The sequence below is a fragment of the Callionymus lyra genome, chromosome 12 (genome assembly GCF_982586985.1).
Source record: "Callionymus lyra chromosome 12, fCalLyr1.hap1.1, whole genome shotgun sequence".
Lineage (NCBI taxonomy): Eukaryota > Metazoa > Chordata > Actinopteri > Syngnathiformes > Callionymidae > Callionymus > Callionymus lyra.
Window position 1 is genome coordinate 14,960,099 of NC_141829.1, and position 126,155 is coordinate 15,086,253.

General features: G+C 38.1%; 2 protein-coding genes across 2 annotated transcripts in view; one reads left to right on the top strand and one right to left on the bottom strand.

Annotated features, from left to right (window-relative positions):
- Positions 1-11,623, top strand: part of cckbrb (cholecystokinin B receptor b) — a 20,594-nt gene extending 8,971 nt beyond the window's left edge. Inside the window, exons 2-5 of the mRNA XM_087804505.1 lie at positions 2,690-2,941; positions 5,798-6,059; positions 6,381-6,508; positions 9,307-11,623. Of these exons, the coding sequence (XP_087660631.1) occupies positions 2,690-2,941; positions 5,798-6,059; positions 6,381-6,508; positions 9,307-9,827 (1,163 nt within the window). The 3' untranslated portion in view covers positions 9,828-11,623. The remainder of the gene's footprint in view (positions 1-2,689; positions 2,942-5,797; positions 6,060-6,380; positions 6,509-9,306) is intronic.
- A 19,650-nt stretch (positions 11,624-31,273) lies between these two features.
- nalf1b (NALCN channel auxiliary factor 1b) lies at positions 31,274-118,397 on the bottom strand. The gene is made up of 3 exons (XM_087803435.1): positions 117,096-118,397; positions 38,455-38,626; positions 31,274-35,919 (listed from the first exon to the last, which is right to left on the bottom strand). Exons 1-3 carry the CDS (start codon positions 117,825-117,827, stop codon positions 35,618-35,620), a joined length of 1,206 nt encoding a protein of 401 aa, XP_087659561.1. The 5' UTR covers positions 117,828-118,397; the 3' UTR covers positions 31,274-35,617.
- Between the last annotated feature and the right edge of the window lie 7,758 nt (positions 118,398-126,155).

Consider the following 126,155-nt stretch of genomic DNA (forward strand, 5'->3'; position numbering starts at 1 on the left):
TTGGGTTTCTTATATTTATTGACATATATTTATGTTTGGCATTTTTCGATTGAATTGGATTTTTTTTACTGGTTTAAAGACAAGTTAAATGTGTCTTCAAGGGCCTTATTTTTTTAAATACCTAGAAACAGCAATACTTTTTTATTTCCTCCGGAAAACAGGGTGATTGAGTTTCGCTATTTTTACCTTTTTTGAATTGTTGTATTTTGACGCTTGTCGCCTGAATCTCGATGGGATTTTAGACATTTTAGAAAATATCATATTTCTGGCAATTTTAATATGTATTTAACTGAAACTAATGTTTTGATTTAAGTGAGTCTTAAATAGATGTAGGACTCTATTCTACTCATCTGTACAAAACTCTCTTTTTATTGAAATATTTACATTAGAAAATGCGGTTAAGCCCCGCCCACTGAAAACAATTTGTTTTTCTGGAGATGAAATCTTGTTTACCATAACCACGCCTAAATCGCTGAAGTCTCCACCTCCAAAGGACTCGTTGTATAAACAAAGCGGGGCACGATTACAGCTGGCTGGAGAAGGAGTGAATCCATTATTAGGTCATAATGGACTTCGCTCTCGTAACCTCTTTTTTGCTAAGATTTTAGACGGGGCAGAACTTTATAAAGTAATAAGTTCAAAACGTGGTCATGATGAGAGACTTACTGCATCTTGGAGAGGAAGACAACATTTGAAACATTTAAGTGAATCAGGAGAGTTAGGTTTTCACATTAAATTTTGTGGCACATTATTTACATATTCCAATTCTAGCAGTTTCAACAGAGGACGGGGAATTTTTCATGATGTCTAAACACTTGAAAGTGTTTTGTGTTGCCTTGGGCTGCCTGGGTCTGACCTTTGGTTTAAAGGCATTTATTGACATTTTTAAATTTCTTTCCGATGACCACCGTCTTTTTTCGACTGGTAGTATTGATATATTGAGGGGTGTTGTGGTTGTTTTTTGCTTTCCTGTTCAATATCAATTTCATTTAACTAAAAAATAAATCACCTACAGCACAATCAAAGTAAAAAAAAACAACAACAACTTGTTCCAAGCTACTACAGTGGTCCCGAGTTTATCGCGGGAGATACGTTATAAAAATAGATCTGCGAAGTAATGAACTTTATATTTTAGGATTATTATACATGTTTTAAGGCTGTAAAACCCTTAACCACACACTTTTATACACGTTTCTCAGACATTTAAGTAAATGAAACCAAAAATCAAACATGTTTTCAGCCTTTCTAGCGTCTTGACCATAGGTTTTCAAGTTCCAAAACTAAGATACCTCATTCCTTAGCATCAGTAACTCGCCGTCCAGATAGTTTTCTATGAAACTTGTCACAGGAGTCTTTAAAGTAACAACAACTCCTTTTGTTTGGCTTGACTGGTTTATTTTTGGAAGCAGGACCAGCGGACGTCTCGAACAAACACGAACACATGCTTCTCTCGCCTCCTCATAATCACTCCTTATTAAGGTGGAAACGCTCGCTGATGACTCTTAGCCAATCAGGACGCAGAACACATATGCGGTTCTACCTTAGCCAATCAGGATTGACGATCACAATGCACGTTCATACTGTACACTTTAAGAGAAAGCATGCAAAATCACACTAAAAAACATCCACGTAAACAGCGATGGGCGAACCAGGATATAGCGAGGGACCACTGTACTCTTGAATCTCTGGATTGATCATATAGAAGGTAAGAGGTTAAGAAGAGAGTGCAGGCAGGGTGGGCAGGATGGTTAAACGGGTTTTATATGGTTTGAGAGGGATCAAGGTTAAAACTGTGACAAGATAAGAAAATACTATAGATTTTGTCGTTCCAGGGGAGCCAAGTGCGGAAATAAAAGTCTTCTTGAAATGTTCGAGTTCTTCAATGACTCTCGAAACACAAAAAAATCCCAAAAAAGGTTGATGCGGCGAAACTCCAGAGAGAGAAACGTCCGACATGAAAACCAAAAAGCGTAGGCGAACAAAGTAGGGGTCCAGACTGTAGGCGATCTAAAATACAAAAATCACTGAACTAGGAAGGCTAAAACAAAAACGCCAGTAGAATCCAAGGAACACTATAAACATCCACGATGTGTGTCGAGAAGCAATCTTCTGGGCGATGCGTTCACGGACCGTCGGACCTTTCCGTGTCACTCCCTTGATTGCCCAATCGACCGGCAGCTGAAACAAAAATCAAAAAAAGACGTGCCACGGGGGAAAACACAGAACCATGACACATTCGATACCTCGAAACATGTAGGATGTGTGATCTGCATCATGGAGTGATTGTTGAAATAGTTCCGGGAAGGAAACACTCCGGTGCGTCGGATCTCCAGGAAGCCCCGGTCTGTAAAAAGGTTGTGAGTTCACACCTGGCGAGCGGCTGAGAAGAGGGGGAAGCGAAGGATGGGAGCCGGCGAAAAGGCGCTAATAGACGTGGGATTGGTTGGCTCCTGTCATGCATGATGATTCGCATGAAGGCGCAAACGAAAATAATGGGATGTTGTGAGACTATTATCTGAAGGGATCAATACCGATCATGTTTGTATTGAATCAACATGTTGATGCTTCTCTCTCTCTCTCTCTCTCTCTCTCTCTCTCTCTCTCTCTCTCTCTCTCTCTCGCTCTCGCTCTCGCTCTCGCTCTCGCTCTCGCTCTCGCTCTCGCTCTCGCTCTCGCTCTCCATCTCTAGATGACGACCACACGCTGAGGATCCTCCTCTACTCGCTGATCTTCTTCCTGAGCGTGTTCGGCAACCTGCTGATCATCGTGGTGCTGACGGTCAACAAGCGCATGCGCACCGTCACCAACACCTTCCTGCTGTCGCTGGCCGTCAGCGACCTGATGATGGCCGTCTTCTGCATGCCCTTCACGCTCATCCCCAGCATCCTCAAGGACTTCATCTTCGGCGCCGCCATGTGCAAGATTGTCTCGTACCTCATGGGTGAGCAGATTAGGCCGGGGGGGGGGGAGAAAAAAAATGGGTTGTCCCTGACAAAGGGGATAAGGACATGATGTATGGAGAGAAAGTCCATAAAGAAAACTGGGGAAGCCATCGCTTACAGTGACTGGATTCGGTATCTTAGACCTACGTGATGATTTTGACAACATCTTCTTTCCTCCTGCTTACACAGAGTGAGGAAATATTTCCTATCTATTTAATGGCATAATAACCCCTTTATTGTCATTTGACATAAGTGTTTAAATTATCTTATATATTGTCTTTAGTATCTTAAATTAAATGTATTAAAAAAAAAAGAAATTATATACAATCGAATTGAGACTAAAGCTTATTTTAGAATGTTCTATTTTAAGTTTGTCCCTTTCGTTTTTTGGCCCCTTATAAAAGTCATAGTGTGTTATGTGGCCCCTGAGGACATTGAATTGATTTTACAGATACTTTTTGCTGGAGAAAAAAATAGTTAAAGACTAGTATTTCAAATTTAAAGTCAATTTCATGGTGTCTCAGATCTGTAAAATTGTGGGCTGCAGTTCGTTGAGTGTCCAGTGGAGGCTGTCCCCACTTTTGCAGCATTTGAAAAAACATATTTTAAAGCCTGGTGTTGAGTCTTAAACAACAATTTTACTATCGACACAACTTTTTGATCATATTCCTGTTTATCTTTTGTCCTTAATTTGTATAACAATGGGCTTGACCTGACTGACCAGTAAACACCTATTAGCCGCTGTAGCCTTTAGCTTATCGGTCAGACTTTGCTTTTCCAAGATGGCCGCCACCAAACATGCATCAGGTAATGAGAGTCTAAATATCAATTTGACACTTTTAAGGACAATTTAAAACGTTGACTCGAAGACCACATTCACTATAATTAAAAAAGCTACAGGATCAAACTTAAAGAAAACATTAACCCTTTAAACCAACTATCTGTGACCCCATCTTCCCAGAGGAAAACGTGGATGACCTTTGACCTGAGGACTAAGCTTTCTGAAGTGACACATCAGTGGTTCTGATGATAACATAGAAAGTATTAAGGTGAAGCTAAAACTGGACAGCACTGACCTTTGTAGATAACATACATCGTTACATCTGTAGAATTGCGTCTCGTATGTCAAATGAATTGACATTTACAGAAACCACCGTCCCAGAGAGAAATATATATATATATAAATCTACTGAAACTTTAGGTCTTCTAGCCAGAGCTGTCAAATTATACCTTTAATCGTAGTTGTTGCTTCAACTTATAAAATGTAATTTAGTGTGTTCAAGCTTAAACATGCCTTTATGAAGACACTTAAAAGAATATAGGATATATATATATATATATTTATATATATATATATACATGTGTTTTTATCTTCACAATATTTATTTAAATGAAGAAAAATTAAAAGAGTGAACTGAAAGATTAAAACAAAGTGTGTGGATTAGCAAGTATATAGATACACGATACAGAGGCAATGATACTATAATGATACTTACTACTACAACATCTATTATTACTACTACTTCTTATATTAAATCTACTTCTTATACTACTGTTACTTTTATAACTTCTGATACTACTACTTTTCATTTACTACTCCAACTAAATTATTTATTCTACTACCACTACTACTACTATTACTACTACTAATACTACTAATACTACTAGTACGACGACTATTACCACTACTTATACTAATGTTACTACTACAACTTCTATATCAACTACCGGTTGTTACTACCACAACATATATATTACTTCTAATACTACCTTTGCTACTAAAACTCATATTACAACTACTACTACCTTTACTTTTACATCTCCTCTAACTACTATTGTTACTACTACCGTTACAACGTCAACTTATATTCTACTACTACCACTGGTACTATTACACCTTCTATTAGTTCCTCAACTACTACTGCTGTTACTACTAAATGTCTATTACCACTACTACTAGTAGTGTTACTACTACAACTTCTATTACTACTATTACTGTAACTACTTCAACGTCTACTACTACTCCCACTCCTACTTCTACTGCTACAAAAACAACTAACCCTTATACTACTATATAAAGAAACACCAAAACCAGTATAATTATTACTGCTACTGTAATTACTTCTATAATTTTAACTTCATCAACTATAACTTTGTCTTCATAAACATATTGGTTAGTTATACTTCTACTACCTCACATATTTCTGCTTCCAATATTTTTGTTTCCTGGTACTACTAGAACACAGATGCTACTAACTCAACATCCGTCTGCTATTATACGCTATTTTTTATAGTTAAATAATATACAAGTCTTCAGAAATATCCGCTACTATTACTAGTTCTACTACAGCTGTACGACTACTAAATTATAATTCATACATCATTTAAAAAAATACCTGAAGTCGTTCTTCCACTGGAACTTGGTGAATAATACGCATTGAAAAATGAATAGGTAAATAATTGATAAATATTTAAGCACACACACACACACACACACACACACACACACACACACACACACACACACACACACACACACACACACACACACACACACACACACACACACACACACACACACACACACACACACACACACACACACACTCAGGCTTGTATTCCCAGCTCAGGCAGGAATAAACAAGGTACAGATTAATTTCCTCTCTGTGTTTGTCAGGCAGGAGATGTTTGATTACATCAGTGTCAGGGGCCGACTTGATTTCCTCTGCCGCCGCGCTCGCGTGGCCACAGACGTGTTGACAAAAAAAGCCAAACTTTTGATCAAAAAAGCCCATATTGTGTCCGCGGGACGACTCGTCCGAAGAAGTATTAAGTATGAGCTTCTGTCCACGCAGGCATATCGGTGAGCATCTCCACCTTCAGCCTGGTCGCCATAGCGATCGAGCGCTACAGCGCCATCTGCAACCCGCTGAAGTCCCGGGTGTGGCAGACCCGCTCCCACGCGTACCGGGTCATCGCCGCCACGTGGATCGTCGCCTTCATCGTCATGACGCCGTACCCCATCATCAGCCACCTGGAGACCTTCCACCTGCCCGACAACACCACGGGCCACAAGTGCCGCCACAACTGGTCCCTGACCGTCGCCGAGCAGACCTGGTGAGTCCAGCGTCCGATGTTCTTTGAAAGCTTGATGTAAAGCAGCCCCCGGACCCCACGGTGACAAGATCATCATAACTGCTGACAGTGGAGAGTTTTATATCATCTGAGCGACACAACTGCGAAGCGTCACAGAAGTCTAACACTTTATTTACCTCCATGTTTGGATGTGAAAACTCAACAGTATGTTCTCGGAGCAGACTGCATGTGTATACTTCATTATAGTACTCGAATAATAGACACGTTTGTTTATATAAATAAGACATAAAACTTGCTCAGGAATAAAATGTTTTCTAAACATCAAGTCTCTCTCTCTTGCAGGTACATCTTGCTGCTTCTGCTCTTGTTCGCCATCCCAGGCGTGGTGATGAGCGTGGCCTACGGACTCATCTCCAGGGAGCTCTATCGAGGCATCCAGTTTGAGATCGGACACAAGAGCAGCTCCATCGGTGAGAAGTGGCTTCGCTGTGATGTATGGACTGATCAGCAGACATGAATAATAGCACACAGAGCAGATAAATGATTGCGTTGACTTTGTCTACTGTTAATACTACTCCTACAACATTAACTAGTACTACTTTTACTACTTTAACTTATATTAAGACTACTTGAACTTATATTTTTACTACAACCTTTACTAATACAATTACTGTTATTGATACAACTTCTAATATTACTACTTAGTTTTCTATTATTTATACCACTGCTACTGCTACTACTAATTCTACTGCTGTTACTACTTAACCTTTTACTACTACTATTATTTTATTATTTATACTACTACTGCTACTACTTCTACTACTACTACCACAGTTACTACTATATCTTCTATTATTACTAGTTCATTTTACTATTATTTATATTACTATTTCTGTTTCTACTACAACTACTGTCACTACTACTTCTACTGCTGTTACTACTTTAATTCTATTACTGCTACCACTGGTACTACTACTACTACTGTTACTACTATAACTTCTATTATTACTATTGATTTTCTATTATTTATAGTACTACTAATATTTATATTACAACTAGTGTTACTACTACTTACACTACTGTAACTACTACAACTTCTACCATACTACCACTAATAATACTACTAATACTACTTCTACTACTACTACCACTGCAACAACTATTTCTACAATAACTACAAAAACTACTGCTGCTACTTCTAAATCTTTAACTCAACAACTATAACTAGTTATTTCATAAATTTGTTACTTCCAATTTCCAGAAAACTGCTGCTCAACGTTCATCTTCCATTTTTCACCATTAAATAATTGATCTACTAGTATAGCCACTACTATTACTAGAGCAACTACTACAGCTTTTACTAATAATACTCCTACTAGCTCATTCTACTTCTATAATCACTGTAATATCATGTATTCATTTAGCGAGCTTCTGTGATATAATTCCTGTTACTACAGTTTCAATGACTTCTTGTACCATTAGTATGATCCATAAGTCCAGAGGTATTTGGGAGTGTGATGGTTCGATGATGGCTTTGTGTTTGGACCAGAGCGCCTCATCTGTCAATCAACCTAACATTTCATGGTGTCTCATGAAACGTGTGACGTGGGCGAAGGACTGGAGGACTGGTCGGAGGTGAGCTGGTTCTGCTTTAGACGATGGAATTAGCTGGCAGCTGCCAGGCCTGGACCATCTGTCGAGTCTCGGAGTTAAAGTGATGGTCTGGAAAAGAGCGTTCATAAAAAAAAAAGAAGAAAAATCCTCCTTTTAAATGTATTTCATTTTAATGGCGTCCTCAGTGGTCGCTGGTGCTGCTCGTGTATTTTCCTCGAATCAAGATTTCATTCTAAACTTCTATTTCCCTGATGGATGACAACAGAGTCTCTGAATTAAGACGTCCTCCTTTTCAATTAGGCGGAGCAGATGTTTGTAAAAAGCTTAGATTCTCACTCAATTAATCTTCCCGGCGGACTCAAGACTCAACGCAGCGCTGAAGAGCTCCTTCAAATCAGAGTCATTAGTCTTCAGCCTTTTCCGGGTGTGTGTGTGTGTGTGTAGTTGTGGGAATATACTTTGAGTTCACTAAACTATACAAAGTATTCACTTACTTTTTAGAAAATAAGTGGTTCTTCAATGTCAATGAATGTCTACAGTGACTCATGAAATAGAGAAGATTAGTGATGGTTTGAAGAGGCCTCATGATACAGTATGAACTGTGTCATGATAAAGTGTATTCATTTTGAAAGGCCACTAGATGTCACTCTTGTTTTGAAAAAAAATCTAATTAGTAACTCTGAGCCAAATCTATCTAGTGGCCTTTCAAAATAAAGTGAATAAGTGATTAAACTGTATCGTGATACACTATTAACTGTAGCATTATACAGTGTCTTCATTTGGAACTTCTAGATGGTACTCTTATTTTGAAAAAAAATGCACGAATCCATTTAATTAGTAGATCTGGGCCAATTCTATCTAGTTGCCTTTCAACATAAAGTACACAAGTGAATAAACTATATTGTGATACAATATCAACTGTCATTTTGAAAGGCTAGATGTCGATACAGTGTATTCATTTTGAAAGGCTACTAGATGTCGCTCTTATTTTGAAAAATTAGATCTGAGACAAAGCTATTTAATGGATTTTTTTAAATAATGTGAAGAACTGACTAAACTGTATCATGATACAGTATCAACTGTATCATGATACAGTGTCTTCATTTTGAAAGGCCACTAGATGTCATTAAAAAATGCCAGATTCCATTTAATTAGTAGATCTGAGCCAAATCTATCTAGTGGCTTTTCAAACTAATAAGTGAATGAGTGATTAAACTGTATCATGATACAGTATCAACTGTATCACGATACAGTGTCTTCAGGCCACTTGATGTCACTCTTATTTTGAAAACAATGCCCGATTCCATTTAATCATTAGATCTCAGACAAAGCTATTTAGTGGCTTTTCAAAATAATGTGAATCTGTATTATGATACAGTTTATTCACTTCACAGCTGTATCACGAGGCCTCATCAACACATCAGTAACAATAACCATCCACGCCACGCTTGTGTTGCTTTTCATTTCATCTTATTTTTGTGTTTTTTTTGGTCAACTTTTACTCCATGATCACAGGAACAGGATGGTTACGCTTCCATAGACGGTTGAGCAAATTCAGACGTCAAACAGTCCTCAATATTCGGGAGGAATCTGACGCCGTGTTTGGCTGAAAGTATTCCCTGGTCTCAGTTGATCATGTCATTCTTCCACGCAGACGTGAAAAACGGAATGACCTCCACTCTCTCCGGCGACATCAACGACAGCGACGGCTGCTACGTGAACGTCCAGCGTCAGAAACCCTTGGAGATGTCGGTGTCCTCGGCCGGGAGGGCGTCCGAGGCGGACCAGCTGCGGACCAACACGTCCAAGGCCAAGCTGGAGGCCAAGAAACGGGTCATCCGCATGCTGGTGGTCATCGTGGTGCTGTTCTTCATCTGCTGGATGCCGCTCTACTGTGCCAACACCTGGCGGGCGTTCGACAAGTTCTCCGCCAAGCACGCCCTGTCGGGCGCCCCGATCGCGTTCATCCACCTGCTGTGCTACACCTCGGCCTGCGTCAACCCCATCATCTACTGCTTCATGAACACGCGCTTCAGGAAAGCTCTGATCTCCACCTTCTCCTGCTGCACGGCGCTCTGCCGCCGCCGCCGTCGCCGCGTGCTGGGCGACAACGAAGAAGACGGACTGGCGTCCAAGTGCACCTACACGACAGTGAGCACCATGGGAACGTGCTGAAGTCAAATCCCGAGGTTCACCGACCGGGTTCGTTTCAGGGAACCTCGTGGTTCAGTGTAAATACATCCATTCGCTGCTACATTCACAGTGTCTGCTCGATTGTTCCGTGAAGTCTTGAGAACTTTGCTCGTGTTCGCGTGACAGAAGCTACCAGATCCACTCACTGTTTATCGTCATTCTGCTGCCTTTTGGACTCAAAGTGCCTCCATCGACTTACTGCCTCACTGTTAAGGGGAATCTGGGGGTTTGATCTTAAAGTGATCGTTCACCCAAAGTTCTACTTTCATACATTTTTCAATCATGTCGACAAAGGGTAATGTGTTTTATTTAAGAGTAACAGACAAAAATGTCCATGAACAGTGCTCACTTTTACCACTCTTGCGATATTTACCCAGAATGCTTTCTGTCTCTAGCTAAGAACAAGCTTAAAATATAGACTTGTTGACTTCAATACAAGATGGATGTTACAGACGAGCAGTACGGAGGGATTTGGATGTTTTTAAGTTTGTCTTTTTGGACAAAGATGAAGACAACTCACCTCCAGTCCCTTAATTAAAACTGACTTTTTTGTCTATGACTCTAAAAAGGAACAGATTACTCTGAAAATAATCCCAACCCTTAGTCGACACGAGGGGGAGTAGAAAAGAAGTGAAGTTTGAATTTTGGGTGAACAGTCACTTGAAGTTTCTGAAGGAACATAAATGGGTCATTCTACGAAACCTGAGTCTTTAGTGTCCATTTCATGACCTTACATAGAGAGAAATATGTGTCAAAAAAAAACAGTTTAATCAAGTATAAATCTACACTTCTTGAAAGTCCCAGGTAACTCTTACAAAGACAATGTTTCAGGCATGTTTCCACACACTTTAATATGATTTGTTTTCTGTACTGTAAAAATAAAAGAATTCAAGGAAATATATAGTTTTCAGTGAGAGTTGAAGACATTCTGGGTTGAAACTTAAAATAGAAGATTCAAATATGTCTTTATATATCCACTTAAATAAGGACAGTAAGAAAAATGTATTAATTATATTTATTTTCTATTGATTATTACTGTCTTAAGGGTATTTTGTTTAAAAAACAACAAGATTATTTTGTCATTCGCTAATGGCTAAACTTTTAAACACTTTTTAGGTCAAGTTTTAAAATAAACCTGTAAGCCAGTGAAAATTAACATTTATTTTTCACTGGTTTTATTTATTTGATCAATGTGATTATAATGCACTTTTTAACAAGTTGTATATCAAAGACATTTGAGGACTGAATTTTTTTTGTTACGATAAAGTAAAGTTATGATTTTCTGCATTACTTGATACTTCTTTTTTTGTGTTACATGTATATAAAAAATAGTTTGTACTACATTATTTATTATTTAAAGATGTAGTTGAAAAAGCACTGGTTTCATAGACTGACCCATAAGTAGTTTTACTGCTCTGGCATCCTGTCAAGTTGTCACAACGATGTTTAAATAATATGCCAACTCATGACTCCAGATAACTGTTGAAGTTTTTCATGGGTGTTTTTGACTGTGAAGAATATAACTAGCTGACAAGAAAACACCATCAACAGAATCTTGTACATCAGCAGCCATGTAGTCATTGCTGGAAACTAAAAAAAACAAACATAAATATTTAAGGTTTCCTGGTCATGTCTGTAATGTCACAGAGATTGTATTCAGACTTTATTGGATGTAGCATTCGTCGTCAGAATATAAGAGAAGTTATTCAAACAAAATGTGTGAAAATATTGTGCAAAGTCCCTGATGTGTTCAATAAATCTGTATCTAACGAGATGTATTCACAGTCCTTCCTTTCCAGTGTCTCCCAATTGTTTCCGGTAAGAAAACACTTGCTCTATATGAAATGATGCGGTTCTGACATTTATTCACATTGTTGAAGGGTTTCCTGAGGGAGGAGGATTGATTTCCCAGCACAATCACAAGCAAGACTTGATTGAAACGCTTGTTGGAAACTAACATTCACTCGCTGAAGAACGTTGATCAGGACAAACCTTCGCTCCTCACTCTGGTAGGTTAAATTGTGCCACCGACTTCACCCACGACTTGTTTTTTTCTCCAATAATGATCTACATCTGCCGAGTAATTTGCAGCAATTTGCAGCATGATTGAAGCGGAAAGTCTTTATAGAGAATTAGACGGATGATCCTAATTACTGCGTCCTGCACCTGAAATGTCAAGAACCCGTGGAGGACGTCCCTTTGTGTCTTCTTTGTTGCTGTTTCAACATTATGTCTGAGTGAAGGAGGGTTTAAAGCATCTGGTTAAAGTGAGTCATTACCCTGTTTTATCACACAGTCAATCGTTAAAGACTTATAATAAAAAAATAATGATTATTATTCGAATCTGAATATTCGCTGGTGAAGTCCTCAGGACTCATATTCGGGAGGCTCTGGACAGTCAAAGCCGCATAATCTCGCTCATGTGTCGACGAAGTTGATGATGTGGATTAAACCAGTCCTGTGAGAGCATCTGGATACTTTTTAATTAGTGATCATGTTCGCCGCCGCCACGGCCGGATTTTTGGATTACTAGTCAGGAATTAAATTAACGAATGGAACTCTGTTGTTTCATAATACACATCTGCGACACGATATATATGTTTATATATAACGACGCAGACCTAATCTAATTTGTTCAATTTAATTTCACGTACATTTTATTTCAATTAAAATAATAGTATTATTTAATTGTGCAGAATCCGAATGTCAATCTTACTTAAAGGTCATTTTTAAAATATTTTGACACCAAATTTGGGAACAATAAATATTCAAATGAAATAAAAAGATAATAGAAAACACTGATAGTTAATAATAGTTATTTGTAAAGCGCCTTTCTATACCTACTTGACACATAAGACAAACAAGTCGAGTCCCAGAAAATCAGAGAAAAGCCTTCACAATTAAGAAGGTCTTAAGATGTTTCTTGAAGGAGTCAGTAGATCATCAAACACAGAGAAAGATCGTTCCAAAGCTTAGGAGCAACAGTCTGGAAGGATTTCTGTCCTCTGGTCCAGAAGCGTGTTCAGGAACCATCAGTAGATTCTGATCCACAGACCTCAGAGCCCGAGCTGGGGTGTAAGGCTGGATCAGATCACTGATGTAAGAAGGGACCTGACCATGAATAGATCTGAAAGTAAGAACCAGAATTTTAAAATTGATCATGAAAGAAACTGGAAGCCAGTGAAGAGTTTTAAGGATCGGAGAAATGTGAGTTCTTCTACTAGAGCAGGTCAGAATTCTCGCTTTGTATCGAGTTTAGTATCAACTGCAGGCGAGACAGCTTCTTGTTAGACACCAAAATAAACTGTTACAATAGTCTAAACAAGAAGACACAAACACATCGAGCTGCAACATCATTTTCCTAAGTTTAGAGATTTTTCTCAGTTAAAGGAAACAGTTTCTGGTCAGTTATATATATATATATACAAGGAGTATATAGTATTTAAGTGAAATTAATTCAAATGTTCATCCAAATAAACATCAGTATTTTATTATATTTTGAAGAAATATATCACTTTAGTCAACATAAATAAATAAATATACATTCTTTCTTCAGGTGATTTGCTCCATATACACTTAATACGAGCATAACATTTCTCTGTGTACATCACCGTTCGCCTGTTTAAATGCAATATATAAAGCAGACATGCTGCAGAGCCATAAAGCAGGTCAGAATATTATTGTTGATACTATCGTGGAATGATGATGCGAAAATGTGTAGCACACATTCATTTCAAAAGTTGGCTTCGTGCAGATAGAATTTACGTTTCCTTCTAGTGGGAATCTGCAGTTTTCCATCTTGGCTGGTGTTTCTCGAGGATAGTTGAGCAGCAGATTCATGGCTGTTATTGCAGCTTCTGTTGTGAGAAAACGCCGAGATCTTCTGGTTTATATATGTGTCTGTTTTTAAAGTGTGAACGGGCTCGTCTGTCTGAGCGCTTCGAACATGTCGCTGACGATGAGACGCTCAGTTTCAAGTGTTCTTAAGTTAAGCTGAAGTCAGGTCACGGGTCGACAGACAGTCCGATGTAACTTTCTTCTTTATACTATTTGTCTCTAATGCACCAATGAATAGTGATGTGTGGTTGATGAGGCTTCATGAAACAGCTGTGAAATGAAAACTGTATCATGAAATGTTGTCTTTAGTTAAGATTATAAAGCAGAGCCCTCTGCCATAACGTTTCATGATACAGTTTCTTCACTACACAGCTGTATCAAGATACAGTGTGTTTACCAAACATCTGTATCATGATACAGTGTCTTTACTACACATTTTTATCATGATACAGTGTCTATACTACACATCTGTATCATGATAAAGTGTCTTTACTACACATCTGAATCATGATACAGTGTCTATACTACACATCTGTATCATGATACAGTGTCTCCAATATACAGCTGTATCATGATACAGTGTCTTTACTACACATCTGTATCATAATACAGTGCCTTTACTACACATCTGTATCATAATACAGGGCCTTTACTACACATCTGTATCATGACACAGTGCCTTTACTACACATCTGTATCATGATACAGTGTCTCCAATATACAGCTGTATCATGATACAGTGCCTTTACTACACATATGTATCATGATACAGTGTCTTAACTACACAGCTGTATCATGATACAGTGTCTTCACCACACAGCTGTATCATGATACAGTGCCTTTACTACACATCTGTATCATAATACAGTGCCTTTACTATACATCTGTATCATAATACAGTGCCTTTACTACACATCTGTATCATGACACAGTGCCTTTACTACACATCTGTATCATGATACAGTGTCTTCACCTCACAGCTGTATCATGATACAGTGTCTTAACTACACAGCTGTATCATGATACAGTGTCTTCACCACACAGCTGTATCATGATACAGTGCCTTTACTACACATCTGTATCATAATACAGTATATTCACTAAACAGCTGTATCATGATACAGTGTCTTTAATATAAAGCTGTATCAAGATACAGTGCCTTTACTACACACCAGTATCATGATACAGTGCCTTTATTACATAGCTGTATCAAAATACAGTGTTTTTAATACACATCTGTATTATAATACAGTGCATTTACTACACATCTGTATCATGATAAAGTGTATACATTCAATAGCTGAATCATAAAATACTTAAATCACTACATATGTCTATCGTAACACAGTGTCTATACTATACAGCTGCATCAAGGTACAGTGCATTTACTACACAGCTGTATCATGTTAAAGTGTATACAGCTGAATCATAACATAGTTAAATCACTAAATACGTGTATCGTAACACAGTGTCTTAACTTAACAGCTGTATCATGATACAGTGTCTTCACTGCACATCTATCACAGTATCAATGCAGGGGGTTCATGTCACAGCTGTTTGTTTTTTGTTTCATGAGAATGACTACACTGTATCGTGAAGCCTCATCAACACAACACTGAACTCAGTAGAAAGAAATAATTCCGCAGGAGTCCGAGTGCGACCACAACACGTCCCTCGACACACAAGCCATCACTGGGTGGATGTTAAGTAACCAGCGGTGACACTCGTGCTCACATCTCCCCGATCACTGGCATGAAGCGAACACACAGCAGTGGTCAAAAGAAATCCCAGCGGCGGAGACACAATTGTCACACTGATCGAAGAAGACGTGTGTGATGGATGACTATTGATTATAGATGTTTATTCAATCAATATTCAGACTCTGGAGGGGAAGTATTATCGTTCCAGTGATTCATGTGTCACAGTGACTGTTTCTTTTTTTTCTTTTGCATTTCTTCTGAGTGGTTCATATTCATTCAGCTCATCAACATCTTGACGTGATGGACGTCACATAGAAGACACGAGAGAGACTTGTCATGCAGAACACATGTAGTGTGGAGCAGATCTACAGATGTGTGAGTCTCTGTGTGTCTATTGTGTGAGCAGATGTTGATCATTGTAAAAAAAAAGAGGCTCCATCTCATTCAACTGAGCTTGTAATGTTCCCGTCATAACCCTGCTTCAATATTAAGATATAGATGAAGAGGTTCTCTGTGTGTGTCTGTCTGTGCATGTTTGTGTGTGTGTGTCTTTGTGTGCATCTGTCTGTCTGTGTGTGCGTGTTTATGCATGTGCATGACTGTATGGGTCTGTGAGTTTTTGACTGTCTATGTGTGTGTGTCTTTGTGTTTGTGCGTGTATGGTTGCTTGCATGTGTGAGTCCATGCTTGCACATGGGTTTGTGTGGCTGTAAGTGCGTATGTCTGTGTGTAGATCTGTTGGTGTGAGTGCATTCATCTGTCTTTGTGTGTTGGTGCGTTTGTGTGTGTATATGCGTGTCTGTGTGTATTTATGTCTATGGTTGTTTTTGTCTGTGTGTGCAATTATGTGGGTGTGTTGGTGTGTGTTTGTGCGTGTATGTGTGTCTGTGTGTGCATGTGTCCGTGTGTCCTTGTGTGTGGGTTTATGTGTCCATATATGTGTGTGTCTGTTTCTGTGAGTGCATTTGTGTATATGTGTGTGTCTGTCCTTGTGTGCCTGTCGTTGTGTGTTTGCTTTTGTGTTTTTCTGTGTGTGTGTGTCATTATTGGTTTTTTCTTTGTGTGTCTTTTTGTTTGTCCATCTGTGTGTTCAGGTTCAGGCACATGTGTGTTTGTGCATGTATGGTTTGCTTGCATGTGTGAGTCCATGCTTGCACATGGGTTTGTGTGGCTGTAGGTGCGTATGTCTGTGTGTAGATCTGTTGGTGTGAGTGTATTCATCTGTCTTTGTGTTGGTGCGTGTCTGTGTGTATTTGTGTCTATGGTTGTTTTTGTCTGTGTGTGCCATTATGTGGGTGTGTTGGTGTGTGTTTGTGCGTGTATGTGCGTCTGTGTGTGCATGTGTCCTTGTGTCCTTGTGTGTGGGTTTATGTGTACATATATGTGTGTGTCTGTTTCAGGCACATGTGTGTATGCGTGTGTCCGTCCTTGTGTGCCTGTCGGTGTGTGTTTGCTTTTGTGTTTTTCTCTGTGTGTGTGTCAGTCTGGGTTAGTCTTTGTGTGTCTTTTTGTTTGTCCATCTGTGTGTTCAGGTTCAGGCACATGTGTGTATGTGTGTGTCCGTCCTTGTTTGCTTGTCGGTGTGTGTTTTTTCTTCTGTGTTTTTCTCTGTGTGTGTGTCAGTCTGGGTTAGCCTTTGTGTGTCTTTGTGTTTGTCTGTCTGTGTGTTCAGGTTCAGGCACATGTGTGTATGTCTGTGTCTTTCCTTGTGTGCTTGTCGGTGTGTGTTTTTTCTTCTGTGTTTTTCTGTGCGTTTGTCATTCTGGGTTGGTCTTTGTGTGTCTTTGTCTTTGTCCGTCAGTGTGTTCAGGTTCAGGCACATGTGTGTTTGTGTAGAAGTACTGAAGGTTGTGGTGAAGTTTTGCTTCATAACATCAACACTCGGTCAGATTATTAACCTCGTTCTTTCTCATGTGAAGGCCGGAGACTCCCACTCAGTTTACAGACGCAGCGGGGACTCATTGTTGCATGGTTACAGCTGTGGAAGTGCTGATGAAGAAAAGGGACGACAGAAGGTCAACAGATTTCAGCGGTCCTCTTCAGATGGACAATTTTTACCCACTTCACATTCACAATAATCTTCATCGTCCATCTTTTCAATTTCATCCACGTACAGTCTTCTGCAGTGGAGCGAGCAAAGTTTTGATCATTTGCCTTTTAGCACAGCTCTTTTTCTGGACATGACAATGCCTCTGGGATGAATAATTATTGTCATATTTACTGCCATTTATCTGTTTTAAAAACCGAGATCATCCATCGAATTCTAGCCTGAAGCCTTGAAAGATTTACGCGCACGTTGCCAGTCATCGACGATGTGTCCGTCAAGGGAGATGCTTCATGCATCACGGTCATGGTGCCAGAAGATGGAAAGTCTAATTATAGGGAGAATCCATCAGGTTCAAGGATGCAAGGATGTTAACCTTCTAAAGGTTGTGACAATGACTCACAAAAGCCTCTTTTGTATCGAACTACAAAACCAATTAAAGTAGACTCAATGATATGATAATGAACTCCTGATGATTTTTCACAAATGAGGCGCCTACGGTTCAGATTCAGGTCTAGGTAACTCAAGACTTGTTGGTCAAGACAACTGTGGATTCTCTCCATATCATTGATCACTCTGGTTTCCTCCCACATATCATTAGAGAGGTGTAGATATGTTTGTGTGTGACTGGTTTTCCAAAGCCTCCAGAAGGATGTTTTTTAAATGAAAATATCAGCTCCAAATGTCTTTGTTTTGCTCCAACTGTCTTTCCCTAGCATATCACATAACTTCTGAGCAAACCAATTATTTTGCTTGAAGCTCAGAAGAAAACTATAAAGCCAAGAATGTGACATAAATCATTAGATAGTATCATCTTGAGATAAGAATATCACAATATAATTGTATCTTGCATTATAGAGTAACAAAAACATCCAGATACGAATATCACTGATTTCTCAAGATATAAATAAACAAATGAAAAAGATCACATAGTAAGAATATCTCGAGATACAAATATCTTGATTTCCCAATATATATCATATATATCAGATTTTCACATAAAATGAATATCTCAAGGTATAATTGTTACGAAATACGAATATTACAAGATTCTAAAATGTAGACATTAAAATATCTTAAAATACAACTATATAGATAGAAAACAATTAGATTCATAGAAAAAAAATGTACATTTATGACAAAAGCCACATAATTCTGTAATTTCTTTTTTGACGTACAACAACATCATACTCACATGTTTCAAAGGTCGAAGTCTTCCTCTCCAAGATGCAGTAAGTCCCCCGTCATGACCACATTTTAAACTTATTACTTTATAAAGTTCTCCTCTTTCTGAAATCCCGGCGAACAAGAGGTTATGAGAGCGGAGTCCATTATGACGTAATAATGGCTTCACTCCTCCTCCAGCCAGCTGTAATCACGCGCCTGCTTTGTTTATACAACGAGTCCATTGGATGTGGAGACTTCCTGGATTGATGATGCACGGGGACAAACGTTGATGATTAACAAGATTATTTAGTGGGCGGGGCTTAAGCAATATAACTATTTCAATGAAAAGAGAGTTTAGAACAAACAGACACAAACTGATGATACAATAGAGTCCAACATCTATTTAAGAGACTTGAACACATTAGTTGAACTTTAAATCCATCAGCAAATATTTCATATAAAATATTTTAAATATAATACAAATCAATATGATTTAATAAATTATCAAATCAAATAATACAGACTTTTTTTTATGTATTATCTTCAGTCAGGGAGGCATTTTTCTACCTTTTTTCTACCCTAGTGTAGACAACAAGTATAAAAACATCCGACTTGAGTCTTCACCGGCGATATTCAATTACGGGTAGAAAAATATCCGTCACTCTGACGTTGAATTAATTACATCTCAGGATGAGACATGCACGGACGCACAGAATTTATTTTATATCCAGCTTACGGAGACTAGACACACACTTGAAACCTAATTTTAGTGAAGCATCCGTTTCATCAAAATAGTTCCAGGTAATCACTGCTGTCATCTGTCCCGAACTCTCCCGTGATTACCGGTGAAGTCTGGAGAGCGACGGACGCCGAGTGTTTCGTTTAGATCTCCTCAACTGGAATGAATAATAACATGCTAGACATCGATTGCTTTTGTGCTACGACCGCGGAGAATTGAGGTTTTTCTTTTCTTAAATTTGGTTCTCCAAACGTTGAGTTAGCTCCCCCTGAAAGACGACTAGGAAAAGAAATATATAATTGATAAACCTGAATAATTGCAACCTATTACTTCCTGTAGTAAGTATTATAGTATACCCTTTTTAAAGTTGCTTACTTATTTCCTTTTCTTTTCCTTTTTTTTAAGCATTTTATATACTTCTACAAGCTTAAAATAATATCATATTCTATTTGTAGAATTTTCAATATTGAATGCATTTTTAAATTGTCCGTTTTTTTTTTTTTAATTGAGTTTTAATTAGAAAATCCTCATTTTTCTAGTGGTGGTCTTTTGTAGGAGTTCTGTTAAGGTGGGGAATAGAAATGATTTTCTGATGGAAGTTCAGGCTCAGGGTTTGTTGAAGTGTGACAGAACGATGGAGCTCAACCAAGAAATGGGTGCATTAAGGAACGCCAGCTGAGGTGGCTCAGGAAGCCTCTTGGATTTACCCAGTTGTGGTCGGGAAGCCTCAGTATTCCCAAGACAGTCTGAAGGATTCCGGAGAGAATGCAGGGAGGGCTTCTTTAAATGTAAGACCCCCAGAAATGTAAAGATTTGTTAAAATGTTAAAATTAAAATTTCTCCATGTTTCTACATGGAATAAACTTATACAATTCATCAAAAAATCTCTCTTATTTTTTAACCATTTCCTTTTTAGAATGCAGTCCTTAATAATAAACTATTTTATCTATGAAAATAAGTTTATTTTTTAAAATAAACATTATTGTTGCATGTTCTTGCTTGTACTAACACACATCTTTGCGTAATTGTAATTCTGTATTCTCCCATTAAAAAAATGGCAGCATCTTATGTCAGGAAGATGTTTTGTGTGCAATTAAATATGCATTATGAGCCAAATTAAATGTTGAATTTCCGTAACAACGAAGCCAAACAACACGACAACAGCAAATGACAACTGTAAGTAATTTAGTAAGTCATTTTTATTTGTATAGCGCATTTCCAGACCAGGGTCACAAAGCGCTTAAACAATCAAAACAATATTCAATAAAGTATATATTTTAAAGGGCAAAATACAACTGATAACACAACAGGAGTTGAACTGTGTCACAATAAATTGTATTTATTTTGTACTGTCCTAAAAATAACGTTTTACCTTCAGCCTTAATTTGTCTTATCATATAAAATCATTTTAATCCTTGTGCTATCTCAGCAACCATACCATAAACACATTTGTTTTCCGGCCTTCGGGTCACCTTGACCCTGAGACAACACAGGGTCAAGGTTTTTATCTTGACTTCACTAACTCTTCTTTGCTGTTGTTGGTCTGGTCACCTTTACCCTTCAGCAATTGTTCCATGTTTTATTCCATGATTTCATGTATGGAGCATTAAACATATCATCAACTCTTTGAACTATTTTTGTCCCAGAAGTGTGAATGACTGTCACAGCAGGGGTTCACGACCGGAGTAATCAAATCCAACAGCACTAATTGTTTCCTCTCGTCGCCTGGCATCACAAGTGGAACCAGCGAACAACAGAAACAATCAGAGACCTTTATGAAAAAGGACGTTTCTGAGTCTATCGTCAACGACAAATGGCTAATTTTACCAACAACAAAGAATGTCTTAAACTATTATCAACTTTTTGGGATGGATGGATGGATGGATGGATGGATGGATGGATGGATGGATGGATGGATGGATGGATGGATGGATGGATGGATGGATGGATGGATGGATGGATGGATGGTTGGTTGGTTGGATGGATGGATGGATGGATGGATGGATGGATGGATGGATGGATGGATGGATGGATGGATGGATGGATGGATGGATGGATGGATGGATGGATGGATGGATGGATGGATGGATGGATGGATGGATGGATGGATGGATGGATGATAGATACATGAGCTCCTTACTTAAAGGAAAAGATTGGAAATCCTAAGCTAACATTTTTACATTATTTACATACTTGACTAAATGTATTATCACTCTATTATCTCACTGATATAACAGCGAACTAACAGCTCAGTGCTTCAGGAAGATTAAGACGGACGGATGTAAACTCTGTTCTTTCCTCCATGCAAGTAAACATGTGTGACTTTAAACAAGATCTGATGAAAAAAATAATCATGTCAGTGGGTGAAAGTTATGTTAAGATGGATGGGACATTGATGGATGGGAAAAAAATATATTTCCAGATACAGACATTGTCTTGAAGTTAAACAATAAAGATAAAATAAATAATGTCATTTTACAACAATTAAAATGAGAATAGGCAAATAGCAATGGATTATAAGAATATTTTTTAAATGAAAATCCACAACATAATTTATTTTTAATGCGAGGTAACGACAAACAAAACAAACAAACCAAAAAAACGAAACTTTGATTTATCATAATCAATTATAATTGACTAGTTTGAATAGAAATCCATTAAAATATTGTTAAACATAAAAAAATACGTATTTAATAAAACAGTATGCACGAAAAAAAACAACTAAAAAATTCAATTGAACCAAAATCGAAAACACACTTTGCTCAGGTCAGCTGTATAACTTTGCCTTTTGGCTAAAATTCTTTTTTGTGTCTCTGCTTGGAGAAAGATTTCTCCAAGTAATGTTTCTCCAAGATTACTTGGAGACTATAAATATATGTTCTCTACATTTGTCAAATGTTGAGACGAACCAGAAAAGAATCGCAGCGCCACTAAACGCTTTGAATGTCGGGTTTGTGTTGCGACTCTCTGTGAGTCTAAAGATAGCAAAGGTTGAAAGGACCTGCGGTGTAGCCTCTGATCGACTGCAGTGGGCGAACATTGATTGGGCTGAAATCAAAGCTGGCTGTTTTCACGTCATGTGGCGGAGTTTGACTTTTGAAAAATGTCAAAATCTACATCTATTAAGTCCATAACGTTCGATGATGACGTCTGGTTATGCAAGTCACATGAGACTTTCTTTTTTTTCTTCTTGCACTTGAGAACAACTACATTAATGCAACAGTCAAAGCTGGTGAAACCGTGATATATCGAGCGCTGTGTTGCAATTCGGTCGACTACTAGGGTTGACAATATAAGGTGATTCAACGAAATTAAGCTTTGCAAAAGTTGCATTCAAAGTCTGGTTCTGCTTGAAGTTTCTGCCTGTTAAAAGGACGTTTTTCCTGTGGCTCATTGTGATTCATTAGGACCTGTTTTTCACTTCCCTTATGAAGTTTTGTTTGAACTCTAAATTGTCTCCAGACAACTTTATTATAATTTGACACTTTTGAGTCATCAATACACAGCATGTATGACCTTGGACCTAAACATTGTGTATAGAACAAGCCAAAAAAAACCCCAAAACAATACAATACAATGACTTTAACACAACAGAATACCAAATAAATTATTTTGAGGTAATTAATTAATCAACTGTTTTGTGATTTTAATGACATAAATTGTTGTTATATAGGCTGGATATTAACACCATTCATTTTTAAAACGAAAAACTGTAAAACTAATGTCACTTGTGACATAGTAAGGATGTGGAAACATTCTATATATATAATATACTGTATTTATATAAAAAAATTGTCTTAGACAGCTGAATTCTTGGATTTTTTTCCCTCCAATTTTTATTAAAAACAAACTCCGTGGTGGAGGTTTTTTTTTTTGCTGTATCAGAGCTTCATATATAAAATATATTCATATATTTTAGTTTCTTTAATTTAGTTTTAAATAGTAGAACATTTTACTTTCTATAACTTTTAATTATTAATCTAGATTTTAACAAGTTAAAAACAGTAAATCTATTTAAAACATTTTAAAATAAACATTTTTATAATTTGGGTTTTTCTTTGGACTTGATAACGGCACTAATGTTTTCAATGTTTTGGTATCAATTCCATGACTCAAAACATGACTAAACATATTCTTTCAAGTCTATTTTTTTCCTTTTTTTTGGAAATTGTTATTCCACTCTGTGGAAAACTGCTTGTCGCCCGGGAATAAATGGGAGACGACCATGATTAGATTTTAATCTGCAAGAGAGCCACCAAATAGAAGTGAATTTGTGCAAACAGAATATCCTTAAAATCATATCATTTAGATGGAAATTGCACTTGGTCCCAGAGCGATGTTGGACTGAGCATCTATTTGCATCCTTGCTGACTTCACAAGCCACTCGTCACCTCCTGCACTCTTGGACGCTAAAAATGATCCAGACGGAAGAGTCGAGGAAATACAGGGTTCAAATCAGACAGACGTTACAAAGATGTAGATTCTTAGTCACCATGGTACCATCGCTCACACCTGACATCTGTTCGACTCCTTGCCTTCTCACCTTGGAGACTACTTCGGTGTGTTCTCCTTCGTTGTTTCCTGTCTGGCCTCGTATCAAGAATAACTTTAACTCTGCCTCTGTATTTATTCTCTTAAGCTGGCCTCGAGGCCTCCCCGTTCTTAAATAACCCCAAGAGGGCTCTGTCTCCTTTCAAAGAGATCATAACCCCATTATGGCAAAGCCCTTCCAGTAGTTATCACTCATACGTTTATTTATTTTTGTAGATCCACTTGGAATAGTAACTACAAAATAAGTAAACACTATTTACTAAATTCTCAATTATGGCCAACCAAACCGATAAATCAAAACTTCATTTTCTGTATTTTTCAGATCATAAGGCGCACTTGAAATCCTTTAATCTTCTTGAAAATTAAGTTTAAATACTAGATTTACTAATTGACCTCGAACCGATTTTATGCGGAACACGCACTGAAAAATCTTTTAAAATGTTGGTAAATCCACCGTAGTATAACTCCGCATGGTTTCATAGTAGAACTACGAAACTGCCTTATATATATTTTTTATTATTATTATTTACATCTGTTCGTCTCGTTGCCTCCTCACCTTGGAGACTAATTCGATGTGTTCTCCTTCGTAGTTTTCCGTCTGGCCTCGCATCAAGATTAACTGTAACTCTGCCTCTGTATTTATTCTCTTAAGCTGGCCTCGAGGCCTCCCCGTTCTTAAATGTCCCATTTCATGAAGACTAAACAAGAGATAAAGTCTCACTGGAGCGTGACACGGTAAACACTTGGCCTTGACGGGCAGGGGTTTCCACACACAGCTGCTCAACTGACTGGAATCCCCTGTTGATGTACGAGTCGGAGAGAGCTTAGCTGGAGAATCGGAGCGAAATACCAAAGCCTGCCCTGAAGGTAAAAGTCTGCCCACACAGTCCATTGGGGGAAATGGATAACCTGATGTTCCTAAGATAAAGAAAACTCCACAACATTAAACAAATGGCGCCAATTTTAAGTTGTATTAGGAAAAAAATCTATTGTGACATTAGCCTTGGAGAATTCCGAATTGTGGCAGCCCTAAAAAAAGGTGGTAGAATCCATGCAGGTGAAAATGTTTCTTAGATTCAGATGGAACTTCATTAAAAGAGATCATGATCCCATTATTGCAAAGCCCTTCCAGTAGTTGTCAGACAAAAGTTTATTTATACTTGTAGGACAAAATGTAGTCACACGCCTCTTGTTTCAGTATCAACATGTTACTGTATTTTCCGCACTATAAGGCACTTAAAAGCCTTTACATTTCTCAAAAAATGACAGTGCGACTTATAATCCGGAGCGCCTTATATATGAACATTATTTGATGGGGGACTTATTTGAAAACACTTTCATGACTCTGCGCAGACTGAGCCATGGGGGGAATTACATTATTGCGTCATCCCGGGGGTGGGTTTAACGACGCACTTCACAGCATGGCGGACGTCTATGGAGTAAGATTACTGCCACCGTTTTGAGCGAGTGTGTTGTTGTACACTCGAAACATTTTTTTTTTGTGCAAAATCAATCTGCTGAGCGCTCTAGCTGTTTCACACGCACAACATTTTTCTGCTGACAACACCAGTCGTTTGCAGCTCGAAGCCTTTTAAACATCATTTGAACATCGTTACGATGGGAGTGAACGGAGTTGTCAGAACGCTTAATAAAGTTTGACTTGACAAAACCCCAGTCAAACGTTTGACTGTATCTTTTATTCTATGCGCTTTATAATCCGGTGCGTCCTATTTATTAAAACAGTTCTAAAATAGGCCATTCATTGAAGGTGCGCCTTATAATCCGGTGCGCCTAATAGTGAGGAAAATACGGTGTTTAAATTATTGTGACTTTTCAAGTTATTCAAGAGTTATACACTGTCATGTAGGCTGAGATGCTTTGTTCTTTTTTGCTTTGGATTTTCTGCAACTTCCTGTTTTATTTGGTATGGTCTCACTTTGCTTATGGATTCTGCTTCGTCTTTATTTTCCCTGTTCAATCAGTGGCTCTTCCACACTTTAAGATCTTTGCCTGAACCTTTGGATACTTTTCCATGATTGGATCGATTATCTTGAACTTTACCTGGATATAAAAACTGTTGATTTTTTTTTTTGAGTCTCTAGACTTCTTTCTCTGAAATGAAGTCATTGCCAAAAAAATGAACACAAAAAGGATAATTCTGAATCTACAACAATGTAAAACATTTCCGTTCGTGGCATGTAGCGACTTAGTGAACGGAAATATCAGGGATCGAAGTGTCTAAACGCAAGTCTCCGTGAAAAGGTCAGGGTTCATTGATTCTAATGAGCTGATGGGGATAATCCGTGCGACTGCTGTGATTGGGTCAATATCCTGCCATTACCAGTGGGGTGAATGTCACACCGAAAACATGCTGTTCAACTGTGATTTACATTTTTTAATCTAGAATCTAAAGTCGACAGGGTGGAAGAGTGTGACAGACATCCGTGATAGTGCAAAGACTAAATGAATAAACGATCGTCAACTTTATGATGATGACGACGTACGTTTAGTAAGCCAGACGTCACTTCCTGGTTCAACAGTCATCAGATATACTGTACTATGTCAGAGCCTGTACCTCTTTAATAATACTTCAAGAACATTCTCAATGATTTTAACTATACTTGTTTTTTTCTTAACCCTTGTGTTATCTCAGATCCAAGGTTACCCAACGGCGTAAAAACGAATATTTTTGTGGTATCCCTTGTGTTCCATCCGGGTCAAGGTGAACAACCTCCACCACTGCATATGTATTTTCTAAGCCAATTTTGTCGTTCACCTTTACCTACTTACCTTTCTACACATGTAGTATAGGCTTGTAACCGGTTACAAGCAGTTGAGCTGTATAACCATTAGAGGGTTCTGTCTCCATTCAAAGAGATCATAATCCCATTATAGCAAAGCCCTTCAAGTAGTTATCACTCATACGTTTATTTAGGCTTGTAGATTCACTTCGAATAGTAACTACTAAATTTGTAAATACTATCTACTAAATACTTAATTATGGCCAACAAAACTGATAATCACAACTTAATTTTCCGTATTTTTCATATCATAAGGCGCACTTGAAATCCTTTAATCTTCTCAAAAATGGAATATTTGCCTACTAGACTTACTAACTGACCTTGAAATGATTTTATGCGGAACATGCAATGAGAAATCTTTTAAAATGTTGGTAAATAATGACGACGAACCAGGAGTCCCCGTAGTATTACTCTGATGGCTTCAAAGTAGATCTACGAAACCACACTAATTTTTTATTATTTTTTATCAACATTTTAAACCTAAAGTACAATAAACTCTTACTTGTTGTATCTTTTAAGAATTGTTCATAAAAGCTCATTAGTCGTCAAAGTCTCAAAGCTTTATTGACACCACAGTTGACAAAACACACGCTAATATTTAGTTTTTCTAAACAGTTATAGTTGTTTTCCGTGTAACCGTTTACTCTCTATAGTCTCTATCGCACGTCCAAAGATGCTTTATTGTCTCAAACCATCTGACCTCCCTAACTGTGTCTCAGCCCTATCCTTTCCTGCTGCATCTCCACGCTGCCTGCATTCTTTTCTTCCCCCTTTCCACCTAATGAACTCTAAAAACTGTTTTCACCATCCCTCATTACTGCATTGTCTCGGTTGAACAAGAGAAAGCAGGTCACATGCTTGCCTGACATTTGCTGTTGCCATAGAATTCCCACCAATCCTTATAGAATAGAAACGTCTTAAGATGTTTCTTAAAGGAGTCAGTAGATCCATAAAGCGCAAAGAGAGAGGAAGATTGTTCCAAAGCTTAGGAGCAACAGCCTGAAAAGATTTCTCTCCTCTGGTCCTGAGCTGTGTGCGTGGAACCATCAGTAGATTCTGATCCACAGACCTCAGAGCCCGAGCTGGGGTGTACGTCTGGATCAGATCAGTGATGTAAGGAGGAGCCTGACAATGAATAGATCTGAAAGTAAGAACCAGAATTTTAAAGTTGATCCTGAAAGAAACTGGAAGCCAGTGAAGAGTTTTAAGGATCGGAGAAATGTGAGTTCTTCTACTTGAGCGGGTCAGAATTCTCGCTGCAGAGTTCTGAATCAACTGCAGTCGAGACAGATCCTTCTTGTTAAGACATGAAAACAAACTGTTACAATAGTCCAGACGAGAAGAAACAAACGCATGGATTACAAGCTCCAGATCATGTTCTGAAAACATTTTCCTAAGTTTAGAGTTTTTTCTCAGTTGAAGGAAACAGTTTCTGGTCAGTTTTCTGCAGTGTCGAACAAGAGACATGTCTTTATCAAATACAACACCCAGGTTTCTCAGGCTCCATGTTCATGCACACTCCGCCACCACGTTACATAAAAGTATTTTTGAAATGCAGTCGGTCTATCTATTGTGTTTAAGTAAGCCTGTGGCAGATGGCGATGCAGATGCTGTCAGTCAGATTTCTGCTCCATTTGTGTCTAATCACTGATGCTCCCTGTGACCTGTGGCTATGTGTGCATGCGACGCAATTCAAGCGTCTATGGCGAACTCATCTGTGAACACACTTGCTCTGGAGAACAACACTAATTGTGGGGTTTTACACTTCATTTACGTTTTCTTCAGGTGCATTAGTGTCTTGCCCTCGCAGCAGCGACGCTGCTAAGCTCCTGTTTGCACACAGAAATAATCTGCAGAAAGTTATTAAGGTTACAAATTCAAGGCACGAGGGACGAATTTGGACCAACACATTATGTCATATTGCCGGAAGTGTAGACCATATTGCTCGTAGGGATTGGTGTTTCAATTTAAGACATGTAAAAATCTGTTTTTTAGTAGAGATAATAAATGTTGAAAGAAGAAAATTCCAAAAGAGGAATATCTCTAAATTCAGCAATTTTGACTTTACAGTTACATTAGAGCTGATATTTTTTTTTAGAGATGCGTCAAGAGACAGTGGAAAGTCATTTTCTCATTGGAAATTCATTTAGTCAGGCAATAAAGCAGTGCAAAAAGACTAACTGACGAAGCTGTAACTGCTTTCATTTGTTTTGTAAAGGGAATAGGTCCAAACATCAGCTTTAAAAGCTGCTGGAGTCGACTGTATCCTCTCATCTTCAGTCAAAGGCAGGATTTCAGAGGATTTTATTGTTCCTTTAGTGGCAAATTTCACGCTGCAGAAAGGAAGTTTAGTGACCACATTTTTTGTTCTAATAATAGTCACAAAGGATCATTTTTAGATTTTGAAGAAGACACTTAAGTGATGCAGGAACTTTTAAACTATGTTTTGTTGAATTGGGATCAAATACAATTACATTTTAAAGTAGGCACATTTGGTTCTTAACTTGACTTCCATTCCTTGCTTGACAAAGACACTGCAAGTGGCAGCAAAAGTGAAAAACGAGGATAGAGACTAAAAAAAGGATGATTATATAATGACTTGAGAAGTTTGACCCACTGAGTTACAACACTAAGTCGTACCAGTGCACAAGCAGCCGACAGCCAACAGAAAATTATATGAATGACAAAAGAAACTGTCCCTTCTAGAGCACGCCAATATTATTTTTTATATTTTCTACTAATCTGTAAACTTGGCACTGACAAATGGCTATTTTTTTTTTTGGTGGGGGGGATTATCCTTCAGCCAATCAGAGGCAATCCTGCCGGCTAGAAAGAGGGTTCTTTTTAAACGTGTTTTCATTTCCCAGTGAGTTTCAGAGCTGAACGTATTAATAATGTGTATTCTAATGCATTTATAGTCGACGTTACTAATGTAAAAATCTGATTTTAATAGCAACTGAATTGATTCTTCTGTTATGATCAAGATGCAATTGGCTTTTAAAAAAATATTATTATTTTTATTTTAGGCAAATTCAAAATGCCAAATATATAAAATGAATTAATAATAATAAAGAAAGAAACTCCAAAAGGTCTTTTTTTTCTTGTACAATGCTGCTCTCTCTTGGTAGACAAAAGTATGATGGTCGACACGTTTGATATAAATAATAATGTAACATTCTTTGCTTGATATAAAATTAAATTGATTGGCAGTTGTAACTATTTAGCCTTGATTTTACAAAAATGGAATCCCTTTGAAATACTCTCATTATATATATATAAAAAATGAAATAATTATTTGTCAATATCTGCCACTTATATGAAGGTCATTTGAGAGAACAATGTTTGTGCAGTAAGTATTATTATACCTGGATCAATATAGCTATGGCATTCCACTGCCAACACTGTGACAGGTGGGACAATCGCAGGGCAACTATTGGTTGGCTAGACGAGGATTAGTATCAGATGAGAGCTCCATCCCTCGCCTACAAGATGAAATACTTTAATCCACAAAAGGGGATCATTGGCACAGTGAAAGGCATCATAGATACACAGTGTGAAATTGCTTTTAGAATTATGCCATTAGAAACACGCTGAAATGACATATGATCTTAACATACATGTGTTGTCACCCGGACTATTTTTTCCATTGAAGAAATAACCGTGCACGGAAAACGGTTCATGAATAAGATCAATAAATAATCTAGATGTAAATGTTTTTATATAGCAGACTTCGCTTAATGTGATTATACTGCCCCTATGTGGTAACAGGTGGAATAGCAAGTTTAATACAATTTTAATGATGATGAATGAAGAAGGAAAATATCTTTATTTATACTCTTTATTTCACTTAATTGGAGGTTTAGTAAAACGTTTATGCGAGGTCACTTGTCGTCTTAAAAATAAACCTTTAAATAAAAGATGTTACCTTTTATGGTTTCCGGTATAACCCGGAAGTAGTTCATATAATTGCTTTCAATGTTTTTGTCAAGTAAATCCAGAGGTAAGTCATTTATTTCTCTGGGTTATAATGGTGTGATTCTCTGAAAACCCCTTAGTGATAAATGACGAAAGATTGTTTTATTATCATCTCAGCCTTCATATTTTCAAGTGTCTCTTTATCTAAAGAAAAAGTTAACTGCTACTAACTTAGCTTTGCTAAGCTAAGCTAGCGTGGTCAAGTGTTTACTTCCGACCAAGCTAAAAATGAAAAGTTTTAAATTAGTGTTTCATTGTTTACTATTGTAGTTCTGAAGTTTAGCAATCTTACTAACTTACCTTTCTTTATTTTTCGGTTCCATTGCCATTAAAAGTTGTTAAGTATTGTTTGCAGTTGAATTAAAGTAAGTCCACTTCCTTCTTTGAAATATAGTTTAAATCCCTAAATAAACTTTGTCTTTATAATAGTTTTCCATAGATTATTCCATGCCTAAATGTCAATTAAATATTTTTAAAAGCATTTTGAAAAACACAATATAGCAATGGAGTATCTATATTTCTATGCTACTTCGATGGTGTCAACAGCTTTCATGCTGAAGTGTGTTGCTAGTAAACACCCTGTATCAATGAAAATCACGAGAGGGAAAAACGAGTATATGTCTGTATTTATTTTCATCAGAACACAGTTTTCATCATCATAGCAGTAACTTTCCTTGTTTTTTCGAAAAAGTTCATGACTCGTGTGACTGTTTTTATAAATCATTTCATCAAAGTTGTTTGTAAAAAAATCAAATAAGTTACTCCAACTAAATCATCTAGAATATTACAATATACTGGTAGTGTAATAGTATTCATAATAATTATAATGATAACTTCTATATACTTTTTTTTCTCCATTCTTTGCGTTCATACACAGACTTAGAACCTTTCACAGCATGTCTGCAGGAGGACATGTCTATCGAATACCACGTTCTCCTTTAACATTGATCAACTCAGACACTCATTAAAATCATGATTATGTCGGGAAGAAAAACATTGAGACAGTAAATGAAACATTTCACATGAATCCTGGATGTAAAGACATTTTTTCAGCACAGGATATTTACAACCAAAACAAAAGGAATGAGCTTCTGCATAGATCCACAGGATAGAGAACAGAAATGTGACACGAACAGAGAGTGGCAGAAAGAAAGGATAGATCTGGAAATTACATTTGTTGGCTGGTCATAGATATCTGAAGTGTGCGGGGATACGAAACTAAATTAATCTCTGTAGGTTGGTGTGTTGTGAAATGTGACAAAACCAAATCCTACAGTTGCTACAGACCATTTTTAGAATCGACTGGCTCTCTTTCCGTAAATAAAGCGGAGAATTCAAAGCACATGCATATGCCCAAGCCAAAGTGACCGATGCCCTCACTTCTGGCAAAAGTCTGTTTTAATCAAGTTTCTCTTTTCATTTAGAAGAAGGATTGCACATAATAAAACACACTTAAGTTATAGAAGCATTTACTCGATTCGATAAGAAACAAATATGTCCAGAATTGTTGACACTCTCCACGTGTGCTTTACGCTAAGCTAGCATGGCACGTTTACGACACTGTGCTCGTGTTCTTAAGGATTTGTTTTGAATACTTCAAGGTGTACTTTGGCACCATTGTCAAAAGAGAAAATGATTGTTGTTTTTCTCATATTGGCATCAATGTTTTCTTGATCATTTTACATGGAAGCAATTCCCTTTTCCTCCAATCTCAAAGATACTTTTCCACCCTTGTCTACCATAAACTGCCTTTTCTAGAAATAAATATGGGATCCTGAGACGCATTCCTTTACGTTCGCTGTTACAATCCTTAGAAATAAACACAATTCTAATGGATCTGTGACCAACTTTTCAAGCGGGGGAGGGCAATCTTCAAAAAGTCCGACCCCCTGCTTTCAGAATGATCTGCCGGAATCACACCTAGAATTCTGCGCAGTGATAAATGTGCAAACTTTTCCCTACGGCAGAGGCGGGTGTGGAATTGAACTGTTATGTAACTATTCAATATACTCGAATGGGCCGCTTACAGTGATTTGAGTGTTCTATTTTTGCCGAAATGTTTTCCTTCTTGTGCTCAAGCGTTGAATAAATAGTTTTTTAATTGCCGTGTTCAGATGGATTTTAGTCAAAAATCAGTTCAAGCGAGGAAATGATAGCGTAAGATCGACATTTACGAGAACTGGTGAAGAAAGAGCTGAGCTTAAAGGCAAATTAGACGAGGCTATGGAAGTGTTGAATCAAAAAATAAAAGCTATGTATGTTTATCATATACCTTTGTTTGCCTATCCTGTGTGTTCTAATAAAAGTCTCTCTCTCTGCTCTGATTGTCTTCTCTCTCTATCAACCTTCGAGCATCTCTATAGCAGTCTTTAATATTTCTTATTTCATGCAATTCAGGCTTCAGCAGCACTTGTCGAAAACACATGATCAGACGTTGTGTCGAAGCCATGATAACAGCGCTTGTTAAACACAAATATACACGATACAAATGTCTTTAGTCCGTGACACGATTCCACCCTTTTTGACATGTCTATGATGGACTTCTCTAAGAAGTTAGGTCCTCAGCAATAGTAGCAAAGTAAAATAAGTGAAATACCCCATCTACTGGTTGCCAATATTATAGCAGCTTATTTTCTTTTTCCTGAATGAGAGTGAGCGGGATGAGAACGAAGAGTGATGGATGGTACACCAAAAGACAGAATTTGGCTTCAGACAGATTGATACATTTGTTCATAAGTAATGACATGGACAATTATTGTTTTTCAAATCCTCATTTAAGCTGTGTGAGTACAAGAGTTGACATCAGATACTGGACTGGACATCTCATTTAATGCAATACAGCGACGAAAAAAAAAGAAAATCCAAGAAAAGAAAATCTAGAAACTGAAGTAAAAATCGAGCCCTTGAGGTTCCGTCATTTTCTTTCCCGCTTGTAAGCTTGTTGATCCATTTCAAACTGAAGTGTTTTAACAAAGACGGTGACAAGCTCCTCTCTCTGGATTTGTTCCTGCTCCTGCTCTCCAGTAACAGTCAGTCAAGAGTGTCTGCATATTGCAGGTGTGTTTAAAAACAGGAGATAAGCCGTGTCACCTGTTTGTTCACAAGTCGGATGTCAGGGATCGTGTGGGGAATATGATCAAAGCAGTTGTTCTGTGATTTTGAAAAAGCCCTTTACTTAATGAGAGTTAATGCTACTGCAGCTGAGAGTGTGTGGAAAGGAAAGCTGAGAATGTCGTGAACGAACCAGCAGTTAGTCGCTAACAGTGGGATCTTTGTTTTGTCTATAGTTGAGGAGTCGTGTATAACATGAGTGTTCAAGAGTTGATCTTTGTCTTTATCGTGTCTTGAGTAAAGAAACGTCACAGAATCTCTTCCATTACGTGAACATTTTTGTACTTTAATATAATTATAGAAAGTAAAGATCTTGTTTGTGGCAAATAACCATATTAAAGCAGCACTACGTAAGATTTTCACTTGTTTTTTTCTTCACTTTTTCCTAGGAGAGAAATCTTTTCAGGCTGTTGCTCCTTAGCTTTGGAAAGATCTTCCTCTCTCTTTGCGCTTGATGGATCTACTGACTCCTTTAAGAAACATCTTAAGACGTTTCTATTTGTTCAGGCTTTTCCTTGATTTTCTGGAACTCCTGTTGTTACTTACTTACTTACCTATAAGGATTGTTTAGTTTTGGTCAAGACTCATATTTATAGCTGTTCAATGATCTTCTTCAGTAAGGTAAGGTAAAACTTTATTGATCCAAAGAGCCATTATCTCATTTTCTAAACGAATACAAATGTAGTCCGTGACAACAGCGCAATGGACAAGTCCCGAAAATTCACTTCTTACTCTGAGGGAACCAGAACATTCTTTTTTAAATCTTGCGTATTGCTGCTTTTGCATTTAACTCAAATCTTTTTGTCTGATTTTCTGCTTACATTTTTTTGGAATTGGATCCTTTCTGCTTAAAATCTTTCTTCAATAAAATGAAAATAACTCTTAGAACGCACATACAAACATGGGTTTTGGTCAAATGCATCTTTGGTTAAGATGATCTTGAAATTATTAATAGATTTCTTTCTTATTTGCTATATTTTGTATTGTTTTAAGATACAAATTATTAATATTCTCTGCTTGAATTGAAGTAGTTTTTCGTCAATAATCTTGTAGCCAGATGTTTGGATTGTGGGTTATCAAAAGGTTCACACAAGGTCACATTTTTTAAATATTCCTATCATTAAGAGTCTTACACCTATAATTGAATTCTATATATTACTATATCTTATCATAACGTTCATATAAATTACAATCTTAATAACGATCTAATTACTCAAGAAAATAAATTATTTTTGTCATTGGCTGGGCTTTAAAATCCAGAGAGGTTTCGAATCGGATAAACGGAGCTTTGGACATTATTATTTAAGATGTGTCTGTTTAAAAAACAACTCTTTTAAATAAATGAAAAGAAAACTAAGCACGAATCATCATCATCATCATCATCACATACAGATTCTCCTCTAGAACATTTACGATTCTTACTCCATAAGACCTTCCTGATTGAAAGACCCGGAGAACCAACAAAGGAAACGGTGAAGAGGAAAGTAATGAGTATGAAGTTCCATTGTCAGCCAGTGCAACAAAAACCTAGAATTAGAACACAGTGTAAAAAAGCGTGGTGAGAGAAACTCAGCTGGGAGGGAGCTGATCCTCCCACTCAACAAAGGCTGTGGCGTCGACCCTTTATTCCTCCCTCGGGGACCAAACACGTCCCTTGAAGTCTGTTAAATTTGATTGATTTGTGGGTTTTCGTCGATAAGCGTTTTTGTTTTTCTTCCTCCAGAAAAAGTGTTGCAGAATGTCCACAGGCATGCAGCTCCTGCTACCGTGACTGTATTTTTCTGCACTGGTTGCCATGGTGAGGGAATCCCCCACCTCGCCTCCGCCTCCTCCTCCCTAAATCTCCATCACTCCTCATTGGCGGGGCTCTCCTCCAGAGGCGTGATGGCGGGGAGGCCCAGTCCTGTTGCATTGTGGGATGCGGTGAGGCTGGCAACAGTGTGTAGGAGGACGAGGACCAACAGGCAGAGTTTGAGCCGGCTGTTGCACAGTCTGCAGGCCGCCGACGAGCTGAGGGAGGTTCGGTGCTGGCATGGCGGATGAGTTCTTTTCAGGGTTCCGCGCGAACGGTTGTCCACTTTTAAGTCCCACCGTACATCGCAGCACTTTGCTTTCGGGTCCACACCTGATGGGTAGTCCTCCAGCAGCCCTGAAACCAAGAGGCTAGTAAATACCTTTGAACACTAATTCATAAACCATTGATATTGATGGAAAATGCCACATCCTTGGATCACTTTCTATTTGGACTTCTCTCTTAATCCACTAGAGAGCAGCAACGCTCTCACATGCAGGGCGAAACCCAACTTAATTCTGATGTAAATCATTTTAAAGATGGCTGCCTGCATTAACCCTCGTCAGATTCATTAGTTTCAGGGCCTGGATATCAATTTTAAAACACCCTCCGGTTGCTTCCTGCAGTGGTTGTTTGCCTCCGTCTCTGCTAATGTTTCCGCCGAACGATAAATACATTTTTCTTAATCCTCCTTCGGCAGTGCAGTCTGTCTCGGGCTGGAACGCTAATGACTAGTTTATTCCTGTATCTGTGTGTTCTTTCATCAACGTCTAAATGCTGCGCAGGAATAGAAATGTCAAGCGCAGAATCTTCAGCTTTAAGAGCCCGACGTTTACGGCTTGGATTTAACGTCTAACTGTACTTGCAGCTTACATTAACTGACTTTTTCTCTTGGTTTTCCTCGACTCTTTCTTGATACAGATTTGCTATTGTTTGGTTACCATTAGTGCTGTCAATTGTATTAAATGATTAATCGAGTTAATGTGATTATATCACATATCATCGCAAATTTAAACGCAATTTTTTGCAATTAAACATACAATTTCAATTTTATAAACCCGACTATTTATTGTACATTTTACATTACTCTCTACCTGGGAAATGATTTGAGAGTAAAAAAAACAAACATTTTGCAACATCCAGCAATGTATCTTTTTATGCCGGCACTAGAAAAGCATTTGAAATTACCTATAATGTTGTCCTTTTTTTACTTTTCTCAAAGCAGTTCTGAAACACTTGTCACGCTTTATCACAGCTTTTTGTGAAGGTAAGAATAAAGCATAGTTTGGGAACAAAAAGCTTTGTCACAAATATGTATATCATGGGTTGAGGTTTCATGATACAGCATAGTCATCAAATTCACTCTGATTTCTTATTTTTTTCACTTAGAGTTCCACCTACTGAGCTCTGAAAAATAATAAATGTGGTTATTTTCATTTAGATGTTACGTAGTTTCCAGTGATGCATGAACAACGAGCAGCTCTTTCCTTCATTTTATATTTTATTTAACCAAAATTGTTGCTTTAAAACGTAACTTTGCTGATATAAGAACAACATCTGTTCCACACGATCATCAGCGTAGAACTCTGACTCCTCGCTCACCCTTAAAGGAACAGTAACACGCAAAACATTGAGTGTTATAGTGTTTCACTTTAGTTTGTTGGAAAATTTTATTTCAAATTGGTGCAGTCCTAAAAAGAAAAAAGATCAAGACCTGGAGAATTATAATTTCTTTCAGCCTACATACAATAATTTAATATTTTCAGCAAGTTTCAAACGTGTACATTATTATAAATTAGGAGTTAGAATTAGAGTTTTATATCGAATATTTTCGTTTAATTCTGCATTATTGAAATGATGGTAATAATAATGATGATGATACAATGATTATAATGTATATTAATGTGTGTATATATATATATATATATATAACCATCCAAAGCACATAGTGCTTAATATAAGAAAATAGTTAAAAATAAACACGAGTCAGTTCAACGTGACGGACTGCAGTAAATATATAGTATTAAACATTGTTTTGATAATTAATAATGCCTTAAGCAGTAGTTCACCCAATATTCAAATTTCACATATTTTCTACTCACCCTCATTTATTTTCAGAGTAATCAGTTTTTTTTTTGACAAAAATGTTTGTTTATTTTAATTTAGCGACTGGAGCTCAGTTGTCTTCGTCCGAAAATACACTTAAAACCATCCAAATACCTCCATACTGCTCGTCTGGCTCACATGAGATTTAGGCTGACGACCTGGTCAGCCTAAAATATAGACCTGTTTATTTATTTTGGGAACAATTCCTCATATTTGTATGTTTTTAAGTGTCTTTTTGGACGAAGACAAAGACGACTGAACTCCAGTCTTTACATTAAAATTAATATAAATTGTTTTTCTATGACTCTTAAAAAGGAACAGATTACTCTGAAAATAATATATTATAGAAAATATTATATTATAATATATGGGTGAGTTGTTACCAACTAATGTTTTATTAATGGTTTGTTTATATATAGCATGAAGGCAAACACATACAATAAACATTATATTTAATTTTAAGGTCAAAGGGGTTTTGCGGCTCCCAGGGTTTTATTTCCTGTAGGCTCTTTGAGTTGTAAAGGCTGCCGACCCTTGGACTATACAGTGTCTTACTTTAGAAAGGTCACTCTCTGCTTTATAATCGTTGGCTCTGATCTACTTATTCAATGAAACCTATTTTGACCGAGAGCGCCATCTAGTGGCCTTTTTACACTGTATCATGAGACAGCTGATGCTGTCTCATGAGGCCTCATCGACCCATCACCACGACAGACTCAACTTGTCGTCTTCATCGTGAAAAAAACGAGATATTCAAGGATGAATTCATGAAGATCAAGATCCTACCTGTACATATAAAACTGGGGCTGCCTCCGTGAATGAGATCATCATTGTCAGGCAAGACAAAGGGGCACCGCTGCTGCACCTCCAGGCAGTATTGGCCGCAGGGGATTCGGTTAGTGCAGCTTTCCTGCGAGGTCTGGAAGTACTGAGAACACAGCCAAGGCTTGTACACCAGCTATGCCAGGACGGAGAGAGAGGGGGAGAGAAAGGGAAACAGGACATTTTGGTGAGACACTTTTGAAGATTTGAACAAACATTTTTTCACCGCAATGCTGAACTAGAATAGCTGTGAGTTGACCTGCAGTGTTTTGTGTCTACAACTTTCAATTTGTTCCGTGGCAGACAAAGTCGTGCGCAAAACTAAATGTGTATTTAGTAGTAGTGACTTTAATATTGAGTTTTGACTATTTGATGCTTAATTAATCTTAAAAAAACAACAAAATAAGTGACATGATTGCATCAGCATTTCCTCATATGTATTGATAATCGCCTTCAGATACACAATAATAAATAGAAAGTTACTCAGAGATTGTCTTATCTACGATGACAACCCTCGAGTTACAGAAGATCAAAGTTAGCTTAACCACGACCAAAGTTGTTAATGTTCTGGTGTCGTTATCTAGCAGCCGTCAAACAATATGAAATTCAAACTATAATAAGTAAGTAAGTAAGTCATTTTTATTTATATAGCGCTTTTCCAGACCAGGGTCACAAAGCGCTTAAACAATCAAAACAATATTCAATAAAGTATATATTTTAAAGATCAACATAAAACTGATAACACAACAGGAGTTCCAGAAAATTAAGGAAAAGCCTGAACAAATAAAAACGTCTTAAGATGTTTCTTAAAGGAGTCAGTAGATCCATCAAGCGCAAAAGAGAGAGGAAGATCGTTCCAAAGCTTAGGAGCAACAGTCTGAAAAGATTTCTCTCCTCTGGTCCTGAGCCGTGTGCGAGGAACCATAAGTAGATTCTGAACCACAGACCTCAGAGCCCAAGCTGGGGTGTAAGGCTGGATCAGATCAGTGATGTAAGGACCATGAATAGCTCTGAAAGTAAGAACCAGAATTTTAAAGTTGATCCTGAAAGAAACTGGAAGCCAGTGAAGAGTTTTAAGGATCGGAGAAATGTGAGTTCTTCTACTTGAGCGGGTCAGAATTCTCACCATGTGGAATTTCTGTTTAGTGAGTATTATCATCTAAAAGGTGACAATAGCCTGTGACTCATATTTCAGTCACTTAACTTAAAAAAACAACCTTCAAACTAACAGAAAGTATACTATATTGGACCATCTTCTTGCAGTGTTACAAGCCCAGGCCTTCTGCAGACTCATAAACGTGGGTATTTCATTTAAATGTTACATAGTTTCCAGTGATGCATGAACAACGAGCAGCTCTCCTTCGGTTGACTTTTTATTTAACCAAAACTGTTACTGTAAGACGTAACTTCACTGATATAAGAACACAATCAGAACTCTGAATCCTCGCTGCCCCTCCCTCACCTGTGTCACTCTTAAAGGAACAGTAACACGCAAAACAACAAGCGTTATAATATTTCACTTAGTTTGTTAGAAATGTTTTATCTCAAATTGGTGCAGTACTAAAACAAATATAACCAAAATGTATTTGTTTCTTGTGCCATTATCAACATTTCCTGAACATTTCGTTGAAAAACCTTCATAACAAAACAGATTAACAGAAAAAAAAAATCATCTAACCTCTATGGCGGGGTTTAACTATACATTTTCAAAGATGCGTTCAACTGCGTAAACCCACACATCAAATGTCACAACAAGCTATGAAAATAATCTATGGCTCAATTCCAATCTCCAAGGACTATAAGGAAGTAAATATTTGACCCTCAGAGCATCACGGGCTGCATAACCCTTCGAGCATATTTCAGATTTTGTGTCTACATGCATGGCCGCCCCCGCAACATTCCAGCCCTTCATTAGACATTGACATACTGTAAATTGCAGTGTGCTGATGATTACATTTTTTAATGATAAGGTTGGCCAGACACCGAACACGTACACACAGACGCACACATGTCACCCTTCATGCTAATTTGCTGTCACCGTGAATGCCATGACGCTCGGATAGATGAGCGGATGTCAGAGCCTTTTATACGTTAGCCTGGTGTTTATAAATCAATCCGAAGCTCTGATGTTGCGTAATCTGCAGCCACAACCGCGACACCTCGGATTTAAAGGAAGACACGCTTTTCATTATAAGTGTTGTGTAAATCTTTACTTTACAGATAAAGGTCCGATTTCTGATTTTGTGTATTAGGGGTGTCAACAACGTGTAACACGGATATCAAATCATGACATGAACGTCTACATGTTTTTTTTATCCTTCCTCACCTCCTCCAAGTTAATTTCCCTTTATGGTCATGTGATGACAGCTCAGATGGTTTTAATAAAGTTGTGAGACCTTGACAGCAGCAACGATTGTTAACGGTGATGACAAGTACTACAAGTGTTTATTGTACTGGTTTTAAAATGTTTTTAAATTCCAAAATAAATAAAGTCTGTCTTTATAGCGTCCCTCAACGAGAATCCATACAGAGTAATACTACGAGAGTTGTATTATCTGGATTCGCGGTGTGGCTTGGTAGTTTACCAACATTTGAACAGATTTTTGAGTGCAGAGTACAACATAAATCAGTTCCAGATCCTTAAAGGGAAACTAATGTGTAGATTTAAATGTGTCTTAAATTGATCTTGAACCTCTATTGTACTCATCAGTATGTGTCTGTTTTTACAAAACTCTCTTTTCATTCAAATATTTGCATTAGAAAATAATCTTAAACCCTGCCCGCTTCTTTTTCTGGAGATTACATCTTGTTTACCATAAACAGAAGTCTCCACCCCCAAGGGATTTGTTGTTTAAAGTCCTCATAATGGACTCTGCTCTCGTAACCTTTCGTTTGCCGAGATTTCAGACAGAGGAAAACTTTATAACTTTTAATTAATAACTTCAAATCATCATCATGATGAGATACCTACTGTGTCTCGGAGAGGGAGACTTCAACATTTAAAACATGCGATCGAGTCGAGAAAGTTGGAGTTTAACATGAGCTGTCCTTTGAGTAAAACAATTCATACACTGTCGTTTTAAGTATTGTAAGTGCGCCTTATAGTCTTAAGAAATGCGGTAAGTGAAGTTCTGTGATTTATGTGTTGAATTGGCTATAATTCATTATCTTTTTAAAGGGGTTTTACAATAGTACATATTTTTGTCTAACCTGATGGGATCAGGTCGGAGGTGTTTGATTTGAGACATGACCCTCTAGTGGTTGTACAGTGCAACTGCTATAAAAAATATGGCGTATCGGGGATTCTTAATCTACGTTGTCTAGCCAGTAACTCGGCAGCTAGAAGCTTCAGTTGCCCCTTTTAGAAAAAAAATGTAACCATTGACACCCCCTGTTGTTTACTATTTGTGAAAAAAAAAAAGTCATACTAAGAGTAGAAATTTGGCTTGCTCACATTGGACATAAATTAAAAATAAACAAATTAGACTGTCTCTGAAAATGATGTACAAAATATCATGTCCCTATATATTATATATATATATATATATATATATATATATATATATATATATATATAATATTTTCACTCAGAATAAGTAGTATTATAATTATAATTAAATTAATTATGTAATTCCCCATTCATTGTGTTTAGTTTTGGTTTATCTTGACGTATATTTAAAATACTAACACTGCTGCATGTCAACACAAAATCTACTTCAAGCAAAACATACATTTAAAGTTTTCTGGAAATTAAACTTTAAGAAAAGGAGCCTGTTAACACCTGCACAAACTGGCCTATTTGACATTTTTGTGAAACTGCATCGCAGGATAACACACACATGAATCCAGGTTGAATTATTTACGGTCAGCCATGTTGAATAACCCCAGTTACTGAGGTGCAGACGTTCACTCGATTGACCGTCAGTGACTCACGAGTTATCACTCCCCTGTCAAAGCTCCGAGACGGCGAGAGACAGACGGAGGCCGGTAGTGATGGAAACAGTAGAAAGATGGACTCTTCCTCTTCTTCATAAAATGTTCTCTGTGGAGAGTCTCCCGTGGGAGACGGTAAAATACTGCCTTCCCCTCAATCACCAGCTCCACGAGCAAGAGGTCGGCCAACTGGCTCTGACATTTTTCTTCCTTTCTTCATTGACCTTTAAAATCACTCGCACAAAATCTTTCTCTTCATTCTTGTCAGAAATTTGCCCTAATGGATATTTGATGAGATTTAAGCTTCGCTGAAGTTGTACTGAATGCTCCCCCCCCCTGACAACTTTAACATCTTAACACACAACTATAGTAGGAGCCATTTAAGTTGAAGAGTGGCCCTTAAATCAGATTTGAAGTTGTTACAAATGATCTGATGCTTGATTAAATGTTTAGTTCTCAAGGTTTTTTTTCCCCTCCTGTTCAGCAGCCTGTTTGTCTCCGTAATGAGATTATTTCATTAAGATAATATGGTTGTAATTGATTGAACGGCTCTTACCCTGTGTTGCTGTTTTGGTCTTAAGTGTCCCCGATGCTTCGCCTCCCCCTCTTTCCTTATCGCTCGATCACTAAACTGCTGACGGACTGAGGCGGCGGCGGCGGCGGTTCCACGCCGACCCCCTAAGAAATGTACATCCCCGTATACGAAAATAAAAGCAGAGGCTCTTGAGCTGCGACCACAACAAGAGCTGAATTTAAGCTTCTTCTTTTCCTTTTATCCTCTTTTACGCTCTGTTTAGTAAAATGATCCTCTGCTTAAAAAGACATCCGTGCAAACACAAACGCTTTTCATTTGCATACTTTCAGTAAGTGGCCGAGTACAGCGTTAAAGGTTTGAATGAAAATCCACTTGGTAAAGAAAATGACAATAGAATGTTGGTTATATATCACATAGTCTAGAGTCGGTATGTCCAAAGTGCTACCTGGGGCCCATTTCTTGTCATAGTTTACATCCTGTCTTTATTTTGTGCTGATATTTGAAAGGGGAAGTTCATGACAGTTTTGGGCCTCTAGAGCAGAAAGTGGTCAGCAATTTGACAATCTTCACAGCCCTATTAATACGCTGCATTTTCTGCAGACCAGCGTCAACTCGTTGCCGAGTTATACTTGCTAATACCTGACATTACCTTGTACTTCCCATTTTTTTTGACTACTATTTGCTACTTGTTGTTACTACTGTTTTATGCTCGCTGGAGTGTGACAAAGACTTTCTGTTGGATTAAATCAGTTGAGATTGGACTTTGTATGTGGCCGTTTTGTCGAGCTCTTACTTGTATGTTTGAATTCAAATCGACTCTTTTTTTTTAAATTTTTAAATGTCTTCTTTCTGCATTCTTATTTTCTTCCGCTCCTCTGTCTCTTTGTTTAATATTTCACCACTTGCTCTCTCATAAATTGTAATTCAGCCTCTCACTCTTAGCAGCTGGAAAAGAATAAGAGAGATGAATTGGTCACTTTACTTTCTCATTCCACTCAAAAACAATTCACATTTGAAAAAAAAATCGAATTTATTACTGCAAATCATGTGACGATTTAATGGAAAGTAAAAAGTGTGAACATTGAAAATAGTGTATTTTTTTAATTTCCTCTTGTATGTGCAATAATATATATATATATATATATATATATATATATATATTTTTAAATGAAGTAACATTTCAATATTTATTTATAACTAATTTGTCCTCTCAGAAGTATTTTTTTTCCTGGAATAAAAAGACAACCTTGTTGTATTTTTCTTTCTATGTTTTTTTATACCATTTAATTGGACAACTCAAGGAAAAAGGATTTTATAAATAAATAGTAAATGATCAAATACTAATTATTTTACCGTATTTTCCGGACTATAAGTCGCTCCGGAGTACATGTCGCACCAGACATAAAATGCATAATAAAGAAAGAAACATATATAAGTCGCAGTGGAGTATAAGTCGCATTTTTGGGGGAAATGTATTTGATAAAATCCAACACCAAGAATAGACTTGTCATCTTGAAAGGCAATTTAAAATAAAAATAGAATAGAGGCAACAACAGGCTAAAAAATTGTACGGTATGCTTACGTTACGTGGTATGTTAACATAACATATTAAGAGTTATTCAGATAACTATAGCATAAATAACATGCTACGAAGTTTACCAAACCATCCGTGTAACTCCAAATAACTCAAATCCAATGAAATCTTCATCATCGGTGTCACTTTTAAACAACTCCGCTAACCCCGGAGGTAGAAGATGCGACGCTTCCTCTTCTACGTCGAAATTATCAACACAGGCCTAGAGCGCCCTCTTGCAGTTTAGTGTGAAAATAACATGTGAAATGATATACCGGTAATAATGTGTTAATAATTTCACACATAAGTCGTTCTAGAGTATAAGTCGCACCTTATAGTCCGGTAAATACGGTAATTATTGTGTTGTTTTATGCTCTTTCAATCTATGAAAAAAAACTGCAACTTATAGTCCGGTAAATACGGTAATTATTGTGTTGTTTTATGCTCTTTCAATCATTTTGGTGTTTGGTCCTTTATTACTGCAAATTTAGTAGTCTGTATACATTTCAATTCATTTTAGTTTAGTTTAGTTTAAATAAAGTGGATTTGTGGAGGTATTTTTAGTGCTAAACTGAACCAGAACCGTCACATTGTTGAGCAGTGACTTAAAGCGAATCTCCGGCCGAGGAATCAAACATGTTCTTGAGTGAAAGCGACAGTGGAAACTACTCTTCCTGCTCCAGCAGGATCCGTGGCGTCCCCGGGGGAACTCCTCTCAACACTGCAGGGTCACATGGTAAAGGTTGCACCAGATATAGTGGTAAACACGAGCGGCACATCGGCAAACAATCACAGTGTGTGTGTGTGTGTGTGTGTGCGTGCACGTCTAATGACGTGGACGAGTCAATGAGTGTGATCAAGCGTGAAGTCAAACAAAAAAAAAAAAAGAAATCATCAAAACCCAAACGTTCATGCTCGACTAATGCAGCTTTAATCAATTTCATATGATGGTCGTCACATGAGCCGATAACACACGCTTACGTCACACGTGTGCTGAACGCGGTCGTGTAGTTATCGTCGCAGAAGCCGACTGTTTCGACAGCAGCTGTGATCGGTAAGTGATCTGAGCAAAAACACAGATGTGGATTGAAAGCTGGAACGACATTTGTGAACATTGTAATTTAGCGAGTTAGTTTACCCCCTGTTGACTCTGAGCATACATACAGTATCTGCTATCAAGAGTCTGTCGTTTTTTCCCTTCGCCGCTGTCACGCATCGTAACACAAAACAAACACATGCTCCTCTTCCTGTCGCACATTGGATTGTCCTTGAGTCAGATTTAATTGCCTCCGTTGTTGACGTTTGTAATCTCAGTTTGGTGGACGATTAAGACGAGACGCCGCCTTCAAGTGGTGGCTGGGTGTCACTTTCCTGATATGAATTTCAAAGTTTTTTTGTGTATTCTCCCCAACTTTCTTGTACCATGGCCTGGTTTAATGTCTTATATCAATGGACCCACCTTTGGATAAAAAAATTTAAATGAGCGATGAAGAGTTTATGTTACACTTGTTTTTTTTAAGAATAAACTTGACTGATTACACCTTTTAGTAAGTAAGTAAGTAAGTAAGTAATATTTATTTATATAGCGCTTTTCGAGACCAGGGTCACAAAGCGCTTAAACAATCAAAACAATACTCAAAAAAGTACTTTAAAGATCAAGATAATACTGAGAACAACACAGGAGTTCGAGAAATTCAAGGAAAAGCCTGAACAAATAGAAACGTCATAAGATGTTTCTTAAAGGAGTCAGTAGATCCATCAAGCGCAAAGAGAGAGGAAGATCGTTCCAAAGATTAGGAGCAACAGCCTGAAAAGATTTCTCTCCTCTGGTCCTGAGTCGTGTGCGAGGAACCATAAGTAGATTCTGATCCACAGACCTCAGAGCCCGAGCTGGGGTGTAAGGCTGGATCAGATCAGTGATGTAAGGAGGAGCCTGACCATGAATAGATCTGAAAGTAAGAACCAGAATTTTAAAGTAGATCCTGAAAGAAACTGGAAGCCAGTGAAGAGTTTTAAGGATCGGAGAAATGTGAGTTCTTCTACAGGAGCAGGTCAGAATTCTCGCTGCAGAGTTCTGAATCAACTGCAGACGAGACAGCTCCTTCTTGTTAAGACATGAAAACAAACTGTTACAATAGTCCAGACGAGAAGAAACAAACGCATGGATTACAAGCTCCAGATCATGTTCCAACAACATTTTCAGCCAATAATAATCAATAGAACAGAAATATTAAATACATATTTTAATTCGGTGCCGCCCGGTAACAAATGCCCCACAGATCTGTAGGGGTCTCCGCACTTTAAAAATTGAATTTTAAGTTAATTACATTTCAAGCTCTTGTGGGTCGACTGGAATTGGCCCCCAAGCTCTGAGTTCGACACACAATGATTTCTCTCTTATAAAAATCTTGATTGACCTTCAAACAGTGAGGCCTGGGGGCCACATGAGGTCCTCAGCTGCCCTCCTGAGGTCTAAGTAATTTATTATAATTTTTACGTCCTTGGTTCATGGTCATTTTTAGGATAATTAAATAAATAAAACTGAGATAAATGGAAATGGTTCTAGCTGTGTTTTACTTTATTTTATTTTATTTTTTTTTTACATTTTTTGACATAATCTTTTTTTTGGCAGGGACGGCCCCTGGCAATATTCCCAATATATAATGTGGCCCCTTATGAAATTAAATTACTAATTCAAACTACAGATTGTTTTATTCACCATGAAGCAGAAGAAACTTGATTTTAAATTATATTTAACAATAAATATTTAAAATATCTGAACAGAAAGTTTGTGTGAAAGTTGAATAATCAACATTAAGGGATCGTTTCTACAAAAAAGAAGAAAAGTAAAAGTTTTCTCACGACGACAACCATTCGTCCAACCGGAGTCAGAGAGGTTTACAGCACTAAGTGATTCTCTGAAGATATATGTCATGTGCAAAAGTGAAAAAAAACCCAAAGTCATCTCACCCGTGGAACAACTTCACCTCGGTGTTAACCAAAAATAAAATCACAGTCGCGGGAAGAAAAAAAAAAACGACTTTGAGAAACGCCTCTAGCCCACAATCTCGGTGGTCAAAGTTCGCCTCGCTTCTATCAAGTGTTCTGACATTTTTCACTGCCACCCGCTTCGGTTTTCCGAGGAAGAATCTGAGGGAACGTTATGAGCTCTGAATCATAAAACAGCAGCCGTACAGCGTGACATAAAAAATGAATGAATGAAAGATGTGGTCGTGGCAGGGTCTTGAATTAATAATGAACGCATGAATTTCCCCCATGCAGGAGGTGTTCGGCGGCGCCAAGAAGGTGTCGGGCTCTGATCCGCTCTGCCCTCTGAGACTTTGGGAGGAAGAAGAAGACGACTTGGTGAAGTTAGCGAAAAGCTTTTCCTCTTATGCTCTTTTTCTCAAATACTATACAGTAGTTGACACTTAAGGGAAGTGCAGCTTTAGGGCCACTTCTCCTGTATTTATGCAGCCCCTCATCAAGTCTGAAATTATTAAACTGATTATTAAGTTTCTCAAGATTCTTGCTGTGAGTTTACATTGTACTTTTAAATGTGTTTAAACTAAACTGTTAGGTCAGAGACACAGACTGGACATGGGCATGTGTGGCCCAAAGGCTACATGCTGCCCTTTGACAGTAACTATCCGACCCTGTTGAGTTCAGAGTAGAACTGATCATGCATACAGTACAAATAAAAGCTCAACTCTTTAAGGACTTTTCAGGTCTTTATCCTGTCCAGAATTTCTTGGCTCTCAAAATATTTTAGAGATATTCTATTTATTTATTCTATAATCAAATGAAAAACAATACATTTACAATTCAGGATATTAAGGTTCATTTATATAATGTCTTGAGTTGATTATGCTGGATTATACTTTTTTATTTTTATGACTTTTCCCATCACTTTTAGGATCTTCGTTTGGGTTGGGAGTGGAATTAGCTATTTTTTTTAACCAGGTTGTATATATGTTTTTTTAATGTCAGACGCCGCCATCACAAACGATTATATTTTATGAATGAACGAAACTTAAACTGAGCGATTAAAGGACACTTTGTACCACATATAAATATTTATAATGAAAAAAAGACGCATATGACCTTCACCCCACAAAATATTAATGTACATGTAAGTGTCCCATGTAACTTTTTATAAAACTTAGGGGTAATCAATACATTTCAACAGTTTTCGTTTTATAAGTAGAACAACTTTTTTTTTTTTTAGTCGCTTGAATGTTTATATTGCATTGTACAATAAAAAGTAGTGACGGTTGAAATGGTGTGTAGTGAAGACACTGTATCACGATACAGTGTCCATTTTGAAGAGCCACTAGATGGCACTCTCTGCTTTATAATATTTTGCTATTATCTATTAATTCGATGTAACGTGGCATCATTTTTAGACCGAAAGTACCATCTAAAGGCCTTCAAAATGATGATACTGTATCATGATACTGTATCATGATACAGTGTCTTTAATATGGAGCTGTTCCATGAGGCGTCATCAACCCATCACTGGTAACAAGTTCACCTGATATTTTATTAGGCTGAAAGTCATGCATGTCAGCAGACTAGGAAGTGACAGACAGATGTGGGCCGATTGAAATAGATGGTTTATTTTTTTAATATAAATGTGTGGTTTAGAGTTCAAGAGATGTTAGTTTTGTTGTTTGTTGATTATATAGATTTTATTAATCCCTATGGAGATCTCCTTCGGGAAGAAGTACGCAGCAGACGATAGAAGGTATTAATGCTAACAAGTTTCATAAGAACAAGAACAAAGTTCAAAGAGATAACAAAGTGCAAATATTACAAGAGTATCAGAAAGTAGAAAGTCCCCGGACCAAAATAGTACTTAAAACATTTTTTTGACTTCCTGTTTTTCTGCAGCCAGTCTCAAGGAGTCACTCCATAAACTACAGTTTTTTTTTGCACTTCCTCATCGGCTTTACATTTTAAAAACGTATGTCACCACTTTATTTTTTGCTGTATATATTCGCAAATCAACTTCAATATTTTGTCATTTTGAAATAATCTTGTACTCACTGAAAAAAAAAACTTGTAAAAAATCTGTAAAATCAAAAGTAATACGCAGTCGTGGAGCATAAACGTCTTCATCTCCAGACCGAGGATCCCATCGACGGTCGCGCGAGGAGACGGACGGTCGCGGCTAAAGACTCCACGCTGAGATGGATGAAATATTAAAAGGACATTTTTTTTCTCCCCTCCAGAGAAAAAACATACGCGTTCGACATTTGCCCCCTTTTTTTTTTAAAACCGGTTTTCGTTGATTAATGATGGTTATCTGGATGTAATTCATCGGCGCCGTCGTGCTGACACTTAAGACTGATAATGAATTTGACAAAGATAATGATCAGAAAGATGAGGGCCCACCACCACCGAGCGAGAGAGCGATGATGAATCAACACCCGCCGCAGTCATGCAGCCTGCTGTCAACTCTCGCACCGGGCCGACGCAGCTCGCGACTTGTCGCCGCGGTTTAGCTTTCCACTCTGTCTGCCGCCGATGAGGCGTGTTGCTGCAGTCACGGCGGCGTTAGCGGAGTATGAGCGAGCATTACTGTCAACGGCGAACTCCTTCTTTTTTTTTTTTGTTCGCTCCTCAAAACTCGATGATGATTCCTCTCCGACCGCTGCACGCTCGTCCTCCCTCTCCGCAGTGTTGCTGCAGCGCTAATGGGAAAAATAGCTAGCGGGTTTTTTGACGCAAGGTTGGCAGCTGTGTCGTACGCGCTCACCTTCAGCCGCGCAGACACACACCTGTTCTGGTCGTTTCTCTTTTCGTCGCAGGGGCGTACACGCACTAAACTATGAAAGAGCTTTAGAAAGTGGTGATAAAGTCGTTAATGGGTTGATAACTTAACCTTTTTCGTGGCCTCCTGGTCTTACGATTCACAAACTTTATCCTCTACGCCAGGGGTGGGCAATTAATTCAACAAGGGGCCGTCATTAAATTCTGTGAATGTTCTTAGGGGCCGTCAAGCAAAAATAAAGACGAAAAAAATCCCTAAAAAAAAGGACATTCGTCATTAGACCGTGACATTTATTAAGCTAAATAAGCTGCAATATTATTCTTGTATAGATTTTTTTCAATTAGCTTAAAAAAATGTTTTGAGGGATTAATATATATGTATTATGTATTTTCCGGACTATACAGGTAAGTCGCTCCGGAGTACAAGTCGCACCAGCCATAAAATGCATAAAAAAGAAGGAAAAAACATATATAAGTCGCACTGGAGTATAAGTCGCCTTTTTTGGGGGAAATTTATTTGATAAAATCCAACACCAAGAGCAGACATGTCATCTTGAAAGGCAATTTAAAATAAAAATAGTATAGAGGCAACAACATGCTGAATAATTGTACGGTATTCTTACGTTACATGAAACAACTGAGAACGTGCCTGGTATGTTAACATAACATATTAAGAGTTATTCAGATAACTATAGCATACATAACATGCTAAGAAGTTTACCAAACCATCCGTGTAACTCCAAATAACTCAAATCCAATGAAATCTTCATCATCGGTGTCACTTTTAAACAACTCCGTTAACTCCGGAGGTAGAAGATGCGGCGCTTCCTCTTCTACGTCGAAATTATCAACACAGGCCTAGAGCGCCCTCTTGCGGTTTAGTGTGAAAATAACATGTGAAATGATATACCGGTAATTATGTTTATAATAATTTCACACATAAGTCTCTCCAGAGTATAAGTCGCACCCCGGCCAATGAAAAAAACTGTGACTTATAGTCTGGAAAATATGGTACACAAAAATATTACACACGAAAAGGAGTGAAAAAGTAAATGAGTGTAAATTAATAATAAATACAGAATACATTTGTTAATGCATTAGAACCATTTATACATGATCATACTTTTACATTACGAGGGCCACATAAATACAGTGAAAGGGCCGCACTTTGCCCAAGTCTGCTCTACGCATTTACGATGATCAATTTTCCTGAGAGCTCCGAGTGAAGACACTTTTGCGATATTTACTCGTGTTTTACTCGAGTGTTTCCGGTCTGCGTAGCATTTTAGCCTTGTAGCGTGTGCTACTAACAAGCTTAAAATATACTTTTTTTTTCCCACAAGCAATTCCTTTAGTCGAGGCTTCAATACAACAGGAAGTCGAGCTGCATGGAGGTATTTAGATGTTTTTAAAAGTGTCTTTTTGTACAAAGATGAAGCTAGCATCTAGCCTAGCAACTTCAAAAATACACTTGTTCAATTTTTTTTCCATAACAATTCCAAATGTTGAGGCTTCAATACAAGATGGACGTTACAGACTATGAGACTTTAGACTTTATTGTCATTGCACAGAAGAACACAGCAGTGAAAAACTGGCAACGAAATTGCGTTGCTTGGCAACCGTTTAAAAAACACAGCATAGGGTGATTGTATAAATATTAATAAGTTATAAATAGTGCAATATAATATAAACAGAATAAATAAATGTTTTAAATATTTCATATAATTAATGTATATAAAAGTATAAATATAAATAAGTAAAAATAGTGCATTATATATATTGCGGCGGGCAGTATAGAGGTATTTTGATTTTTTTGTGTGTTTTTTGGACGCAGAAACGCAAACGTCATACGGACATACATTTTTTGCTCATAACTAAAAAAAACAGGGATTACTCTGAGAATAGAAAACATAAAACTCTATGAATAATCATTTACATACGAGAAACACGTTAGCATTAGCCATAGCATCATCTCGTAACAAGTTTCATGAATGGATCTCCACGAGACAGATGACAGACTTTAGCTCCAGCCCGTAAATGTCACTTGATAATAAATCTATCATTTGCCATGAGAGAAATAACGCTTTATAAAGGGGGCGGGGGGGGGGGGGGGGGGTGATGTTCAAAGGTTGATGTCTGCCTTTGGTGCCGGGGTCAATCTGAATATTCTCCAGAAACATCTGAGGGTCAAAACGCCTGTTTTTTTAATTAGACCGTAACCATCAAAAGGCTTCGGGAAGAAACGGCGAGCCGCCTGATCGGGCCGGAATCAAAGGTGATATCGATCTTTGTTATGAAGGAAACATCAAGGTGTATAGGAATAAGAAGGGAAAAGTTATTTTTGGTAAATAAATATCACAAAAAGCGGTTGGTGCCAACTGAAGAGGGTTTTTGGAATTAGTTTCGAGAGCCTCCAGTCAAGATGGCTTTTTTTTTTTAAATGTCCTATGGTATTTATGATGATAACCTACACAATAACTGTATATGGTGCAATAAGGGAGCAGTCAATATCAATATATGGGTAACATATTGGGTACAATATACAATATTGTTATGAATAGAAAAGGTCTGTGCCTATATTTTTTGCGTTGTCTTCTTAATTTGATATGAAAATATATCATTTATTATTTATATCTGTTAACGCTTTTGCTTAATTTTTTCTGGTGAGTAAAATAATACATGACATTTCTCTAATTAATTATTTAAAATAACAACTATTTGTATTGATATAAATGATTTAACTTTTCAAAATGAAAACATCCTCAAATATAGAAGGAAGATTTAATATATATATATGAATCCCTCCCCATTAATATCTGAACTTATCACTATTCTTATCTTATCACTTTTCTGTTCGGAGTGAACTGCAACCTACGACATCTGTAAACATTTTTTCTCATTTTGTGCAACAGAAAATAACCGTATGGTCGATCACACTGGTTCAGACCCCAGCTACATGTTTCTCATGAATATTTTAAACCGTACACAGAAGCGATTTACTCACAACCCAGGCTACGACATCAGTCCGGGGCACAAATGTTTTGCTAGCAGCAATCATAGCTCTGTAACACAGCTTCTACCGCCATCTTTAAAACCACACTTGTATCTTATCTGGGATCTGGGTTCAACTATTTGCTTTGTTACCGAACGTCGTTTTCAAGTACATGCATATAATAACGGACCTCACACGAACACGCCAACAGGAGGACTCCCTTGTCAATAAAGCAGATAATCAGCATCAGTGTTTAATTATCAGATCCCACCCGCGACGAGGGGGTTCGGATAATGAAGGACTCGTCTGAACTGGTTCGCCAGTCAAGTGTGAACACGCCAAAGGAGGCTGTTATACATACGCAAACAAAAGAAACAATTTCGTACGAATAATATCCCTGCATTATCGCAATATCTAAACTAACAAGAAGCTTTGTGAAGTGGATAAAAAAACACTTTGTCTAAACTGTCGTGTACAGTTTAATATGGAATATTTAAAAGTTGACCAACATACAGACCCTTTGAAGAGACTTGGCCTCGAAATCCTAGCCATGTTTTCATACCAAAGTATTTTGGTCGGTGCCACAAAAGACCGGTGCTGTGTCCCAAATTGCGCACTTCTTCATATGTACTTGTTTAAATTACACTTTAATACAGTGCATGTACTTGCCCAGTACACAAAGTTTTGACAGGTAGTACTGTCTCAAATCAAACCCTGCCCCTTCGCACTTACAGGAAAGGACCGACCGCTTCTCCTTCTACTACTTTTTAACGCTGATTGCAACCAGCCATTGAAACCTTATTGCCGACACTTGACAACGCTTTTTCGGCAATTGAAACCAATTATTAAGTTGTGTTTCATTTTGTTATTACTGTTGTCTTGCGGTAAAATTAGTGTTTTCTTAATCTTTTTATGGCGATATCTGCTCCGATGACGTAGCTGCCGTTTATCGTCATCTACGTCACTAAGATGGCGGGTTAAGGGTGGAAAGTGTACATCGATCCACACTCAAATTGCTGACCGTTTGAGTGCGCCAATTGAGTGCTCATCGCGCACTAAATTTTCGCACACTGCTCATCGGGACACACCCTCAAAGTTGTTTACTAAGCCATTCATTGGGATGCATTGGGCATTTGCTTGATGTAGATATTTTTCAGTCCGTTCTGTTCTGTCTTTTAAGTTTTATCGGCTAAAGTAAGGAATGATCTAGTTGTCAATTGAAGTAGATCGAATGTATGTTTGGTATGAATCATATAGGATGTCACCCTAAAGAAGTCACGCCTCTTTAATTCAACAAAAGGGCCAAAGGGAGGTTTCTGGACGGAGGAAAAAGAGTTTCCCATATATATTGCATTTTCAGGGTAATGGTTTGTGTCACAGAATCGTCTCACCTTCCTTCCAGTGTCCCCAGACTCTTAAAAAGTAAATGTCCGAGGAAGAAGCAGGCGTTCCAGAGAGAACACAGGATAGACGGGTGATGAATTGGCGTGCTCTCCCACAACCTGCTTCCTCCACCTTCCCTTTCCCCGCCGCAGATGGATTCTGATGTTCTCATTTATGTCCTAATGATTGGGTTAGGATTCTGTTACTGCTCCGCGGCGGTTGCGTTTACATCAAGAGCGAGATCACAGACGCACAAAAGCATGGCCGCTTGAACACACGGGATGAAAGGCTTCGACTCGACGATCTAATTAGAGACGACAAACACGCTTGTTTTATATGTTTTAAAGAGTGACGGCTTTAGTATGACTCAAATATTGTTATTTATACACACTTGCTCTTGTCTTTTTAAAAAAGGGTTGATGCTTGGCTACAATTTAATCTTGGTTTCATCCAAAGTAATGTACTTTTTGCTCATGAGTTTTACTTTATTTTCGTATTTTTACATTAAAGATCTTCGACTCTTGTTCTACATGACGTGGTAGAGGTTTATCAAGGCTTTTTTAATGCTTTTTAAATTATTTTTTTGTTTTATTGCCACTCCAATGTCAAAATTTCCACGTTGAAACACTTGCGGTAGGATAGGCTCTGGGCGGGCATTTCTAGCCCTTGAAAATATTTATTTTTAACCCGCTGTCTCCACTGTTAACTGCAATTATTTTTCCAAGAGATTGTAAACTACACCATTTTTAAATTCTCGACGCAAATATTTGTTTATGTCAGACAAGTTTTTCTGCTTCAGAACTTCTAAATGAGATAACTCCTTAACAGGATTGAGTGTAAGCAATTCATTTAAAAAAAATCTATGTGAAACATGAAAACATTTAAACGTAAATAAATTCGGTGTAAGAATGTAGGTGTACAATAATCCGTTTTACAATCAATTTCTCACAATTTTGTTAATTGACATTACAATTTTGACATTGCATTTTAACACTTAAAATGTTTATTTTTTGACTAATTTTTCACTGGATATATTCATGCATTAAAGAAACAAATGGTTGTCAAAAAATGTCATGTTTTCTCAAATTCAGTCAGATTTTGATGCTTTAGAAATCTTATTTATTTCCATACCCCTGCATGTTTTTACATCATCAAATGTGACCCCTTCCAAAAAAGTTTGGACGACCTTGTTTTTCATTATGTAAAGTTGTTTTTTTTTTTAATGGTGGAAAACAAGAGCACAGAACACTGCCAAGCAGCTCCTGTTACAACAAGTACTATTTTTATTTAACTTAATCTTTTGCCATACACTTATCTTGTCAACATCATTTGAAGCCTTTTTGAGCTTTTGCATTATTATTATTATTAGCAAACAAACTGCATGTAAGAACAAGACCAGCTCAATTTGCACCTCAGTGTGAAAAGTTTAGGACCTAGATGTTCAGCCATAAGTTAATCTTCATTTCCCTTGTCTCATTATACACATTTACAGAAAAAATACCTTAAAATGACTGTCTTGGTCGAGTAAAAAAAAATCTATATTAGTCAGATTCCTATTCAGCTTTAGAAGATGTAGCCTTGTAGCTGCTCCAATCTTCACTTAAATAGGCACAAAAAACAGGGTGTCTTCTTGTGATGTTTTTTTCATGATAATCTGATCTAAACATTCAGCAATGTTCCAAATGTGTCTACGTGTTCAGCTTGTTGCTCCATCTTTAGGTCCGCTTAGATCCTAATATAATTCTAGTAATGTCGCCAAAAGACTTATTTTGGGAAAATCTAAATAACATTCCACAGATCTCTTACGCACACTATAGGTAGCCAAAAACAAAACAGCAAAACAATAGTTAATAGTTATGAGAAAATACCATTGGAACAATATATATTGCGATATTTTTTTCATGATACTGTTCAACAGCACTGTATCTATTTCTTTCTTTTAAACTTTGCCTTCAAATCATATTCTATTATTATGATAGTTATTTTGTCGTTTGTTCATTTTAGTAATGCAAAAACTGATGCCGTACACTAGATGGCATCATGATAAATACTTCCTCCAGCTAAAGGAACAATGAAATCCTGCGAGGTCTTGGTGATGACTGAGAACGAGAGGATACAGTCGACCTCTGCTGCTTTTAAAGCTAATGTTTTTTGATCACCTATCTTGGTTCCAAAACCAATGAAAACCGTTAGGAGGTCATAAAGAATCATGTGGTCTGTAAATTCTGCAACACCAGAGTCGAGTACTTGACAATACTACAAATATATACTTGTTCCTACAGTATCACAATATATCGTACACCGCCTCTGTATCATGATTCGTATCGTATCTTCAGATTCTTGCAAATACACACTCCTATTAGTTAAGTTACAAAAATATTAATGAAAGACACAGAATGAAAGTAGGATTCAGTGGGAGAGACATCCGGACGCCTGTAGCCACTTGTCGTATTATCACGGCTGGTTAATGCTTGAAATTTCAGGATCAGCATCTCTTTAGTAAACAGCCGTGTCATTTGAATATTTGATTGAGGCCAATTACCAGCTTGTTTACTTATTAATCTGATTGGCGCTGCCAGGAGAAGTTAAAGCCCCGAATCACGGCGAGGATGAGAGTCGGTGGGAGCAGAAGAGTTCAGCCCCCCACACTGCTGCCAGACCCACTGCAGGGAAGAACCACTTCAGAGTTTTTCCTTAATAACAATCACGTCTTTTTGAAAAACACAAATATTACAATCAGGATGTCTACATGGGTTTTGTTGATGGCATTCTAACAGTCCCTCTAGGAGTTCTATGGGGGGGTAGTCTGGGAATATGAGTTATTAAATACCCTGATAAGAACAGTCTGCTCGCTTTACAAACGGTGTCAGAGCTTTGTCCGAAAAGCTGGTCGTAGGTTGGACTCTGCCAGGACTGTCCTTCGTAGCTGACTCTGTTATTAACTTAACTGGGAAGTATTCCTATGGCGTTAAGAGGGTCCGGTTTTGGTGAGCTTAGGAAGACGGTGAAGGGACAGGGATAGAAATCCGATCCTGATCCAAAATCGGAGTCTATGGTTCTCCGTTGGAATAAGGCTGGGAGCTGCTCAGGTTGAGGATAAGATCTTGCCCAAAGTATCTTGGGGTCTTGTTCACAAGTGAGGGAAGCATGAGAGTGACTGGTGGCATCAGCGCTGCATGTTATGGTCAAAACAGAGCTAAGCCAAAAAGGCAAAGCTCTGGATCTACGACCTTACCCTCACCTAGAGTGGTGGGTAAGTTACCTAGAAAACATGATCGCGGATATAAATGGCTGAAATTAGTTTTCTCTGAAGTGTGTCTGGCTTAGAGATAGGGGTGAGAAGCATGGTCATCCAGGAGAGGCTTGGAGTAGAACTGCGCCTCCTAAGAGGAGCCAGTCGAGGTGGCCTTGGCATCTGATAAGGATTCTTCATGGATGTGTTCCCTGGTGAGGAGTTCAGGACACTACGGGGTAGACCCTGGACCACTTTAGAGTTTATGTCTCAGTTGGCCTGGGAACGCCTCTGCTGGGAAGAGCTAGAACAGACTATATACTTGTCAGGGCCAGGTTACTGAAGCCTCTTCAGGCTTTTCCTTGATTTTCTGGAACTCCTGTGTTGTTCTCAGTATTATCTTGACCTTTAAAGTATATACTTTATTAAGTATTGTTTTGATTGTTTAAGCGCTTTGTGACCCTGGTCTGGAAAAGCACTCTATAAATACAAATTACTTACATACTTACTCTTCCCCCGTGACCTGGAACTAGGTGAAACGGCCCAAAACAAGATAATCATGATGTTTGGTCATCATGAATCAAAAGACAAAACCAAAATAACTTTTAGGAGTGAAGCTGCAACAGCAAGGCTATATTTACATCTATAAATCCTGGTGCAAATCCAGTGGGGAATTGATAAAGAAGCCCTTGATATTAAGAGTTCCTGAGCACCCATTAAACTAGCGACAACTTATTCACGACTAATTAATTCAGCATTAGCTCCCCCTTCTGTGCCCTCGGCGTGGAAGACGATTAATCATGAAGGAGAGACAAATTATGTCATGATCGTCGCCACCTATTGTCCTTTCTTAATAACCCACACTTCGTGACCACCTTTGACTTGGAGCTCCTTCATTATTCGCATGTGGTTTCACGGTGTGTTGCTGACATTTGTACACTGCAAACCAACAACGGCTGCGCTGTGTCCTTGTGCAACACGGGGCCTGTAGGACCTTGACATTTCCCCCCCTATAAGCTTTAACCTTTGCCGACTCTCTTTTAAAAGATGTCATGCAATAGTTTTCCTTCTGAAAGTATAAACACAAATAATCAGTGCTTTATAGCCAGATGGGTTTGAAGAAGACACTCTGGTTTCCTAGCTAAGTCCAAAAACATGGTCGGATTCAGGACTTGTCAATAATAAATACATGTACCGTATTTTCCGGACTATAAGTCGCTCCGGAGTACAAGTCGCACCAGCCATAAAAATGCATAATAAAGAAGGAAAAAACATATATAAGTCGCACTGGAGTATAAGTCGCATTTTTGTGGGAAATTGATTTGATAAAATCCAACACCAAGAACAGACATGTCATCTTGAAAGGCAATTTAAAATAAAAATAGAATAGAGGCAACAACAGGCTGAATAATTGTACGGTATGCTTACGTTACACAACTGAGAACGTGCCTGGTATGTTAACATAACATATTATCAGAATCAGAAAACCTGATTCTGATATTAAGAGTTATTCAGATAACTATAGCATAAAATCCAATGAAATATTCATCATCGGTGTTACTTTTAAACAACTCCGCTAACTCCGGAGGTAGAAGAGGAAGATCTTCTTATCGTCGAATTTTTCAACACAGGCCTAGAGCGCCCTCTTGTGGTTTAGTGTGAAAATAACATGTGAAACGATATACCGGTAATAATGTGTTAATAATTTCACACATAAGTCGCTCCAGAGTATAAATCGCTCCCCCGGCCAAACTATGAAAAAAAACTGTGACTTATAGTCCGGAAAATATGGTATAAATATACTTTTTTGTTCTTCATAGTTGTTCACCGAAATGGACATAGGCTGCCATTTTTCTTTGTTAAAAGTAGTGGCCTATAAACGTATATGAAAGAATAATATCACATTTTGGAGAAAACCCCAGACGGACGATCGGATCGGGTGGCTTTACTGAAGATATTCAACTGCGCCAAGTCTATCACTATTGCCTGCCAACGCTAATGCCAAATACATCCAATTAAATGTGACTTATTTATCACGGGTAGTTGCTCCCAAACATTAACACGATTGCCTTATTGACATTTCCATGATAAAGCACAGCATTGATTTAATGTAAGAAAACCCGCAAAACCGAGGCCTCTTGATATTTTTTCCGGCTGACTTGTTAAAAAAGCTGTTCATCTCTCAATAGGCGAAAATCCAACACGGGTGATTCAGGGTGAGCCCGGACTGTGGGTTTCAACCAGGAACTGGCAGGTCTATTAATCTCTGCAACATTTCCCCATTACATCCCACTGTGTAGGGACATAGTTGAGTCCCACACCCTGCTGTTTTATTACGACTCAAGGACCCTCTCTTACCAGCTCATCGAATATCATCGATCCACGCCGAGGTATAGCGAGCTGCTGAATATATGGCTGGAATTCTCTTGGTCGCCACTGGGGCAACACGTGAATTAGAAGAAAGAGGACATAGTGAAGTCAGGTTAGAAATCATGTGTGTGTGTGTGTGTGTGCTACAGGCGAGTTTATGAATAAATGTAGTGGGAGGAGCATCGAGGTGTGTGAATCTCCACGGGTCAGGCGCTTCATAATCCAGAGATTTTCCACTTTGCTGCCTCCATTGTGAGGCGGAGGGAGAAAAAAAAAACAGGAAGTGCGGAGGCGACGCGCTCCACTTCCAAACACCAAAGGCTAATGCTTCACTCCAGCCTCATCAAATACCCGCGTGCCTCCGAGCACTAATCACCGTCACCCACTCACAGAAGGCCCGGTTCTGATGAGGGACGTTCTCGTCCAACTGTCTGCTGCGATGAAAGTACGACACCATTTCTCCGTGCAAAGCAATAATAGATAACCGGTATCTGGCTTCAGTAATGAATAGTCGTTACAGTATCTCTCCGGCGCGTTGAAGTCGAGGGGGGAATTAAACGCCGGAGCCGTGGGCTCTTTTGCATAAATCTTCCAAAAATGAATGCCACTGAGGGATCAAAAGTCAAGGCAAATGATCACATTTATGATGACCCCTTGGAAGGATTAGTGAGGAACGCTGTCTTTATTTTACCCAAAGCTAAATACCACTGGATGATTTGAGCACCTTATTCCGACTGAAAACCATGGGTTTGGATGCACTTATTTTCATCCCTGTTCCGTTCAACCAAGTATTTTCTATAGTTTTCTTTTTGTATGTAAGTAAGTAATTTGTATTTATATAGCGCTTTTCCAGACCAGGGTCACAAAGCACTTAAACAATCAAAACAATACTCAATAAAATATATACTTTAAAGGTGAAGATAATACTGAGAACAACACAGGAGTACCAGAAAATCAAGGAAAAGCCAGCACGAATAAAAATTATTTAAGATGTTTCTTGAAGGAGTCAGTAGACTCCATCAAACACAGAGGTAGAGGAAGATCGTTCCAAAGCTTAGGAGCAACAGCCTGGAAGAATTTCTCTCCTCTGGTCCTGAACCGTGTTCAGGAACCATCAGTAGATTCTAATCCACAGACCTCAGAGCCCGAGCTGGGGTGTAAGGCTGGATCAGATCAGTGATGTAAGGAGGAGCCTGACCATGAATAGGTCTGAAAGTAGGAATTTTATTTTTCATTTTTTGTCATCTCTACCATTTGGAGTATTCTCCTGAAAAATTAAATTCATGAATCCAGTAATCGGATCAAGGAATCAAAGAACATTTGCAAATACACGACAGAAAATGTGACAATTCACTTCATAACAACAGGTTTCCAGTTTCCAGATCAACAGTTTGAGTTCAAATCACAAATGTGAAAATACACACCAAAAAAACAAACAACTCATTAGCTTTAAATGAATAATTAGCTAACAAATTTGTTGAGAAAAAAAAAAATTCCTCCTTGTGTAATTGTATCTTTATAAGTTGCTAAAGGGAGTTGAGGTAATGGAGAAAAAAAAAATCAGCCCTATCTCTAATGAACTTACTTTGACTTTAAGTGTCATTTTAAAATAGGTTAATGACAACTTGAGACAGAAGATCATTACGCTCCTCTTTTCTTGTTATTGAGTATAATGTGAGCAATGATTTAATCTCTACATTTACCCTTGTAAAAATGAGTGAAGAAACTGAAGTACTTTGGCATTTTGGGCAACACTGTGTCTTCGTTTTTTCGAGGGATAAATTATACTTGATGATTGGAGCAACAGTTCGGAAAAATAATGAGTAGTTGCTATCATTCAGTTTTTGTCAGTAGCGGCTTGTTTCTAATCTTAAATTTTCTCAGGGAGTTGATTCTTTAGAAACTGTCAGATGTTAAGGTGAGTTATTGACTGTTGCTGTTTTCTTGTTTTATTATCATTATCCTCCACTTTACACAAGTCAAAATTTAATCCATTTAACGAGTAAATGTTGAAAATTTCCTCTCCAAGATGTAGTTAGTTCCATATAATGATGATGTTTTGAAGTTACTACTCTTAAAAGTTCACTGAAACTTCAGCAAATGAGAGGTTACGAGGGGGTAGTCCATTATGACATAATAATGGGTTCACTCCTCCAGTAAAACCAGCTGTAATCACGCCCAGCTTTGTTTATACAACGAGTCTCCTGGAGGTGGAGACTTCCGGGATTTACGACAGCAGAGTTGTTATGGTAAACAAGATTTAATCTCAAGAAAAAAAAAGGACTTTCAGTGGGCGGGGCTTATGCACAATTTGTAAATATTTCAATTAAGAGTTTTGTGTACAAAAGAGGTCCATGATCCATTTAAGAGACACTTAAATCGTCAGTTGCCCTTAAAGTTGTGGATTTTAAGCAATTGGAAAAACCTACCCTGCCTTTAAACAACTCACTATAAGTGTAAGTTCAAATTTATATAAAAATATATTCACGTTTTCAAGTTTTTGAATAATTCTTGCAATTGTTTCACCCCTAAATAGAACTGTACTAAGATCTTTATGCGATACAGCACATTTATTTATCAGGTGTTAACATTCAGAATTTCCTCATACATTTTGTTGCAAAAAATCTTCATGATACACGTCGAGCTCTTTTTTATTTTCATCCGCCTGCTGTCAAATTCCCGTTTCTCTCTTCTATTGTTTCCAAATAATAATGACAGACACAAACACGCATAAGTGTGATTTATTCGGCAAAGAAATATCCGAGTAGACAGACATGGCTAGCTGAGCTCATTATTAGCATATTTCTGCAGAGTCACATTCCCCGATGAGTTTGCCTTATTCCATTATGCAGATGAGAGTGGATGTCAGGGAATATAAGCCAGGCACTATTTTATTTCTCCACGGAGAAACGGGTTTTTTTGTCTCGGTGGAAGCCGCGGCGCTGATAGTGTATGCTTGGGAACGACGTTGCTGACCCACTAGATTCTAATGTCCTCCCAGCATGTCTCGCTCCGTGAGCTCCACAGATGATCAGCTGGACGACACAACAGCTCTCCATGAACGCATCCCTCTCGTCTCCTGATGTCCCCTCTTAGAGCTCAAATTCCCAACATTTGCATTTAAATTGAAAACAAAGTAAGTAAATCCATAATTCCCTGAGTATCCCAGATGTGACCCCGGTCCTTCCACGTAAATATCCATCAGAAGCTCCTCCCGGAGACCAGTGTGTGTCCGATACCTTCCCTTTTGTGTGCACAAAGCTCTCCCACCTACGACTAATACACCCGAGGAACATGTCAGGAGCCCCGGGAGAGGCCGTGTGAGGATTTGTATTGTCATTAAGGTGATCACAACGACTGCTGATCTGTCGTGAACCTGTGGTTACTGATGAGTCTATTACGTGAGCGGCGGCCGTGCTCCGAGGACAACCTTTGTCCAGCCACATTCCATTAAGCAGGGAAGTGATGCTCGGAGAGGATCAATTAACGGGACGCCGAGTAGAACATGTGTAAAGGCGTCGCTTTCGCATTTGTGTACGGAGGTTGGTTATGAGATTGGTTTGAGGAGTAGCGAACATTTACAGGGTGAAGAACATCAGTTAAGATCAGATGTTCTTTGCTGATCTCTACCAACAATTGAGCTAAACAGTGCATTTTCCAAGATCTTTCCAGAAGTTTCTTCCTCAATTCTTTATAGGCTTTTGCGAAAGTTTGTTTGTTGCTATTACCCGACCATTTATGGCAGGGTTTCCCAGATTCGTTAAGAAGGTCTTAAGAGCTACGATCTTCTTAGTAGGAGTCTTGAGAACGTTGTGAAAGAAGGATGTGTTTCCCAGAGCCGCCCTGAGCTTAAGAAGATCTTTCACTCAGAAGGAAATGTAAGATGAAGCTGATCCACTCTTAACAGCCTTCTTCCAGAGATCAAGGTCAGGGACCTTTAATATCTTTTTCACTTTTACAAGTAATAAAAAAAAGCTTTATTAAAAAAAGAAAAAAAAAAACTTTAAGTTTTTCGCACACATCTGGATATATAACTTTATAGTACTACTAAGACTAAACTGTTATTCATTATTTTAATAATTTTAATAATTTAATTTTTCATGTAATTATCTTTTTTTAATATAATTATTTGTAAGTCTTATTAAACTGTAAAACATCATAAAAAAAATGAATGCTTTTGCATTCACGCACAGCAATAAATCATGTCTATACGTGTGAGACTGGAAGAAACATGCCTCATATTTTATAAATGTTGCATTCAAGGGCGTAGGAAATTTTTAATTAAATGAGAAAACACACTATAAATTAAAGATTGAAACTCCAATAAACTAAGTAAAACATAAAACCTATGTTAGTTCTAATCAATACACATGAATACTTCTATAACCATCTGATATTTCACAGATATATAAGGAAACCGATACAAATCGTCTCTGGCCTCGATCTTAAGGTTCTTCTAAGAAGGAAGTTAAGAAGACGTCTGGGAAAGACTTGTATCTTAGCACTTCTTACGTCCTTAAGAATGATTGGATATATGAAACCAGACTATTAGCAAGACAACCGAAATAAACTGGAGTGGAAAAGCAGGACATTAAAATCAATGTTTATTGAACATGTTGTAAAAGACGACATTGTGGATGTGGCTGCTATCTTTAAAGGTAAAACGTCAGTGGACTCTGAAGGAATATACTCGATTTACAGTATATATTTATATAGTATAGTATATTAAAACTATAGACTGCATTTGTGAGGTCGCAAAGACCAACCCCCTTCATAAAGATGGTGATAAACATGAAATCAGAAAGGGAACTTGAATTTGGAGTTCTTTAAAGATCAGTCCTGGGACCCAAATCATTTGTACTATACATGAATGATATACGTATCCTGTTGTGTTTGGGGATGACGCAACTTATGTAAACAGTGGAGAGGAAATTCTTTGATTTAGGATATGGAATGTGAAAAAGATAAATCCTTTGTCTAGACAAAAATAATTAAAAACTACAAAAATAAAACATTGCAGTTAAGTGGAAAACGTATTGAGCGAGTTAAAGAGATAATGATTTAGGGCTTCAATTATTATTATATATATTTATTATTATTATTATTAAGTTAAAGTACTTCAATGAAAGAAATGAATGAATGATTGTAGTTCTTGTCAGTTCTTCTCGCCCTTGTTTTATGGTATGGAATATAAGGTAACACCTTCTAAAGTAATATGAAGCAGCTACAGAAAAGGGCTTTAAGAGTAATATATGAGGTCGAATGCAGAGCACACATGTTATTGAAACGGTTGGTAGATAGCAAAGAAAAAACACTGTTGGAAATGGACTGTTATCTGAACATCTTCAAATCTAATTTCAACTGACAACTGATGAAGATCATAACAGATGTAAAATGAATATGTTTGAACTACTTTAATGAAAGGAGTAAAAATGTGGAACACTACCTACTGAAATGAAAGAAAAAAACAGTGTGAATATCTTCAACGAAATCCAGAGAAGGATTTGAACCTTTACCCATAAATCATCACATGACACACATATCTTTCACATTGCAAATAAAATGCTCACGACATTATTAAATGATTTTGAAATGAAATTCTCTCATAAATGATCATAAAACACATGTAAAGACAGCAAAATGTGTCATTCATAATACTTCCATTTAAAATGTTCTTATCATTCTCAATAAATGTCTGGTCTTATCAACTGAAACTTGTTTGATTGGAGTGAAAATTGCGTGAACTCGGATGAAAACGGTTGGATTTCAATTTTGCACTTCAATTGATTTGACAATAGACTCATTTGGTTTCTAAGCTATTGGAAATCCCTAAACAGTTTTTTTTCTAGTTTTACCTATTGAACCTTTGACTGACTAAACAATTTGTTTATTTTGTGCAGATTCATCACTTCAATAATCTCCAGTTCTAGGACCTTCATTTTCTAATGGAACAGAATAAAAATTAAAGAAAAGTTTGAGTTTTTTTTTTGTAGATATATCTGTAGCAGTATCCATCTACTGCTGATTCCTTTATCGGGACAAGAGAGACAATCCCAGCTAGTTGGGGCCAGAGGCAGAGGGACAATGAGCATCACATACACATTAACACCAAGGGACGATTTCGAGTTTTTTATACATGGGGAGAACATACGAAATCCATGCAAAATCCACAGGTTTCCTCAAAATGAAAGAGAACCCGCAACCTTCCTGTAGTATTTTTAATTTCTCTTTGCTTAAATCTTGTAAATCTTTATTTTATTTTGCTCAAAAAGTGTAAGCCTACCGTGTTTTCCACACTGACCTAGCAATGGAGCAGCAGCTGGAAACATATGGGACGTTGATTCATTTCGGAGCTAAATATATTTTCATATCGTCAGCGAGCCGAAGTAAAATTGATCACACACACGACCCCGGCCTCTCCTTAGCTGTGATTCATGGGACGATCCCAGCTAATGTAACGTAAATACACAACGCTGAACTGGGCAAATATCTCGTGTGAATCTCCATCTTCAGAAGTGTGACGACGGCAGAGGGAGGTGTGTGTGGAGCCCAAAGCTTCTTTAATCTGTTTCTAATTTCACACTTTCCCACTCCCGGTGACAAACAACCCCCTCGATGTTTGCTAAAAAAAAAGAAAAAAAAAACATTTCTGTAAATGGAATCATGCTTGTTTGATGCGGGACCGGTTGGACATTTTAATTTTTTAGATTTTCGGAAACAACTCTTTTAGAGAGTCGGAAGGAAACATTATCCTCGAGTGTTGTGTCGTTGTGTCACAAAACTCCCGCTTTTTTGTGTGCGTGGTAACATCTAGAAATCTGCAAATTGTGTGCGAGGAACAAATCTTTAGATTATTGCACAAAACTTGTAGAATTCGGATGCACAGAATAACAATACAATTCAGTATCTACTTCAGGGGTGGACAATTATAATTCTTCAAGGGCCACATTAAATTCTGTGAATGTTTTTAGGGGCCGTCAAGCAAAAATAAAGACAAAAAAAATCCCTAAAAAAAAAAGAAATTCGTCATTAGGCCATGACATTTATTAAGCTAAATAAGATGCAATTTTATTCTTGTATATATGAGTTTTTTTCAAAACATTTCTAAAACTAACTAAAAAAAACATGTTGAGGGATTAATATATACTACAAATTTACACACAAAAAGGAGGGAAGAAGTAAATAGGTGTAAATGTAAATGAATAATAAATACAAAATACACTTTTTAATGCATTAGAATCATTTAAACATTATCATACTTTGACATTACGAGGGCCGCATAAATACAGTCAAAGGGCCACCCTTTGCCCAGGTCTGATCTACTTGGTAGGTCGCAGTTTAGCATCTTATTTTTGCAGTCATACAAAACAAACCCTAGTTTTAAAGACCCCCATTAAGAGAATAAATGATGAATAATAATGAATAAATCAATTAAATCTGACTACATCCTAAATTATTGTGTAATTTAGCTTAATCTTCTGATCACAGTCGTGTCAGAAATGGACGTAAAAATTTATAAAAATAGAGCAAACAAAAAAGTCTTGCAGGGATTTGTATCACACACTGTTTGTGGAGATATTAAGACTGAAGCTAACGGCCTTAATGTCTTCATCATCTAAGTCCGGTCCCACGACTCTCCTCAGCTAAATGTCATTAGCATGCGAGCACAGTAGCCACAGTCCTGCTGTAGCGTTTGCCTCTGAGCCAAACACGGGGAAAAGGTTTCCGGGAATTAATATGCAACGTTAAGATGAGCTCCCAACTGCACTTCCTGGCCCCGTATTACAAATGTATGAAGGGCTGAGAGGTCCGGTCTCTGGAGTCCTGATCAATGTATATGTGTGTTAAAGCGTTTGTGCCAGATGTACACTTTTTCTTTTTTTTTTTAATGAGGCTGGATAAATATTAACGAGTTTTTGTATTAATTTTTCAATATGTGCTTTATTATCCTTTGTTGTGTATATACGGGTGAAGAGAGTTGTGCATATTTAAACATAAGAAAAGGTTTTGTCAGCTAAAGGAAATCATTATGTTTAATACACGTTTTCACACGCAGAAAGAATAAAAAATACTAAGCAGAAAGAGTGGTTGAATATATCCAAGCTTTTTATGTATTTCCAAGAGACCTTTCTTCTCATTTCAGCACTTAACGCTCAACAAAATGTATACAGTGAACTGGCCATTCACTCATTTTGAACAATAGCTGTAGTTTTGTTAGTAAATTGATGAACTACATGTTAGAAAAAAAGTGGATATTGAGTGTTTTAAAGGCCAAACATTTTACAATAAATGATCTGAAATAACATCGATGTTTGTCACTGCACGTCATCAACCCCGGGATGTCTCCACCTCCAAGGGACTCGTTGTATAAACAAAGCGGGGCGTGATTACAACAGGCTGGAGGAGGAATAAAGCCCATTATTACGGCATAATAATGGAATCTTTTCTCGTAACCTCTCGTTCGCCAAGATTTCAGACGGGGGAGAACTTTATAAAGTAATAAGTTCAAAACATGGTCATAATGAGGGACTTACTGCATCTTGGAGAGGAAGACTTCAACATTTGAAACATGTGAGTGAGTCAGGAGAGTTGGGTTTTCGCATTAGTTGCCCTTGAAAGTGACGTAGTAGAAATGAACAGAATGACTTTGAACTATAGGTTGAGAAAATAGGAAACTTGGAGTATAGCGAGCAGATCTCTTTTTAGGATGCCAACTTTTACTTCTCCCAGGTAGGGTCGACACAATACTAAAACTTGATACCGATACTCGGTAAAATACTCCACACCAAAGATAAAAAATGTTCATTAACAATACGAATGCAAAAAAAACAACCTCTTATACAAAATCATATAATTAAAAGAACCAAACTTTATATATTATATACAATACAAAAGTTCTGCTAAAAGAAACTGATAAGTTATACTTGAAAATGATATTTAAGCATTTTTTTTTCAAAGTTTTGACCTGGGAGGAGGCCTAAGGACAGAAGAATGTTCTGAGTAGAAACCCTTCGATATTCACCTGGAAGAGCTGAAGGATGGTTTCAGGAGGCAGGATGAGGCCAAAAAAACTGTGTGTATCAGTGACAAAATAATGGCCCCACTTTAGACACTATGATGGAAACAACAATAAGCACTAAGAGCCGTGGCCCCGATGGTAATATTGCAACAAAACAATTTGAAACACCACAATGACACGTTGGTTAATATCCATAATGACCGTCTCTTTCCTGGAATCAGAGATCGAGTGGAACACAATGAAGTGTAAATATACATCAGGTCTTGTGATAAACCAAAAAAAACAAAGATGATGAAAAAAGAAAATTTCTTATTTTGTGTTTTGAGGAAATGAAGGTCCCCTTATTCCATCAGGCCCCCAGACGTGAACTTCCTACATGGCCTGAGATGGACTGTAGAAGATGATGAATCCTCGCTATTAGAAATATAATGTGTAGAATTTCCTTCCCTAGAGCTTTGTTGAATAATCATTCATCCACACATTACCTGAAATAATCATTAAAGGCCTCATTAATCGCACATCGTCATTAAACCCAGACTTATCCTAAACATTGAAACCTTTTCTGTCCCTGGAAATGAGCGATTAAATCCAAGGTTGCTTCGATGCCGTGTAACAGTAGAACGAGCCCGAGCGCCCCTGGGAAATGATTTCATACTCCTCAGACTTGTGTTTACATTGACTGTCTTGGCAGCCGCCGATCGTTTCACATCTGGCTGCCGCTTCATAGTCATCTGGCGTGAAAACTGACTGGTTCGTTCAACCTTATCCGAGAGTTTCCCGACAATTAACCCGGAGTTCTGTGTAAGTGAGCCTCGTGTTAATCGTCTGCGACCAAGCTATCCTCACCATTAAAGCTGATCAGTCTGGAAAATAAAAATCCCTGATCCTGGGACAAGTACACCGTTTGGAAGTCGCTCGTCTAGAATGTGTGCGCACAAAAAAAACAGTGAGATGTTCAAGTGTAGCTTGATGACGTGGATAATTGAAACAGTGTTGAGTATCGTGTTGTGAAGAGGGATGAGAGCAAACATATTTTTTTAAGTGAGTTAAATCCTCGAAGGCATGCGCTGATTTAGGTGAAATTGGATGATTTGTTATTTTCATGCAGTCGTTTAGAAGAAGGTTTGTTTTTAATTTAGGACAAAACATTTGCACTCTTTTCAGTTTCACCTGATAACAGAATTAGTAGATTAGATTAGTATTATAAAGAAGAGAGTGCCATCTAGTGGCCTTTGCAAATTAAGACACTGTATCATAATACAATGTCATCACGCTGTATCATGATCCCTCTTCATTCAATTTTTTTCAATTTATTTATTCGTTTTTTGTAGAAGAGACTTTCTTTCAAAGTAAACTCTTCGCTGTCAATTACGTGAGAATATAAATAATTTCTAAATAAGAAAAGAGAGAGAGAGTTAGCCTATTCTTCATGCTTTGTTTATCCCTGAAAATACTTTAAATAGCTGTATTTCATTATGATTTTAAAATGAATACGTGGTATGTAGCTAGTCTTATGTTGGATGAAGTGAATAAACGGTATGAAGCTAGTCTTATGTTGGATGAAGTGAATAAACGGTATGAAGCTAGTCTTATGTTGGATGAAGTGAATAAACGGTATGAAGCTAGTCTTATGTTGGATGAAGTGAATAAACGGTATGAAGCTAGTCTTATGTTGGATGAAGTGAATAAACAGTATGAAGCTAGTCTTATGTTGGATGTAGTGAATAAACAGTATGAAGCTAGTCTTATGTTGGATGAAGTGAATAAACGGTATGAAGCTAGTCTTATGTTGGATGTAGTGAATAAACAGTATGAAGCTAGTCTTATGTTGAATGTAGTGAATAAACGGTATGAAGCTAGTCTTATGTTGGATGAAGTGAATAAACGGTATGAAGCTAGTCTTATGTTGGATGTAGTGAATAAACGTTAAGAAGCTAGTCTTATGTTGGATGAAGTGAATAAAGGGTATGAAGCTAGTCTTATGTTGGATGAAGTGAATAAATGGTATGAAGCTAGTCTTATATTGGATGCAGTGAATAAACGGTATGAAGCTAGTCTTATGTTGGATGAAGTGAATAAACGGTATGAAGCTAGTCTTATATTGGATGTAGTGAATAAACGGTATGAAGCTAGTCTTATGTTGGATGAAGTGAATAAACGGTATGAAGCTAGTCTTATATTGGATGCAGTGAATAAACGGTATGAAGCTAGTCTTATGTTGGATGAAGTGAATAAACGGTATGAAGCTAGTCTTATATTGGATGTAGTGAATAAACGGTATGAAGCTAGTCTTATGTTGGATGAAGTGAATAAACGGTATGAAGCTAGTCTTATATTGGATGCAGTGAATAAACGGTATGAAGCTAGTCTTATGTTGGATGAAGTGAATAAACGGTATGAAGCTAGTCTTATATTGGATGTAGTGAATAAACGGTATGAAGCTAGTCTTATGTTGGATGAAGTGAATAAATGGTATGAAGCTAGTCTTATATTGGATGCAGTGAATAAACGGTATGAAGCTAGTCTTATGTTGTATGAAGTGAATAAACGTTATGAAGCTAGTCTTATATTGGATGCAGTGAATAAACGGTATGAAGCTAGTCTTATGTTGGATGAAGTGAATAAACGGTATGAAGCTAGTCTTATATTGGATGCAGTGAATAAACGGTATGAAGCTAGTCTTATGTTGGATGAAGTGACTAAACGGTATGAAGCTAGTCTTATATTGGATGTAGTGAATAAACGGTATGAAGCTAGTCTTATGTTGGATGTAGTGAATAAACGGTATGAAGCTAGTCTAATGTTGGATGAAGTGAATAAACGGTATGAAGCTAGTCTTATGTTGGATGAAGTGAATAAACGGTATGAAGCTAGTCTTATGTTGGATGAAGTGAATAAACGGTATGAAGCTAGTCTTATGTTGGATGAAGTAAATAAACGGTATGAAGCTAGTCTTATGTTGGATGAAGTAAATAAACGGTATGAAGCTAGTCTTATGTTGGATGAAGTGAATAAACGGTATGAAGCTAGTCTTATGTTGGATGAAGTGAATAAACGGTATGAAGCTAGTCTTATGTTGGATGAAGTGAATAAACGGTATGAAGCTAGTCTTATGTTGGATGAAGTGAATAAACGGTATGAAGCTAGTCTTATGTTGGATGAAGTGAATAAACGGTATGAAGCTAGTCTTATGTTGGATGAAGTGAATAAACGGTATGAAGCTAGTCTTATGTTGGATGAAGTGAATAAACGGTATGAAGCTAGTCTTATGTTGGATGAAGTGAATAAACGGTATGAAGCTAGTCTTATGTTGGATGAAGTAAATAAACGGTATGAAGCTAGTATTATGTTGGATGAAGTGAATAAACGGTATGAAGCTACTCTTATGTTGGATGAAGTGAATAAACGGTATGAAGCTAGTCTTATATTGGATGAAGTGAATAAACGGTATGAAGCTAGTCTTATATTGGATGCAGTGAATAAACGGTATGAAGCTAGTCTTATGTTGGATGAAGTGAATAAACGGTATGAAGCTAGTCTTATGTTGGATGAAGTGAATAAACGTTAAGAAGCTAGTCTTATGTTGGATGAAGTGAATAAACGTTAAGAAGCTAGTCTTATGTTGGATGAAGTGAATAAACGGTATGAAGCTAGTCTTATGTTGGATGAAGTGAATAAACGGTATGAAGCTAGTTTTATGTTGGATGAAGTGAATAAACGGAATGAAGCTAGTCTTATGTTGGATGGAGTGAATAAACGGTATGAAGCTACTCTTGTTTTGGATGAATGGAATAAACGGTATGAAGCTACTCTTATGTTGAACATAAACCAGGATGGGGGAAAAAGGAGGAAAAACCCTCTCTAGGAAAACCAGGATCAGAGACTGGCGAGGGACCCGTGGCTGAGGGCCCACTGTGTACAATAACAGCTTTTATCAGATAATTACAAATCTCACGGTACTTGACGTCCCTTCATATTTGGCAGCAGAAGACGTTCAATACCGAAGCTGGAACTTCCGTACAGCTGCCGCCGCACCATTGACTGACGTATTGACAAATGAGTAATCTGCTAACAGAATCAGGGGTTGTTACTACGAAACCGTGTACAGTAATTGCTGTTTTTAGACGCGTCGGACGCCGTGATTCGTCTTGACGGGCTGCTGCTCTGAGTGCCGCTGGAAATGATAAGTCTTTTTGCGGCGTGGAGGGAGAAAAAAAGGTGGTGGTGGTGGTGGGTGAGGAAGGGGGAGTCGCTCGGAATGCACAATGGAGAAAAAGCAATGAGAGAGGAATGTCAATATACTCCAGGAGCTCTGTCTGGAATACTTAAATGTGCCGCCGTGTGGAGACACAGTGGGGACGGTCTCAGCCTCGAGGTTGTCTCCCAGTCTCGTGAGGGAGTCTTTGCGTCTCTGATTCCGTCTTCCTCGTTTTACGCCGTCACGCCTCGCGAGATCAAGCGGGATCCCGCGAGGCCGCGACTACCTCGGCGTCGCCCCCGCAAGGTCAAAAGATTTATTTTTTTATTTTTCCCCCCTCGTCATCAAAAAAACGTAATTGATTCAAACGCGATGACGGAGCGATCGGAAACAGACACGGTGACTCATACCCCCCCCCCCACACTTTAGATTGCCAACACTACATTTCCCATGAGGCCCCCTCGTAATGCCCGCCGTCACAACCGTTCCCCCCCTCTCGCCTTTTTTTTTTTGTATTCCCGCTGATTGCGCCGCGTCCTCGCGGGAGAGGTCAAATGTCGGGCGGGAGACGGCGACCGAAGCCGATGGATCGGGGAGATTCATTACACACACGGCATCAATTAATCAAGACTCTCGCTTCTTCTTTTTTGTCCCGAGATTCCTGAACGCAGCACTGGGAACGTCAGGGGAAGAACCCGAAAATTGTTGTGACTGCTCCGCTATGTTTTACAAATGGAGTGGTTTCGGCTAAGAATAGGTTTTTAGCGGCTTGTTTAGTCATCGTAGTTTTTTTTTTAAATGCCTGCAGGCTTTTTTTTTTCTTTGAGGGATTGTTGGTTTGTTGGATGGATCCAGCAGGAATGTGGTGAAAGTGTGTTATATGTGGGTCAACATGTCAGCGGGGACCTGACACCTTTCACCTCTTGCTTTTTTTCTTTCACATTTCTATACAAAAGAGCCGCTGGAAAGAAAGGTTTCAGTGCTTGACAAGATCCCTTTTTTTTTTTTTTTGGACATGTTTCAAGGAGACTACACAGACTTCGCAGACAGTCCGAGGGGAGACCAAACAAGGATGTACATCACCCAACATGAATAGAGTGGTTTCCATGGCTACGACCAGACCTAGTTTCAGAACAAGCTAGGAAGTTCAAGTGGTGCGAGTATTACCATTTTTAACCCCTTCGGTTACTACTGTGTATGTTTATTACGAGCAGTGGTAATATATCCAGATGAGTATCATTGAAGGGGAATTAAATAGATGTTGGACTCTATTGTACTCAATCAGTATGTGATCAAAACTCTCTTTTTATTTAAATATTTACATTAGAAAATGTGCTTAAGCCCCGCCCACTTAAAAAACTTCTGGTGGTTAAATGGTGTTTACTGTAACTGGTTTAGCATCAAGGTTTGTCACCGTGCATCATTAATATCGGAAGTCTCCACATCCAAGGGACTCGTTGTATAAACAAAGCAGGGGGGTGATTACAGCTGGCTGGAGGAGGAGTGAAGCCATTATTACGTCATAATGGACTCCGCACTCGTAACCTCTTGTTCGCCGAGATTTCAGAAGGGGGAGAACTTACTCTAATAGTAAATATTGTGACAGAGGCTAGAGTTGGGTATTGTTAAGGTTTTTCTTTTTTAAGTTAAACATTGTTTGATGAAAGTTTAAAATTGTATTGAATTGAATTTAAAACCATTCGATTACAGTTAATAATTTATTGACTACAGTTGAAAATAGTTTAATAACTGTGGAAAAAATGTTAGAATTGTTTGGTTACGATTAGAAATTGCAGGAATTTCATATTAAAATAATTTGATAGCATTAGAAAATGAATGATTGCGGGTTGATAATTCTAGGGTTGTACAAAAGTTGTGTAATATTTGAGGTGAACGCTTGTGTAAAACTTATAAAACATACTGTAAATGGATGTCAAACATAAGAGGAGATTGAGAAAAATACATGAGTTAAAGCAAAATATTTCAAATTGCGAAAATGACATCCAACTTTAAATATTGCCCTTTCTCTAACAATGACTCCCCACACACACACACACACACACACACACACACACACACACACACACATTCACATACACACACAAAAACAAACACACGATACTCGACACAGACTCACACACAGGTGCTCGTACTGGTAACTAATTGAATTTAAGCCCAGTGAACAGAGCCCAGAGAGCAGCTATGGCGTGTGTTTAGAGTTCCCCCAGGACTATTAAATCAGCACAGAGTGGATCAGGAAGACATTGCCATAGTGACGGGGAAGAGCCGACTTACAAAAGCCACACCAACAGTGAACACATCATACTATCATGATCAATCTCTCGTGGTCGCACACTCGGGTCTTCCTGTGTTTTTTTCTTCCTCTGCTCCATAGAGCTCAGTAACCATCTCCCTTAACGGGGCCCTGGTGGTTGGACCTGGTTTAAGGGCTCGGGAAGGACCCCCTAGAGGAACACATGGGATCTGAGGCGGAAGAGAGTGAAAGTGAATTTCAAGAGTTGATTCGTTTCATTGTAATCATCACTGAATGGAACAAAAAACAGGATTTGTTTTTGTTTTAATTTGAATACTGGGTGGTACTTTTAGTTCTCTTGACGACCTTGGTGTTTCTTAGGACTTCTTAGGTACTTAAGAGGGTTCAGGTGCTAAGATACGAGCGTTTACCTGATGCTGTACTCTAAGTCCAAAGAATCTTCGTAAAAAGTTCTTAGTATGTTATGTTTCCTTGATGTGTGAAATTCCACAGGAATGTTTTTCTTTTAACGTGTTTTGTATGTTTTATTTGGTTTATTGAAGTTCTTAAGTTATAGTGTGTTTTCTGATTTTGTTATAAAATTCCTACGCACTTGAATGCATCATCTGTGAGTCAGTTTTACCTCACATTTGTTTCTCAGTGAAAGATGTTCTTAAGCTTAGAGCGACTCTGGGAAACACATCCTTCCTTTACAGCGTTCCTAAGAGCGCTCCAAAGAAGATCGTAGCACTTAAGAGCTACTTATACAATCTGGAATAAGCAGCCAATATTTGTGTTTTTATTAGAATTCCTTTTTACTTATAAAGTAAAAGTTATTGTCTTCCAAGTAGAGCCTACTTGAAATGGTAGACGTGCAATTGAAAGTAAAAGTTTGGATTTTAAGTAGTCATTTTTGCCATTGATTTTTCAGCTTTTCGCTTTTGTAAGAATTATTAAGTCGAAGCAGAAAGTAACAGAGCGAAAGGTTAGTGCTTAAAACAGTGTCCAGTCGGCGTAAAAAGCCCCTTCAGCAGGACCACCCGTACATATCAGCCATCAGCACTACTTTGGCAGAATTAACACGTCTCCCGTACTCTGAGGGACGACAGTCTTTTCACCTCCATTTGGCCTTTGAGGAAAAAAAAAAGCTATTAACACTCTCGCCTCCTCACATGTTCGGACTGCGCATTAAACACGCTGGTTATTTTCCTGCAGAAGCTGCCAATTAGCAGTTAGACAACGTGCTGCAGGCTCCACGCCGGCGCTCAACTGGCTGTTCATTGAGTGTTTCACCTCATTGTAGAAGTACATGCTATTACTTCTGCTGTCAAAACAAGCCACGTTCAAACTCGGATCAAATGTTAAAAATGAACAATTAATACTTTTTGATGACTTATTATTGCTCTGTATTTATAAAAGTGATACTATTTTTGCTGATTTGACGCATTTATAGCGTCAACAGAGTTTTAAAAGTGACAATATGTTCAGTCTTGAGATGGACATTTTATTTTTTATCATTTCTGCATCACTTTAAAAGCACATATTCAGCAAACATTTAGGTGATTTCATATTTCGATGTTTTTAATTATAAGTTTAGTTTCGAGTAGAGACGATGAGAAAATGGTATGTTTGCTTCAATTATCATAATTTTACCAATTATTATTTTTGTGAGGTTCACTTCTAGTGAGGTTGTGGGAGGAAGGAATTCCCAGCTACTCGGGGGCAAAAAGTGGAAGACACCCCTGGATGAGGTTATCAGTCCATTGTCAGACACATAATCAACATGAGATAAATACAAATTTCAGTATCACTATCCGTATCGGCTATGCAAAATAATTGACCTTAGTAGAAAAGCACTGAAACGGCACATACCGCAGCCAAGGAATACACTTCAAATTACTTTAAGAACCAAGAATTTTCATTAAAAAGTCCCTTTACAGAGAACTGTTATTTGCACAAAAATAAATGTGGGCATTATAATCGCGGACCGACCTTCAAAACTTGACATTGAACTTGACAACTTGACTTGAAAACGAGCGTAGGAACTTTAAAAAAAAAAGGGTATAATCAATAAAACATAAATTATATGTTTTTTTTTTCTGTGCCCTGTTATTAATGCCTCACAGACCGGTGCTGGTCATCGTGGACCAATAAACCTCTTTATGTTTTTTTCACAGTAAAACTGAGTACCCGGAGTAAACCCAGGAAGATCGTACAAACTAACACACAGAAAGAAACCAGGTTTGCTCCTCTATCAGACACACATACCATGTCAATTATTTATTTATCAAAATAGTTTTAATTTCATTTCTTACACTATTGTAATTCTCCTTATCTTATCTTAAACACTGGCATCTTTACATTTTACCATATCAAGGATTTTAATCTATGATCTATTAATTCAAGCCAACCATTCGTCGGGCCACTTAAACTAACTCGGGTCATGAGTTTGACCCGTGAGATATAGATGGACACTTGCAAAGTGATGCTTTGGAAAAAAAAAAAAAAAGTGACAGCAAATGTTCATTTTAATCAGTTTGATTGTAACATATACAAAATAAATAATGTTCTTTGATATGGTCTATTTATAGATGCAAAAACTTTAAGCAATCTCAGTTCTTTATCAGCGTTTAAGGCTGAATTCTCTGCTCAAAAATGTTGTTTTAATCTTTAATAAGTGACCTTTTTATAGTTGGAAGAGAAAATCCTTTTGGTTAAGCTCAATTTTTGCGCTCAACTTTTCATTCTCTCATTAAACTCTTTGGATGATCAGCTTTCATTTTGCCCGTCGTCCCGAGAGCGCATGTACCTCCAGCCCTGCGGTGTTTTTCGGAGGCGGAATCCATAGGACGGCAGGAGTTATTAGGTTGCAGGTGAGAAATAACTGGTGCAATGCAGGAAAAGAAGCGTTTTTTCGTGGAGGGTGGGGAGGGGGGGGGCAGACGAGGGCGAGAGTCAGCCTTCTGCAGTGCAATGGGAAAAACATCAAGCCCACTTAGCTGCCATATCTGACTCCAACGGGATCCCGTAGATGAAGGTCTTGTTTCAACCTCGCCTGGGTCTGACCCGGCGTGTCTTGATCACGGCTCGGTTGTAAAACACGCTGCAGGTGTTTGTCAAAACAAGTCGTGAATGACATTCTGGCGTCATCCCGCTGAATGCTTGTGATCTTGAGGACGTTCTTTTGATTCTGTTTTTTCGCCGGCCCCTAATGAGCCTGTAAATCCTTCCCTCCTCCTGCCACCGAGCCGCGGCATTTATAATCACATTACCGCTGACACAGCCTCTTTATACCCAAAATTGCATCGAACACAATCTGCCATTCAAACCGTCCATGTTCTTCCCTTAATCATGGACGGCGGCTCCAGTGTGTCGAACACTGGGCGCCGTATCAATTTGTATTCATGTCGTTTCTATACACCCCCACCCCCCCCGCCAACCCCCCCAACCCTGATGTGTTGTTTAGTTTGCCTCCCATTAGCGTGTTGACAGACAGTGGAAGCTCCATGCTGTGGAGGAGCAGCGAGCGTGGGAGTTGATGGTCAGGATGAGGCCACAGTGCAGCAGCTGACGGCGTCTCTTGCATTCCACTATCACCGGCTTAGCATCTGAAGGAATCCGCACGAAGGCGAAAAATAAAGCACATTTTCTTAAGAGCTCACGGCTCGCTAAATCCTGCACTCGCTCAGAGTTGTGGGATGTAATTATAGACAAAGGGATGGAACGAAAAATATTTCAGTTGGAAGGAGCTTTTGAGAGGGAGGAGATCTCGTCACCACCACTAGAGCTGGGTCTCATTGTGAGTTACCGAATACGATTGGATTTCGATTCATAAGGTTTTGAGTCGAACCTGCTATCGAGTAATGAAAATGGCTGTTTTACAGTTCTTCAGTTCTACTTCATTCATGCTTTGCCCTCTACAGGCTGTCGCTATAGATTCCCTGGGAGGTAACCGTTCATTCATAGAACCGGGGTTATTTCATGCTCTAATGATGCGCGATAATCAATCTCAAACTCTAATAATTGATATTGTACATTTTTTAAATGAAATTGATTCATAATCAATTACATTTTTTCTACCCAGTACTAGTAACCAACATCATTATCAGGTAGAACTGGGCGATATGCCAAAAAAAAGTATATCACAATATATCTTCTCACATAGTTTAATATACATTATTCTCTGTATTATTTGTAAAATGTCTTTATAAGCATGTGTAAGAAAAACTGTAGAAAGTAGAATTATTTCACCATTTAATTGCCATTAAGAAACGACAAAGCAAGAACGTAAGAACAACCTGCGCTCAACAAAAGAAGGAACATTTATGAAATAAATAATAATAATAAATATAATAGTAATGTTGATTTAAGAAGACTGTGCTCAAGCGCAGAAAAATATAGCAGTCCACCATAACAACAAAAAAGTTAAATATAATAATATAAGGAAACTGCACTCATCAAGTGTAGAAAAAAATACTCTAACAAGAATTAAATATAATATCAATAATGTAGGAAAACTGAATCGAATAAGTTCAATTTTTTTTTATTACAGACCAGTCTAACAACGAAATAGTTGAATAAAATAAATATAATTATATAAGAAATCTGTGCTCAACAAGGGTAGAAACATATAATGGTCCACTCTAATAAAATTATAATAATAATATAAGAAAACTACAAGAAAAATATATCAGTCCAGTCTAACAACAAAACAAGTTAATTGAAAGTCTTCTTTGTCTCCTCATTTATGACATCCCTGAACCTCATTGTTAACTGTGGTAAAGAAATAGAAAATCATAAAAAATATTTAACCCAAAAAATGTTTGCTTATACAGTTAAAAAATCGTGTAGAAGGTTCCAAAGAAAGAAAATAATTATTTTGTTTTCTTTTATCTGGTTTGATTTGTTTTAAGGTAAGTGAAGATAAAATGATTCCTCCTGCATAAGCAAAGTATTGGAAGGATTTTTAGCTCACACATCTTTCACAAAAAAATGGAGAAAGAAATGTAGGTCAAACCACCAATTTCTCTCCTGAAAACCTGACTTGCCACCTGCACATATTTTGTTAAAAGATAGCTGCCATGCTCTCTGTAAATAGGATTTGCTGCAGTCACAGTAAACGTTTCATTCACCTGCATCATGATGTAAGGCAAAAGTAGTCGTTTTCGTTTGTGCCACCTACTAACACTTCTGCCTGTTTCTCTTCATCTCCCACACTGGAGATTAGCTGACACTTGTTTTCCTCACCTCCCTGCCCTCTCTTCTCTGTCTCTTTTCACTCCCGCTAGATCGCTGTCCTCTATGTTGCTGATTCTTTGCAGCAGCCTTTGGAAAATGATTTTTAACCGAAAAAAAAAACGTGTGTGGCTTTATCGAAAACTGTCGAGTCTCAAATAGACGAACTGTACATGAGTGAACTCTGGCCCTTGAGCGATGAGTGATGGTTCAATTGAAGACGGTAGATATCAGACGGCTGCTGTTACATCCAATCCGGCTGATCTGGTAAACATTGTGTAGCGAGCAGCAGCTGGTGTAGTGGTTTGAGTACAGTCAAAAGTCATAACCTGGAGCGTAACCTGAACAGCATCATATGCTAGTTTGAACAGCATCATATGCTAGTTTTACCAGCATCATATGCTAGTTTGAACAGCATCATATGCTAGTTTGAACAGCATCATATGCTAGTTTCAAAAGCATCATATGCTAGTTTCAAAAGCATCATATGCTAGTTTGAACAGCATCATATGCTAGTTTAAACAGCATCATATGCTAGTTTGAACAGCATCATATGCTAGTTTGACCAACATCATATGCTAGTTTATACAGCATTATATGCTAGTTTGTACAGCATCATATGCTAGTTTGACCAGCATCATATGCTAGTTTAAACAGCATCATATGCTAGTTTGACCAGCATCATATGCTAGTTTGAACAGCATCATATGCTAGTTTCAAAAGCATCATATGCTAGTTTCAAAAGCATCATATGCTAGTTTGAACAGCATCATATGCTAGTTTGAACAGCATCATATGCTAGTTTGAACAGCATCATATGCTAGTTTGACCAACATCATATGCTAGTTTGAACAGCATTATATGCTAGTTTCAACAGCATGATATGCTAGTTTGAACAGCGTCATATGCTAGTTTGAACAGCATTATATGCTAGTTTGAACAGCGTCATATGCTAGTTTGAACAGCGTCATATGCTAGTTTGAACAGCATTATATGCTAGTTTGACCAGCATCATATGCTAGTTTGTACAGCATCATATGCTAGTTTGAACAGCAGCATATTCTAGTTTATACAGCATCATATGCTAGTTTGACCAGCAGCATATTCTAGTTTATACAGCATCATATGCTAGTTTGACCAGCATCATATGCTAGTTTATATAGCATCATATCCTAGTTTGAACAGCATCAAATGCTAGTTTGAAAAGCATCATATGCTAGTTTGTACAGCATCATATGCTAGTTTGAACAGCATCATATTCTAGTTTATACAGCATCATATGCTAGTTTGACCAGCATCATATGCTAGTTTATATAGCATCATATCCTAGTTTGAAAAGCATCAAATGCTAGTTTGAAAAGCATCATATACTAGTTTGAACAGCATCATATGCTAATTTGAACAGCATCATATGCTAGTTTCAAAAGCATCATATGCTAGTTTCAAAAGCATCATATGCTAGTTTGAACAGCCTCATATGCTAGTTTGAACAGCATCATATGCTAGTTTGAACAGCATCATATGCTAGTTTGAACAGCATCATATGCTAGTTTGAACAGCATCATATGCCAGTTTGAACAGCATTATATGCTAGTTTGAACAGCATCATATGCTAGTTTGAACAGCATCATATGCTAGTTTGACCAGCATCATATGCTAGTTTATATAGCATCATATCCTAGTTTGAACAGCATCAAATGCTAGTTTGAAAAGCATCATATGCTAGTTTGTACAGCATCATATGCTAGTTTGAACAGCATCATATTCTAGTTTATACAGCATCATATGCTAGTTTGACCAGCATCATATGCTAGTTTATATAGCATCATATCCTAGTTTGAAAAGCATCAAATGCTAGTTTGAAAAGCATCATATACTAGTTTGAACAGCATCATATGCTAATTTGAACAGCATCATATGCTAGTTTCAAAAGCATCATATGCTAGTTTCAAAAGCATCATATGCTAGTTTGAACAGCCTCATATGCTAGTTTGAACAGCATCATATGCTAGTTTGAACAGCATCATATGCTAGTTTGAACAGCATCATATGCTAGTTTGAACAGCATCATATGCCAGTTTGAACAGCATTATATGCTAGTTTGAACAGCATCATATGCTAGTTTGAACAGCATCATATGCTAGTTTGAACAGCATCATATGCTAGTTTGAACAGCATTATATGCTAGTTTGAACAGCGTCATATGCTAGTTTGAACAGCGTCATATGCTAGTTTGAACAGCATCATATGCTAGTTTGACCAGCATCATATGCTAGTTTGTACAGCATCATATGCTAGTTTGAACAGCAGCATATTCTAGTTTATACAGCATCATATGCTAGTTTGACCAGCATCATATGCTAGTTTATACAGCATCATATCCTAGTTTGAAAAGCATCAAATGCTAGTTTGAAAAGCATCATATGCTAGTTTGAACAGCATCATATGCTAGTTTCAAAAGCATCATATGCTAGTTTCAAAAGCATCATATGCTAGTTTGAACAGCATCATATGCTAGTTTGAACAGCATCATATGCTAGTTTGAACAGCATCATATGCTAGTTTGACCAACATCATATGCTAGTTTGTACAGCATCATATGCTAGTTAGTACAGCATCATATGCTAGTTTGAACAGCATCATATGCTAGTTTGACCAGCATCATATGCTAGTTTATACAGCATCATATCCTAGTTTGAAAAGAATCAAATGCTAGTTTGAAAAGCATCATATGCTAGTTTGAACAGCATCATATGCTAGTTTGAAAAGCATCATGTGCTACTTGAACAGCATCATATGCTAGTTTGAACAGCGTCATATGCTAGTTTGACCAGCATCATATGCTAGTTTGACCAGCATCATATGCTAGTTTGAACAGCATCATATGCTAGTTTGAAAAGCATCATATGTTAGTTTGTAAAAGTATCAGAGGCAACCTAAACAGATGCCAGGTCTTTCTAAACTAAAAGCACCTGAGCCTTTCCCAGATATCTGAACTCCTCACCCAAGGATAAACACAGACAACGTAATTTACCTTTCTGAAAGCGCAGGTGAGGGTAGGGACATGGATCTACTGATAAACCAAGAGATTTACTTTATCTCTTCCATCACGATGAACCACTGTCCTGCTGACAGAAGACGCTGCACCGATCCATTATTCGATTTCAGCCTCCATCCTTCCCACACTCGGATTGGCAGGAGAGAGTGACAGAACAGGCATTTTAACTTTTAAGGGACACTGTTGGATATGATCCGGGAGTTCTTTCCTTACGCTGGCAACATCCTTAGTCCGAGTCTAGGTCTCCCTCATGCTGGCGTGTGCTGATGGATTTTCTTTAAATGTTACCGTGCTAATTAGATGACGTTCCCGCTGACTCAGCAGGACTGCAACAAACAACATCCAACTGGTACTGATACAAATGACCTCCAAAATGGGCAGTTTTCCGCCGTCCAAATGGATTCTTCGTAATCACTGCCGATTATAAGCGGAAGCTACAATAACGGACAGTGAGCGGAGGATGACGGCGCCGTCTCTATTAGCCAAATGGATTGTTTCCCGGTCACGGAATTCTCCCCCCAACATTCTCCCAGAAGTTCAGGAATAATCATAACGATGATACCTTTAGAATTAACAATGTAATTATTAATTCCTTGCACACCTTTTTACAAAAGCCATTTGCTTCCCGTTTCCCATTTTGGCTGTTCCTTGCTAGCTTTATATCCACAATGTTAGCAACTTTCTATAATCAATATTTCCAATCCAGATAGACTTGTAACCGGGAACCAAAGATTGTACCTACATTTTTAAAAATCATGAAAGGGTTCTTGGCTAAATAGATAAAGTTAGTTAATAGATAAAAATAAGCATAACTTTAAGTGAATCCTTTTAGCATTTTCTAGAAAAGAACGAGGGAAATATATGAACCAGTGAATCAAAATTAGATTTGAACATAAGAGACAAATTTAAATCCCTTCAAATGAAAACATTTAAGGTAGAAATGTATTTTTTTCCTCCTCATTCTTCTGACATTGCTGCTGCATTATCTCAAATGCCTCCTTGAGCATCACTGTCGATTGTTTGGACTCCTGAGCGATTGTTTTTATGCCTCAGATTAGAAGGAAAATACTAAATCCCTGTTATCTATCACAGCCAGTGTAAGGTGGTGTCCTCTCTTTTTTTTTTCTTTGACTTCACCAGAGTGCCCCAAGGTGACTTGTGGCATTTCTGTGGTTTCTCTGAGGACACTAAAGCTACTGACTTCTGTTTTGTTGCTTCTGCTGCCTTTCGGTCATCATCCCTGTCTGTCCTTACTTTAACTCAGTGATGTTCTGTTGCATCACTGACATACTCAAGTGTGGCTCCTGGCGTCAAACCAGACTTTATCTGCAGAAATATACATTGAGATTTAACATTTTTAAGAAAAGCCTAAGAACTGTGTTTTCTTTAATGACCATGTTACCATCTGGATGCAGGAACCTTTTTAAGGGTTTGTCACTGACTTGTACTGTATGGCTGCTGCTTTCCTTGCCTTGTTGTTAGTGGTAGTCTATTGAACGTGTACTTCGTTTTTTAATGAGTTGGGGGGAAAAACATTTATTAATCATAGAAGTTGAAAATATATTGAACATTAGCATGTAAGTAAGTATGTAAGAAATTAATGGTTATTTGTAATGCACATTTCTAGACCAGGGTCACAAAGCTCTTTAACTATCAAAAACAATACACAGTTAAAATATATACTTTAAAAGATCAAGACAAACACATGAGTTCCATATAATCATGGAAAAGCCTGCACAAATAAAAATGTCTTTAGATGTTTCTTGAAGGAGTCAGTAGATCATCAAACACAGAGAGAGAAGAAGAATGTTCTCCTCTGGTCCTGAAACGTGTGCAAGGAACCATCAGTAGATTCTGATCCACAGACCTCAGAGCCCGAGCTGGGGTGTAAGTCTGGATCAGATCACTGATGTAAGGAGGAGCCTGACCATGAATAGATCTGAAAGTAAGAACCAGAATTTTAAAATTGATCCTGAAAGAAACTGGCAGCCGGTGAAGAGTTTTAAGGATCGGAGAAATGTGAGTTCTTCTACTAGAGCAGGTCCAGTTCTTGCTGCAGAGTTTTTTATTATAAACTCCAGATCGTGTTGTGACATAATTTTCCTGAGTTTACAGATTTTTCTCAGTTGACATGTTGCATGTTTTTGTCATGTAACAGACAAGGGACCTCTCAGTGAAGGTTTAAGGGGGTAGCAGAAGTTGATCAGGTCAAGTGTATGGGGGGCCAAACGGTGGGCCAGACGACACCCATGAAAATTGAAATACTTCTATGACATTTAAAACATTTTTATTATATAAGTTACAGAATTTTCTGGAATTTCAGTTTCTTTTTTTTAATTGTAAGGTGTAAAGAGGGAACGGTTGACCAACACAAAACTTTGAATACATCCAGTTTGCATGAAATGTAAAACAATGTCCAGAGTTGCAACTTCTTTAATTGTAAGTCCCATTATCCAGCTAAGAATCTTTTGTTCCCTTTTTCCTTTATATATCCTGCGAACACTTTCTTCTTCTATTTCTCTGAAGAATCATGATAAAGGAAGTTTTAAAAAATTTTGAAAATACATTTCCTGTATAGAATTTGGATGTGAAATAAAACATTTAAAAGCTAAAATATATATTAAAATAATAAATATTAATTAAAAATATATAAATATTATTGATGTAAAATTAAAATCAGAGCAAATTGCTGAAAAATATCTATAACTTTGTGAGACAAAATCAAACAAACAACAAACAAAAATACTGTATGAAGAAACTTGGTTCGTAAACAAAGAAAGAGATAAACTATTAATTTTAAGAAAAAATGACAGGAAATTAAGGATACATTTTAAACTCTTAACTACTTAACTGGTATAACAAAAGGAGTTTGGAAAACTACGAACTATAAACCTATATTAGGACAATCGTTTTGTCTTCATTCTAACGAAATGCAGCTTTAGAATTGATAGTTAAATGATAAAAAGATATGCAAGTCGGCTTCTAATTTCAAACGTTAAAGGATTTATTTCCTTGACGTGACCGAGCGAGCGACGATCAATCAAACCGTATATAATGTTGGCTTCATAACTGAGTGTAAATGGCAGCTTATCAAAGGAGCATCTCTCAGTATTTCCAATCCAGCAGAAACACCAGCGATGTACATATTCCATACAAGGAACGAACCACAATGACTGTCCCGTGCAGCGCAGATAAGCTGGCGGAGGTTAATGACAAAAGATGGTATCTCCTGCATGTGTTCCTAAAATGTAAAATTCAATTAATGTTGAGCAAGAGGAAGTTAATTATAAAATACAGAGTTAGTCAGAAACCATTAACTTTCCAAATTTACTTGTTTGAAAGAGCAAATTAATGTTTCTCTGGAACGAGCAAAAGGTCACAGAACATACTGTGCTTCATAGTATTCTCATGAAAACCGAGTAATTAGAATGAATGTGTTTCATAGTTTTCAGCGAAATGTGGCTATGGCACAGTGCGTCACCTAAAGTCATCAGATTAATATTGATTCATTATTATCAGGATTTTTAGAGAACCTTCATTTTTATTCATGTATGATAAATTTTCGGTTCAGGTCGCAAACACGACAGTAACCCATTTCTCAAGATCTGTCCATTAAATGTATACCTCAATCTAGGATATTACCTGGTATTATGGCTCGACTTTTATGTAATTATCTTATAATAATGACCAGCAACATTAACTTTTACTAACCATCAGTTTCATTGCAACATTGTTTCCCCTCTTCCTCTTTCTGTAGGTTTTTTTTTTTTCCTAGCATTTCCATGAAGCCACTCATGCTGGTCGAATGACTTCATTAGGAATTTAGAAAGAACCCGAAGGGGCTTCACAGCCCAGAGGAGCATTTCATAGAAACACTCGTTCCGTAAGAGCTGAAAGAGTTGTCACATTAAGTCCCCAGTTAATGAATCAAAGTACAGAACAAAGGTGCGAAGCTGCAAACAAGGCGAACCTTTTCAAAGTCAACAATTCCAAATAGACACAAAGATGGGATCAAAAACCTTCAGATAGTTTGAGTCGATAGCACAATCAAGATTACCTTCTCTACCTTCAAGTTTGCGATACCCTATTGGAAGTCAAATGTATTTCAAACTCATGGCCCATTGGTCAACTCTGGCCTGCCAAGTAATTAAACAAGCCTCGCCAGATCATTGGCTAAAATCAATGTAGATATTTATTACATGTCGATATCGTGACCTTTGAAAGTTAATCTAAGAAATATAGGTGTTAAATATTACATACACTTCTTAAAGGATTACACTGATTTGAGGAATTTGATGGGAATGCTCGATGGACCAAGACAAACACATATATAAATGTATAACCCCTGTTCTGGCTTTTTAGCTGATGCTAATATTGCATTGTTTACATTATCTGTGGTTAGATTTCAACATTAACTACAGTAACGATTATGTTATTAGCTACTCCTCCTCAACGCCAGGATGATGTCTATGGAATTAAGACATTCTTCAAAAGAATAACTTTATAAATACAACGAAATGACCATAAGCCACTTTTTTATTACTTGCCAGTAAGTTTGAGTTCATTCCATCTCCAGTTTAACTATTTAATTGGAATCTTTCCTTGTTGATACAAAACTATGCAGCGAGAATTCTGACCCGCTCCACTAGAAGAACTCACATTTCTCCGATCCTTAATACTCTTCACTGGCTACCAGTTTCTTTCAGGATCCATTTTTAAATTCTGGTTCTTACTTTCAGATCTATTCATGGTCAGACTCCTCCTTACATCAGTGATCTGATCCAGCCTTACACCCCAGCTCGGGCTCTGAGGTCTGTGGATCAGAATCTACTGATGGTTCCTGAACAGAGGAGGGAAATCCTTCCAGGCTGTTGCTCCTAAGATTTCTAAGAATTCTCTGAGAGTCCTGTGTTTGTCTCATTGGTGTCTTGAAATTTAAAGGATATATTTTATTGTGTTTTTATTGTTAAAGCGCTTTATGACCCTGGTCTAGAAAGGTGCTCTACAAATATTACTTACTTACTTAATATACTCTGTATTTCTAATGGCTGGGTATCCATCTCTGGTTATTTTGTGGCACCAACCAAAATGCTTTGTAGGTACCGAGTATCAAAAGACACTTTGTCTTTCTGTGCCAAGTTCCGTCGCATGATCAAAACCCGATAACGTTTTGTTATTTCTAAAGAACCAAACTGACAAAGCCAGTGAACATCAGATTGATTTGTCACTTGTTAACAAGTCTTCTTTTTCACTAGAAAACCTTTTTTATTTTCCTCTAAGAAAACCACTTTATGTGTAAAAACTAACAAATTTCATTCTACTTTTCTTTGAAATCTTACCTTTGTTTATCATTTTATGTTGGGGTTAGGATCAGGAGAAAAAAAGGACTTCATCATTATATCAACCTCTTATCACTTATGCTCACCGGTCACTTGACGATCGAAGTAATTCCGTCATAAATGGAAACACAAGTAACAACATGTGTAGTACCAGGTAGTAAAATATGACTGGACTATTAGGTATAAGAGAAATAGTCTTTTGTAAATATCTTATTTACTTTGTTCCAGACAACCACGCAACTATTTGGATTACCTTCCCGATCTAGAACAACACTTGAGAAAAACCACTACATTACATTTCCGACAAGCTCTTCAGCAAACATCACATTTGACGATCAGAGATTTTTGAAGTCGAGACCAGTTGCTCGGATGACGGTTTCTCAACCTGCGCTCTCGGAAAAAAAAAAAAAAATTCTGCTCCTGCTGAGAAAATGAAACTTATTGGAAATGGGCCGGTACAGTAAGTGATGAGCGTCTCAGCCGCGGTGACACTGCGGAGCCTAGAGCTACGAAGGTAGCGCACTCTCTAATTAACTAATGAAATATTAACCACCTCCTCATTCTCCGTCTTTTCTGTTTGCCCGCTTGACTTTTGCTTCATATTACTCATCTTTGCTAACCTTGATTTTACTTCTCTTTTTCTCAGACATGCCCGGATTTACAAAATAAGTCATTTTATCAATTGAAAATATCGTTAGTAAGTCAGGTGTCTAGATTTGCATACCTGACTAGTTTCATTTTAGGGGTTATGACAAAGGATGATATTAAATAACAAGCCCAGAACTCTGAAGAGATGGAGGAGAGTAAGATGGAAGGAAATTCAAATGGATTAGGAGCTTAACCCTTGTGTTAACTCAGGGTCAAGGTGACCCGAGGGCCAGAAAACACATATGTTTGTGGTATCCGTTTTGTTGCTTCTGGTTCGAGATGAACAACCTCCACCACTGTATATGTATTTATGGAAGCCAGGGAGGTCGGTCACTTTGACCCAGAGACAACACATACCACAAACATATTTGTTTTCGGGCCTCCGGGTCACCTTGACCCTGAAACAACACTACTGTTCAAATATCTAAATCATTCTTATTTAATTAGCATAAATATGGTTTGAATTTTATAAATATTTGGAACTTTTCACAGACAGTCTTCGGCCTCTTTTTGCACCACCTTGATATTTAGAAAAGCAGCTGAAATTCTAGAAAATGTTTTGAATTTCCAAAAAATTAGACCTGCCAATTAATAAGAAATTTTGTTTAGCAGTCTATAATCTAAAAGTCAATCAGACAACACACAGATATACTTTTTTATATATATATAATATTTATATACGTATATATATATAGATGGATCAAGACTAGGAAAAAAGTATTTGAAAAGTACTGAGTATTTTATGGACCCAAAAATACTTTAAAATATTTCTGGATCCTTATTTCAAGAGACGATTTCCATCCTTTAATGCCTCAATACCTTTTTTTTTAGTTTTTTAAATGATTCAAGATTTTATATAGATATATTGAATTTCAACATATAATAGTTTAGAGACTCTTTTTTTTTAAATTTCAGAAAACTTAACCAAGTTAGAATGAAACATTGGTTCAACTTTTTCTTAAGCAAGCCAAGTCCGGGTGTTTTAGTTTATTTGTAAACGGTGCTTAACACAAAAATAATTACTGAAGAACCAGTTATTTTGGATCATGTTTAATATTTCCATCAAAAATGAAAAAATTGCAAAATAATAGTTATTTGTTTTGTAAAATACAAGTGGCCTCCACATGCATGGATTCTGACGGCCACGGTTTTTGTTGATGTGTCAAGTATTAGGATCTATAAATGGCGAAAAGGCACAGGTGTTCTACTCATCTGCTTGTAACCCTGCAGTGAAAACTCTTGCACCTTGCATTAACTTGTAGCCAGAGTCTACAAAAGGAAACATAAGTCACAGCTTTGCCTCTTGGCTCAGCTCTTCCTTCACGATGACGCATCTTTTTCTATATCTTAAATTTCAAACGTTACTGCACCCGATTCTTCAGATGATCTCTTTGATTCTCTAAACATGCGAATCTGTATGAAACTACTTTTCCCAACATCTTGTTTGCTGTGTTCAGGACATTTTCTGGTCCTCAACCTTTGAGTCGTGGGAGTTCTGCCCCCGGCAAATAACAGCAGGGCCACTGAGAACTCTCTGGAGAGCACTAGAGCCAGGAGCGAGAGGGGATATGTCACTCCAGCGACTCCTGAATGGCTCCCTCTCTGTTGTTGCTGTGTTTTATTTGAGGCACTGCAGGTACAGCGAGGTGAAACATCGAGCAGACAAAACTCATTCTCCACCAAAAGTTACTGCTGTGCCCTGAAGCAGACACACACACACTCACACACACACACACACACACACACACACACACACACACACACACACACACACACACACACACACACACACACACACACACACACACACACACACACACACACACACACACACACACACACACCGCTGCCACATGAACAAACCGTAAGGTCCATGGGCAGCTGTGATATTGGCAGCTCGACTCGATGCCTATCAATAGGACTCTGGAACAGGCCGGAGGGCCGGGACCCCTCGCTGTTCTTCCAGGTGCCTGATCTATATAAAGAAGGGTTTCCAGCTCGGCTGAGCCAGCAGGGGAGAGGAGGGGAGGGGGGCGCTCAAGGAAAGGGGGGTGAGGAGTTCTGGACAGTAGTTTTTTTTTTGTGTGGTCTACCTGCTGCAATGAAGCTGCAAATATAGACTGAAATTAACCACCTTTTTTTTGTGGCTGCAAAAAAAAATCCAAAAAATGAGTTGAAAAAATGTTCAAGCAACACATTCTAAAACACTTTAGATATAGGAAGTAGTAAAATTCACTCTCTGCTTTTTAACCCTTGTCTTACCTCAGGGTCAAGGTGACCCGAAGTCCCGAAAATAAATATTTTTTTTTATACCTTGTGTCGCCTCTGGGTCAAGGTCAACAGCCTCCCTGGCTTCAGTAAAAACTGTACATATACAGTGGTATTGTCGTTCACCTTGACCCAGAGACGACACAAGGGATACCACAAACACATTTGTTTTCGGAACTTTGGGCCACATTGACCCTGAGATAAGTAAGTAAATAAGTAAGTAATTTGTATTTATATAGCGCTTTTCCAGACCAGGTTCACAAAGCGCTTAAACAATCAAAACAACATTCAATAAAGTATATATTTTAAAGGTCAAGATAATACTCTGAACAACACAGGAGTTTCAGAAAAGCAATGACACAAGGGATACCACGAGCACATTCGTTTCCGGGCCTTCGGGTCACATTGACCCTGAGATAACACAAGGGATACCACAAACACATTTGTTTTCGGAACTTTGGGTCACATTGACCCAGAGATAACACCAAGGGTTAATGTTTGTCTCCGATCTACTTATTAAATTGTGTAACTGAGAGTGCCATCTTGTGGCCTTTATAAAATGAAACCAGTGAACGATAGTTCATAAACTAGTTCATAATTTGGGCGCATTTGTACTGAATAATTAACTTTTCTGTGAGGACATTAATTCAACGTCAAAGTCTTTCAACAGGTTGAAAGGTTTCCATAAAACCTTAACTGGCTAAAAAACCCAGGCTAAAACAATAAGGTAACAGGTGTTAGTGTAACACAGAAAAACACCCAAATCTGGCAACACCAGCCACTAGTTACGCACAACTGCCCAAGTCATCAAATTAAAGTTGTAGTTCAATTTGAAATTGGTGAACTGAATCCAAGAGGTCAATTCCAGTCCAGTTGACTCACTTTTAAACCTCTTGGATAAAATGAATGAGAACCTTCACGGAAAGATTGGTGAACTGAACTTTTTCAGCACAGATGGTACTTCGTACAGTATTTTTACTTTGTTAAGAAACGTGATGAAACCAGACAGAGCTTAATAAACCAATAAAAGAATCCTTGAATCGACTCTAAAGCAAAGAACAAAGAGGACAGTCTTTGAAAGTTGGTGCCTCTTTTGTATGATTTAGATGATTTTTCTTGACTACCTTTTTTTCTGCGTTTCTAAAGACTCACTAACTTGTGTAAACTTTTTTCGAGATTCATAGTTTAGAGATTCCATGTAAAACACAAGTTAATGTGATACGGTGTTAAACCGAACAACTTTCTATTGGCCACAAGGTGTTCAGCTTTGAAATGCACTCGACTAATGCTGATTTGTTGTTCGGTTAATCATAAGAATTAGTTATAAAGTGTATTAATTTATAGTTTTTGATGCACCTCATGTTTTATATTTTTAATAATACAGCATGAATTGTTGCACGGAATGAAAAGTTCAATTTCCGATCTTGTAGCTTGTCCTGGTTTTGATAATTAAAACAGTGGAAATTCAAATGAGTCTGAAAAGGTTAGTTAACAACTTCCATTCGTAAGTCATAACTTAGGTTTAAAGTTGTTCTTACGGCTTGAAAAGAACTTCAGAACATACGGAGAAACACAAGTCGCTTTCACCAAAGACCACATTGTGTTTGATTTAAAGAATCAACATGTCTAGTGGCAAAGTTCTGTGCCGATGTTCTGCAACCTCATTTAGTATCTCCAACCACAGGGGGCGCTATTAGCGCTCCTCGTTCACACCACTTGCGAGAAAATCTAAATAGTTTTGAAAATGTATCCTGTGGGATATGAGCTCTCACTACTCCCTGAAAACCATCATAAATATTCAACGTTGCTCACGGCTCTTGAAATCCAAAACGCTAGTCTTTTTTTTTTTTCCCCACCTGGAAAAGACCGGATCTACCTTTCATCAGTGAGGGACGACACCATCGGGTCACCCTGACACAGGACAAAAGCAGGTGCGCGGCTGATGTACACAACATATATACACACCAGTGTGCGGGCCCTTAATGGACAAACATCTGACAGCAGCTCAGGTGGGATCCACGACCACAGCTGCACTAATCTCATCTCTCCTGGAGATCTCTGCATAAATAAATAGGAAAAAGATCTAATAAAGCTTTTATATGTAGCCGAGGTTAAATCTTATTATGAATCAAAGAGCAACATTTATACGGTGAGCGCATCATGCTAAACATCCTAGCGAATGTCCACCATTATTATGGTCTTCTTGTACTTATTTTTCATCGGGCAGATCTCCCTGTAATTTGGGTCTTTGCCCGTCCCGAGGCGATCCCAGGGGCTCCTCAGTTGTTAAAGGTTATAAATAAATACTGCGGGACAGAGATTTGAATAAAACATTTCCGACGGCCCAGAATATGCAGATGGATGGTCCCCGGTGCTCCGGAGTTAATACGACCACAGTAAATATCTCTCGCCAACGTTGGTAAACAAGCACTCGTGTCGATATAAAGTCTGTATCGGAGACCTTGGTTCTCAACTAGATTATAGTGAAATACTCGGATCGGAACAAACCTACCTATTGAAGTGACTAAAGTGTGGTGTTTGCTAGTGATGGGTGGATTAGGCCTCATCAGCTGTGTCATGAAGACACTGTATCATGATACAGTCCATTTTGAAAGGCCACTAGATGGCACTCTATGCTTTATAATCTTTGGCTCTGATCTACTAATTCAATAAAACCTGGCATCATTTTCGCTGAGAGTGAGGTATAGTGGCCTGACGATGAAACAGACAGTGGCCATGTCACAAATCGCGCACTTCTGCACGTATACTTAGTATTTTTTAGTGCACAAGTACTCCCAATGAGCAGTGTGCGAAAAATGTAGCCATCTTATTGACATAGATGACGCTATAAACGGAAGCAACGTCACTGACGACGCGTCTTCGGAGCAGATACCGATGTAAAAGTCTTGATAAAACACTGATTTTACCACAAAACAACAATAATAACACAATGAAACACAACTTAATAATAGTTTAAATTTGTGAAAACAACTGTCAAGTGTTGGCGATAGGGTTCAAACTTCCGGTTGCGGAATCAGCGTTAAAAAGTAGTAGAAGAAGAAGCTGTCGAGTCATTTCCTGTAAGTGTGTAGCGTCAGTGTTTGATTTGAGACAGTACTACCCTGAGGTGTGTCGACCATGCTTCAACTTCAAACATTCTCAGACAACTATCAAAAACTCGTTGCTGAACTTCATGTGTTTGATTGAACTATAGACTCTGTGTTCAGACAGTCTCCAGGGATTCTCTACAGTACTTTCTTTTAAAGAAAAAACTACACTGAGATTTCTGGATTAGGAGATGGACTTCTAGATCAAATATTTTTGTGTAGAGATTATCGGGCAAATTATGAATTGTGTGTGTGGTCTCAAACAAAAAGTCCCTTTAGATTCATTCAACATTTTTGTGTTCGCACTGTGCTTCAAGTTTATGGAAGGGTTCTGAAATAAAGTGATTTTATTTTTTTCAAATTTAATTTCAAGGATGTTTCTGGACTTCATTTCAAGGTTGCCTACCTTGGCACTGACCCAAAAGAGCAAGGAAAGTCTGTGTATTTAAAACTCAACCTTGGATAAGCAAAAAAATAATAAGAAAAAGGCACAAACGGCAGAAAATATTGAGCCTCTGCATTACTACAGTGTAACAGTGCCACCTTTAAATTAATGTAAAGTCATCTAAATATAGATCTGATGTTGAGTAAAACAAGGGTAGATTGAAAGAGTGAATAGATGGAAGAAACAAATATATTGTTTATACTTCCTGAGTGCAGCTCAAGGACAGAAAAAGTCTCCGATATAAATATCAGAACTCGTTTATTTCCCCCAAAGCGTAAAAAACAACAGTGTTGATTTAGGTTTGACCTCACAGGATTCATTTTGTCTTCTTATCTCTTCTGGGAAACTCTTTTTGAGCCGACATGTTGAGGTCACTGTGAAGAATTGTGGGTAACATTATCGTACGGTTATTTAAAGCTGATGAAGGATCGTGATATTCAAGGTGCTTCGACAACAAGAACACCATGATCGTTTTTTTGACAATGTTTCAGCAACTTTTAAGATCCTTTTTTTGTTGTTTATCCATCTGTCGCTCTTGGAAAAACCGAATGCATACATGTCACCCCTGTCTTATCGCCAATGACTTTCATTGAAAGTCTGCTCTGACGCAAGTTACGTTCTTGCTTTATTAATGAACTTTCCAAAATCTAACCCTCCATAGATGTAGGATAGTGTCGTGCAGTGTCTCAAAAAAAAAAGCAAAAAAACCCTGAAGCAATCTGAAGAGAGGTGACCTTTGAAATATACTTTATTGAATATTGTTGTGATTGTTTAAGCTGGTCTGGAAAAGCGCTATATAAATAACAATTACTTACTTACCTACTTACTTATGGCCTGACATTATGACTGCTGCCATCTAGTGTCCCGACATTTAATTGCAACACAAATATGTACAAACATCAGCGTTAAAAGCTACCGGAGTCAACTGTATCCCCTTGTCCTCAGTCATAGCCGTGATCTGGCAGGATTTAATTCTTCCTTTAGCTGTGGAGAACGTTGTGACTGCTGCCATCTAGCGGCCGGACGTTTAATTGCAACACAAATATGTACAAACATCAACTTTAAAAGCTGCCTTAGTCAACTGTATCCCCTCGTCCTCAGTCATAGCCGTGATCTTGCAGGATTTAGTCCTTTGGAGTCGACTATATTCTCTCATCCTCCTACAATAACACATAAAACAAGATCTGAACACGAAACAATCTGAAGAGAGATTCTAATTAATTCTAATATTCAAGTCGGATGAACTATAACAGAAGACCCAGAACCGGTCTGCGACTCTTTATTCATACTTTATTTTGCTTTAGATTATACTCTGTGATCTAAAAATGTAACACTACACCAAAAAAAAAAAAAAAATCTTTAAACTAGTGAAGTTGAAAAACAAATGTTAATTATTATCACTGTCCACAACTAAAGGTCTGTCTGTGAATATAATGACGACATTAAACCAGTATGCGGTTCAGAGAAAGAGTAGAAAACCCTTCAGGCAGATCAGGCAGCCACACAAAAACACACCAACTTTCTACATAAACTATATATATATATAGATATATACTGTATATCTATACACATTTGGCGCTGGGCGGCACTTAACCGATCATGCAATTGAGAGTTATAGATGAATCTAAGTACTTTTCTTTCAGTTATACATGCAGGAAAGCGCGGATTGCAAACTGACCTAATTGGTGTCTCCTCAAATTAAACTCAGGCCTAGTGTGAACGTGGTATTATCGTAAAATGCCAAGAATTTAAACCCTGCTCTCAAGAAGAGAAGAAAGACCTTTTAAACCAACCTGCCTATTCAAATGAAAACTTTGGAGATGAATCTACAATAAAAAAAAAAAAAAGGAGGAGAAAAGTGTGGCGTCACGTCCTCCGTCTTAATCTTCTTAGCTATCTAAGATATCCAGTTCATAGTCGGGTAACTCCTCTGCTTGTGTCAACATGTCGCCATCGCACATGAGCCACAGCTCGTTCCCGCATTAGCATGCAAGGACAGGCGAGGATCTTAAGTGTTACAGGATGATTAGCTCCAACGTGTGAAATCAGACTCCCACATCGAGCCGTGACCCATTTCTCCGTCTTGATCTGGTTTTTCCACTTCACATGCCCGACCGCGACGCAAAACACCCTCATGTCGGCGTCACATTTTTATCAGTTTCCATCGGAGCAGCCGATTAGAAGGACCCGCGGACGAGGGATCAATGCAGATGTTTGTGTTTACAAAGCCGGCCTCACAGAAGCGCTGGTTAACCTCGTATTGTGAAGATACTCATTTATTGTGGCTTCAACAAAATGGTCCACATATTTTACTCAATTCCATCTATATCGCCATAGCAACCACCTCCAGCTCATCCTAGCACATCTTCCTTCCTCGTTCATTCATCCTCATGCAAGCACACATTCAGAAGATGAGTTTGACGATCGAGCAAATCTGTAGTATTGATGGATATTTTAGCTTTACTGATCATTTCCTATGGATTTCAGCAAAATATTGAGATTAAAAATGACATATTCATTTCTCTTCACATTGACCTGCTTTCCTGTGACTTCTTTTTGTCAGTTTGTCAGCAAATTCTGTTTTATTTCAATTACATCTGAGTCTTATCTCAGAATCTTGTTTTTGCAGCCTAGTAAGTAAAACCAATACATTTTTTTATGCACAATGTGGATGAGTGAACTAAAGACCGATAGTGTCTCATAACTCTTGAAAATGTATATGAAGATAAAGGAATCTATAGTTTGATTCAGAGTCAATCACTCTGACCAAAGACGTCAAATCTTTGTCAAGTTCCTCTCTCCCTTTCGTAATTGACTTTCCTGAGCTGAAGATAATTTTGTGTTGTTATTGGTAGTTTTGAAACAAAGATAAACTCTGGTTAGCGTCATCGTTTTATTCGCCTTTCCTCGTCCCCTGAGCAACAATCATTTTATTTAGTCTTAGTTATTTTTGTTATTATTTATTAACATGTATACCAGGACTGTATATTGTCAAGAATCTGGCGATACGTTACATATAACGATACAGGGACAACAATGCCATGTAATGTGATACTGTAGGAGCAAGTATACACTGTATATTATTATATAAGTATATAAGTATTGTCGAGTACTGACTCCGGTGTTGCAGAATTAACAGACCACATGACTTTTGACGAAGTCGTAACTGCTTCAATTTGTTTTGAAACCAAAACATCAGCTTTAAAAACTTCTGGAGTCAACTGTATCCTCTTGTCCTAAGTCATAGCTGTGATCATGCAGGATTTTTAATTATTCCTTTAGCTGTGGAGGACGTTGCCTTCTAGTGGCCGGACTTTTAATTGCAACACAACATGTACAAACATCAGCTTTAAAAGCTGCTCGAGTAGAAAGTATCCTCTCGTCCCAAGTCATAGCTGTGATCTATGGCTGTAGACCGTATCCTCTCATTCTCCTCCAATAACACATAAAAGAAGATTTATATAGAAACAGAAAAAATCGATCATATGCTGACGAATATTGATAAAGTATTGTGGATCATTGAAGTATATCACGATATTTCAGGATGTCAACATTTTCCAACACCTCTAATGTTTCCTGTATGTTCAATCTTTTGATTCAAATTCCTCCAATGAGGGAAGGGTGAAGAAATATCCATCAACCAGTCAATCCTGTCACTCATGATTTCACTGATCGTCTTTCACCTTCGATGTCGTCTCACCGAAAACATGCCGTGTTATTTGCTTCATCTTAGAAAGCTCGGAAAGTTTGCTAAAAAACTGTTTGACTTTGAAAGATGAACCGGATCTGATTCGTCTCGCTCGCCGGCCGAACAATCCAATCTGCTCCGGTTAGACACGGACACTGTCTCCTTTCTCCGGGGTGACTTTTTTTTTTGTGCTACAAAACCACAGTAGTTACACACTCTTGCATCTTTATACACTTTTGTATAGACTTAATAAATCAATACACACCTGGTAAACACCAGTTCCTGAATGTTGAACAATCATCCCATTAATCTACCTCCTCTAAGGGACTCTAATCTTTTTCCTTCCTGGGATTATTAACTTAAAAAATCAAGATTACAAAATATTTGTTCAAAGGCAAAAGCAATTTTTTAACTTCTGAAACGCAGATTTACAGAAGTGGCTCGTGGCGATCCATCCTTGCTTCATCATGGTCGTAAAATACAACTAAAAAGAACGTGCGAGATGCATGAAAGCGTTGACGACAGATGCCTCTTTTATCCTGACTTTCTCTTCTTCCACATGCACACGTTGTGGGTAAATGGTGCTGCAGTGGCGTTGGTGTCTTCGCAGTGACTCTGGTGCTGAGTTACAGTGCTAATGAGAGCTTTAATGTCACCCACACACAGACTTCTGGCAGACAGATTAGAGCTGATTACACTCAGCCACACCAAGGAACACAAGCGCGCACACATACTACACACAACATGCCTGGACTCGGATGAGCAGTGAAGCATCATGGGATTTTTTTTTTTTTTTCTGTGAGGTCTGAAGAACCCGCTTGTTGGACACAAGGCTTTTATGTTTTTTTTTTATGAGTGGAGGGTCATTTCCCAGTGTTTTTTCAGGGATATGTTTTCTCATTTTCCTTCTTTTGGTGATTTCTTGTCTATTTTTTAAACCTAAAATAAAATAAACAAAGTTATATAACATTTTACAATGTCAATATTTCAGTGGTTGAGCTAAGCTAACAACAAGATATTATTGACAACAGTTAAACAGAGACTTACGATAATATTAAAAACTCAGGTCCAAGAAAAGGAATTTGATTGGAATTTGAAAAATCCCTGTTAAAGACTGTTTGGTTCGTATGAAATTTTGTTGTTTTTGATTAAGTTTGATACCCCTTTCTAATGTTAACCTGGTCCACCCTAGCAAACACAACTGCTCACACATTCACACATTTTAATGTGAGATTCAATATTGCTTTTGGGCTGTTTTTTGAATACAGAATGTCAGTAAAAACAACATAAAATCCACTTTGTAGTTTATGGGTTCACAAACTGACTGAAAACTGTTTTCTTCAACTGATAAAAATCTATTAACTTAGGGAAATGGTGTAACAACACGATCTGAAGCTTATAATCATTGCGTTTTTGTCTTCTCGCCTGGACTATTGTAACAGTTTGTTTTCGTGTCCAAACAAGAAGGAGCTGTCTCTGCAGCGAAAATTATGACCCGCTCTAGTAGGAGAACTCACATTTCCTCGATCCTTAAAACTCTGCATTCACTGCCAATTTCTTTCAGGATCAATTTTAATTTTAATTTTAAAATTCTGGTTCTTACTTTCAGATCTATTCATGGTCAGGCTCCACCTTATGTACTTGCTGACTCAGCGTTTTAACAGTGTGCAATAACACGGATCTTACAGAAGGGGGAGCAAGAACATATATTCTATTCTATCTAGTGTTGCTTTAAAGGGATAGTACACCCCAAATTCCCCTCATTTTCTACTCATCATGTCAAGTAAGGGTTGAGGGAGTTGTTTTTGGGGGAGTTATAGACAAAATGTTTATGTCCATTTGATGGCCACGAGCGGCTTCCAAACTATAAAACATCTGAATACCTTCATACATTTCAAACAACCATCTTGTAATTGGATAAAAGATTAAACCAGTCTATGTTTGAGCTTGTTTGTAGCAGAAGCTTCAAAGCTAACATGCTACGCAGATAAGAAACTCTTTGATGTATATAAAAATAACAGTTAACGTTAACAGTATGTAGAATAATCAATAATTGATTGAACTGGAGCTAAACTACATGTTGTCAAGTGTGTAATTGGGACGGAAAATAAAGGGAAACAAATGCAAACAGTAATTCATTTGTCTCCACAACACTGTCCTGTGTCCGGGATGTGACCCCCCACTCAACCTCGGCGGATCAATCGTCAATTTCTACAGCGGCGCTGCCAGCATCTGTGTCCTCCTGCTGAAAAACAATGGTGTCGGAGAGGAGCGGAGGGAGGGTTGAAGGGTCAAGCATGTGTGCTCGCACACCTGCCTCTGGGCTTTGTGTGACCAGATGAAGGATTGAAAGTGTCTTCTCTATTATCTATTTGAAACCAAACCTGTATTCTGATGTGTTGCTGTTAGTGATTCATGTCGGCAGTTTTTTAAGTGATTCAACGCACTTTCTAGTTAGCTTGGATTGGTTTGGTTTTGAAGGTTAAATGTCTTGTTTTTGTCATGAATGATCATAAATACTGTACAGTATGATTGTAGGAACAGGTACTTGGTTACAAAGAATGACCCACATCTTAACAAATCAATGGAGGGTTCTTGTCTAGCGTTCCCGCATCATTATAAGCCTTTTTTTCTTCTTTCCAACGATCTTATGAAACCACCTTCTCAGGCAAAGCGGTGTGTGGGGAGGATCTGGTCCCGCCTCCATATCGACTCCATGTCAAGATGATGGATACAAATGCACAGGTGTCGAAAGTGCAGTACGAAAAGACATCTCTTTTCACGCTGTCGATGCAACACAGCGAATAACCAATCAGGTCCATGGATGTGGTGAAAGAGGACCTGATTAAGATAGATAAGGTGGACGAATGGATTATGCAACACCTAATGGGAAAATATGATTAAAACTATTTTAGTTCTGAGAGGATATGCATAGTGTTAATGAGCAACATAGGGTGATATGCTACTAGTACAATGCTGCAAATAAAGATCTCTATCTTGATTCCTTTGGACTATTGTAACAGTTTATTTTCATGTCTTAACAAGCAGAGGTTGTCTCGCCTGCAGTTCATACAAAACCCTACAGCGAGAATTCTGACCCGCTCTAGTAGAAGAACTCACATTTTCCCCGATCCTTAAATCTCTTCACTGGCTGCCAGTTTCTTTCAGGATCAACTTTAAAATTCTGGTTCTAACTATTCATGGTCAGACTCCTCCTTACATCAGTGATCTGATCCAGCCTTACACCCAGCTCGGGCTCTGAGGTCTGTGGATCAGAATCTACTGATGGTTCCTGAACTTGTTTCAGGACCAGAGGAGAGAAATCCTTCCAGACTGTTGCTCCTAAGCTTTGGAACGATCTTCCTCTGTGTTTGATGATCTACTGACTCCTTCAAGAAACATCTTAAGACATTTTTATTTGTGCAGGATTTTCCTAATTTTCTTAGACTCCATTGTTTGCCTTATGTTGTCTTGGCCTTTTACAGTTTTTACATTTGTAGGTATTTTTAAATGTGTATTGCTTTTGATTGTTCAAGCGCTTTGTGATCCTGGTCTAGAAAGGTGCTTTACAAATGACTGTTACTTACTTACCTACTTACTATAAAGCTTCTCTTGATGTCCCGGATTACTGGACTGTTTAAGGAGGACGGTTCTAATTGTGTCACCTGTCTTAAAGTCCTCTGGGTCAACCAAAAACTTCTTTAAGTCATTCCTTCGACTTACTGTATATGGTGACCTAAAATAAAAAATGATGTCCTTGCAGGAACCAAGGAATTTAAACGAGGATATAAAGGTATACTTTTGCAAATCCCGCTATAAAGAGAAAGGATGGGAAACGGCTTTATCCAGCTAAGAGCCTGCAGAGAGGGATTAGCGCTACAGTGAGACAGAAAGAGAGACGAGGAGGTGACAAACCCGAGCAGCAACTGTGTGACAAGTAACTGCCATGACTAAGAGAATCGGGAAGGGTGGGAGGTGGGAGGTTGGGGGTCTAACAGAAACATTTTGCCGGCAATAACGGCGTGGTGATGCCAGATTATACAGGTCAGGTGCGGCGGGATTACAGTCAGGATTATCCCAAACCTGGCAACCGTGTCAAAAGGTATGCTTTTTGGGGATTTTTGGAAATAGGTGAAGAAAAGGTGCGCCGCACATGATGGATGTAGAACACGACCAAAAAGAACGAGTGGGCTAGAACCCCTCGTCCATCCCCGACACTAAGAGGTGGTGACGCTAAGAGCCTGGCGGGGTCAAGCGTCTCTGTGTGCTCATCAATAACCTGGTCGTTTGCCCCTCCCTTCTGAGTTCCCAATCAAATTACACCAGACCCGTGGAGGAAGTGTTTCGTGCGGGGGGTGCTGGGGTGGAGTGACGGGACGGAAGGGTATTGTATAGTTTCAGCCCACTCACAGCATCCTTATGCCGTAACCACAGAATGATGGCCTCACATAATGAAAGGCTCCCGTGGCGGTTGCTAGGTGCTGCTGAAGTATCGACTGGAATAATCAGCCTGATAGTGAGGAAGACGACACCGACTCCCAACGACGTCCTCGTCCGTCCGGTTCCGCTCATGATCTCACCTGCGCTTCGCACTACAACATGAAGTCCGTCATGGTTCAAGTCGGATAACCTTCATAAGGTGTCATGTTTATTTTGCTAATGCTAGTCGGTTCCTTCGTAAAAAAACAAAACTAAATACATTTTACTTTTTATTAAGATTAAACTTTCAGTCTAGTTAATAAAAGCGCTAAATATGAAGTTAAATAAAGAAATGTTCTGCCGTTCCTGGATTCTGAAAGTTTTATCATGTCACTTGTATGGCCTCTCACCACTGCGGCTCATGGGTTTAACTCTTTAAAGAACTAGCAAAAAAATTGTTTGTATCTCTAAAATAAATCTAATTTCATTGTTCAATTCAACATGTTTTAGAGTACGTAAGCAATATATTTACAGCTTTGAAAAAATAACTTGTCTAATAGTAAAGACGGGTTCAAAACCAATTGATTGTGAGTTTAATTCCAGGGAAATTAAAAACTCTTGTGATCGATACCTGTGTTACCTGAGATAACAGATACCCTAATTTCGGTATTTTTTTTGGAAAAGGGTTTGCAATGTCTCTTTGATATTCCTTTAAAGTCGTGCCTTTTTACCGAAGCTTCATGAAGCACTGTCATAATTTATTGGCTCAATAGGGGGCGTTCTCATTGTAAAAATGTAAATAAAAATATTCGTTCAAAGCCAAGTATTATAGAGCAAAAAATGCCGTTTTGTGGGCTCTGAACACAATGACACTGTTCCATGAAGCTTCACTGACCCTTCGCTCCGAGATTAGATCCATCATTACTCAACTGTCATGTACTTATTATATATATATATATTATAATTCTCAACTGAAGTTTTGTTGAATGAAACCCCTGTCAATCAAACCCAGCCAAGTTATTTTACGTGGCCAGGCTTTATATCAAAGTAGATTAATGTTGATAGTAATATTTTAGGCCCTTAAAGTTACCAATATTTAAGATAAGATAAGAGCGAGATGATGGAGGACAAACAAACAAAGGTTATTAAGATAATTAAGAGCTAAAAAATGAAAAGACGTACTATTTGGTAAAAATACATTCGTTGGCCGCATGTTTTACACCATTGCTCCTTCTGTTATTTAACCCCTGATGGTTCGAATGAATCACATTTAAAGAAAGACGACTAAATCTTCCTTTATTATGTCTTTTCCCATCAGATGTGTATTTTCTCCATCTGCTTCGGACTCTTTCTTATCACGACTTTCATTATTCTTTCATCGTCTTCCTCTCAGGCTAATGCTAACCTGGTCCACCATCAGAAACACAGCACACGTTCAAAGTTTCTGACGTCTGAGATTCATTATTAATCTGCTTTTGGGCTGTTGGTGGAATACAGAAGGTCAGGAAGAAAAAAATACATAAAATCTACTTTTTAGTTTATGGGTTCACATTGTACTTGCTGACTCTGCGTTTTTTTGTTGTTGTTGTTTTTACCTTAAATGTCGAACCAAATTCCAAAAGTAGATATGTTCTACTTCTATGTCATGGTATTAGTGTTTCCATCAACATTGAACCTCCATTCATGCTTCTTGTGTCTGTTTGTTTCTTAGAAATGAATGTCACTAAAGGTTGAACGGAATCAGTGAGTCACAGAAGCAATTACCGGATCAATAAAGCAGTCGATGGAGGAGATAGTCGATGAGAAACCTTTTACTCTTAAAGTCTCAAGTTATAATTAAATATCTGACAAATGTTTGTATAACCTTTAATGGGAGTGTTGTGAAAACCCGAGGCCCTGATAAATGATCCGCCGTTTTGGACCGGTTATCTCGTGACTCTTAATGAAACACGCTGACACGGCGGTTCTGAGGAAAACCGTCCTGCTCGTGGCTCACCATCGCACCAGACTCTTTTGATCCATTCACATAACTGCTGATTAAAATGGAAGGAGGATTAACTGAGACTATAACAGGGGCCCCGGATGAATTGTTCTCAGGGAAACATACAGTCAGCAGGGGATCTGACACTCATCAGTTTTCCCCTTCGATGCCGCTCGTCTCCTGCTCGCTGCCTCTCAGTTTCTGGCTCGTTCTCCCTGACATCAGGAGCTAAAAACATGTAACAGTTATCCCCGCCATTATTGTGAAGCACTTGAGGACGGACCCTGAAGTCACGCTTCATAATGGTGGACCTTTCCCGAGGCTCTAAAAATACCTGGATGGATGGTGTGAAAGCCAATATCAGGCCTTTTTTTTCAGTGGGACACACGACTGATGGAACCTACTCACAGTACCTGCTGCTATCATCGAACGGGTTCTCTGGATCAGGGTTATCCAAGTCCATCACTCCAGGGTTGGAAAATTGTAATCGGTTTTCACGTCGACCTAAATTTATTTTACTCGGCATAATGTAAAAAGAATCGCACTTGTTAAACATATTAGTCGATGGACTTCGAACGAAAGAATGTTTAAAATCATAAAAACTGAAAAAACAAAAATAATACATTTGAATTAGAAGAAAAAAGTGTGGAAATTATGTAAATATATTAATATATTTCAATAAAAAAGAGAAATATGACAATAAACACATGTTCTTCGATTATTCCTTTTTTTTTTAAGTTAAATTTAAAATAAATGGTGTTGCTGTTATTGCCACAAACTGATAATCATCTTCAAAATAAAAAGGAAATTCAAAAAATGTATTTAAAAAAAACAAAATTTATTAAATCACCTATACAATTTTAAGAGAAAAAACTTAAACCGTTTATTCCGGCCGTCTCTCTGGGAAGGTCAAATATGACACTAATATAACTTAAAATGTTACTATGATTATTACCATGAACAAAAAGTAGACGATGCAACATAAAAAAAAAGTATCGGATGCAAAAATATATAAATAATCTAAAATATTTATTAAATAAATCAACTTTTTTTTTTTAAATCAGCAAAAGAGTATTTGGAAAATCCCCTGAGACACATGAGCATCAATGGAAAGACCCTTGAAAAATCGTTTAAATGTGAATAACACCTTTTTTACTACTATTTAAAATGAGTAGTGATGTGTTGATGAAGCCTCATGAAACAGCTCTGCAGTGAACATACTTCTTATTATTATAGATTCTATTATTAGATTATAAAGCACACAGTAAATCTATTGGCCTTTTTTTTTTTAAATGAAGAAAAAGTATCATGATACACTGATGTCTTCACTGTACAGCTGTTTCACGAGGCGTCATCAACCCGTCACGTATCTTTAGCAAATAAAACAAATATGACCAAAAATAAAAGTTCAAATTTTTTGCAAAAGATGTTGTTGTTACGAGAATCTCCGATGTCAACTTTATTATTAAAAATAAAAAAAAATAGGATGAAAAATGTATAAACAAACAGGAAAATAAAATAAATAAATCACATTAAAAATAAAAATGTAAAAGATAAAAAATCCTTAAAAACTAAACAAATTAAAATTAGGGTCTCTCAAGGTTCTCTCTGCAGTTTCCTCACCGTAGAGCTGGATTATAATCTCACTCCATTTCCTCTGAAGGTTGTAACTGGTGAGACATTTCCTGCATCATCAGCCTTGAAATGAAGCTCCTCAGTGTGTAGAAAAGCATCGTCAAATCATTTTTTTATCCCTCGTAAATGAGTTCATTTTAAGAGGTGAATGAATCTGCCGTGATTCAGACTTTCATCCCGACACGTTAACTTTCCTGCGAGTGTTGCCGCTGCAGCAGGTGACGACTTTACACGTGTGTGTGTGTGTCTGTATGTACTTGTGTGTGTGTGTGTTACGCTTCAGACTGTGAATCAGTGCCGTGTGTGTGTGTGATGATGAGGATGACTCAGTAATGTGAGAATGTCACCAGAGTCTGGGAGCTGTCACTGCTTTCTGTCTCTCTTCCACTGATGCTGAGACTGAAGCCATGTTTTTTTTTTTTTCTTCTTTTTTTTCTCTTCCCTCGCTCGCTTTCGGAATCTCTAATCAAAGAGTTTGTTAAAGTCGTGAATAGGCTGAAGCCGACGTCGCACATCCGGCTGCTTCCTGCGGCGTTGTTGTCGTAATATTAGCAGAAAGATGGAGAAACAGATGTAAACAAAGTGAAGTGGTTCTGCAGCCTAAGAGCGAGAAGGTTGTTGGTTCTATTCCAGTCGTTTGTGCGAACATAAGTGCATTCTTGTGTAGTATTTTCTGTGTGGACGGAACTTAGTTATTTTCAAACAACGTAATTCAACACCTTCAACCATTATTTGCGAGATGGTTCCATTTCCGTTCATTTTGTCACCGTTCTTCATTTTTTTGAAATTCCAGCCTCACACGTCACCCACTCATCCGAGGACGTCGACCCGGAACCGGCGCAGGGACGTGATTTTGAATGTGAAACACTTGTTAATGTTTGCAGTGAGAGGATGACAGCAGAAGATGACAAAAAAAGAAGCTAAAGCTTTAAGCTAGCTAAGATGCAGCTATAGCTCTAATGATTTAAGCTAAGTGTGAGCTAGCTTAGTTGCAGCTAGCTCTAATGTATTTAGCTAAGGGTGAGCTAGCTTAGTTGCAGCTAGCTCTAATGTATTAAGCTAACTGTAAGCTAGCTTAGTTGCAGCTAGCTGTAAGCTAGTTAGTTGCAGCTAGCTCTAATATAGTAAGCTAACTGTGAGCTAGCTTAGTTGCAGCTAGCTCTAATGTATTAAGCTAACTGTGAGCTAGCTTAGTTGCAGCTAGCTCTAATGTATTAAGCTAACCGTAAGCTAGCTTAGTTGCAGCTAGCTCTAATGTTTTAAGCCAACTGTGAGTTGGTTATAGCAATTTTATCTCCAATATTGATCAAGGAAATTGTAGAAAGTTATTTTTTAAATGTCTTAAAAAAAATGTCTTTAACTGTATCATAACCTATCCAAAGTGTGGCCTGGGGGCCATTCGCAGCACTTTTATTTATATGGCCTCACCATTTATTTCAAGAAATGAAATGTATATTATTGAAGTTCAATGTTTTTGGAGTTTTCTCAAATGTTTAATTTTTATGACCATTTTCGGGTTCCTCATAATACATTTCAAATACATTAACACAATTATATATATATATATATGACAAATTAAATTGATAAAAAAAATTATGATTTAGTATTGATAATGATTGATCGTTAAAAATAAATAAACAAATAAATAAAAGACTATTCAATAAATAATTTAGATTATGTAACAATTTCATGCCATATGTTTTCATCTTAACATTATTTAATCTTGTTTTTTTTTTCTGTTTTACTCATGTTACTTTACATTTTATCATATATTCTACAAATGTTTATATCAATCAATCAATCAATCAATCAATATACTTTATTGATCTCCATAGATAAATTAAACCGTTATATTCATCATAGGAAGGTATTTTTTTCATCTCTTCCTTCTTTTGATCACATTCATTTCCTTGTTCATCGTTCTTTAACCTCATTGGTTGTCTTTCTTTTCTACTTTTCCTGATACTTCAAATATTCCTGGTTCAACTCTGTCTATCATGTTATCCTGTTCAAGTCATCCTGAATACTTTTTCTTCAAAATCCAGTCTTTCTACCCCGCCTGCACTCTCTTCTTCACCTGTTCTAATCTCACCAACTACACAACCATCTGGATGAATGACAAAATTCAAGTCGGAAAAGCAGATGAGCAAAATAATAGGTCAATGTCTGGGAGTTTCAATGATGTCACCCACATCTGGGGTTAAATTAAATTTGGGAAAATATGGAAACGTCAGGGTCAGGTTAGGAAAATGACTTTAAGCAGTGAACTTTAGGAAGAGACATCAGAATTGATTCAAAGTCAAAACTATTTTACTCGCAGCAAGGAGAGTGTAATACAGAACCTTCTCATCGAATGTCCCGTTTAACTCTGAAGTAACAACTGTTTCGGTTGCATCTTTATACTCCATCGAAAGTTATTGATTATCCAGGGGGCGAGAACAAAGTTCACAAATCGGAAAAACAAAGAATAGCTGATCTTAAATGAAGCCTACGAATCTTAGTTTTCCATCCGATGGCTTATCTGAGTAAACCTCATGTGTCCTTTTGAGACATTCCCCACATATTCCATCACCATCTATGAAACACAAGCAAAGATTGAGAAGTTAATACCTGTGGTCGAGAACATTCGAGCGCTCAACACAGCAGCTCACTCATTTTCCATCATTAAGTCACAAGAGAGGTTGAACTGCTTCTTTCACAAAACGACTGTTAAAATGACGCATTCATGCAAACGCAGGGTATTGAGGTGGAGCTTTTTCTTTTTTACTCAGTTTTCCATTCACTGTTTTTTTTTTTACTTTTCGCCAATTCAGCTAAACTGCCATTAACCTCACCCAATGTAGTTGGCAGCTCGGTAAAAAAAGCTCTTGGCGCGTTACAATACCAAGCCTGCGGTTTTAATAGAAGCCTTTATTTTTTTGGACGACATCACCGTTTGTGAGGAGCAGGTGTCATCGCTTGGTAAAAAATAAAGTTGTTTTATGTTCATTTCGTGTGACATCTCTCTCTCTCTCTCTCTCTCTCTCCGGAGCAAGCTCCCTCGTTCATTCTCAAATTCAATTACGACTCTGTTCTTTTTTTCTTTTTCTTTTTTTCACTTCCCAGTTCCCGATTGATTCGTACGAGCTGCCAGTGTTTGTTCCTCGGCGAGCACGCGATAAGAGAATGTGTTTGAAAAGACTCCCATGGAAACGCCTCCCTGTCGACATCTAATCCCTGAATATGCGGAGCGACGACGGGTCTGACTACGACCTCCGCTGTAATCACCTACACAGTCGGCGGCGGCGGGCGAGCTAATCTGAGGTGTCTTTTAATTAAAGCCGGCGAGTTTGGCTGTTTACTCAGGTAAGCTAGAGTCCCCGCTGCACTTGCGCTTGAATTTTCTTTATTCAATTACCTTCGGAATATTACACGGCGCCGGGTCGAACGATCGAGGGGTGAGGTTCGACCCACGAGATCGAAATCAAGGGGTTACGTTTGAGGAACGTCTTAAGTTACGTCAAGGTTGTAGAATCGGGTCATGATTATTAAACACAATATATTAAAGACCTGGTTAGGAAACTGTTGACCCATTACCTGCATAGTGTGGCTCTACACTGAGTCTCAAAAAATATTACTCAACTGCCTGTAAATAAACTAAGTTGCAAAGTAGGCGACCTATTTACACTATAAAGTCCCTAAATAAACTCCTGTGTACCCTAGAATACCCTCAAAATCAAGGCCCTGGGGCCATCATCAAGCCCGTCCAAGCCATTTTACGCAGACCACAGGATTGTTGGCTCAATTTAAAGTGGATTAACATTATGTTGATGTTGTGACATATAAAAAAAAAGTCGGATTAAATAACAGTAAGAGGCTTTTTATCAAGGGGGACGTACAGATAATTAGGATATATGTCAAGCTACCAAGAATTGAAGACAATATTTCAAATCACACTCATACTTCCTGTTAGAGAAAGTTTTGTAAATATTATTTTAATTCATATCAAGAAAAGTCGTCAAAGTGAGTGCAAACCTCCGCCAAGCCTACTTTGAGACATATGTCACGGTACAGAATGGAATCCAGTAGGATCTGGAATCCTACTAGTACAGATTGGAATTCTTGTACTGAACTGGGATCTGAATATTGGAATTCCAATCTGTCCTAGGAGGATTCCAGATTCTACTAGTAAATTCCAATCTCTACTGGGAGAGATTTGAATCCTACTACTGTATTGGGATCTGAATATTGGAATTCCAATCTGTCCTAGGTACCTATAGTAAGCACGCCACGTTTTAAAGACAGCAACTTGTCGTTATCCAAAAAGTTGAAAAGCGTCATGCATGTATCACTTCTAGTACACCCTGATCTTGGAACATCCATCGCCATCTACTTTATGCTGTCACTTTATGCAACAACTTTGGAACTGGTTTGGGAAGTGAAATTAGCTCTTTAATACCGATTTACATATCAATATTAAGATCCCAGTTCAGTAGTAGTACTAGCAGGATTCCAGATCCTACCGGATCCCAATCTGTACTGGGACATATACATCTAAAGATTGCCAATATTTTTGCTCTATGTAATTTGATCCTTTTTTTTTAGTTTTAAGTTTTATCTGTTAGTAGTTAGCACAAAACGTTTTCAAGAAGCAGTAGCTTCTCTGGATCTCGCTCGCACAACACACACAGTAGAAACAAAAGGTTCATGGATTTAGATGGTGGACTTCAAAATTGAATCTGTTTTTGGTGACAGACAAACAGATCGAAGATCTGATAACCACAATAATTGGCGAGAGGTAAAAAGAAAAAAGGATTTTAAAACAGTTTGGAATTCCATCTATACTTAGCTCTGAGCGAACTAAACTGGTTGATGCTCTAAAGAATTGATTGTCACGTGAGCTCGATATTGATGTAATCTTTAACACAATCATGGTGGATAAAGAAGAAATACAATTCAGCATCAGACAGTAGAATTGGAAGATGATCATCAAAGAAGACCATTTAAAATTGTTGCTTATAGTGTTTACAACTGGTACTTTCTTAAATTTAATAAAATAATCAATATTATTGTATTATTAAAATGGTAAATGATTCAAGATTTCGTTTTGCATCGTGATTTTAATGGAGCTGAAGGGATATGACGTTAGCTTAGTTGTATTCCTTGACAAACCTCAAGCAATTTAACGCAGCAATCCCTTAAAAAAATCACAAATATCACAAAAAAACCCTTTTTTTAAAAAAAAATTTGGTTAGAAACCATTAAAAACAACAATTTCTTTTAAAACATCTGTGAATCTGGAATTTCCGAAATGTTTAACTGCTGCGTTTCCACATTTTCTGAATGTTTGCTTAAGAATAAATGTGAAAAACTTTTACAATGATAATCTCCTTGGCAGGGGTAATTAAACTGTTGTGACTCCTGTCTTAAGATTCAAAATATTTGACAGTTTGGAAAAATCTCGCAGAGGCTGACTCTGGATTTTGGAAGACTTGTGAAACTTTCTGCCAGATGTAGTGAAAAAGATTTGTCATCATGTGGATCAGATTTTGTCGTTTCTGATCATCTTTCCTCAATGAAGGTCTTGAAACTCTGACGTAGAACCATGTGAACAAGGAGTCGAGGGGGAATCTTCAGTCGTCAAGAGGGGAAAAAAAAAAAAAACCCTCAGCCTGGATCATCATCATCCATCACCTGCTTATTCCACAGAGTGAACGCTGTGTGTTTGAAGAGAACATGAACATGTGGTTCCTCTGAGCTCTGACACAGATGGAGGGAAGACAAAGGGGATGTGAGAGAAACCTGAAGACAATGACAAATGGAGGGAGAGGGAAGATCAACACGGCGAGGAAGAGCCCTGGAGACGCAGCCACCAGAGAAACAGAGAATTATGGGAGTGCAAATTAAATTACACCGGAAGGGACAGTCAGGTCTGGACCTGCAGGAAACACGGCACACGGGTCTCTCTTTCTCTGTCGCCGTTAATTTGACGACACAGGCAAGAGTCTTATCTTGAATGTGGAAAACTCCCTTTTTAATGTCACGTGTTAATAATGAAAAATAAGATGTTTATGAAATAATTTCATTTCATTACAGTTGATTTCCAGAATTTGCTAGTTCATTAGCATTTATTATTAACCACTTGCTAATATGCTAACTCACAGTTTTCAGTAAATTAATTTAAAAATAATGAACTGAAAAGTAGAAAAATAGGGAATGAAGCTGAATATATTATTGTTTGACATTTGTATTCCTCTTTCACTAAAATGTTAATGCCATTAATTTAATACCAAAAAGAATATATTTTGTTATTTTTGTATTGAATAATTTCTATTTATCCATATTTCTCAATATTTACATTTATTTTCTCTCATTTATTATTAATGACTTTAGATTTATTGCATCTCTATAAAGATGTAATTTCAAAATAACATTTATTTACAGATAAAATTATCGTTTTCACTCTTGATTGACATTTGTCATTTTATTTTGTAATATTCATATTTATTTAATAATAATATTTTAATATTTTTTTAATAAAAAAAGAGTCACCTCAGATATTACAATTATTTTATATTAATGTAATTCTATATCCAATAGTATAATGATGTTTTCATTCTTTTTTTTCTCTCTATTTACTTTTTTTTAATTTTAATGTTTTTATAAATATTTCTTTAGATATTGATATTGTTTAAAGATTCAAATTTTATTTACAGTTACAATTATGTTTCGTCTCCTTAATTTATCTCCATTTACGTTACATTTTATTTGTATTTTTTAATTATTGTTTTTATTTGATAAAATAAATCATGATTAATAATCTATTTTTATTTGAGATGTTGTTTAAAGATTTAAATTTATTAATGGATTAAATTGAGTTTTCACTGTTTATTTCTCTCTATTTACGTTTTTATATTCACTTTTAAATGAAATCTTGATGTTATTTAAAGATTCAAATATATAAAAAGATAAAAAATGATGTTTTCACGCTTTATTTGCGATGATATTAGACTTTTTAAAACCAAACCCAGGCCTTCGTCGTGACCCGGATCGTTTCCTCTCCGAAACACAGGAAGTGATGTTTCAAACATGATAGTTTAAGGCACTGTCGAGTCTTCATTGTCCTGCGGAGTGGCACTTGTACCAGCGCCGGGGTTGTTATGCAGGGCCCAGGGTTGCTGTGATTCCACAAAGGTCACTCAGACACTGAGGCAGATTAGCAATTCAGATCAGACTAAAAGGGATGAAAGGCTGCTGTAGCACTGCCTGTGTCTTATTACATTAGCGGAGGGTGGAAGTGCAAACGCACACCACTGATTAGATGGTGGAAGGAGGAAGAAGTCCCAGCATTCATGCGGACACATGGTCTGGAAAAGAACGAGGCATAACAATGGGGGGATGAGTCAGAGCCGAGCATAAATACAGTATCAGCGCGGCGATAGATCCTCCCACTATGGTCGCGGCCCGACACCATGACCATCTGCCCTTGTTTGACATCCACGGAGAGGAATTTCGGGTCGAGTCGTCTTAACGTTAGCGTCGCAAATACACGGCGGGAGAAAGGAGTCTGAACACCTGAAGGGAAACTGAAGCAATATTTAAAAACAATGCTACACTCTGGTGAGTGGACGATACACGTGGACTAAAATACAATAGAGCTCCGTTTAAAATAAATGACGGTTCATATGTATCTAGTGTCATTGACGAGAGGTCGTTGAAATCAACCACCAACCAGGCACTGAAGGCATCTCAAGAGCTTCTATAACAACAATCAAAGGACTTTTGTCCAGAAGATGTACATATGTCAACATCAAAATGACAGAGAATGATGGTCCAGTGTTGGCTATTGGACGTGTTCTCGACATTTAAGAAGAAAATTGTTTAAGCGCTTTGTGACCCTGGTCTGGAAAAGCGCTATATAAATATAAATGACTTACTTACTTACTTACTTACATATGTAAGGTTTGTCCAAAACAATGTCTTCTTTTTTCCACAGACATCGTGAAGGTGTACACTTCATTTTTAACCTATCATATATATATATATAAAGTCTATTTTGTATGAATGTCCTCTACCCAGCTACTTCATCCAGCTCTTCCCTGGGACCACGAGGCATTCCCACGCCAGCTGAGAAATGTCGTCTCACAAGCGTGTCCTGGGTCTCCTACAAATGGGACAACACCTCACCAGGTGTCCTGGAGATATCCTACCAATATACACGAGCCACCTCAACTGGCTTCTCTTTACACAGAGCGGCAGTGGTTCTACTCCGAGTCTCTCCCAGATGACCTTGCTTCTCACCTTATCTCAGAGAAATCTCATCTTGGCCTCTTGGACTCTTGTTCTTTCAGTCACTACCCACCGTCCGTGACCATATAGGTGAGGGTAGAGATGTACATCAACCAGTATACCAAGAGCTATGCCTTTTGGCTCAGCTCTTTTCTTTCTTTTTTTTTTTTTACCATCAGGCATCTATAAATCTCAAGCTCACTCATGAACAAGACCCCCAGATACATGATGTACTTACTCCACTATGGGCAAAATCGTATCCCCTAACCCTTGATATGAAATAATAATCTTATCTTAACTAATCAGATTATCTTTTTAAACGGTATAAAGCAGAACGATCATTAACTCAAAACGTGACGAATGTCTATTATTAGACTGGGTTTCATAACTTTGTTGTCTTTTCTGTTTGTTGTCTACTGTCTTTCTACTATTGTGACGCTAATATTTTAAGTCTATCTCAATGATGTTCAAGGAAGAGGAAGAGTCCGGGCCTCCCTGCTGAAGTTGCTGCCCCCACGACCCCCTGAGGATCAAAATAAGACGACGACAGACCTCGGGTCATCCTTCTAGGTGAAGATCGGATCAAGAAACGGTTGTAAAACTATCTTTATTTAGCGATAATTCATTTTTCTACTCAAATTCCATGCCTCACAAATGTTCCTTTACCTTTTTTGAGATGTGTAAAACCACTGAACATTTGATTTTATCATATTTTTCACATTCAAACTTTTTATTGCTTTTGTCGGGCTCCTGCAGCTGCATTTCAGCTCCGAGAGTTCAGGTTAAAAGCGTTATTTCAAGATCATCATTCTTTGAATTGTGTTATCATGGCGTCTTGTCATGAGATCCGAGCCTCTTGTCTCTCCTGAGAAACTACTTTTTATAAAAACAACAACGTGGTCACACGGGTTCAAACATGGTCACAAAGAAAGTTGTCGACCCCCAAAATAACCATCACCGAAGAATCTTTTACGACACAACCAAATGTCATTTTCCTACTCAAAAGATTGTATAAAACGCATGATGAAGTCACATCAAAAAATATATATAGTTTGTCCCATTTCCAACCCTTGTGCACATCAGCAAAAAATGTCTGGTCACGTCAAGCGAGCAGCTGCTCATGACACACATCCATTCAAAATAAATGCAAATATGCTGACAGATATGCCCAACGGTTGCCGTGACAACCACAAATCCAACCCCCCTTAAAAAAAAAAAAAAGAAAACCCACCAGCACGCACCCCCCTTACCTTGCACTCCTCCATGCACGTCCTGACCGAGTACGCATCAGTCTCATATTTCTGGACCAGCAGCTCAAATTCCCGGTAGCTCTCCTCAGCCTGCTGGTCCAGATCCTGGTACGCCTGGACGCACTCGCCGCAGCCTATCAGGTCCTCCCCTTTGGTCATATCCAGGGTGCAATTCATAACGCCCGGACTCGAAAACCCGAAAAACAAATCCAAAAGTGAGTAAGAATTACAAAAAGAAAGGTACAAATCGCTCAGATTCACCAACTGCGTCCCGTTCACGTCGGCCAGGCCCGCGCACACGCTCTCTGCGTCCGTGAACGTGAAGCACTCCCTGGACCAGCTGTCCGGGTGACAGGTGTCCATCCGCCACAGAGGTTCGGTAGAATTCCCTAGAAAAATAGCATCTTGACGGTGGGGGTCAGGGGGTGATGTGGTGGTGGTTCTGGTCGTGGGGTGGTCTCGCTGGATGGAGTGTGGCGGCTCCTCGCCGCCCACGATCCCCAACCCACCGCCGCCGTCCCAGCGCTTGTCCCGGGTCCGGGTGAGTTTGGCCTCGGCGCAGAACCACAGGTGATCCGAGAGCAGGACGGTGATGAAGAGCAGGGACGCCAGCGACAGGCGCCATCTCTGGGCCCGCTCCGACTCGGCGAATGGCTTCTCGTTCTCTCGGGGTGCGGACCGGGATCTCGAGCCTCCATCGTGCTGCCGACGCATCCGGGCGCCCCTGGTCATGTTTTAGGAAAAGCGCGGTCCGGCTGGCCGACTCCACCGCGGGGGGGTCCTCTCGGCCACAATACTCATTGACTCGAGACCGGTTGGTGCTGGACTGACAGTGGGGTTCCGTGCCTCCGCCGGTCCTGGGCGCTCCTCCGGCGCCCCGCAGCTGTCGGTGCTACTCCCGTCCAATTAAGCGTCGCGCTGCCGCATCCCGGCTCTCCATGGCTCTCCAGGGGGAAACGGCGTCCTCTTTGACCGCATGCCCCCCTTTTTCCCCCGCTAGGTCCCCTTCTCACCCGGGGGGTTCCTTCCTCTCGAGCGGCACCTCTCGGTGATCCGGTTTTTGTTGGTCTTTAAAGGGAAGCGACGAGCCCACTGCTGGGTCCTACATGGGCAGAATGGCGGGTGCGGGGTGTCCTGGTGGTCTTTGTCATCTTGGACCTCGGTTAACTTGCCGCCATGTTCGTCTTGGAACACTTTTTCGGAGGAGCGCGGAGTCCGTTTGCGTCATCTCCATCGTTGCGAGAGCTCCATCGTTGCGCAGTGGCGGAGAGCGGCGTTAATATCCACACACACACATGCGCACACACACACATGCGCACACACACACACATAGACACACACACATAGAGCACAAGCGTCATTTTCAAATAAATAATTGACTCTTAAAATGGTTCTTTCTGCAAATCTGGTACTTTTTGTTGCTCTGTTTTTAGATTTTATTCTTTCAAATTATATATATATTTATTAATATATGTATGTATATATATATATATATATATGTATATGTTTATTTTTTACTGTGCACTTTTGTTGGGGGTACAAAGGAAGAATTTCATGGTACCTATGACAATAAACGCTTTGAATCTTGAATCTTTATATATGTTCATTCAAAAATAACCACAAATGTTTTTTAAAGTATATAAATGAGATAATCAATGATTTAACGTCAATTTTTATCAAACATATGAACATTTGTCTTGAGATTCTCACTTAGTATTAGCTCCTAACATATTTACATGAATACAATTACAGTAGAAACTATTTTTTTAAAAATTAAATTAAGTCTAAAAAGATATATAGATTAAGTCCACTTGGCTAATATCAGGAGTGTATTCTGACCAACTTAGATAAAAGTCAGAGCCAGAGGTGAAAATGTAACGATTGCATCTCCTTTTAAACAACAAACCACGTAAGGTAAGGTAAGGTAAGGTAGAACTTTATTGATTGAAATTGTTTTTTTTCCAATAGCCACAGTCAATACAGCAATTTTTCATAAAAGAAAATAAATCAAAATAAAATAAGAACAAGATAAAAGAGAAATAAAGAGAAAGAACAAGATGATACAATCTAAGTCTAAAGATAGAGATAAAGAACATGGATCAAAGAAAAACAACAAAGACAAAGGATACAAAGACTAACATAGAACAGAACATCCAGATACTTTCACTCCACTCCTGCCCCCGAACTCAGAATTGTACAATTTAATAGCCCGAGGAATGAATGAGTCCTTGAGTCTATTTGTTTTGCACCTGGGAAGGAGCATTCGTGCACTCATTCTGCTTCCATACGTCATTCTTAATATCAAATTAGGATGTTATATGGTGTGAAAATAATGGATAATTAGATATACTCTTTATATATTGTATGGAATGTTCGTTACAGGGTGGTTTAGATGAATCAATCTGTACTTTGAAAAAAAGCAGGTCCATCATAGGCTGATCGTTACATTGAACCGTTCTCTAACTATTAATAGTGATGGGTTGATGAGGTCTCATGAAACAACTCTGTATCATGATACAGTGTCTTCATTTTGAAAGGCCACGAGATGGCACTCTAAGTTTAACAATGATGCCAGGTTTCATTGAATCAGTAGATCAGAGTCAAATATTATAAAGCAGAGAGTGACATCTAGAGGTCTTTCAAAGTTAGGACTCTATCATGATGCAGTTTCTTCCCTTGACAACCGTATCATGAGGCCTCATTAACTCTGTGTTGCACTTTCCAGTATCTCCACTGCGTCTCACCCTTGGTAGCTGGAATTGCATAATAATGAATGGAATTGATTTATAATTAATCTTACACCAGTGTTTCTTTTTTTGGTTCCTTCTGTTGTTGAATTTGACACAAAATAGTACACACTCGATTTACTATACTATGTAACATAAAGAGACACAATTGTGGGCCAAAATATACCATCTATTTAATTTTTAAAACATTTGTTTTACCATTATGGCACTTGGAAAAAATGTTTGTCTGTTTTTTCAAACATATGACAACTTTCAATTTTTCATCAAGTTAATTCTTCGCATTTATCTCAGCTTTTCTTGAGCACCTCTCTTTAAATAGCAACACTTGAAACGTTCTTTGTAAGTCACAACATCACTTTTTGGGCAGATGATCTCGTTTTTCTCTAAATAATTTACAGATTTAATTGAATTTTAACCTTTTGTCAACCACATAAAATGACTTGGCAGGCCTGATTTTAACAAGTAAATACAATATCATTAAACTGCATTTATTATTCCAATCCACCCGTTTTAGAATATGTTGACCCATTTAAAGTTGCACAAACACTTTGGTGACCTGGAATAAAAACTCTAGAAAAACATCTTCTATTAAATAATGATTATTTTTCTCTCTCTCTGTTCCCCTGAACTGATAAGTGTAAACAGACGAGTGATACTGTCGCCATGACGCTCTCCTCTTCCTGTATGTGTGCCTCACCATATCAGCGGCGGTGTTTGATCAGCGGATTTAAAACAAACACAATATTTCACAGCTATACTGTATTGTGTTTAATTACGTGTCAGACGGGAGAAAACTGAGACGTGAGACGGACGAGCCCTCGGCTCTCAGGGTCTGCCAGTAAATTACAGTATTTATCCTGGTTCTTTAAGCGACTAATCATTGTCAGCGAGCGCATGGCTCCGAGTGCCACGGATGATGTTAATGGTGTGGATATTAAGACATAACGTGGTTATCTGATTAATTTGGGCTCCAGGCAGAGAGCTTATTCTGTTGTTATTAGGAGGGAATATTCATTAAATAACATTCAAATTAGGGCCGGCATTAAACAAGAGCTGCTACAAATAATGGCATAATTCAGCACCAGGGACAGCTCCGCTTCCTTAGCGCTTTAAGGACGAGAAGCTTGTGTGTGTTTGGCATGAATTCAATCTTTTTGTGAGGTTCAAGTGTGACAATCCTTTTAAAGCTGGTTAGGAAATATTGTTTTTATTTACAGGGACCAAGGAGTGGTGATATCCAACTATAAAAACTAGCTTACTTAGCATAACTTTAGCATAACTTCACCAAGTAACTCCAATTTCAGAGATACTTTTTTGAGCGGGATTACAATGGCCAAGTGTAGTTTTCTTCCTAAGGTAACACCACATTGTTGACCCTTAATTATATTTCAGTATGAATTACTTTCTTGCTTATTTGTCCTGTATTGGAACCGCAGACCTGTCCAGGGTGTCCTCTTGCCACTCACACCAAGAGGTTCTGGGATCAATTTCAACCCAATACGATCTTCCGAAATTTTTTCAAAGCAATAGATTTATTAAAGTAAAAACATGTCATCTAAATGAGCCATTTAATATAAAATTAGCTTACAACAAAACAGACTCAAATGCTATGAACAAATCATGAAAATATAGTGTTAAGCACATCAACATCAAGAGTTCAAAATGAAAATGTGAACTTTAAATATCTTGAACTGGTTTGACTGACACTATATTTCAAACTCTTGATTCGTTAGATGTTATACAATATAAAGTTGTTGGCAACACAATGCTGTATCTTTTTTATTTGGCTATAAATGATTGGCACTAGCTTTAAATATAGTAGAGTATTTTCTCTTTTGCCAGTCGTAAAAGGAATTGTCCACCAGATGGTTGTCTTAGAATCAACATAGAACAATGTATATGTTGATATGACGACCTATAAAGATACAAGAGTTTAAGATAAGATAACAGGCAGAGTTGATGGATGACAACGAATCCAGTAAAACTAGAATGTGTTTGCTGAAGATGAATTAAGCTGAATTAAACCTCAAAGAATGAAAAGACAAAATCAAAATCATACTTTCTGTTTGATTTACAGAACAGTTTTTATCAACTGCTGGCAGATTCTGGTCACTAAGTGATTAAGTTTGACATTGACACCTGTTCTATAAGACCATTTGTCAACTCGCTGGCACATCACACATCATAGTAGGAGTGAGGAAGAAGTGCAGCTCAAACTTTAGATCTTTATCCACAACATAGAGTGAAATGGAAAAGCATGTGTAGATTACTTCACGAGGTGTGTTGAGGAAGGAATGTGGTGGGATTGGAGTTTACAGGTATTCATATTGAATGCAGGTATATATATTTTAATGTATGTATACTTTAAGGTGTTTAAATATGTTAATATACTGTCTCCACTCTGAGGTTTGCATGTTGTTTGTGGCTTTTTTCAATGATGGTTATCATCATAAATATGGTTATTGTTATTATTTTCTATATCATTGTTATTTTCCTCCAGGAGCAGTTATTTAAACATAGTTTTGTGGTTCATTGTTTCGATAAAAGGCGAGAGTTGAGTTGGAAGTATGACACCTAACAGCTTGTAACCATAGACGCTGCTGTAGAACACCTTTGTGGAGCTGTTGTCAGGTCAGGAAGAATCTCTGTTTAACATTCACAGCGCCGAGATTCAGCCGACCGTCGATACTGCCCCCCGGAACAGAGCGGTAACTTTCACCGCGTCTGCGAGAACAAAAAAGAATGTGGTGTAAGTTTGAAAAGGATACTTTCAATATGTTGTTGGACTCATCAACGTGTGGCTTCATATTCGGTTGACACGAATGTCATGGCCCGGGTGTGATTGAAGAGACAAACATCGTCTCCGATGATGCGCCTGGCAGTCGCAGCAGAAGCCGAGAGAGGTGAGAGAAGAGAGGAAAGAAACGTGACTTTATCCGACTGTGCACACGGTCAGTTGCCGACTTGTGTCAAACCAGCAAACCTCACACCTCCTACACTAACATGTCGGCATGAATATTGCTCTCCTTAACTGGATGTTCCCTTTTTTTTCCATCCCGTATGCTCTTCAAAAAAAAAAAATCGACTCTCCTCTCCTCGTGGATGTAGCAGCACTTTATCCCCCTCTCACACGCATCCCTCCCTCTGACATGACACTTCCTGAAGCTCCAGCTGACCCTTGTCCTGTCTTCCCTCCTACTCCCTGCCTCACTCTCGCCTTGTTTGACGTCATTGGGGAAAGAGGAGAAGGGCTTGGCGGCTCTGATTGGCCGAGAAAGACGACACCCTCAACCCTGTTTCTCCAGCCCTGAGCCGGCGTTACGCATGAAGATTCGTTCGTCTGGTTCCGTGTCCGTGAATCAGAAGTAAGTGCTGGTTTTAAATATGTCCGAAATGTTTCTCTCTCTGGTGACATTTTGTTCACACTGTTAACCTGAAGATTTGATCAATACTCTGAAGGGATGGTGGATTTTTTTCGACATGTGCAAAGCATGGAGAGATAAATAGGAATAAACTCTGTAATCTTTCTCGTTATCTCTAAATCCTGGGTCTGCCCTGTGGCCTCCCCCAAATTTGATTTCCTGACCATTAATCCTGACCCTTAGATTATAGTGGCCCGGAAAATAATTCCTTGATGATACAGCTGATGCTGTATTATGAGGCCTCATCAATACATCACTACTGCAAATCAATTAACATTTCCTTTATATATTAGTGAAGGGTTCATATGCATTATCAGCTGTATCATGATACAGTGAAATAAGTAAATCTGTTTCTAAATGACACAGATAAATATATGAAAAATAATTGGCTCTGATCTACTAATCAAATGAAACCTGGCATTATTTTCCCTAAGAGTGACATCTAGTGGCCTTTTAATCTGTATCATGATACAACATTAGCTGCTTCATGACGCCTCATCTGTCATGATTCTTGTATATTATGTCTTATTTACTTATATCCTGTTCCTCCTAATTTGTTCTACCCAGTCATCAGGAGGCATGTGCGCCCGGCTGTTATCAATTTAGGTGGTCTCTCCCCTTTTCTAAAGGAGCTCCAAAGCAGGAAGCGATCACCAGTTGATCACATCTCCTGACCATGAATGGCTCTACTCAGATCACTTACTTTTTGGATTTTTCCTGAAACAGATCCTGATGTTGTCAGAGTTTTCTGTTATAGTAAGTTATATTTCTCTCATCGTAGTTTGGCGATCAGAGTTCCGCTCCACCCAAACCCCGTCTTCTGGGTTCTGGTTTGTTTTTTTTTTGCCCAAGTTTTGGTTTTACCCTTTGTTGGTCTTATTGACGAAAGACAGTCACTTTTGGAAATTATCTTTTTGTTTATGATTGTTTATGCTTTAAGGTTTTTCTGATGCTCCACCCAGTGACATCATCAACCCATCACTACTGTATATGAAAAAGGTATTAAACATTTATTAACAACTGTTCAATCAATTAAAAAGCATTTGTTGTCAGGTCATGGAAATTCCTTGTCTTTCTGTAACAACTTTCCAGTTTCAGATGTTCTAATCTTCGCTGTACGATAACATTTTAGGTGGCTTGTATCATGTTTTAATTTGAATTTTTTTGGGCCCAAAAAACTCTTCCATCCATCCATGACTTTTTGTTTCTGCGGCGGTTTGTGTAAAATGGAGAGGACGGCGTCTAGAGTAATATGATGAGGCATGACTTTGATAAACAAGGAAGTCTGAGAGAAGAGCCTCTGTGGTTCTAAAGAGGTTCACACGACAAGAATTAATTGATACAGAACTGGACCAAGACTACCAGATGTCCTTGACTTTCCCATATCGATTCATCATCCTCCTCCCTTTTTCTTTTTTTTCTTTTTTTTTTTTTTTAAACAGACCGACTGATAAGAGAGGAGGGGTTTGAATGTCTCTATTTGTTCCTCCTCAGAGATGGACCGTTGCCCTCTGTGGTTTCAGCAGCAGTAGCTGAACATGGATTCATAAAATGTACAAACTTTAGGCTTCAGTGGTCACACGTTAAGAATATATTCTGTTTTAAAAGTCCAATTAGTAACCGGGATTACAGGAGATTAAGTCGGCTGAGATGATACCATCATGTAGATCCACCTGAAAAAAACACCCCCTCCTCCGCCTCCGTCTGTAACTCCTCTGATCGATCAGCTCATCCCTTTTTTTTCCCATTCCTGGAATTCCTCCGTGGCTTATCAACGCTGCTCACTCTCAGAAAAAGACGAGGACTCCCCCCTCCCCTTCCAAAAAAAAAAACAGCTCGCTGTTGGATTATTCCAGCGGTTTGGATCTCTGAAATCGGCCAGCTTCAAAGGAAATGTGTCAAAAATAGGCAGCTGAGGGTCTCAGAAGGAAACACACGGAATACCAAGAGGAGGGAAGCTTGTTTGTGCTGGAAGTCTGATGTCACTCCGGAGCTCTCTTACGTGTGCAGCCATATATCTAGAAGTTCGTTACGTGTTTACATTTTTAATGAGCAATTATTTCACTTAGTAAGGTTCGTAAATAAAGGCAAGAGTGAGTCGATTGGTTTGCCTCGATTACAGAGAGATGGAAGAATAAATAAGTGTTTTCCAGTGGGTCGATCTGAGGAATAAGATCTTTATTTTTGTTCAATTATACAGGTGGAGATAGGGCAATGTTCTTGTTATTACAAAGACACTGTTTGTTTATCACAGACTACAGGTGACAACACTTACAGGAGCCAAGGTCTTAAGATGGCAGTTTCCAACACAATTTTATGTTTTTTTCCTTTTTTTGTAATTTGATTGAGTCTTAATGTTCTTGATAAAAAATGAAGTAAGAATGTATTTATTCTAGGGTTTAATTTCGCAACCTGGAGCTTTTTTTACCGTACATTTTAAAGGGGTTTAAAACTCAATTCTGATTCAGTTTAAAAAAAATTAGACATGATTTGTTGCCATTAGTTAGTTAATTCTTGCAACTAATCTTTTTTAATCCTTCTACTCTTTTTTTCTTTTGTCTTTACAATATATCTTTTAATATTGTGCTTTCATGTTGAGTTGATGATGTTTCATGAAACAGCTGATGAGGTTATATAATATGTTTAAGGCCACTAGAGGGCACTCTTTGCCGTGTAATCTTTTGCACTGGACAACTGGATTCAATTCATCCTTATATCACTGTTAGAGTGCGGCCAATAAGGATGTAGATGCTTAACCCTAACTACAACCATGACCCTAACCCTAACCCTAACCCTAACCCTAACCCTAACCCTAATCCTAATCCTAATCCAAACCCTAACCCTAACCCTAACCTTAACCCTGACCCTGACCCTGACCCTGACCCTGACTC

Coding starts and splice junctions, on each gene's coding strand:
- nalf1b (XM_087803435.1), bottom strand. CDS start 117,827: ATGACCAGGGGCGCCCGGATGCGTCGGCAGCACGATGGAGGCTCGAGA. Junction 38,627..117,095: donor CGTGCATGGAGGAGTGCAAG/GTAAGGGGGGTG, acceptor GTCCTGGCATAG/CTGGTGTACAAGCCTTGGCT. Junction 35,920..38,454: donor CCCCAGTTTTATATGTACAG/GTAGGATCTTGA, acceptor TCTTGGTTTCAG/GGCTGCTGGAGGACTACCCA.